The following is a 144,179-nucleotide window of genomic DNA, read 5'->3' as shown; positions in this document are numbered from 1 at the left end:
TCTTGCAACACCTTGTTCCACCGGCTCAACAAAACTTTCCAGGATAAGATCTCTCAAGTCTAAACGGAGGTAATGAAAATCTTGAAGAGAGGGATAATCATTCCCCCCAAAATGAGACTGAAGTGGAACAAAGCCAGGTGGGAACCCGACATAGAGAGGTGGTTCACCTATCTCTCCTACGGAGTTCCCAACCTCCTGAAAGCATAGCCTTTTGTCTTAAGGAAAAGACAAAAAAGGTTACCCATCTCGACTTGCAGATCAAGGATCTCAAGGGGAAAATGGAAGATGTAATGCAGGCTATGAAAGGGAAAGGTCCTGCCGTCGTAGATGACCTGGTACAAAGGACCAACTTGCCTTTCAGCCCCGCCGTTATGAAATGTCCACTACCGAGCAAGTTCAGGATGCCCTTGTTCGAAAGCTTCGATGGGACCAAAGATCCCCTCGATCACCTGGAAACTTTTCAAGCTCTTATGCAGTTACACGTTGTGCCAGATGAAATCATGTGCCGAGCTTTTCCCACTACACTTAAGGGATCAGCGAGAGTTTGGTTCAACAAGTTGAAGCCAGGAACCATCAACACCTTCGAAGAATTGAGTAAGCAGTTTGTGAGCCACTTCATTGCAGGTCAGAGGCATAGGAGGCCGGCTACCTACCTGTTTACCGTGGAGCAACAAAAGGAAGAGTCGATTCGGGAATACATCACCCGATTCAACGCAGAGATGTTGCAGGTAGAAGAGGCGGACGATAAGGTAGCTTTGACCCTTTCATAGGAGGACTCCAAACCTCCAGATTCTTGTTCTCCTTATCAAAAGAACCTCCCACCAGTATGATAGAGTTGCTAGTCAGAGCGCAAAAACACATCAAAGCTGAAGACACCATGAGTGCACGGAAGGAAGGAGAAGACAAGAAGAGGCCAGCCCCTCTCGCCAGGGATGAAAATAATACCAAATATAAGAAATCGCTCTTCAGCCAGAGTGACAGCACATATCATGAGGATGACTCAGATGAGTATACCGACTAGAAATTGTCTCGCGGCTGGAATTAGCCTTATCAAGTCATTCACAATAAAGACTGGGGGCATCTTAGTTAATCATTTTAAATGGAGGGTAGCTCCATCACGTGTTATTTTGTTTTTAATAATGATGGTCTTTAATAAAATTCCTTTTAGTTTATACGTGCAGTATCCCCGTACTATAAGGGATAATAAATGAGTGTCATGTATTACAAGGACCCGGGCTGAATGAATCTCGTAATCCGTATCCCCGTACTATAAGGGATAGTAAATGAGTGTCCTGTATTACAAGGACCGGGGCTGAATGAATCCCGTAATCCGTATCCCCGTACTATAAGGGATAGTAAATGAGTGTCCTGTATTACAAGGACCCGGGCTGAATGAATCCCGTAATCCGTATTCCCGTACTAAAAGGAGATAGTAAATGAGTGTCATGCATTACAAGGATCCGGGCTGAATGAATCCTGTAATTCGTATCCCCGTACTATAAGGGAATAGTAAATGAGTGTCATGTATTATAAGGACCCGAGTTGAATGAATCCTGTCATCCATATCCCTGGACTATAGGGGATAAGTATCTTGTATTATCAGGACCCGGGTTGAATGAATCCCGTAATCCATATTCCTGTAATATAAGGATAATAAATTAATGTCCTGGACTACAATGACCTGGGTTGGATGAATCCCATAATTAATATCCCCTTACAATAAGGGATAGTAAATAAAAGTCATTTATTAAAGAAGTGAGCTAAGTAAAACTCGTAAAGTTCAATTCCCTTACTAAAGGGACAAAACTCGTATAATTTATTCCCTTATAAAAGGAAAAGTACTGTTCCCTCGGGTGAAAAAAAAAAAAAAAAAACCCTGAGTTACTATTCACATGAATAGTGCCCGCGGGTACTGTTCACCGGGGTTGGAAAAAAAATATTATTATTATTATTATTATTACTATTCATGAATAGTACCCGCGGGTACTGTTCATGCACAGTACCCGAGGGTACTGTTCCTTCGGGTGCCAAAAAAAAAAAAAAAAACACCTATTCAGGAACAGTACTCCCTCGTGTGCAAAAAAAAAAAAAAAAAAATCCGTAAGTTACTATTTATGTGAATAGTACCCGCGGGAATGGTACCCGCGGGTACTGTTCACCGGGGTTGAAAGAAAAAAAAAAAAAAAAAAAAAAGAAAAAGAAAAAGAAAAAGTATTATTATTATTTATTACATTCACAAAGCTAGACGTGCAAGCTTGGGAATGGGGGGCAACTGATAGGGAAAAATATAAACCTACCATACCCTCGATAAGATTGATTAGATTTCATTATCAAGAATAATGAAATCAAATCTGACGTGGTTCAACAAGTAAGAATAATCCTACTATAACTAGAGGAGGTCAAAAGGATTAAATCATATCCCGACAAATCTGGTAATAAATCTCCTATGATTTCGCACAAGCGAAGATAAGGTCAACCATCGATATCAGCGGAACGATTTTGATTTCAATCGACAGCCATAAATAGGGCATCAAACCATTAAAGAAGGTACAATGTAAAAACTATTATTAATCCCTGCCTTCTTTTTAGACCTCCGTGACTAATTTGATCGTCGGAGAGCTCTTGGCAGGCACCACACCGGTGCCATCAAGGTTCATCGATCTTCTCCTCTCTTCCTTGCTGGAAAACGGTATCGTATCGGACTGCGCGAATTTCAGCCTCAACAGAAAGAATAGCTGGTTAATGTCCCTAACGAATATAGACACTTGCTTAATTATGACAATAGCCTTTTCTATGGAGTAAAGACCGCTGGGTGCTACATATTTTCAACGGGCTAAAGTTCACCAGGGATCGCGATCGTGTTTCAAATGGAATACATCGATGGATCTTCTTCAACGTGCTCTCGTCATTTGGGTGCTTGAGACTCAGAACTTTTCTTTGTTTTCGGTGGATGTTGTTGCTTGGAGCTCCCTGGGGTTAATGGTCTATTGATATCAGTGTGGTCACTCAGGCCGATAAGGCCACTAAGGCGGTCACCTGAGACCTCCAATTTGGAAGGCCTCAAATTTAAGTACCATAATGTAATACAGTCGTACGTGTCTTATATATCACTGCTTCCTGTAATTGTAACTAACCTTTTAATAAACTAAAAGACATCCATTTTAGTCTATAATTTCCATAATTAAAAGACAATTCACAATTATATATCATGTAAATTTATGGCAATAAACAATTACTTATAATATCAATTTATATAATATAATATAATATAATATAATAATTTGTATGGTAAAAATAATTTGTCTCTATCCCTTTCCATCAAAAAAAAAAAAAAAAAAAGAAAGAATTTTTTTATATTTAAACAATAATTTGATTTATTTTATTATTATACTAGTTTTTGGCTCACGTACATGCATGATAGTTAAGCCCGATTCAAAAAATCAAATTTTTAACTCATGGATGCAATAATTGTCAAATTTTTATCTCATCCCAGTTCAAACAACAAAATTAGGTCAGTGATTAGAGTACTCTAATTTATAATTTTGGATCTCAAAATGTAAGACGGTCACATTTTCTTTGATATGAAGTTGAATTTTGATTTTTCTAAGTAAGTTGTGTCGAATATTTTTAAATTTTTTAATATAAATTGGAATGTACTCTTTATAAAGTACCAAAGTCGATATTTGCTTTGTGTGTTTTAAACCTTAATACATTTTATGTGTTTATCGTATGATTTTAATGTAAATTTCACACTCATATAAATTTTGTACTCATATGAAACCTTATGTATAAAGGCCTCGCATTTGAAAATTCACCTATGGCCTTTCAAAATGTAATGTCTGTAAATTAAAAAGAAAAAGAAAAAGAGAAAAGAAAAAAATTTTTGGTGGGTCCCACCACTAAGCCTTAAGTGGTTAGAGACCATTTTTGGTCTCTCATTCTTTCTCTCTCCCCGTATCTATCTCTCTCTCTCAATTTTCTATTTCATTTTCTTTTCTTTTTCAACCTAATCTTTGAGGCAAGATTTCTTCTTCGTTACTTGGCGGATTTAGGTGCCATTTGAGGCAAAACGACGAGCTCTACGTGCTAGTACCAGAAATTTCAACTTTTGGTCCTCTTTGGGAGCTCGAATTTAAGAACCCATTTCTACAGATTTTGGTCATTTTGAGGTAAGGGCATCTTAATCCACTCCTTTCTTGTTCTATTGTGAATTACACCTCCTTGTTGTGTGAAACATATTTAATTGAAAGTTAATTGTATCTATGATTGTATGAATGATGTCTAAAGAATTTTCAAGAGCTTGATTATGACTTGTTTCATGTGTAAAGTATGTTTAGATGTTGTTTTATCATACCCACTATGTGTTAACATGCTAAAAATGACTAATGAGAACATGTTTATTTAGATTGTGCCAAATTTCTCATTGTCATAATATTGAGATTATATGTACATTCATGCACATGTCATTGGGATGCATGAAATGGGAGAATTTGTCTTGAAATGAAAATAGGGAAAATTTTGGGAGAAGAGTTTTGTCAAATAGTTTTGATAAACCCGGTCGCTGCGGGGTTACCAACGGGCGGGAGGTTAATATAGCCTAGAGGGGACTAGGGAGTCGCCCAAGCGTGGTTAAGCTATTCGGGCCCCTCGATGACGCTCCAGGGTTACCAAAGATCTAAGGACGATAGCCAATTCTCCTCTCGTGTCGCGGCGGGGTTACCAAAGGGCGGGCTGTATTAACATTTGAAAGTGATGGTTTTGTAAATGAAAATGGGGAGTGTCATTAGCATGCATTACATTTCATTGCACTGCATGGTTTATAATTGGAATTGACGTACATATTGTTTTAATTCCCTATATTGCATGAAATCTATTTCCCATTGGTCTATGCTTTGTTTGGATTCACAAGGACACAAGAATTGTGTCTTAAGTGTCACCGACTAAGCTTTATGCTCACCCTACTATTTATATTATTTTTTTTCAGGTCTTGGAAATGAACCGGTGGACGACAATCCACTTCAAGCTTGAAAGTTGTTAGCAGGTTATTTGCTATTTTGTATTTTGACCGTTTTATGTATATTCATAGTTGTGGGAATGTAACTAAGTTAGTATGCATGGCCTTGTAACTTAAGAACGAACTTATCTTTTGTTTGATGTAAATGAAAGTAATGGAATTATGGTGTATGTTTCCATGAAATTGTATCATGTAACGTTGTAAGATAGGGACTTTAAATCTTAACCATGTATTTTGGAACTGTAATTATGATAATTTAGATTAATTGGTGTGTGAATGTTCCACTATGACAGGAACTATGTTGAGATATAATGAACGTATAAATGGGATGCTTGATGATATTATGTGTTTTGTGTATTGGGACAGGTTGTTGAAGGCCCATTTTTAGGGGAGGTTATGCTGAATTTTTTTAAAAATTTTGGCATCAGCTAAGGTCGTTACACAAAATTTTGGAAATCTCAGGGCTGGCCCTGCGGTCATTGGTGATAACGCATGCTGGTCGTGGAGCATGGAGGTCTGCAACTTGGGTTCGCTGGGTTGCCGTATCCCGGAGTTCTGTGATGAATTTGCCAAAATCATTGGGCATCGTTGCTCGGTTTTTTATCATGGAAGCTTCTAGTCGTCATCTGTGGTGCTCGCCAGGTCACGCTCCGGTAACCTGGTTGATCGACAGAAAAAAGGCAGCGACCTTGGGTCATTGCTGATGAGGAAGAAGCAACGGTACACAACGACTAGTCTAACGACCTTGGTTCATTGCTGATGAGGAAGCCAGCTGCGACCTGGTCTAGTCGCTACCGACGGCAATTGGTTTCATTGTCGGTAGTATGCTTGTTGTCGGCAATGATGATGAAGAAGGAAAAAAAGAAAAGAGAATAAAAGAGAGGCGCTTTAGTCATTTCACATTCAATTATTATTATTTATTTTTTTATTCATTTACAAATGAATAGTTTAGTCTTTTCAGTATTCAAGTTCTTATTTATTCCAAAATTAAAAGTTTATACACTCTATATGCATACCATAAGAGTATTTTTTACTCGTGACCCTTATATAACATATCAAGTTTTTAGAATTTAAATTAGAATCAATTTCTCCCATCTTCCAAATGTTTAAGTATTTTATGAATAACTTTTAGATTCAAATATACATAAGGAAATGGAAAGAAAAGTAAAAGAAAAAACCTTTTTACATGGTAAATTAATTGTATAACAAATCAACAGTTACCTTGAGATAGCCTCCCTTGCGCTGTGTAACGGGTGGGCGCTTACCCATTTACCCAAAAGCTCGAACTGTTAGGTAAGGCTGCATACCCACCCATTTATACCCAATCTCTTTCCCATCCGATTCCGATGTGGGACAATCACCCTTGTTACATTCTCCCCCACCCAAACTCGCAACGCCCTCGTTGCGGTTGAGCCACCCTGCTTACCCGGGTGGATTCACCCGGACGCCTTCCGGGCCGGGCGCTTGGCGTGACACCGGATCAAGGACTGGGTTTGGCTCTGATACCAACTGTAACGGGTGGGCGCTTACCCATTTACCCAAAAGCTCGAACTGTTAGGTAAGGCTGCATACCCACCTATTTATACCCAATCTCTTTCCCATCTGATTCCGATGTGGGACAAAATCACCCTTGTTACACGCTGTTTCCATGGATACTTACAGGACTTCCCTTCGGGAAATTGGGCCAGTGAATTGGAGTTTCTTGCCTTTGAGCCCAAATCATTTGATTATTTGGGTTTAAAGGCCCAGTTATTTATCATACATTCTGTATTTTGGGCCTTACTAGTATTGAACCCATTTTAATGCATTTCTGTGTTTTTCAGCCTAAGTTTGCGTACATTTATTTTCCCCTCATATACTAATCTATTCAACTCGAAAAACAAATTAAAATTTTTTTACAAAAAAAAATATTTTTAGAATCAAGCACATGAAATCTATGTTTTATGGACGCTCTAAGAGGCCCGGAATCATTATTGTTGGAAAAAAATATTATATTTTAATTTTTTTTTTCCAACAATAATGATTCCGGGCCTCTTAGAGCGTCCATAAAACATAGATTTCATGTGCTTGATTCTAAAAATATTTTAAAAAAAAAAAAAATTTTTGTTCAGTCACGTTGTCACTTAACCAATTTATTCTCTTATATTTCATTACTAAGTTTATATGTTAATTTTATTTCAAAGAAAGGACAGAGGAAGGATGAGAAAGATGAGTGATAAAAGAAGCTTTGGTTGAAAAGAAGGAAAGAGAGTCCATGTTTATGGAGGGAAGAGAAGAGGGAAATAATAAAAATTACCCCACTTTATCTGATCAAAGGCCCTTCAATTGAAAGGTACAAGTAAGCAATGGTAGAGTTATTATTTTCTTAATATACTCTAAGTTTGTGCAAAATTACTCTTAAACTTTGTTGAATTTCTTTGCACATATAATTAGGGTATATTAGTAAAAATATTTTAAAACTCTTATTTCTTTCCAATCAATCCACAAAAAAACAAAAAAAAAAAATTTCAAACTATCAACCCATCCACTCTTTCAACTATCCCTTCCATTCACAAACAAAAATAAGAGAACACCTTCTCACGGAATCAAGAATGCCTCAGACGGCCCTCATCCATACCCCCGTCTTCCATCCTCTTTTTCATCTCTCTAATCAGACGGAGCATTAGTATGTAAAAAATAAATAAATAAATAACAAAAAATTAGAAGTCAATTAGCTTGCGAAACTGGGTTGGGCTTCAAAGTAATTTTAAAATTTCAAGAATGTAGAGAGGGTTTATAAATCTTATCAGCCCGCCTTACTTTCTGGCCCAAACGGCCCATATATACTGATTATAAACCCTATCACACTCGCTCTTTTTCTGTCCGGCGCACAAACCCTAGCTAGCTCCACGAGATCTGCCGCCCCAGAGACTCGAGCAACAGTCATGGAGACTGCGAGCACTGTGAAAGACGTTTCGCCTCATGAGTTTGTCAAGGCTTATGCCGCTCACCTCAAGCGCTCCGGAAAGGTAACTCTCTCTCTCTATCTATACATGCATATGTATATGAATTATGTATAAGTATATGTTTAGACTGGAAGCTCGAACAGTATCGTTTGATACAGAGATAGTTGTGTTTAATGTTTAGCTCATTACGACAAATGGTATACAATGGTGTTTATAGTCACTTTAATTGAATGGATTGTTGTTTACATTTTATATTGCTGTGGTAAATCGTACATGTATGAGATTTGGGTGTTTATGTTTTGTGCTTGTGATGTAAAAATTTTTATATCTGTGTTTACATTTTATTATTAGAATACTAGTGTAAATCGCTGTAATCCTATTATGAATATCGTTTGTTTTTCCTTTTATACTACCTTAACTACTATTTTACATGTATGTGTTACTGTTGTTCCTTTCTGATATGCGCGTGGAGGTATATTCATAGAAATAAATTGGAAATTTGTGGTTTCAGTAATTGTGCTGTTTGCCCCTATTCTACTTGGCCCAGATGGTTCAATGAGAGCATGCGAAGACATCTGGGATCATAAAATGGTGACAATAAGTACACCTTGATTGTGACCCTAAGCATAGATCCACTGTTCTTCGTTTTTTTGAAATGATTGAAGGATACATACTGGGAAATCAAGTCTTCTCTCAAGAAGTTTCCCAAAACTTTGGTTGATACGAAATATTTACATCCGATTTTGGAAACCTGCAGAGAGACTGCATCTTATTATTTTGAGTTATTCATGAAAAAAATAGGTGTGGGTGTTTATTATTTGGATTCTTTTTGTCCCATGTCTTGTTATTGTGATTTCTCAAAACAAGTCTGTCAACACAACTTAGATTTTATTCTTTTGTTATTTCATTGCTCCAACTGCTGGATTTGGTTCCAAGATGATGAATGTATCATGGCCGTAGCATGATTTGACCGGCCTCCTTAGCCTGATTTTTTGAATTGCGACTCTAATGTCTTCTTTTCTTGTTGGGAAGTGAGCATGTGGAAGTTCATTTTTTTGAACACGTCTATTGTTTGTTGCCTCATCAGTATGACAACCCCATTTCTGTTGCAATTAAATGATTCTACTACCAGTGGTTCTATATCTTTATAAAAATAGAATGTGTCTAGTCACCATGGTCACATCTTTTTTTTTGTCTCTCCAATGATCAACGTTTGAAGCAGAAGAAGCTCATGTTAAATAAATATAATGAGGAGATCCTGTCTAGTATTATGGTAGCAAGATGGTAAAATGTTGGTCTAAGTGGTTTGCAGGTGAGGGGTTAAATCAGAATCCATGTCTTATTAAAAATTTTGAAGTGTAGCGAACCCACTATATGGGTATGAATCTTATAATCTATGGTCTAAAATTTGAAAAAAGTAGAAGAGTAACCCCATATATATGTCTTTGTATATCAATATTTTTTTACTTTCTCCAGATAACTAGTGTAACCGACTACTACAGATACCTAATGACTAGCACCTGTTCTTGAAAAATTATGATTTGATCATGGTGGATTCCATCTAAGGCAGTAATGTGAAACTCTGGAGACAGCATTGCATTCTCTTTAACCTTTGTGGGGTACTCTTTTGGTTGCAATAAAAGTAACTTGACTTCATTTTGCTAGACTTGAGATAGCTATAGGTAATGTGCACCTGTTTGGTGACTACGAAAATGTACATATGATATGTAAGGGTAGCCTATTGTATGGCATGATCACCATGTTTTGTTTTTATCTTAAGGATGATGCTGGTTCCATTCTCATGTTACCTATTTTCCTTGTTTTCCGCTAGATGGAGCTTCCTCATTGGACTGATATAGTGAAGACTGGCACATTCAAGGAGCTTGCGCCTTATGATCCTGATTGGTACTACATCAGGGCCGGTATGTTGTTTCTTCTTCTTCATCATCATCATCAAGACACATGCAAAAATATTATGGGCGTTTCTGTATATGTGCTTATTCCTCTTTCACTATTTCTTATGGCAGCTTCTATGGCAAGGAAAATTTACTTGAGGGGTGGTATTGGTGTTGGTGGTTTCCAGAGGATCTATGGTGGTAGCAAGAGAAATGGCAGTCGTCCACCCCATTTCTGCAAGAGCAGTGGCTCGATTGCTCGTCACATACTTCAACAGCTGCAGAATATGAATATCATTGACTTTGACCCAAAGGGGTGAGTTTCTTTTGTATATGTTTTGGTTTTACGGTCCATTGCTGTCCTCGAGGATGCCATTGTCTTGCATTGTTGTGGATTTGTCAAAATATTATTTGTTCATTGCTCTTGCATGGAAAGGGCAGAATTATTCCACTTGAGGGGATACAATATCCCCATAATATTCTTTATATGTAAAGAATTGCTTGGTCCAACCTTTTAGCGTTCTTCATCATACATTAAAAAAAAAATTTATTTTCCATATACTTTGAAGTTTATGCAGGCTTGGAGATAGTGGCCTGATATTTTACATTTTTTTTTTTTTTTTTGGATTTAGATTATTTTTCATGTCCCTTTCAACGAAAAAAATCTGCTTTCTAGTTTCTTAAAAACTGCAAATGACAAAAACTAAAGTGCATTTTAAATTATTGAACCTTTTCATTTTATTAATCTTCGGCTGCATAAAGAACATTGGGGTACTCCTATGAGAGAAAAGAATGCACCATGACAAGATGTTAACAGGCTTACAGTTACATACCCTCTGCCTGTCTAAATCACTGAAAGGTCTCATTTTGGTTCAATAATTAATGTTATGAGAATTTGATGTTTGTTTTACTAACATTTCAAATTAATGTTATTGTGTCGAATTTTATTCAAGTTTTGACGGAATGTTGTGTAGTAGAATCTTTCACATTATACCAAATGTTAATATTCACTATACTTTCCATGTGCACGAATCAGTGGGAGAAAAATCACATCCAGTGGCCGGCGAGATCTTGATCAAGTTGCTGGAAGGATTGTGGTTGCTCGTTGAGACCGGTGGTAGCAAGCAGGCAGTGCTATGCATACATCAAATACTAGATTTATGATTTTTGTGTGTTTGGAACATGAAAGATTTGTAGCTCTATTAATTTCTTTTGGAACATGAAAGATTTGTAGCTCTATTAATTTCTGTTTGTGTTTGTTTGCATGTACTTTGGGAATTGCTGAGGCTTTCTTGATTTAAGATGCGAATTGTAAGTGTTGGTATTTTATGTTGGTTAGTTTCCATATATCTGAAACTATGACATGATATTCGCTTGGTTGATTAGGTTATTGGCCACCGGATACCCCAGATAAATTAGTGGGTGTCCAATCGCAGCACCCTATTTCCTATTATCAAGTTATTCAATAACACTACCCAGGGTAGTATATATTTTTCCGTTACAATCAAAACATTCCCTTTCCTATTATCAAGGGAAACGGGGCTGTTTAAGTTGGCCTTATTATTGGAAATTTCCTGTGTGTAGAGGCTTCTCTGCAAGTTCAGAGTTTTCTCGCGTTTGTCAAGACGTCATGGCTAGAGAGGGGATCTATGATTGGATCTGTTCCTCGTCTTCTCGCGCTTCCTGGTTTTCTTCCATCATGGGATCATGTGGGTTTATTTCATGGGACTTGCTATTTACATATGTGGGTGTGGCCTCAACTCTCCACCTGGGAATTCATGATTGTTATTCCCTTATTTTCTGATCCCACTTCCTCTGTTTTGGGTTTTTCTTATTGTCATCGTCTCCCCTATTGGACCTCAAATCCTTTTGATCCAGAGATGGCTTCCATCTGACCATGTGGATTGTTTGATGGGGGGGCTTCATGTGTGTTGTGGGCTATTTAATTTGGATTCCTGCCTGTTGGACGGGTTGTGTTTCCAATTCTGCTGCCTTTTCCTTTTGATCTGGTTGCTATGGTCTATGGACCGTGGTTTAATGTTGTTGCACTTCTTGGACCAGATGCCAAGCTTTGGGGGGGGGGGGGCGGGGGGGGTTTTTGTCGTTCGGTTTATATGGTTTTGTTGGCAATTTTGCAGCTCCTCAATTGCCGAGGTCCTTACCGTTTTTCAATCAACTGTTCCAGCTTTGTCATTGTTTGGGTCTCCCGGTGTGTAATCCATGTATCTTTTGGAGACACTGGCCGGAGGACTCCTTCCTTATAGCGGAGGTGACGTTGAAATTCGGTTGGGTGTGGTGTTTCCCCATTCCTCTTATGTCCTTTCATGGCATATGGTGGTACAGCTTTTGGCCTCAGTCCGGATCACTTGGTCAACAAGTTCCAAGTTCTCAGTTGGGATTTCGGCCATTAAATTGTTTTCTCCAGTCGCTTGCCGGAATCTTTTACACAGTCGTCCTTGTTGCACTGTATGAAGTTAGTCTTGGAATTTGGAGTCATGATTGCCCTGATGTTGTGGGTGACGCTGCAGGTTTCTTGCGCAGAGTTTTGCGTCATGATTGCGCTGACGTGGTTGATGATGTTGTGGTGTGTTGCTTAAGCTGGGAGTGATGCTGTTGGGATTTATATGCCCTGGCATAGCAAATTCCTGTTTGAATTAATTGACATATGTTCCTGACGTTTCTGAAATATTTATGTTTTATACAATTAGTGAATTCAATGTATTATATTTCGATTCATTATAGAATTGATAGTGTCCATTTGATTACAAGAGATATTTATATATATGTATGTGATGACAATCAATGCATGATATATAAATAGTAATCATAAATTGTTTATAGTCAGTAATTATGGATGGACTCATAATTAATTAAGACTTGAACTAGATCCGCGTTAGGTTGAGATATATTGCGAGAGCCGTCGTATGCAATTGCTCCCTATCACCGTCATAGCATTTGACTCTTAAGCATGAGAAAATTATAGACTCTTTTATTAATTAATAATTACTTCGATTTGTTCGGCGGATTCTTCGGGATCCTTAGACCGACACTTTGGGTAGTTATGTGATTAATAGTTAGAGGGTTATATTTTCAATATTTGCATCATTGCTACTTGTATTTATTTTGTATTGATTATGGTTGATCACAAAGTAAATTCGAAGGCCTTCGTATGATTTTAGACAAAATGATTTATTATATATTTATTTATTAAATTATTATTTTTGTCAAACAAATGTTTTATTGTGATCGAGCTAGATATAATCAAAGGTACCAAAATAAATATATTAATTAAGTAGTCGGATTGATGGCATTATTTATCCGATAACTAATTATGCATAGAGGGGTCAAAGTGTAACATTGACTTAGAGGTTATTTATTATTTAATTGGAGTTCAATTAATTTCTTTTAGTGGAGTAGAAATTAATTTATGAATTAATTGAATTGGGTCCATGGACCGGGCCAATTATTAATTCATTGTAGCCAATAAAATAATAGGCCCAATGGATTCTCACTCATAGCCCAACTTGATATTGGAATCATATTAGATTTGAGACATATGAATTAGAGATGGAGAAGGATTTGTTGTTTCCTTTTCTTTATTTTTATGTTGCCTATAAATATACATGGTCTATGTATATTTTAGGGGTGATTTTTAATGAGAAGGAAAAAGGAATTTATTTTCTCTCTCTAGAAAATTAGGGTTTATGTTCTTATCTAATGGAGGCTCCCACAAGCCTAGTTTTCCAAGGTCATTCATGGAGGCTTATGAGTGATTCCTAAAGGCAAAACAATTACCAAGAAGATGGAGATCCAAGAAGAAGGCATCTTGCTAAGGGATCTACAATAAGTGAGAATATTCACTTTAGAGGAAAGTTTTAAAGGTTTACTCAGACCTTTGATGTAAGTATTCAATCTGTTAATTGAATGATACATCATATTTTTATTTTTGCATAAAACTTGTCTCTACGTAATGAATCAAGATCTATGAATCAAAATCCCTCGAAAAGTTTTTAAAACTAGCACGTTTCCCAACAATGGTATTAGAGCATGGTTTGATTTATTACTAGAGATCATGTTTTTATCAAAATTCATCATTCATGGATCCAAAATTATATTCATATATATTTTTATTGATGTATGTTGATGTATGATTTAATATGTTGATATATATTGATACATGATGATGTATGGATAATTGTGAATGAATGATGATGTATGGTTCGGCCATGGATGAAGCTTATAGGAATATTGAATGTAATTTTATCTTTGGATGAATGTAATTAAGGCTTTGATTTAGCCGTTTGAAAGTTCAATGATGTAATTTATTTTTCCCATTGTATTTCAAGTTGTAAATATTTTTAAAGCCATGTAATATTCATCAAAGGATGCTATGAAGCTTCAAGAAGGTCCAAAAGGGTTAAATTATGCTTCAGTAATTTTCTGTAATTTTTCTGAATTTTTTGGAATTTTTCTGGAATTTTTTTAGGCTTAATTTAATTTTCTCGGAATTTTTCTGATTTTTTTGGAATTTTTCGGCGTTTTTCCGGTGGCTGGAGCATCGCCGGCGGCGAGAAGAGGCGTCGGAGGAGGCTGGAATCAGATGTGGTGCATAGGAGGTGAGCCTGACGCGTGAGGAACATGCGCCAGGAGGTGGCATATGCTAGCGCGTGCATTGCACGCGCCAGCCAAGGTTGTATGGCCTCCACGCGCGTGCAGGCGGGTCCCACGAGCCCCACGCGCGTGCTAGCGCGTAAGGGCGCGTGCCTTCACCTGCAGCATGCCCCAGGCGCGTGTGAGCGCGTGTGGGGCTCTCCAGGCGCGTTCCAAGCGGTGTTTTGCTTCTCCTGGTGCGTACCAGCCTTATGTGGGTGTTTGCAAGCCGATGGATGATCTTCCCGCGATACTTAGAGTAGTTAAATGTTAAAAGCTGATTCCATTGGCCGTTTTATTTGTTTTATCTGTTATTTATTTATTTATGCAATGTATGAAATGCATGGAATATATAATTGTTAATTAATTATTATTCATGCATTGGATCCATGATATTTATTTAAATGGCTTGATTTATATTAATTAAGTTATGAAAATTAATTGGATCTGATTACTAGTTAATTTGAGGGCACTTATTGGGAAACGCAAAATTATTTTTTTGTAAATTATTTTTTTTAAGTGTACTTCAAATTAAATATTAGTGAATCGTTTAAAGTCCAAATATTTTCTAAATTTAATTGGATTAAAATCAAGACATTTTGCATGCATTATATCATGTAAATGAATAAAATGAAAACTCTAATTATGAATGATTAAAAAATTGAGTGGGAGCGGGGATTTTTATACATTGCCCCATGGCCTTCGTTATTAATACCATTGTAATTAGATCTTCAAAAATAAGGCCCCACGCATGATTTGAAGAGTCTTAATATTACAAGAATGGTTATCTCATGAAAATAATAATATTAAATGTTCATTGTAATTAGATCTTTAAAAATAAGGCCCTACGCATGATTTAAAGAGTCTAGATTATAATGACAAGATATTTAATGTTTTATTTTTCATTAGAGCATTAATAATGTTATACACTCAATCTAAAATCAATAGTGTTAGCTCCCTAACGGAGTGGTCTATATTAGGTGATTTTAGAAAGGCTAAACATAATCGGGAATCATTTTATATAGATAGACAAGACATTGTCTTAAGAGATATGGAAATGATGGGATTTGCCCGCCAATAGCAATAATGAACTTCGTCAACCGAATAAGTTATTGGCGTATTGGTTATTCGATTTTTCATGCAATGGTTAAGGGACCCACATACTATTTTAATGGAAGTGCTCACCTAATAGTAGATGAATCTCAACAATAGTAATAATGAACTCCTCCAACAGGATAAGTTATTGACATATTGATTGGTTGATTTATTTTGCTACAGAGTTGAGGGACCCGCATTAATTAAAAGGGATTGTTCACCAATAATGATAATGATCTCTTGTTCGATTGAGATTTATTGTATTATGTGGTTAACAAGCTCATTTTAATTTTAAATATGCATGACAGTATTAATAATTCACCTTGCATATTGTATGAATGTATTTATATTCAGATTAATTATGTCTAATCCAGTTTATCTGCTTGCTTACATATTCAATGTAACTGGATCTTATTAATATTGACTGAGAAAGGAACTTAGATATTTTATTCATAACATAAGGGTACAAAATGTATTTAATACTCCTATACCTAATTCATTTACTTTAAGATACTTAATGAGATGTTTTAGTGAGATTAGATAGAGAGTATGCTAAAGTACTATATCAGACTTGAATAGCATCAAGATAGCCTAAGGAACTCCAGTATGAAATCGAATTTTGGAAAATGATTGTTTATTATTTAAAATTAGCTGGAGATCAATAGGGCTGACTTGGGTGGTAAGTTTCAAGTTGACATGATTATTGCCTTGTTACCAAACTCGTTCGACTCTGTTAGAGTGAACTAAATAAGGAATCAGTTTGAGTTCACACTCGCTGATATTCTTATAGAATTGGTAACAGAAGAAGGGATAATTAAAAGTATGGGCGTTCCTATCAATCTAACCTAGTCTATACCATCTTCTTCTAGGCCCAAGTGGACGGGCAAAGGATGATAATAGGACTAGGCTAGCACAAAACATGGGTATCGAAAAGGTTAAAGGGAATAAGGCAGTGTATGTTGAGGGCAAAGAAAACTGTTTCTTTTGTCGCTAACTAAGACACTAAAGGACAAACTGTCTAAGCAATAACGTGGCATAGGAAAATATATATTTAATCATTGAGCCATGTTCTGTGGTTATATCTATTAATTTCTGATGAATAGATTCTGGAGCCACTAAACATGTTTGCAATTCATTGCACGGATTTCAGGAATCCAGAAGCCTCGATGATATGGAATATATTTGTACTTGACCTGATGTCAAGGTTGTAACTAAGTCAGTGGGAGTATTACATCTGAAATTAGAGAGTATGAGGATATTAGTATGAGAGAATTATCTTTATGCATAGAGGTTAGACGCTATCTAATTTTTGTTTCACTTGTGGCTTATAAAAACTAGATCGTTATTTTGTAAAACTGGTTTTATAAAATTGAATAGATATGCGATTGCTTCTGGTGCATTGAAAGATAGTTAATATACTATAATCACAAACTCTTAAGATTTGCAGGATGTAGAAATTAATGTTGCATATTCTAGATTGAATGTTAAGAGAAAAATTGTTATTCCTGACTCATTGTATTTTTAGTGTCTATTTTTGGGTTATAATCAGTCAAAATGAGATTCAAAGATTGGTCAAAGAAGGTTAATAACCTAGTGAGGCAGAGGAGCCTAAACCAAAATTGTGAACCCTGTTTTGAAGGATAGATAACTCTTAGGGCTTAATGAGCCAGATGAAATAGACATAAAGGACAATTGAAGTCGGTACACACGGACACGCGTGGTCTTGTGAACATCCAAGCAAGATTACTCACGTTTTGGATAAATTTACCTATTGCGACATAAGTCTTATACTTTTGGTATATTCCGAGAAGGTCAAGACTGATGTGGAGCACAGATTAGGTAAACTTATCAGGACACTTCGATCTGATCGAGGATATGAGTATTTCTTGGGATAGTGCAAAGACTATATGGTCAATGAGGTATTATGTACCAGTTTTCCGCAATTGACACTAAATAAATTTAGGTGTCAAATAGGAATAACAGAATTCCACTTAACATGGTTAGATCTATGATCAGTTATGCCACATTATCTCTTTCATTTAAGAGTTTAGCGTTAATGACATCGATGCGCATTATGAACTGCATTCCATCTTAGTATGTCTCAAGGATACCATTGAGCTGTGTTTTTGACTAAATCTTAGTTTGAATCACATGCACATATGGGGTAGTCTTGCACATGTGCGCTTGATATGGACAAGTAAGTTGGAAACAGATCATACGCATGATAGATTTGATAGTTACTCTAAAAGTCACTAGGATGGATTATTTTATGATCTCAATGATAAAAGTTGATTGTTTACACTCACTGTTTATCTATAGGAGGATCATATTATGAATTACATACCTAGTAGCATAATGTTAGAGAATATGGTATGAGTACCAGATGTACCACATGTGAACACACTTATTATAGAGATTGAGAATAATAAATGAATTCCCTATTGATGCGTTAGCATCATCTAGTACATAGATTCCTGCATCGGTACATTGATGTAGTGGGAGGATTATCATCCAATCCGACAGAATCATGTTTTTAGGTGAGACCGTTATGGATATCCCTGTTAAACATGAGTTGGACCCAGTAAGCTACACGGAAGCGTGAACCGATATGGATACAGATCGTTTTGGTGAGTTACTATGAAATCAGAGTTGGAATCTATGTATTCTAATAAATTCTGGGATCTTGTAGAACTTTTTAGTAGGGTGATTCCTATGGAAGGCAAGTTAATCTACAAAAAGATACCAGAAGATTTCTTAGTGAATAAATTATGAGTGTACAAGGGAATGTCATTATTTTTCTGATTCTATATATATTGATGACATCCTACTCATATAGAATGATGTGGAAGGTTTGTCATCAATAAAGAGGTAGTTGTTCAATTACTTTTAAATGAAGGATTTTCAGGATGTAAGCTAGATTCCTAGGATCAAGCTTTTGCAAGATCAGGTTAAAAGAAAAATAGGCTTATCTTAATAATCCTACATTGATAAAGTTTTGACCAGGTTTGGTATGCATAACTCAAAGAATGAGTTCTTGCTTTATTGATATGGATGGCTCTCTTTAGTAAGTAGTTTTTCAAGACTATCAAAGGAGATTGAGCAAATGAGACTGGAACAATATGTTTCGGCATATGAGAGTCTCATATATGCCATGGTCTATACCAAACAGGACATCCGCTACATAGTAGGGATAGTCAGTAGAGATCAGTCCAATATTGGACTGGACAACTGGTTTATTGTGAAAAATATCATTAAGTACCTAAGGAGAACCAATGATATCATATTCATTTATGGATGTGATGATATGGTCCTAGTCAGGTATGCTAGTTCTGATATTCAATCGGAAGTAGATACTATGAGGTTCATGACTTAGTGTATGTTCACTTAATGGAAGGGAGATCAGTTGGTAGATTGTTAAGCAGATTTCAACTGTTGACTCAAACCTGTAGGTGGAATATATTGCAGCCTTAAAGGCGGCAAATGAAGCCTATTAGTTTGATCTCACTGATTTAGAGGTTGTGGAGTATACTAGCCTGCCTATTGAGTTATGTTGTGACAATAGTGCAGAAGTAGTCCAAACCAATGACCTAAGGTTCCATAGATGAACAAAATACACTGATAGGAAGTATCATGTTCTACGTGATATTGTCCGGCAAGAAAATGTACTTGTAGCTAGAACATTGCATTGGAACACAACTTTGTTGATCCATTATCAAAGGTGTCATTGATTAATAATTTTGATTATCATCTGGATAACATTGGAGTTAGGTGCAATTTGAATTTGCTATGAGGGCAAGTGGGAGCTGTTGGGATTTATATGCCCTGGCATAGCAAATTCCTGTTTGAATTAATTGACATATGTTCCTGACGTTTCTGAAATATTTATGTTTTATACAATTAGTGAATTCAATGTATTATATTTCGATTCATTATAGAATTGATAGTGTCCATTTGATTACAAGAGATATTTATATATATGTATGTGATGACAATCAATGCATGATATATAAATAGTAATCATAAATTGTTCATAGTCAGTAATTATGGATGGACTCATAATTAATTAAGACTTGAACTAGATCCGCGTTAGGTTGAGATATATTGCGAGAGCCGTCGTATGCAATTGCTCCCTATCACCGTCATAGCATTTGACTCTTAAGCATGAGAAAATTATAGACTCTTTTATTAATTAATAATTACTTCGATTTGTTCGGCGGATTCTTCGGGATCCTTAGACCGACACTTTGGGTAGTTATGTGATTAATAGTTAGAGGGTTATATTTTCAATATTTGCATCATTGCTACTTGTATTTATTTTGTATTGATTATGGTTGATCACAAAGTAAATTCGAAGGCCTTCGTATGATTTTAGACAAAATGATTTATTATATATTTATTTATTAAATTATTATTTTTGTCAAACAAATGTTTTATTGTGATCGAGCTAGATATAATCAAAGGTACCAAAATAAATATATTAATTAAGTAGTCGGATTGATGGCATTATTTATCCGATAACTAATTATGCATAGAGGGGTCAAAGTGTAACATTGACTTAGAGGTTATTTATTATTTAATTGGAGTTCAATTAATTTCTTTTAGTGGAGTAGAAATTAATTTATGAATTAATTGAATTGGGTCCATGGACCGGGCCAATTATTAATTCATTGTAGCCAATAAAATAATAGGCCCAATGGATTCTCACTCATAGCCTAACTTGATATTGGAATCATATTAGATTTGAGACATATGAATTAGAGATGGAGAAGGATTTGTTGTTTTCTTTTCTTTATTTTTATGTTGCCTATAAATATACATGGTTTATGTATATTTTAGGGGTGATTTTTAATGAGAAGGAAAAAGGAATTTATTTTCTCTCTCTAGAAAATTAGGGTTTATGTTCTCATCTAATGGAGGTTCCCACAAGCCTAGTTTTCCAAGGTCATTCATGGAGGCTTATGAGTGATTCCTAAAGGCAAAACAATTACCAAGAAGATGGAGATCCAAAAAGAAGGCATCTTGCTAATGGATCTACAATAAGTGAGAACATTCACTTTAGAGGAAAGTTTTAAAGGTTTACTCAGACCTTTGATGTAAGTATTCAATCTGTTAATTGAATGATACATCATATTTTTATTTTTGCATAAAACTTGTCTCTACGTAATGAATCAAGATCTATGAATCAAAATCCCTCGAAAAGTTTTTAAAACTAGCACGTTTCCCAACAGATGCTATGGGCCCCGGTAAAGTTTCTCGTAGAAGGCATCATTGGTTGTGTCTGTTGCTATTTAATCCATACGGCGGAGCCAAGAATTTGTTTCAGGGCATCATATTAAAGATGGTAAATTATAAGTTTTTTCAAGCGAAAAGTGATGTAAGCGAAAAGTGATGTAAGACAATAAATTAAAAAATAAAACTATAATAATGGTGAAATAATAGTATTTAATAATTTAAAAAATAATTATTTTTAAAAAATAAGAATATAAAAATACCGACCTTAAGACAACAAATTTAATTACCAAACTTTGAAAAAAAAAAAAAAAAAGAGGTTTTAATAAAAGAATGTAATTTATTTTTAAAAGAGAATATAAAGAAGAAGAAGAGGATGAGGAGTAAGAATGAAAAGAAAAGAAAAGAAAAATTAAAGATATTTTTTAAAAATAATTATTTTTGTAGGTATTTTTGTAAATTTTAGAAATTATAGGCTTTTTTGCAATAAAAATTAATTGGTCTTAGGATAAATAATTATTTCAGGGGGTATTTTTTTATTTTTTATAAATTATTGGCCTATGTGTATTAAAAATTAATGGCCATTTTCTTATAAAAAATTATTTCAGGGGGGCATTTTGAAAACTTTTATAAATTTTAGGGTCATTTTGTAATTAAAACTAATGGGCCCATGGGGGGAATGGGCCCCCCCTGGGCCTATGCTGGCTCCGCCCATCTATGTGTCTATTCCTGTAGAATGTAGATCTACGGCCCTTTGTTATGTTTGTTTACCTGTATGTTGCAGTGTAAGGTTATTTTGGTTGCCAGGGAGAAAAAAAAAAATGGCCGTATTATTTCTATTTGTGTATATTTTTCCGTGGCCATCCGTTAATTACACACTCTCTCTTGGTGAATGGCGGTCATTTAAGCAATGGATTTAGATAAATTGTACATCACTCTTTCCAACAACATATAATCAGTTTGAACTATTTTTGATTTTATCATAAGTTTAAATTTCTGATCTCTCTTTTAAATTAATAGCATAAAACCATCTAAATTTAAAAGTAAAATGTTTTTTCTTTCGAATAGTTATAGTGAATTGTTAGACCTAAGAAAGTAAAGCCCTCCACTTAGTTGTATTTGATATAAATAACTACTTAAAAAATAAAAATTATAAGGTTAGACAATTCACTGCAAGTGTTTGGTGTGAATATCATTACTCAATCTAAAATGTCACAAATTTTGTTTTGACAAATTTTTATTAGTTATTTAAAAACAAATTTGGTATAGTTGAGGGATTTTGTACAATCAATATTAAGGGCTATTTACTTGTAAAAATGTAAATAAAAATTAAGGGCTCAGTATTTCTCGGAAAATGACAAAGTTCTAAGTTGAGATTGAGGTTGAACCCATCGAGTGGGACTTGTAAAATGACTTTTCATTAACAATTCACAAATGAAAAAATGACAAAAAAATAAAACATTCACTCCTCTTTGTATCTATAGTATTTTTGCCCTGGTGGATTTCTCTCTCATTTAATAGAAGTTTGGAATCTTGCGTTACAATTTTTGACATACTAGGCAATGTCAAAAATTGATGAATAAGCTATTTTGTTAGGTTTTAATACTTTTTTTCTTCTTACATTTTTTAGAACAACCGGGTTACAAATTTGTGGAATACTAGGCAATGTCAAAATTTGATGAATAAACTATTTTTGTTAGATTTTAATACTTTTTTTCTACCTACATATTTTAGGACAACCAAAAAAATAAAAAATATTTGAAAAATATTTTACATTGCTCAAACGAAAGGTGTCTTAATGCAATTAGATTTTTATAGGAAATATGAGCGACCACATGTTACATGTGACAAAGTTGGTGCATGTCCTCACATTTAGAGGGAAATAGAAATAATAAAGAAAGTAAATAAATATAAATGAATGTTTGATTTAAATAATACATAAATTTAAACATGTATAGTTTTAGGGTAAAGTGAAAAAGAAACTCTGAATTATGTTTTAATTTGCAAATAACTCTGTAACTATATTTTTTGCATAATACCCTCTTAATTAAAACATTTTGTTGCAAAATGGTCCAATGACAATAATATATATTTTATTAAATGACCATAATGCACTTTCTTATTGAATTACACTTAATATATTTTTCTTATTTAAATAAATTATGAAAAAAATCATACTAATTTGATGACATATTCTCCATTAAATTTGCATAAATTCACCTTTAATTTTTTAATTTAATTGTTTATGTTTAAATAAAAACCTTAAGTAAATTTTTTTAAAATAATTTAATTAATTACTTAAATTTTCATGAATATGTTACGTAAAAAATAAGGTATTTTTTATTTAAGTAATTTATTAAATTACATATTCTCCATTAAATTTGCATAAATTCACCTTTAATTTTTTAATTTAATTGTTTATGTTTAAATAAAATCTTAAGTAAATTTTTTAAAAAAAATTTAATTAATTTCTTAAATTTTCATGAATATGTTACATAAAAAAAATAAGGTATTTTTTATTTAAGTAATTTATTAAACTTTCATCAATATTTGTATGAAAAAGAATGTATTATTCTATTATAAAAAATTTAAACTGGGTATAATAATTTTTATTATAAATAATAAATTTTAATAATAAGTTAATCATTTTGAAAAATGGAAGTTACAAACCTAGTTTTTTTTTCATTTATATGATAATTTGATACTGATAATAAAATTAAGGTAAATAGTATAATTGATATTTAGATAAGAGAAAAGATAGAAATAAAATAAAAATTAATAAGAGATGACAAATCTAATGAGAAAAGGTAAAATAGTCTTTTGTAATGAGTTTATCCTTAATTATAAAAAATCAATAGTCCAGGGGGGTAGGTTTTATTTCATAGGGGTTATTTACAAAATGGCAATAGTTAGAGGGTTTTTTTTTTGCACTTTACCCTATTTAATTATTACTGGTAAGGAAAGTAAATAAATATTAAAAAATATATTTAAAAATAAAAATATAAGATGTATTATGAGCTAATTATGTTGCTTTTGGTGTGCATGAATGGAATGAAATGAGAATGGAATGGTCATTCGTATTCTATGTTTGGTTGCAAATATGAAATGTGTTATGAACGAAATGATAATAACCATTATACTGTTTAGTTTGACCAATTTAAAATTTAGAATATAATGAATTTTAAATTGAATTCTTTAAAATACCCTCTTATTGATAAACAAATTAAATTAAAAAAAAAATAACGGTCTTCTATATTTTTAAAAAAATAAATGGTGGCAGTGTGGATGGCGGTGGCAATGGTGGTGGAAGTGGAGATGGTGGTGGAAGGAGATAGTGGTGTAGGTGATGGTAGTTGAAGGTGGTGGTGGTGGAAGGTAGTGGAGGTGACGATGTTGATGGTGGAAAGTAATGAAGGTGGCAGTGGCGGTGAAAGGTGGTTGTGGTGGAAGAGGTGGCAGTGGTGAAATTCGGTTGCAGTGGTGGTGGAAACGGCGGTAATGGATGGTGGTGGTGGAAGTGGTGGTGGCGGTAGTGGTAGAAGATGGTGGAAGATAATGAAGGTGGTGGTGGTGGAAAGTAGTGGCGGTAGCAAAAAGCGATGATGGAAGTCGATGGTGATGGTAGGGGTAGAAGTGGAAGTTGGAAGCGATAGTGGTGGAGGTGGCGGTGGAAAGTTGTGGAGGCGACGACGGTGTGGTGGAAGGCAGTGACTATGGCGGTTGTTGTAATACCCCTAGTTTTAAAAAGGGATATAATTGGAATTTTACTAATTGTTTTTGGAATTTTACTAATTGTTTTATTTTTTTTTTCATTATTTCTTTTATTATTTCTGGGTGCTTACGTGGCTATGTGTTGATTTAAATTAATTAATTCTTGATTTGCATTTCTTATTTGATTTTTGAATTTAATTGATGTACTTGTTTTGTGTGACTTATTTGTCTTATTTAAATTGTTTAATTAGTGTGTGCTATTTAAATTGTTAATTGTATTATTCTATTTAATTTTCACTGTAGTAAGATAGGTTATTAAATTAGGTTAGGGTTTTAGCTATTTTTACATCTCACTGATGTAGCCGATATTTATATATATATATATCGTAGGTTGGTTTATGGGCCGGGTAGGTCAGTTAGGATTTAGTTGAACTTAAGATTAGTTGGACTATAAATATACGAGTAATGGTCTGCTTAGGGTTTTAGAACCCTGTTCACGGGTATGGAGGTAGAGAGAAACCAGAGGGAGCAAACAGTGGTTTCATCAGAGAATTGAGGAGGACGTCGGTGTAAGGCAAGTTCTAATCCTAGCTCTATTCCTTAGGCTCGTGTTCTTTGCATCTCTAATACAACTCCAGGAATCTATAAAGATTAAAAGTAAATTGGTTTGCATGTCTCTGTTGTTTTGTTAAAGTGAACGTAACAATGGTTTACACTGCTTGTTTGTGATCTTTTGTATGAAACTTGTAAATTAATTTACATAACTAGATGTTTGATGCATGTAAACTAGTATATTAAGAGTTAAATTAGTTCTTAAACCTCAGAGAAACATTTATATTACACTGGTTCACATGGGTGAGTTAGTCAGAACAGTGTGTGTTCTTGAAGGGAAAACTGCTCGTCCTAACTTCCTGTTGCATAATTCTTGATCCGATTGTTGACGGTGAATGAATAAGGTAATAGACTATTTCTAGATCACACTGGAACATAACTTTAACCAGTAGAGGCCTTAGCAACTTAAGACATATGCGCTGGACGTCGCCGGAGAGGACACAGTTGAAGGAAACGAGCAGATAGGAAGATAGGAGGAAGGAGGCGGCTCAAAGTGACTTTGAGCCGGCTCAAAATGAGATGGAGGCGGCTCAAAATGGTTTAGAGCCGGCTCCATCTAGGTTGGAGGCGGCTCCAACTTAAATTCTTCGGATTTTTGGGTTTTTGGGCGATTGTTTGGACTGTGGAACTCGGATTTTGGAATTTTCAGATTCTGTAGGAAGCTATTCTTGGGTGTTTGAGATTTTCTAAGTCTATTTAACACTTGAGAGAGTGGATTAATGCTTAATAAACCAATAGGAGTTTATAGCTTGAACACGGGTAAGTCTCGACGGAAAGTGTTTTGTTCCAGTGCAGAGGAATTCTAAATTACTGAACCTTAATTTATTTATTCTTTGTGAGTGGAAATTTTATTAATACGATTATTATTAATGGTGGACAAGCATGATAATTAATATAGTTTTATTAGACTTGTCATGGTTTTATGGACAGGAAGAATAAATTATCTGCATACTTAGAATATGATAATTTGTAACGAAGATATGGGATGAACATGATGCTTATCTGTTTAATTTATGTTCATCATGGAGTTAATTGATACATCTTATTATTTTGATCTATCAGTTACTGGAGTAAGCATGTTAATCTATATTTCTATTTATGCTTATTATGTTTCAGTTGTTATGTGCATTGATTATGTATGCTATCAACTGTTGGATGGATTGGATTGTATGTACCGGTATGGGACGGTGACATACTGGGTATGGTTTAGCTCAAAACGTTAATTCCTACCTTATGGATTTTAATTGGTGAACAACTTTACCTGTTCTATCAATTATATGGATTTTGTGGATTGTATGAACCGGTATGGGACGGTGGCATACTAGGGACAGACTGATTCAAAATACTCAGTCCTACCTATTTTGGAATAAGGGTACGGGTTATTAAATAGAATCCTCCTTATATATATATATATGAGTCGGTACGGTTGAATACGCAGAACGACCTACTGGATTTCTTGTGGATAGTTAGGAACGGAGTTTAAATATATTTTTATGGTACCACGATATGAGCTTGAGTCTCAGAGTCGTCGGTTAGGAAGCGTATATGCAGTAGGATGCGTAGCTGGATATGAGAGATTGAGGTGTACCCTGTTAGGTCTAGGTACTCATGCCCACCTATGGGTGCGTTTTCGCATGTTGCCTTCTATTCAGGTTGAGACCCTCTCCATAGTCCAGTGAGAGTCCTGTAGTGTGAATATACATACGTACGGACTATTAGCTATTGTTGAGTTGGTTAGAATGTATATGCGTATCGAGTCTCTACTTGGATTGTAGTAGGTTAGAACTTGTTCGTGGGCCTGACCCACCTCTATTTTTCAGGTACTCGTCAGTTCCAGACTTAGACTTGATCGTGCTGAGCAGAGACTACTACTCACTCTTCCGATGACGTAGGACTTTTCTCCATGGTTTATTCTGGATGTTCTTTAAGTAGCTTTCATTTCAGTTTGGATTATTATAAGGGGTCCATTAGAGATGGATTCCCGAGATATATTAGAATTGGAGAAGTTAGATGTATCAGATTAATTTTTTATTTATAAAATTTTATTCTGAGGTTTTCAGTTTTGGATTATCATTCTAGTTTCGTTTCAGCAGTTTTATTTATTCTTGTTTATCTTAACTGTATTCTGTATTCATTTATTACTAATTGTTTTGATATCCTCGGGTAATTGGGCGTGAGCCTGGCCAACCCGCATCCTGAAATCCAGGGGTATCACAGTTGTGGCAGTGATGGTGGTGGAATGTGGCAATAGTGTAGGTGGTGGTGGTGGAAGGTGGCGGTGGTGGTGATGATGAAGGCGGCAATGGTGACAAAGGTGGTGGTTGTTGAATGTGTTAATGGTGGAAGGCAGTGACATTAGTAGAAGTTCGTGGTGGTGGTGGTGATGGTGGAGGTGGTAGTGGGAGAAGGTAGTGGAGGTGACAATAGTGAAGTAGTTGAAGGTGGTAATGACAGTGATGGTTGTAGAAGGCAATGGAGGTGACGGTGATGAAATGTGGAAGTGGTAGCGGTCAAGGGCGGATCCATGAGTTGTTAATGGGGTGGGCTAATATTTTTTGGGTGGGCTAATATTAGTAATAATTTATATTTTTAATTAATTAATTTATTTTTATTTTTTTGGCTGAGCTAAAATTACCTATAGAAAACAAAAAAATAAAATAAAAATAAAATTTGGCGTGGGCGCAAGCATACACATAAATCTGCCATTGGTTTGAAAATTTTTACTTGGGAATGAAATGAATGACCATTCTTACTTTAAATTGCATACAAAATAAAGAAGTGATTGGAATAGGTATTCTATTCTTACACACTAAACCCAACATTATAGTCTTCTTGTGAATAATTTGAATAAAACTTAATCTTAAGTTTACAAGTTCATTATGGGCATGAGTTGAGTCTATAAAACTCAGGTTAAGTTGAATTATATTTAAGTACTACAACTTAATTCACTTTATGGTCTAGTGCGCGATTCTATACATTCGATTTAAATTTGCATTTGACAAGTCAACCTTATTATTAACATGGATGCCACCAATTTTTTGTTAATTTAAAGTAAAAATGAAAATTTTCATTGTTTGTTGGGTAGTCAATCAAATTGCTGATCTATTTACTATTTCCCCGATTTGAATAAACTCAAAATTAATTGAGCACTTCCTTAAAGCTTTGTGGAAGCTTTGAACGATAAATTTGATTTATTTATGAACGATGGATTTACCTTCTTTCTCTAGAGCACGCAAAGTGCAAAATGCGACCCATTCTCTCTCACACGTGGCCATGTCCCAAAACGCGTTACCCCATCACACCTTGCAACCTAACAGTGGGTCCTAACCCCTCTCTCTCTCCTACTCACTGCTCCAAAATTCGGCCACGTGTCTCATCGGACTCTACGCACCCTCGCGTAGTCTAGACACACCCCCTCCGAGCCCTCTTCCCACTAACACTCTGCACAAATTAGAGAATCTGAATCACACACACAGTGGGAGAGAATCTAAAAAAGAAAAACTAGAAATTTTATTTAAAAACAAAAAAGCGAACGCTCTTCGATTTCAAAACTGTAGCTAAAAAGATCTAAACATTGTTGTTTTCTTTTGCTTTGCGTTGGTTCTCGATTTCGGACACTCTCTCGCTCTCTCTCTCCCTCTCTAGGGTTTCTTACGGTCGGCACGATCATTACCTATTCGGTGATCACACAAGACGCTACTGTAAGTGTGCTTTAATCTCTTCTCTCTCATGTTTTTTAAATCATAATATGTTTAAAAAATTAGTGTTCCTGCGTTTGGATAGTTGTAGATATTTGATAGGATATCCACGAATTAGTTGGGTGTGATTGTGTTCTAAATCAAGTTTTAATTGGGGTTTAGTTGTGTCATGGTTGAGTTGTTTCATTCCTCTCTAGTTTTTATTTATTTATTTTATTTTTTCTTGTTTTGGTAAAGTCACAGTGTTTCTGGCATTCTCAAGGTTATGTAAAATTATGTGTTTCTTTACAATTAACAAATAATGAGGATGGGAAGTTTAAATGCAAGTGTTAGTTGTCATTAATATTGTGAATAATAATAGCAACAATAGCAGTGACCGTGGGGTAATCGTTGTGATTGAAACTATTAGTTTTAGGTGTTATCCTATTGGTATTACTTTTTGTTGCAAAGGGCTATCCCGTGGACGAGTTTCCTTTGAAATAGATTCCTGAATGCCAAGTATGGCTTGTAATAATCCATCTTCAGTGGCATACGATGATTCTTTCACCATCTGAGGCATTAATTTACCTACTAAAATATCACCCTGTCTCTACCCAAGATCCAAGCATCACAATTCCATTTTTGTCTAAATTGCAAAGTAAATGGGATTCTTAATGCGGTATTTCGTTAGCGACTTTTTCAAGACCTTGTCAAATATATACAATCTTACCTCAGAGAGGCTGTTTCTTGTTTTGAATCCGTGACATCCAAGTCAAAATGGAGAAGCCTTACTTTTGTGCCAAGGTCCACTCTCAGTATTACGTGTTGCCTTTTATTGTGCTATAAAAGTTTGGTGAAGGGTTTTAAGTTTTAGAGATCAGGAAGTGGAATAACTTACCAGGGCGCTTAAGATGGTTTAAATTTTTTTGTAATTGGTAATGTTTAAGTCCAAGGGTAATTTTGAAAAGAAGGTATGTACATTTTGGAGTTAACTGCTATAGAATATTAATTCCACTAATCCTGGGTGCTGTGACCTAACCGAGAGGATTGGACACAGAACTGACTTTGCACTGTATTAGCTGAAGTTATTATTGTAAGTGTTATATAAACCTTAACTTTCTGTTTCCTAATTTTTAGTTAGTGCTCCACTGCTCCTAATAGTATCAAGTGCATGATGGGAGCCTTAAACTGAATTCTTTTGGTGAATTTGGCTTCTAACTCTGTAGATAAATAGTGGTATAAATTTACTATTCAAACAAGTGAAGTTTCAACCTTTTCACTACATTTACCTTCTTATTGTTCATCTACCGGGAAAAAAATCTATCTATTCTATTCACATCTTGAATCTCATGGAGTGGCAATGGATCATATTCAAAAGAGGGTGTCAAATTGGATAATATCATTCTCCATCTTACATAGGTTTTTTGATTTTCTGATTCATTTTCCCTCTGAATTCTGTTCCAGGTTTAGGAGCTGTTCTGTTTCCTACTTGAAGAGTGATCTCTAGGGTTTTGGGGAAGCAAAGGATTCTTGAATCTTAAGACATTATGTTCTTCCAAACTGGATAGAATGGTTATGCAGGGTGAAAGTTCAAAAGTTTTTGAAGGGACTATCCTTGAATCCAGCAGAATGATAAGTGATATTTGCAAACTTCAGTGCTGATTTTGTTTCTGGTCATGCTTGGATGATTGTTGTGTGGTGGGGAAATTTTACGTCAGCTGCTGTAGTGATTTGAGATAGATATTTCTTTTGCCCGGAATAAGGAGTTTAATGTTTATATATGTACATTTAGGATGCAAAAAAATTGATTTTGAAACATGGATGACTTCAGAGAATCTGAGATTCTGCTTTCCAGTTGGATTAGCAAGAACCCATCTGAACTGGCAGAATCTCGTCTCTTCATTATCTCTTGCTTTATTGCTGGCCTAGTTGGGATCCTGACTATAGCGTACACTGCCTTCCAATGGAGAAGAAACATCAATCTCGGTTGGATGAAAGCCATAGCCAGATCAAAGAAAAACCCGAAGGCAAGGAACAAGGTTCCTGTAGCTCCACATACTTGGGACTTGGAATCTGTGTCTCGTGGGAAAAGTTTAAACTGTTGTGTATGCTTAAAATCTATGTCTCCTTCCCAGGCTCTTGGACCAATGGTGGCTTCAGACAGTTTTATCCACCGTTGTAGCATATGTGGTGCTGCAGCTCATCTGAGCTGCTCCTCAAATGCACACCAGGATTGTAAGTGTGTATCTATGGTTGGATATGAGCATGTGATGCACCAATGGGCTGTTCGGTGGACAGAGGTCGCAGATCAACCTGATGAAACTTCTTTCTGTAGCCATTGTGATGAACCGTGCAGTGGGTCTTTCCTTGGGGGATCTCCAATTTGGTGTTGCTTATGGTGTCAACGGCTTGTACATGTTGACTGCCACGGTAGCATGTCTAATGAAACAGGTGATATTTGTGATATAGGCCCTTTTAGAAGGCTAATCTTGTCACCGCTTTTTGTTAAGGAACTTAGCCGCATGTCCCCCGGTGGCTTTTTGAGTTCTATTACACATGGAGCCAATGAGATTGCATCTTCTGTTCGCGCTAGTATTATAAGTCAAAGCAAGAAATACAAACAGGGAAACGAGGCAACCACAGATACAGGTACCGGCAGTAGTATTGGCAGCACGTCCACAGACAGCACGGCAGATACCCATCAACCAGTTAATGGTTCTCATAAAATGGAGGAGAGCTTTGCTGATAGCGCAATCAATGGGGATTTGGATCATAACCATGACAACGATGTTAAAAAGATGGATTCGAAGCCCAGTTTTAGAAGAAGTTTATCACTGAACCAGAAGGAAGAGTCTCAGATATTAGGGATGAAACAGCGATATGAGTTGATTGATTTGCCTCCGGATGCAAGGCCCCTGTTAGTTTTCATTAACAAGAAGAGTGGGGCTCAGCGCGGAGATTCACTCAGACAGCGTTTGAACATCCTTCTGAATCCTGTCCAGGTTTGGTCTCTCTCCTCAAAATTTCAAGCTACTTACTATTTTGTGGGTTATTTATTAACTAAAATTAGTTTTCTTCTCTCTCTCTCTCTTGGTGAACGGATAATAGTTCACTCTGTAGTCTCTTGTGAATAATGTAGTTGTAGTGACAACTGACAATGCAATGCCTGATAATGTTGACACTTTTGCCATGAAATATACGTAGTAAAAGGTTTTGATTAGCTTGCTGATTGTCTATTTTAACTGTGTACAAAGTTTGTGGAAACAACTTCCTCCCATGTATTTATTAAAGAAATTGTTTCAAATTAAAGGAAAATGTACATGCTTTAAAGATATTGCAAACTAAGATGTATTTATTAAAGAAATTGTTTCAAATTAAAGGAAAATGGACATGCTTTAAAGATATTGCAAACTAAGATGGATTAAATGACCACGTTTTGTTTGGTAGCCATTTGAAACTCAAATTTCCCTGAGGATTCAAGTTTCAAAACTCGTTTTGCTTGGTTGCTGCTGTGATGCAGCATACATGCTTGTAGCTAAGTTGCTCGCCATTGACAATCTCTTAACTTGAACCACATTGGACTAGTTTTCCTCGAATTCTATGGAGGTGATCTACCTTCTCACCTAATTTTATGAAGCTTGTGAAGGCTGGTTTACATCTTAACTTCAATTTTGGATTGATGATCTTTTGATGGCGCTGCAGGTTTTTGAGTTGAGCTCGACACAGGGGCCAGAGATGGGTCTCTATTTGTTTAGAAGAGTGCCACACTTCAGAATTCTTGTCTGTGGAGGAGATGGTACTGTTGGCTGGGTTTTGAATGCCATAGATAAGCAAAATTTTGTTTCTCCTCCTCCAGTTGCCATTCTTCCTGCAGGGACGGGAAATGACTTGGCCCGAGTTTTGTCCTGGGGAGGTGGTTTGGGCTCAGTGGAGAGACAAGGTGGTCTTTGCACGGTGTTGCATCACATAGAACATGCTGCAGTAACCATTCTGGATAGATGGAAGATAGCAATTGTAAACAAACAGGGCAAACAACTCCAATCACCAAAATACATGAACAACTATCTTGGTATGGCAATATAAACTCTTTTGAAACTCCTTAAAAAATTGTAAAAGATGTATAAATATTGTTGGATGCTTTGTGTTAGATCATAAGTTTGGTTCATGTTATAATGCACGAATGCTTGATGCATAATGGTTGTGATTGGCTCTCTCTCTCTCCAATTTTTATGTTGAATCTTATCGAAGCTGAATATCTAGTGCATCAAGCTGAGATCAACCTAGCTTGCTTGAATCGTAACCTTAGTTAAATCTCACTTGGGCTGCTTTGTGTTGAGGTACAATATTTAACTGTGTTGGGCTGACATGAGAGGTTCTGAAATATTTGATATTTCTTGGCATACATGAGTCTCTATATATGTTTATGTTGTTTATCTGCCCTGTTTCATCCCCATGTTTCAATGCTAATCTAATGGGCTAATTGGATCTTCCTAATAGGCGCTTCTTACTTTGACTATCACATATTGGCAAGGATTTTGGTTGCCTGTTGGGTGGGTTGCTATTTGAATTTTATGGCTGGCCAAATATTATTCTCTGTCTCTATCTTTTCTTTATCTTTTTCTTATTTTCGTATTAGCACCTTATAGCCCCCCTATGGTTGTAATGTATATTCTCATGCATTACAGTGACAAATTTTTACATGTACTGTCACAGGGGTTGGATGTGATGCAAAGGTTGCTCTAGAAATCCATAATCTAAGAGAGGAGAACCCAGAGAAGTTCTATAACCAGGTAATTGCAAAGTCATGGTCAATGAATTCTGATTTACCCTTCTAAGAATGTATAGAAATTTGGCAAAGCAGTCTCTTTTTGAAAGTATGTGTATTTGTGGGGTAATGGGGCGCTGAAACCAAGTGATGTTTCTATTTTAAACTTTCTCTAGACTCCTTAAGTATGTTTAGACCTGCATCCCATTCACTTTTTATGTATGTCAAGACTTGCCTCACACTGTGTAGATGTTGTCTGATATTAATGCCTTATTATTCGAAAACCATTTTAAGTCCATCCATTTAAAAATATAAAATAACATAAATTTCTTTATTAAGTGACTGCACTATTTCTCTATGTAAAGTGTCATGACCTGCCTCACAATGTGTTGTCCGCTTTGCACCCTCTTGGCATTTTTGGGTTTAACGCGTCCACATAGACGGATGCATCTCCCTTATAAGTGCAACTTTTTCTCCCTAGGCAATGTGAGACATAACAAATAACAATCACACCCTCTTTGGGACCCAGCATCTTCGTTGGCATGATCTTCATGGGGTTGTGCACGCCCCCCCATATTCTGGCTAGGAATTGGCTCTGTTGCTATCTGTTAGGACCTTCCTCATACTATGCACAACAACAACAATAACGTAAAGGGCTAGCCAGTGCATGAGGCTCCCGCCACTGCATGGTCTGGGGAGGGCTTGGTGTACACATCCTTACCTCTATATGCAGAGAGGTTGTTCCTGATATTGTCTGTTTTATATTCTCTTGGCGCTCATGGTTTTTAAAATGCATCCGTGCAGCTTGGATGCATCGCCCCTTATTGCCTGGGGAGAGAAGTTGTGGCACTTATAAGGGGAGATGCCTCCTACTTGTGTAGACACATTTCAAAACCGGGAGCGCCAAGACCCAAGAGGGTGCAAAGTAGGCAATATCTGCACAGTGTGATACGGGTCGTAATAGATGGTATCAGAGTTGATCCCCCAGTCCGAATGTAGGTGAGCATGCACTAGGGTCATGCCAACAAAGACGCTTGATCCCATTATTTGCGGAGTGATGTTCTGTTTAATTATATTATATTGTATTATATTTTTGGTGGGTGAAGGAGAGGAGTATGTTGGGGTTTTCTAACCTAAATTGGCTACTTACTGAGCTGGGTTGTAGTTGGAGTTTCTGTTTGTTCCTTAGTACCTTTTTTTTTTTTGGTTTGCCCAGTAACTATTATCAATTTCCATACTGCTGAAAATGCTGATTGGATTGCAGTTTATGAATAAAGTTCTTTATGCAAGAGAAGGCGCTAAGGGTATCATGGATAGGACACTTGCAGATTTCCCTTGGCAAGTTCGAGTGGAAGTGGATGGTACTGAGATTGAGGTCCCTGAGGTGGGTGCAAGATCTTTTTAAATGTTTTATGATCTCTAACTCTCTTAGAAATCATCATCATACGTATCGAAATATGCTCACTGATTTTTTTGAGAATTAACTATTAATTCTTCAATTATACTGAAGTTCTAAAATGATTTTTCGTTTTTAAAAGTTTTTGTTTTTGCTGGCCTGCAATATATATATATATATATATATATAATTTTCCTTTCTTGAATTCATTCTTAGTATTTTTCTCACAATATACCTGAATCAGATTCATATTTTTTTTATTTGTATATTTTTACTTGTGTTTTTGGTACTGTACTTTTTTGATTTTTCATAATCCCTACATGCCACTATGTCTGCAAGTTTGCAGCAGGTGATAAGTTTTTTCCGTCATCAGTCCCGCTGCAGAGATTATAACTTCATTTTTATTCTTTGCAGGATGCAGAAGGTGTTCTTGTTGCTAATATTGGCAGCTACATGGGTGGTGTAGATTTGTGGCAAAATGAGGATGAAACTTACGATAATTTTGATCCGCAGTCAATGCATGATAAGATACTGGAGGTTGTGAGCATATCAGGGACATGGCATCTTGGCAAGCTTCAGGTGAGGTGGTCTTTTGTGATACTGCTCAACTGTTATGTGATTTGCATATCATCTTTGTTACCTGGCTTAGGACCCGTTCCAGGGTGCTTTAAACCTGTAGCCTTGTCTTTTCTGTGGCCTTTTAATTCGACACCGCGTCTTCGTGATCCTTGTCATTAAAGTTTATGTGAACATATCTGAACCCTTTTTTTATTTTTTATTTTTTTATTTTTATAATATTTTTAAATTTTTTATATGGAAACAGGTGGGGCTTTCTCGGGCTCGTAGGCTTGCGCAAGGACAGTCAATTAAGATCCAGCTTTTGGCCGCATTGCCTGTTCAAATAGATGGAGAGCCTTGGCTTCAGCAACCATGTACATTGGCCATATCACATCATGGCCAGGTCTCTCTCTCTCTCTCTCTGTGTGCGCGCGAGCGCGTCTGTGTGTGTGAGATACCTGCATGCTCATCAGTAATGCACTACTTGTAGCATATGTTCAAATTCTTGGTAAAGCATGTTTTGCGATATCAAATTCACTACAAAATTTAAAAGAATTATATGCTGCAAAATGGCGTGGAAAACATTGGTATCTCCAATCTACACGTGACCAGTACTGCAATTTGAACCCCCTCGTTTTCCCTTATCTAAAGTTTGGTCATCAAATAGAGGCAGGTAAGAGACATGTATATCTTGACTTTTGATGTTGTGAGTTCGAGCCAGAGAGTAGCCACTTAGTGCAAAATAATACCTTATGTATGTCCGCCTCCAATGTTTCCTTCCATTATCTGGCATAGGCGGGGCCGGCACTGGGCAATTCTTTTATTTGATTCTTGACATTTCCTGGTGGCTCTTTCAAATTATTAAGGGGAATCACATGAAGTAGTAGTCAATGTAGATTGTAGCACATGTCCCCGGTAAATCTATGAGGGATTTTAATTCAGATATTGTGCTTGTTTTCATTAACATTGAATATATGTAGATTGGACTAGTGCTCTAAAGGAACGTTACCAATCTCCACAAAATGTACTGTCATCTTCCACTGTGTATTTATAAGGATTGTAGACTAAAATAACAGTTCAGCCTCCTCCTTCCTCATGTTCAACCCACTTCCCTCCTCGGAACGTTCTGTTGGTTCATGGTAGCATCTAAAATGACTTGAGTTACAAGTTTGGGTAAACTTCTATATTGTCAAAAGCTTAACGTTACCGAAATTGAAAGTAGTACTCGGTTGAGTGTGAGGCAGTGGTTTATCAAACTGTGATGTATTAGGCAAGAGAGTGTCTCTCATCTTCGGTAATGAAAGGACATAAATTGCAACTCTTTTTTATTTTTTTATAGACCCTTGGGTAGTTAGCTATTGCAAAAAATCATCACAGTCCTCACTTTCCAAAGTGCAGGTGGAGGGTCTGTGGGGTGTTTTGAACTTGTCATTCAGATTGGCAGAATCAGAGCTCTTTTGGGCATCAAATAATTATTGATTGTCTTGATGCTGCAACAACTTAAGAATCCTAGATTTGTAACAATCTGCGTGTATTGCTTTTTGTACTGGTCGAACAGGCTTTCATGTTGAGGAGAGCAGCAGAGGAACCTCTTGGTCATGCAGCTGCAATAATTGCTGATGTACTTGATAATGCTGAAACCAATCACGTGATTAATGCCTCGCAGAAGCGATCTCTTCTTCAAGAAATGGCACTGAGGCTGTCCTAGAGGTCTTTCCTGTCTGTCTATTTCTTGTTTTCACTGAAGCTATTCTTTTGAGAGTTTAACTGAAGAAGTTATTATGCATCTATTATCAATGGCATCTCTGCTTTGTACTATGGAAAATCTAATTTAATGATGCTATTCGAATGATCTTGGCTTAACCACAAAATCTTTTCTTGTAAAATCTGTATATACAGTTCTTGTTAATAGTTTGACTCGAGTGGTTTTGCGGTTGGTATTTAGAATCAGAACTGTTTTTGGGCATCAAATAATTAATAATTGTCTTAGTGCAGATCATGACTTAACAATCCTATACGCATAACAATTTGTATGTTTTTCATCTCACACTGGTTGTGCAGGCATTCATGTGAAGAGAGCGCGTATGTGTTATGCAGCTGCTATTGCCGATGTGTTTGAGAATGCTGAAACAGATCACATGATGAAGTCAACACATCACAGAAGTGAGCTCTTTTCAAGAAATGGCACCGAATCTAGCCGTCTCCCCTATCCACGTTAATCAGTTGGGATTTTGTTGCTGCCAGTGTTTTGGAGTGTACTTGAAAAGTGATTTATATACATCCAGGGCATCTTTGTTTCATATGTAATATTAATTCAAACCAAACTCAATGCTGCTACCTGAAGCATGCTTGTAAATGAAACTTGATTAAATTTAATACATAGAGGGAGTTTTTGAGGCGGCCTTACCATTATACAGTATGTAATTATTTCCAAGGGGATTCTATTCAACATCTGTCTGTTCGTTTGAACTTGGGTGTGCTTGCATAGTGTACTACCTTTTCGAAGGATTCTGGGGCACAAATGAAGTTGAGTGCGTATATTGACGTATTTTGCGCGCGCGCACACACGCATATGTTCACCATACACACACACACATATATGGTAATCTAATACAGAGTTGCGACCATTATCTCAACTCGTCCCATCACACACGTGGAGGGCGATCTTACATTCATATTGCTGTCATGGGACTAAAAACTGAGTTGTGACCATTAAGACTTCACATCAATCTTTGTTCTAACAATATTAAGAGCTTGAGAAGATCCATGTAACTTTGTTAAATTTGCACTGGTTAAATAATGCAAGGATATAGTTTTTTTTTAACAAATACAGAAATAAAGTTGAGATTGATATTATCATGTGCCTTCACAACCTTTAGATTTACACCAAAATTTTCAATCAAGAGAACAGGAGTAAAGAGAGATAAATGTAGGTGTCAAAAAAAAAAAAAAAAAAAAAAGCGTTGGAGTTCTTTTCTTAAAAAAGAAAAAGAAAAAGAAAAAGAAAAAGAGAGAAGTTGTTTTTGATGATCTTATATTTTTAAGGGTAAATTGTATTAAAAAAAAAAAAAAAAAAACTCCCTTGCTATATACATAATGTGCAAAAATCCCCTTGTGCTAAAAAAAAATTTACTACATTTTTCAAATTGGGCAAATAAGTACAATTCTTCAATTTGAAGACTGAAATATCTAAAATACCCTTTAGACAAAATAAAATTTTAAATAAATAAATAAAAATAAATAAAAACAAAAACAAAAAACTATATAAATAAATAAGGGTATGTTTTAAATTTTTTATGAAACCCCCAAATAAATTTATGTATTTTTATGTTTTATATATTATTATTTTTATTTATTTATTTATTACTCTGTAAAAAAGAAATACTTAAAGTTCAGAGTATTTTGGGATTTTTATAAAAAGTTTGGTCAAAACTGATGCTCAAAATTTTGAAAATATTGGAATTTATATACATATAACAAATGATTTGGGTGTTTCTTGCACATTTTGGAGTGTTTTTTTTTTTTTTTTTCCTTGCACTATACCCTATTTTTTAAAAGTAGGATTTATTTGTAATTTTTTCTATTTACTATTTATTTTTATTTTTATTTTTATTTGTCTTTCACAAACAACGTAGAAAAACTAACCAAAAAAGACAACGCGCTTTGTTGCTCAATTGCTTGTTCTATTCGACAATTCTACGTTTCTACAACACCATTTTTCTTCTTCGTGTGAGGGTCGAGTTTCTGAGAGAAATTGATGAGATCACTGGGTTAATATTTTCGACTCGGAATCGGACGAAGATGGGGTGTTGTAGCAGCAAGAACGCCGATTCCAAAGCCACTCGGATTGCTCGCTGGCGATCAACAGGTATTGTAGCTCTGCGTGACTCCAAATTGAAGGTACCACCCAACTTCGTACTCTTTCTCTCTCTACAAATATATATATGTATGGATATGCATATGTTATGTGTTTTTGTGTGTAATTTCAGATGATTATTTGAGTGCCTATATATATATATGCGTGTTTTCTTTGTGTTTATTTATTTGTTTTTTGGCTTTGGGGCTTCTGGAATTATATGCACAAAATGCTAGGAAATTGGGTTTGGGGTTTATTGGAAAATGAGTATTTGGTAGAGGTGGAAAAAAATCGTATGATCAATACAATTGTTTAATTTGCATTACTGAGTACGGTTGTATATTTCTTAGTTGCATACGATGACTGGCTTTGGCTGTATCATGGTTTTTGTTCATTGACTTGTTTATTGTGATTATCATTACTATTTTTTCATGTCAGCTGCAATTAGCTTTCTGATCCAATCTTTTGTTTGTTTTATTTTTTATGATTATCTCGGATGAATGTCACACCAAAATTGTATATGCATGTTGTTCTTGTTTGAGGAAGGAATTTAAAGTTTAGTTGGTTTCGATGATCTTAATACTTTCCCAGGTGAGAATCTATTGTCTTTTATAGGTGTCACATTGTCACTTATGCGGCAAATTTGTGTAACCTGCAAAACTGGTTGTATCTTTTTATAATTTATAAGCATTAATCTTACAGATTATAATTATTGGGATTTTTTTTTTTTGCTGCTCACAGATTATGATTATTGGGAATTTTTTGGTTGCCCCTTGAATAGATTTGGAAGTGGTAATTGTGTTACTATTATTATTATTTTCTACTCCAAGTCAAGCTCCATTTCCAAAGCACAAGCTACTTTCAAAATGGGAAGTTACTTTAACTTGTGTTTGTTTACTTAAAATGTGCTCGTGCATCATCATGGATCTGATGACTTGGCAAGTGGTGATATGCCCTCAAAAGCGACTTCTATTGATTGTCTTTATAGAATTCTTTCACTTTTGGACTATATCATGTCATAGGAAGTTCTTGGCCTTTTCAGTTCTCATTTTCATCACAACCTCTAGGCTGTTTGTTTAGTTCCATTCTTTCTCTCTTTCTACACACACACACAAAAGACATATAAATATGTATGTGTATTTGTTTGTGTGCGTGAATGTGCATGCAAATAGATGGGAAGGTGTCTTGGGTCATGACTGGCCATTTGAGATAGGGATTGCTTCCCCTTTTAAACCAATGGACTTTGTTATATGATACCTTTTCTTACACATAATTTTGGCTTAAGATTTTGAAATCGTCAACTGAATCTTGGTTAGTCAGTTTGATGGTACACATAATTCAATTTAAGTGTTGATGAGCCAAAATAGAATCTCTCTATAGACGTAATTGGAGTTGTGATTTTGCTTTCTAACTGTTTGCTCTGGAATTTCGGTTGGGTTAATAATGTTAAATTTGATTAAAGTGCAACTTGGTAACCTCCCTTATGGACGACAAATAAAATGATTTGATAAAAAATGAATGATCTATATAATTTCATGAGTAATAGGGTTAGATTTTTCGGTTTGCTGGCAATCCTTCTCCAAGTTCCCCTTGGAAATATTTCGGCAATCTGATTATGATTTAGAAGTGAATGTAAAATAGATGACTGAATAGATTGGGAGACATTGTTTTCTTGCGTTTTGTTTTGTTTAAGTGTATTATCTATGAAACTTATGATGTACTGACTAGTTGTTTTTTAATGTAACAGACATTTCCTGATGAAGTTCTTGACCTGGACAGATCTGTACGAACTCTTGATTTAACACACAATAAATTAGGTAATTCTCTTTAGTTTCATAAACTACCTCATTGTACCTATTCCCTGTCATTCTTAATTGCATATGGAGATGATAATATTATCAAATGGTCACAGTAGAATAATGTGTGGCTACACTCATAGCTGTGCTTTTCTATTTTACACATTACCTTATTTTTTATTGTAGACTTTTAGAATTAGTCTAGTTTTAGTTGTTATTAATGGCAGTAACTTGCATGCTTGAGATGCTGGAGGCCATATGATCTTTTCCATTTGTACATGGGAATGAGAATTTTTTACTCCTTTTTATTGAACCTTGCTCTATATTTCTTTTTTAAAAATTGTTCTTTTGTTAAAGCTGATTTAGCATTTCGTTCTGCTCTTCTTCTGTAGTTGACGTTCCTATGGAGATCAACAAACTAATTAACATGCAGCGACTGGTAAGAGTTACAAGTTTGCATTTGTTTACCTTTATTATTGTGCCTTCCGAGAAGATACTTTTAAAATAATTTTTCTTGACTGCTAATTAGATGTTAATATAGTTTATATATATCTATATATATATATATATATTCAGAATTTTCTTGAATCCATGGTTGTTAAAATCCCAATCCGTAATTGCTAAGTCAATTTGAATCACATGAAGAATCGCTTGGAAGTAGAATTGGAATTAGGATTGTAGAATCATGTGGGATCATACAATCCTACCGGTCCTACTAAATCGTGTTGGTTTGTTCTTTTTTTTTTTTTTTCGGGATCTTTTTGGGCCTACACTTGGTGAAGAAATTTCTAGGTTTTTAAATATGAAGTCCAACACTTTAGCCTAATTGTATTTAAAAAGATCAACAAAAGAATAAAAAGCGTAGACCTAATTTCAAAGGCAGACAAGATCAGTTTCGAATTTCAAAGGTACGAGTCAAAACTTCCCCAATTTTCTCTAATTTTCTCAATTATTCTTGATTTTTTTTTTTTTTTTTCCTTCCTTCTTCAAAACAAAACAAAGAGAGCTCAATTTCCCTGCCTGTTATTTGCCCATTCTGAACAAAAAAGAGACTTTGTTTTTTCCCCTGTTTTGTTCTCCCCCTTAACCAAAAAGTCTTTCCAACAAAATTGCTCACATAATTAGGCAACTAAAATATTCTCTCTCTTTATTTCTCTGTTCCTCTTTTCTCTTTGTTTAGGCTTTGCCTTAATTGCTTCTATGAAATTCTGCTTGACTGTTCTGTTGGCATTCTTGCATAGAGGAAATCAAGAATTGGCTTCAAGTGCTTCTTATGTGTCTTACTCTCTTGTTATCATTCATTGTGAATTGAATTTTGCTAGAATGTTGATGATGTTGTGTTTATCCTTATTCTCTATTTATTTTTAATTTTTATACGAGTTTTATAGAATCTTACGATCCTACGATCCAGATCCTATGGACCCTCCACTGATCCTACGTAGAATCCCAATGCCAAAAACCTTGCTTGAATCAAATGAAAGAAACCTGAATTTATCTTGTATGATTCTTTGTTCCTGAATCACTACCATTTGAAGCAGAAATAAGCCCCTAATAATTGATAATTTGATGGTTCCCTCCAACTAGTTCTTGTAGGAAATAATCATATAAAAATAAATCTTCTAAAAATATAATTTTTTAGCTCTCAGCAATCAATTTTTTTTCACACACACTACAATTTTGGGTTCCCGTCAACTTATTCTGGAGTTTCTGAACCAGATTCCTAGTTTGGAACTTGGAAGTATGTTGTGTATCAAGTCATTCCTGAATACCTGAACTGTAACTGTGTTATCAGAGATTTTTTTGGTTTATTTGCTTTGGAAAGTTGACGTGTTAATTTTTCTGTAGATTTGAGAAGAATAATCATATAAGAATATTATCACTACTTTCTCAATCTCTTTTTTCTACTTCCTTTTAACTGAGGAGTTCTCTGCATTTGTTTGACTGAGCTTCTTGGGATATCACACCTGGGCATGCAACCAATTGTGGTTTGTGATCGTTAAGATATATATCTCTATATTATACTTATTGTGTTTTCATGTTATCAGAATGTGCATTTATGCATCTATGTACTTGGTAATAGTGTCGATGTGGTGATTGAATGATGTTCTGAGGTGACTTGAATACCTGATCGAATGACTCCCTTTCAGGTATTATCAGATAACCTTATTGAGCGCCTTCCAATAGACCTTGGGAAACTTCAGTCTTTAAAAGTTATGATGCTGGACACGAATCGAATCACTACCTTGCCTGATGAATGTAATTTTCTTCTTCTCCTCTAAGTAAGGAATTTCACTTGTAATCGAGTTAACTTTATTATTTATTTTTGTTTTATCGTTAAACTTTAAAACGTTGTTTCTTGCAAAGGAAGGTGCTTTACTTGTTTTAACCAGATATATTTTTACTGTGTTCAGTGGGCCAGTTGGTAAGACTTGAGCGGTTGTCCATCTCTGGAAATTTATTAACGGGTCTGCCTGAGACTATAGGGAGCTTGCGCAATGTGAGTAATTGCATCTAGTAACCATAGACCCTAATCATGTGTGGCTCTAGTCATTGTAGTTTAACAAGTAACATGCATGTATTCCATAATTCAGTGTCACTAATGAGGTGATCCGGTACTATGGTTGACTTTATAAAAAAGTTTTGTTCAAATTGCATTGCTTAATTTGTTATTAATTAACTTACAGCCAAATAATATTTTGTCAGGAGCAATATGAACATGAATTTTAAGAATATAAGAGCTTAACTGAGGCCCAGCTTTAGATACAGTAAAACGGAAAAATAGGATTCATGTGTCCGACCTCAAGTAGTTTGGAAAAAGGCTTTGTTTCTTCTTGTTCTTCTATTTAATCCTTTTTTTTTTTTTTTAATTATTGTTTAGGGGGTGGGAGGCTGGTACATAATTCTAAAAGCTCTCAAGTTTATTTAAGAATACTCTTTCCTTACCTTATGTTTAAGTTTGTGTGCGTGTATGTAAACTTCTTGTCATCATTATTTCTATTAACAATCTTAGAACTCTTTTATCATCTCATTGCACTTGTCTGATACTAGTCTGGCTTTGTGTTTCCCATGATTTGTGTGATTCTTTAGGATAATGCATGCTTAAGTACACAATATTTCTGTTCTTCTATTGTTGTCGATTGTGGAGCAGGGTTTTCAGTTGAACAATGTTAGGGTTGACGTAGGACTAGTTTAAAACTGTTTTTTGAACATTATGATTTCATTATTCAGAATTCTGGTTTAGAATATAAACGTTTATCTTGAATACTTTAGTTTTATAAATTAACATGAATTGTTTGACAATGCAGTTGGTGCTCTTAAATGCCTCAAACAACAAGCTAAAGTTTCTTCCAGAATCAATTGGAAGTTGCTTCTCTCTGGAAGAACTACAAGCAAATGGTAAATTTGCATCTAGCTTTTAATCATTCTGAATATTCATGTTTAAAGAAAACTATTGCAATTTACATAGTTTGGGAATTAGGAAAATATCTAACATCTAACCTCCTTTAATAAAGATTGTTATTTTACATTTTATGTGGCATTGGTGCTCTAGACAAACCCATGTGGCTCTTTCCAACACTTGTGTGCCCCTCAAGTTTTGTAGTTCACTTTGTCAATTATTCAGTCTTGGACTTGCATGCTCACACACTTGCGTATTTGATTGATAACTGAACTGAGCCAAGCTGAGCTTTGGTGTGTTTGAGCTCAGTTCAATATAGTGAAATAAGTCTTTGAGCTTGGCTCATTGGTTTGGCCCAATCAACCTTGTTTGCCCATCAATTTGTGTAGTTATATACACACACATATACAACTGTTAGATTAATGTGCCTATAAACATACCTAAAAGACTTTGAAGATGGATAAAATCGCCACCAGTCTCCACAATCTTGCCGTAATGCAATGGCGCTCGTGAATCAATCATTAGTGCTGGTATGTGAGGTAATACAAGAACCAAAGAGAGAGAACCTTCGATCTTTTTGTTGTTGCAATCGTGGAGTTGGATTGATTGTAGTTTGCTATCGGGTTACTGCAAGCAATGTAGCTCTTTGTGTGTAAGGAGAGAAGAACTTGATGGGCCATAAATTGGGCTAAATTTATGTAGACATGTGAATTGAAGTTATATTGCATAAGAAATTCAATATTTTGTGCGTTGAACATATACCACATCTAAACATTGTTAGACACATAAAACATGCCATTATAACCATGCAGTCCTCCTTTTAAGCGCTTGTGTGGTGTTTGTGTGGCAAGACTTCTATAGATGCTGGCAGGGCCTGACGTTATTTCCTTTAAGATTTTGTATGCAAAATTGTTTTTTCATTGCACTTGTCAAGTGTCTGTAGCATTTTACCCATTATATCTTACACAAGGGTTGGGCAACACAGTTCTGTAAATGAATGTTCAACTCCGAAGTCTTTTGATTTGGTGGTTACAGACTTCCTCACTTTAACCTCCCATGTATGCTCGGGTATTTCACAATTTTATGTTGCTTATTTTTTCAAATTGATGACTGCTCTATTTCAATGTCCCCTTTGTAACAGTTTCATGATGTTGCATCTAGGGCAGTAATAGGGTTATGACATTATTGTTCATCACAAATATTAAGTTTCATGATTGTTTGCTAGGTGGGTATCCTCTTGGGCTGTCAGAGTTTTTTCTAGATTGAATCTGTCTGTGGAGCTTCTTTGTATATCTTTATTAAAAGAGTAGTGCTATTGCGAGCGGATGACTGCTCTATTTCAATGTCCCCTTTGTAACAGTTTCATGATGTTGCATCTAGGGCAGTAATAGGGTTATGACATTATTGTTCATCACAAATATTAAGTTTCATGATTGTTTGCTAGGTGGGTATCCTCTTGGGCTGTCAGAGTTTTTTCTAGGTTGAATGTGTCTGTGGAGCTTCTTTGTATATCTTTATTAAAAGAGTAGTGCTATTGCGAGCGCGTGCTCGCAATAGCACTCACGAGCACCCTGTTTTTAGCCATAGGATGTGTTTTCTTGAGATTCGGAAACACTAAAGAAACTTCGTTTCTCTCTCTTCTCACGCCGTTTAACGCAACTTTCTCCTACGTCACTTTAGTTAATTTTTTTTTTATTTTTTTATGGGCTGGGTCTTCTTCTCTCTCCTCGCGCTCTCTCTCTCTACGTCCGCGAAACTGTCGTACAATCTGCCGGCCCTCTCCTCACCATACTCGGCTAGCTCATCTTCTCCTTCATCTGGTCCAAGTAGTGAGGGCAAACTAGTGGAAGAGAACCCCAATACATCCAAATTTCCTATTCTTCCCCTTCGTTCTATTTGCAGACCCAAAAACATTTTTTTCTCTCCCTCATCCTTTTTCTCTCTCCAGATTCTCCAGTCACACCTTTCATAGCAGACCCAATTTTCATCAGTAAGAGAAGATCCTTGTGAAAAGGGACGGAACGGGGAACGACAAAGGTGTCGGCACAAACTGAGAACTGGAGTGCAAAATCTGAAACTTGAGTGCCGGGCAACCCCGAACCGTAAGAAGCTTACCGGCGAGGAATTGCAGAGAGGTCCACGATGGCGTGGTTGGAACTTTGCACCGGCGAGCAAGGATTTGAACCCGCAGCTTGAGAGAGAAGAGCAAGGAACCAATTAACTTTACCGGCGGGGAATTGAATCGGTAAGGGCCCGTTTACTAACGCTTTCACTTTCTTATTTTTATTTTCTCTAAAAGTAAAATTATGCTTTTGATTTCTTGAACTAAAATAGAAAGTAAAATAATGTTTAATAATTATTTTTACTTTCAATATTTTGAAAGCAAAAAATAGAAAGTAAGTTTAATAATTTTAATTTTAATTTTGCTTTCCTAATCTTGTGTGTAAGAGATGGATAACAAAGTCATATAGATCTCCCTTAGCTTTGCTGAAGGGCTCTCCTACATTGCTCGTGCAACAGTGAGGAGTTTAAAGCATCACTACCTTGGTGATTGTCTTTCTTTGTTTACTCCTTGATCTGCTGATAGTATCAATGGAGGATGATCTGACAGTGCATTTACAGTCGTTTACTCTCACGGCAGAAGAAGATGAAGAGAGATTTATTGACGCAACAAAGGCGAGAGAGGGGGCGCGATTCTGTAAATTCAGTTTGGTTGGTAAATGGTTCTCCGAAAAACCCCTGAAATTGAGAATTTTAGGAAACGTTTTGAGTGACGCTTGGGAGTGCAAAACTCTCCAAGTCTACAAAATTAAGCCAGCTTTTATACAGTTCATTTTTCTTACTGAAGATGATAGAGATCGAGTTCTCAACAGTGGTCCATGGTGTTTTGATGACTATTTGGTGGCTCTCCAAAAGTGGTTTTCTGGAATAATAATTGATGAATCTCTGTTTCACCTTGTTTCCTTTTAGGTCAAAGCAATTGAACCCCCGCTGAATCTGGCTTCGGAGTTTGTGGCTCGTCAAATAGCTGCTGCTTTTAAACTCTGTGAGCAAGTTGAAATTCGAGATCTTGGTTGCGAAGAAGGCAGGTATACAAGGCTTAGAGTTGGAATAGATGTAACGAGGTCCTTTCGTCGCGGAGTGAAATTGAATCATGACGGTTGTAAGATCTGGGTTAATCTTCGCTATGAGCGTCTTCCTATGATTTGTTATTCTTGTGGTCGCGTCGATCATGAATTCCAACAGTGTGTTTGGAGAGGTCTTGAGGATCAACCTTTGGCCAAAGGTGAGCTGAAATTTGGATCTTGGTTAAAAGCTACTGGGTTTGTGGGTCGACTGAAAAAGGATTCACAGACATCAGATCCGTTGTCCTCTCCGACGACATCTCAGCCGGGAACTCTGGCGACTTTATGTCTTGATCTTTCTCTGAAGATAAGAGTGGCGAGAGAAGAGAGAAGAGAGAGATGTTATAAACAAGACAGCAACTCACGCACAACTTATTTGGGATGAACAGTGGCCCGTGTGGTAACAGTGTAGGAATCAATTTCCCGCTACAGTGCAGAAAGTATAGAAAGCATCAAAAAGTCACTTTTCACTTTCTTCATTAAAACTGATTTCACTTTCTCTTTTTAGAAATCAGAATCAATTTTATTGAACATAATTTTACTTTTATTTCTGCTTTTTTAGAGTTGGCAGTAGAAAATAGAAATTACTTCCTGTTAGTAAACAGGCCCTAAGCCAATTAACTTTCAGAATGGCGGTCTGTAGCTTGAGAGAGAAGAGCACTGTTAAGTGGCTTGAAAACGGCGAACAATACTGACTTTGAAGAACCAGAGAGAGCACCGGAACCGGGTCAGAGAGAGAAGAGGCCAGAGAGATAACCATATCTGTCAGGCGAACCACCGCACCAATTGAATTTTTTTTTTTTTCTTTTTTGGTCTCTCCTTCAAAACATCCATTCTAGATTCAAACTCATTCCAAAGTTGAAGACGCACTACAAGAAGAAGATGAAAAAAAAAAAAAAACCCATGCCCATGTGAACACAAACATCCAAGGTAGAATTGTACAGCCCCTTTAATTTATTCTCTCCCATCACATAAATTTCAATGATGAAGGGAGAAATTTGGTGAGATGGTGCACGTGGATTTGGGTTACTCCAGTCGGTGCTGGCAGGGCAGTGTGAGTATTGCAAAGAGCTTGAAGGAGGAAGAGAGCAGAGGGCCGCCGGTCATCAGAAGAGGAGTTCAAGAGGTCTTTAGAGAGTTGAGACAGCAGGAGCCAATTAACTTTACCGTTTTAGAGAGGTTTTTTTTCTTTTTCTTTTTTGAGAGAGACCCAGAAGAGAAGAGAAGAGAAGAGAGGAGGAGAAATAAAGAGGGAGTCATCTGCAGAGACGAAGAGAGAACAGTGGGTTTGTTGAAAGACATATGGAGGAGAGAGAATATGTTTTTTTTTTGGAAAGAGAGAATATGTTTTGCCGACAGAGGAGAGAGAAGAGGAACTGTGCTGAGAAAGTTGGGTTAAACGGCGTGAGAAGAGAGAGAAACGGAGTTTCTTTAGTGTTCCCGAATCTCAAGAAAACACATCCTATGGCTAAAAACGGGGTGCTTGTGAGTGCTATTGTGAGCGTGCGCTCGCAATAGCACTACTCTTATTAAAATTAACCTTACCTACCGGAAAAAGAAAGTCTTATGTCAGCTAAGAAATTATCTAATTTCCTGGGAGGTTTTTGCTGTAGCCTGAATGAAACCATCAAGACTTGCACCTATATGATTAATCAGAAACTAGATTAGATTTTTTATATCATGAAAGAGGAGAGCGATTGGCAATAGTCTAACGAGAGGTCCTTGTGCCTAAGCCTCTTTTTAACTTTGTTACAAAGCAGAATAGAGTCCATTTTTCCTTTGTGACAAATCAGTAGCGATAACTGATTAATGTGGCTGTCCTGAATCATTCTTATTGGATTGTGGATGACCTGAATAATTTTAGAGAAGTCTCTGTTTCAAGTAGAACCTCTTTAACTGCATGTATATCCCATTAATCTTGATTGCAATTTTGAGATTTAGCATCGAGACAGCAAGTCTCATATGAGTTTCTCTCTTGATGGTTACAAATTCCAGTGTTATTGCCGGAGTTGTTTATGCCTTCATTCTTCCATTTGACATACATTCTTTTTAGTTTTATTGCAAGAATTATGGATAAATTGCTTGATAGGAAAACTATTTCAACTTTCATTGGTAAAACATGACCCATGCCTTCTGAAACTTCAGAGGTTCGTATTGGCCATGAAATTTTAGAGATTAGATTGTTTGCTATCAACCTTGGTGATCAATTTATGATATTCCTCTCCTTTATTTGTTTTTCCTGAGATGCAGTGCTTGTTTATCTTTTTACCCCTTTTCTCACTCATTTTAATTATTGTGAATTTTTTTTTGGCAGAAAATTCTATTGAGGAACTTCCCTCTTCAGTTTGCAATCTTGTTCACCTAAAGTCACTCTGCTTAGACAATAATAATGTGAAACAGGTATTCAGATTTAAGTGTACCGTTCAAATCTTTTTCGTCCCCTTAATTAACTTGTTTCCCGGAATCATTTTATAGACGGTACACTTTCATATCTAAAATCTCCATGCATCTTCCTTTTGAAGTAATGTTGCAGATTTGAAGTTACTTGTTATTAGTTTATCTATATTTTGGATTTTGCAAGTATACTTGGGCAACAACACATATATCAGCTGCATTGATATTTTGGCATCTCTTGCTGTCCAGATACCTCCAAATTTGTTGAAAGACTGCAAAGCTCTGCAGAACATTTCCTTGCATGGCAATCCCATTTCTATGGATCAATTTCAGCAGGTGAGACACAGTTCCTTTATACATGGCTTGATGCATCTTTTAATTTTGGCGCAATTATTGAAGTCTGGTACTTTACCGAATTGGAATTTACCAAAATCTGCTTTCAGCTGGAAGGATTCCAGGATTTTGAAGCACGGAGGAAAAAGAAGTTTGACAAGCAAATTGATTCAAATGTGATGATCAGTTCCAAAGGCCTTGATGAGGGTGTTGATCTGTGATATTCTGCATTGGAAGTCCTTGAGGGTATATTCCACTCCACAATTTTTATTATTATTATTTTTTTGGTTAGGTAAGGTACTCACACTAGGGCTGCAACTTGGGCTGGCTAACCCAGCCCAACCCAACCCCAACCCAGAAATTTTGAAATTTGGGCTTAAAATTCACAAATCGGGCTCATGTTCGGATTGGGTTTTGTCAAAACCCAGACATGTTTGGGTTGGGCTCGGGCTCAACCCGAACCCAACCCGAAACCCATAATAAAATATAAAAAAATGTTTTTTTTTTTTTTTTTTTCTCCTCTCTCTCCTCTCCTCTTTCTCTTCCTCTCTCTTCTCTCTCTATCTCTCTACCGCTGTCCCCTCTACTGCCACCGCCGTCCCTCCGCCTTTGCCGCCGTTGTCCCTTTCCCTCTGCCGCTGCCGTCCCTCCGCCTTTGCCGCTTCCGCCGCCGCCGTCACTTCCAAAAATCAAAACAAAACCCATACATATAAGTTAGCAGTTGCAGAGAGAGAGAGGGGGGCAAGCTTGAGAGTTGAGAGATAGCGGCTGAAGCTTGCGAGCGGCGAACCCGAACTAGAACAGCGGGCGATGGAAACTAAGAGATATGGGTTTTGATTTTTTGAACAATTTGAAATGATATGCCGATATGGGTTTTGATATAGGTAATAGGTTTTGAACTTTTGATTCTTGCAGACAGATAGATAAACTGAAATATATGGGTTTTGAATTTCTGATTCTTGTAGATTTTGTAGTTTGCAATTGTAGAGAGAGAGAGAGGGAGAGAGTTGAGAATGAGACCAAGGGATGGAGGCGATTGGGGAGGCTGAAATGATTTGCCCTAAAAATATTTTGTTTTTTAATAGTAATATAATCAAATATATATAAATTTCCCAAAAAAAAAAAAATAAATAAATAAAAAAGAAAAACTCAACCCGTCAACCGACCCGACTGGCCCGAAAATATTCGGGTTGGGTTTTGACCATAACTCATGTTGGGTACAATTCGGCCTACCCCAACCCAACCCGATTCGGGTTGAGGTTGGGTTAGGACTGGTGAGCCAGTCCAACTTGCAGCCCTAACTCACACACACATTTAACAAATTGCCCACTATGAGGCTCGACCTTCTCACCTCCCCTTAGTGAAATTTCTTTTTGAATGCTTAAGATCTATAGCCTATTTTTTATGCGCAACCAGTTTATTTGTTTTCCTTGTTTTAGTTCAATAGTTTGTCATACAGTATTTAATCCTCTTCTAATCTAGTTTACAAAAAAATCTGTAAGGGAACTAAAATACCTCTTGGAACTTATTAGATATGTAAGTTAGATATGTAAGTTCTTTTTATCTCTGGTGGAAGTTTCTCTTTTACTCTTAACTGTTTAAATAACATTTAATGTGTTCTGAATTGTTTTCAACCTTTGATTCTATCTTTTGATAGCTCTTTTTTACCAAGGTTGTCAACTGGCTTATTCATTCCCTTGGAAAATAATCTGCATCAAGAACTTGCAAATTTTGCATGAATTCAAGATATATAACAGATGTTAGATTCAAAAGCTGTATTTCCTTTAATATTCCATCGATAATTGTCAGTGTCACATGATTGAATGAGGGCAGTAGCTGAAACCACATACACCACACACTGACGTGCATCCCTTTGCATCCATCCATAACTTTCTGGATTTTTAGCCTTTTAGCCATCTTGGCCAACTTAATTTCTGAAAGATATTATGGTAATACTAAGTGGTGGTTGCATTTACTTTTCATTGACCAAAAAAAAAAAAAAAAGGACCAATGGGCTGTGGGTTCGATCACTGTCTGTCGTGAATTAATTATTTCTATCCCTTTGCATTTTTTTCTTTATTATATATTATATCTATCAACTCGCTTCATTATTATTATTATTTTCTAATTACTTAATTTTGAAAACTTGAGAAGCGGCAGGAGTATGGTGATTGAGGCCCCATGAATGCAAGGGTGTCGTTTCTGCCTGCCATGAATTCTTTCAAGCCCTCACGGTGTGGGATGGAGTTATTTTTGGCTTACAAATAATATTGTATCCAAGCTTATTAGTCCGATCATATGTAAATGATGACTATATATTATGGCTGTTGCAATGCAGGATTATAATATGAAATGACTACTATACCCCTGTTACTTGCAGGATTATATATGAAACCACTGCTTGAAAACCTATTTATAGGTGTCTACTCTTGGAATCCTGTCGTTTGTGAGAAATTGTAACTTCTTACTCAGGCTAATTGTCTACAGTAATAAAATCAATTTAGTGTATAATCTCTTGTTGTTCTTTACCTTCTTTTTTTTTTTTTTTTTTTTTTTTTTGGGGTTCCCCGCAAGTGTTATTACTTATTAGTTGTCCATACCCTTGTTTGAATGCATTTATTACCTAGTAGCAGGTTGACAGCTGATTTTTAATTACTTAATAGCCTAGTTGATAGAGCGCTTAGCTCCCAAAACATGTCTACCCTTGTCGCAAAATAATGAAAAGTTTTGTTGAATTGAAGTGACATGTTGTTAAGGTTTAGGGGGTATGTAATACAATACTCCATTCCAAAAATAATGTTTATTTATTTATTTTTTTGGTTCCAAAATAATTGTTTTTTTTTTTTGTTTTTTTTTTTCAAATAATATATTTAACATTTTTTTATATATATCTTTAGAAATTAAAATTTCAAATTTGATCAAAATCGGAAGTCAGTAACTTTTCAAATTTGATAAAAAAAAAATCTCAAAAAAGATATTCTTTTTGACCCATAGTTGAGTGTTTTGCCTGGCATTCATATCACATGACATGGGTTAGTCATTTCACCATCATGAAATTAATGGGGTTTGGTGGTATTTCTCTATTATACCTCCCCTTGCTAAAGTCTGATAAATAATTGAGTGAAGGATATAGCACAAACAAAATACTTTTTTTTTTCGAAAGATCACAAACAAAATACTTTTTTTTTTTTTTTTCGAAAGATCACAAACAAAATACTTGAGAGTAGCATCTTTGCATTCAAATCTTCTTTGCACTTGTTTTTTTTTTTTTTCTTTTGTTAGTTTGTTTGTTATTGTAGCTGAACAATTGTATAAAAAGTTCTTTTAAAAAACTGAATATACGTGGTATTAAATATGTGTTAATAATAAATAAGATAAATTGCACTCACACCCTAAGTCACATAATATAAGAGCGAGAGCGAATTTTAGAGCAAGAGTATAAAAGCAGCAAAATTAAGGCAAAATTAAGTTATAAGCAGTGAGAATTTGAGTGAGAGTACGTGCGGAGTGTGAGAGCGGGAGCGCACCCGAAGTGTAAGAGTGACAACTGTTGAGAAAGATTATGTAATTTAGCTCACATACCCCGAACTTTCAATCAACACCACTCAACGGATGGTCAACTCACAAGTTTACATTGACACCCCTTGAAGTTTCAAAAGTTTGCACACACACACCCTCTAGAACTATGACACCTGAAGAAATGACCATTTAACCTTTTAAAAAGTATAAATTACTAATGTAACTCTATAAACTAAATTTTGAAGGACGAAAATAACCTTATTTTTCATTCTCCCTCTATCCTCACAGTCACCACCATCCTCCTTCCATATCTTCTTCCCTCCTCTCCGTTCTCTCTGTCCTCTCAACCTCCTACCACCGCCACCCCAACAATAGCCGCCACATCTTACCACCATACCCTCTTCATTCTCTCGAATATACACACACAAACAACCAGCAAAAAACCTCTTTTTTCAAATTGGGCTTTAATTTCGATTTTATTTTCAATTAATTCTCAGTTATAGGGCAAAAACTCCTACCTAATAGAGGGATCGGTGCCGGTCTGTGATGAGAGAGATAGGGGTGGGAGGATATCGATGGCTAGTTGTGGTGGGTTGTGCTCACCGACGACATGATCGGCGTTTGCAGCGGCGATGGCAATAGTTTTGACGTCGGACATCGCATCGTCATTCTTCTCTTCGCTTGGAGGCGTCTTTGGTGTGGTGGTGGTTGTGGTTATGGTGGTGGTATGTGGGTGTGGCGGTAGTTGCGGTGGTGGTAGTGTGCAGCGGAGAGGGGTTTACAGAATAATATGATGAGGGTTATTTTTATCAATTTACAGACCTGAGGGTAAATATGACTTTTAAAATTTCAAAATGTGTCAATGTAAATTTATGCGTTCGTTTGCTGAGTGACGTTGATCTAAACTTTAAAAAGTGTGTGCAAATTACCCTAATAAATTTGGTAGGGTTTCTATTTTTTTTTTTTTCATTCGCCGGGATGGCCCAACTCAACATAGCATCTTTCCTATTTCATTCGACGACTTGCTAAAAGCAAAATTAATGCATTGATGCTCTCTTTCCCGGTTGCCATCAAGTGAAAATGTGGTTAGTGGTGGTCTGTGTCACCCAGGTCTGTGTCACCCATCAAAAACTTTACACAAACTTATTTGGTTGCAATTTTTTTCAAAAACTGTTTTTTATATATTATTTATTGCCTTTTACCCTTTTCCATCCCATGTCTTTCTCTTCTGATAATTGTTATATTGTGTATGGAGCACATAATAAGAGCAATTCACACTTTGAATTTGGAAAAATTTCAAAATCCAAAGCGTTATTTCCAAATTTGAAATTGGTGAGGTTAGAGAAAAAATGTAAATCAAAATTACAAAAAATTAAAATAATTTTTTTTTATTTTCAATTTTACCAATTCTAATTTTAAAACTTCAATTTCATGCGGCTAAACATTATTAGAGTAATAAAATTTATGAGAGCAATCTTAAATCTCAAGAGATTAAATTATAAACAGTGCATTCTATATTTAATTATATGATTGCATTGCAAATAATACAATTCTTAAACCCTACGTTGAATCAGACATGTTATTACTTACTTATATCTCTCAGACAAAAACCTAATAATTATTCACTGTTCATTGGTCAAAGGATCAAATTCTTCCCAAATATTGTCAAATTTTAGAGCATACATCATCAACTGGGCAATCTGACCCACTTAATAGTTTATAGGATGGTGGCTTAAACCAACTTTTAAACAAATTAAAAAATCAATCGGGAAATGTTTGGAGTCACTTAAAATAGATAAGTAAGTTTTGTTTAAAAAAATTGACAATAAACATACACTCATTTTGTCTTTTAAGAATTCGAATTTCACCATCTGCTTTAAAAAATAAAAAAAATATTATTAATTCACAAAATTTATACTTTACGAGATAAAAGAGAAAAAAATACTTTGGTTATTGTCATTCAGGTGGATGGGTCCCAATTATGTTTCCACTTGCAAAAGCGAGATTAATGCATGCATAATGACATGTCCTGTTCGGCAAAGGGCATTGCTGTTCACCAAAAACTTTTGATTCAACCCATTCACACACACCAATAATTTCAATCTAGATCCATTGCATTTCGTGTCCCCACAGTCCCTTATTGGATTCAATAATTGAATTTTGCTAGGTGAAATTCGTCTTTTTCTTTTTGACTTCAATCGAAAATAATGGAGTTAGACATATTTGTATTTATAGTCGTCCAATAATTCAATACACGCAGAAAAAACATATTTTTTGATTTAGTGAAAATACTCACATATATTTTATAAATTGTACACTGCAGAAGTTAAACAGGTTTTTTTTTTTTTGTCAAGGAAAAAGAAAATATTAAGAGGAAAAAAATCACTTATCAAACTCTGTAGGATTTCATAGGGTTAAATTAAAATACATCTTACATTACATATTCTTACTACAAAAATAAAGGGGGTTAAATAGTGAAAATGGGTTTAGCGGGTGGCAATCTTTCTTCAGTTTTTTTAAAAGTTAAGGCGTTTTTAATTCAGTTTCTTAGGAATAATTTCACATTTTCAGAAGACGGAAAATAAAAAATTTACACAAATTTATTTGGTTGCAATTTTTTCAAAAAATTTATTTATATATATATATATATATATATATATATATATATATCTGAAAACAATTTAATTAGAACTATTTTCTCAAAACAGACCAAACACATGCTTCTGATTAAAGTTAAAAAAATCACCAAAATTTTAGTAAAATTTTCCACTAACAATTTTTCCAACATAATTTCTTAAGCAACATGATGGGATGAGATGATAGATCCAGTGTGCATTCAAATCAGTATCACGCGGGCGAGTTGGCTCACCGATTCCAGAAAGAGCAACCCTTATTAGTTGGTATTACCATCCACCACCAGTTCCACACACATATATGCAAAATATCTCTATTTTTCTTCTCTTTTCATTTCTTGCCAAGTCTTTCTCCTTCAATTCTATTTCTTTCCTGAAGTTTTGTAATCGTGCTTCAGAGCTAGCATAGCAATGGACTTTGTGAGCCCAATCGTCGATATTACAGACCGATTATGTAGTTGCATCGGAAACACAACCAACTATATTCGTCATCTCCAAGATAATCTCAACTCTTTGAGATCTGAAAAGCAAAAATTGATAGAGCACAGAAACGATGTTCAGAGAGAAGTTGAAAGTTGTGAGACGCAACACATGCAACGCAAGGAACGAGTAGATAGCTGGCTTCGTAGAGTAGGAGAGCTGGAGGGGGAAGTGGACCAGATTCTCCGACAAGGTGATGAAGAGATCAACAGAAGATGTCTCAAATTCTGTCCCAGGAATTGCAGATCTAGCCATAAACTCGGGAAGAAAGTGTGTAAAAAGCTACAAGCTGTGGCTGATCTCAAGGGTGAAGGAAATTTCACCACTGTGGCTTTACCATCGTCCCCGGCACATGCCCAAGTGGCTGTACCATTGGCCCCGGCACATGCCCAACAAATTCCTGTGGACAGGACTCTCGGCTTGGATTCAACTTTTCACAAGGTCTTGGCACTCCTTAGAGATGATGATGATGATGGAATGGGAATCATCGGTATATACGGGATGGGGGGAATCGGAAAGACAACGCTTTTGAAGAAACTCAACAACGAGCTTGCAAGTGATCAGTTGAGCGGCCGAAAGTTGGATGAGGTGATATGGGTGGTGGTGTCCAAAGATCTTAGTAGCGTGGAGAGCGTGCAAGATAAAATTGGGAAGAAGCTAGGCTTTCCGGAGGACAAATGGCAAAATAAAAGCCAAGATGAGAAACAAGCCGATATCTTTGAGTTCTTGAAAATGAAGAAATTTGTGCTTCTTTTGGATGACGTATGGGGGCGGATTGATCTACTTGAAGTCGGAGTTCCACCTCCAAGCAATCAAAATAAGGCGAAGATAGCATTCACCACCCGATCTGAGGAAGTGTGCAGTCTTATGGAGGCTAAGAAGAGCATTAAAGTAGAATGCTTGGCATGGCAGGAAGGCTGGGATTTGTTTAAAGATAAGGTGGGGGAACAGATCCTCAATTCTGACCCTGAAATAGAGAAGCTCGCAAGAGTCGTTTGCAAAGAATGCGCCGGATTGCCACTGGCGCTGATTACGATTGGACGAGCCATGGCAAGCAAGAAAACTCCCCAAGAATGGAATCATGCAATAAGTGTCTTGAAGAAATCATCTACATTCAAAATTCGAGGTATGGAAGATGACGTGCTTCGTCGTTTAAAATTCAGTTATGATAGCTTATCTGATGAAACCATTCAGATTTGTTTCCTATATTGTGCTCTATATCCAGAAGATTGGGATATTGATGTTGAAGATCTCATAAACTTCTGGATAGGTGAGGGGTTTCTTGATGATGAATGTGATAACATTGATGAGGCTTTTAAGCTGGCATATGATGTTATTGGTAGGTTGAAGCTTGCATGTTTGTTGTTGGATAGCAGAGAATCCTACAAATGTGTCAACATGCATGATGTGATTCGGGACATGGCACTGTGGATAATTTCGGAGAATGGGAAGAAGAATGAGAAATATTTGGTGCAAGGAGGAAATCGTGAGCCGACCACAGCACCTCCTATTTCTAAATGGGAGAAGGCCGAACGAATATTTTTGTCGAGCAATTCAATTAAGGAATTAAGCGGAAGTACTCCTAGATGTCCCAATCTCTTGACTTTAAATCTTAGTGATAATAGTATGACGACCATTCCTGCTAGCTTCTTCCAGTTTATGCCAGCTCTCAAAGTTTTAGACCTGTCATGGAATGTAAATCTAAAGAAGTTACCAGCAAGCTTTTTTGGGTTGCTTTCTTTGCAACATCTTGACCTCTCGGGGACGGGCATAACTCAGTTGCCAACTGAGTTTAAATCATTGAAAAAATTGAAGTATTTATATCTGAATCGTATGAGTGAACTTGTTACAATCGCGCCGCAAGTCATATCAAGTCTTTCGATTCTGCAGAGGTTGGAGATACGAGATAGTGGTGTTTCATCAAAGGAAATTTGTGAAGGAAGTATCCTTTTTGGTGGTAATGAATTGTTATCGGATGAAGTGGAATGCTTGAAGGACCTACAATATTTAAGTTTGACGGTGAAAAGTAAATTGGCACTCCAAAAACTTCTGAGTAGTGAAAAGTTACGAAGTTGCACGTTTGATTTATGCATCAGAGAATACAGAGACTCAAGTGCATTGCAATTGTCTTCTCTACAGAAGAACTTAAAGAGACTAGAAAAGCTTCAAATTGTAGAATGTGATGATTTAGAGTTGGAGTTGTCAATGAGGTGGGAGGAAGGAGAGAGAGGCGCAGTACCTCCTCACAGATACAATAATAATAATCCGTGGGATCATAGAATAATAGATGCAGCAGGAAGCAGGAGCTTCCAAAACCTTCGGGAAGTCACTATCAGGCGATGCAAAGTTTTGAAGGATCTAACATGGCTAATCAGCGCGCCAAACCTTCAACAATTATCCATTTATCGTTGTGATGCAATGGAAAAAGTAATAAAAGATGCGGAGAATTGCAGTAGTAGTGATGATATTGCAGGTAGGGAAGGAAGTTTGAGTGTATTTTCAAGGCTACAAAGATTGACTCTGTGGTGCTTACCAGAGTTAAAGAGCGTCTATAATCATCCACTGCCCTTCCCCTCTCTGATTGAAGTTATTGTGGCTGATTGTCCGAAGCTTAAAAAACTTCCATTTGACTCCAATAGCGGCAAAGGAACTCTACGATCAATTGAATGTAATAGAGAGTGGTGGAATAAGTTAGAATGGGAGAATGAAGAAACTCAATCTGTTTTCTCTCCACTTTTCAAAGAACCGTAGTTTTAATTTTGAGGAAGATCGAAGACGTTGCCTTATCTCACAGGTACGTAAAAATCTCTCTATGGTCAATTGCTTCTTATTGTTCCCCCTTTTCCCGTTGATGAAAATAGTTACAATTATAATGTTAACAATAATGATAGATATAATATCTACTGTTACTAGTATATTACTAGATACTTTATATATATATTTCCAAATACATTAATAATAATTTCTATTGACATTTTTTTTTAACTTTAATATTTATATAAAATAATATACTTAATAAATAGTGGTTTCCTAATCAAATTAAATTACATAGTTTCGCTTCTTCTTTTTCTTACACGAATTCAACAATAAACAAGTTTTTTCAACTAAACATGTCAACAACAGTTGCATAATTTTTACTTAAATTAAACAACACTGTTTCTTGCTTTGATATTATTCTTAAAACTTTTCTCTTTTGATTTTTATCTGAGACACACCTTTTATTTTATTTTTTATTAGCAACCAAACAATTAAACATAGCGACTAAGCATAGCATAGTTAGTTAATTAGTCCTGACTTGCAAGCTTAAGGGTGTGTTTTGTTTAATAACAATTTTGCTTTTTATTTTTTTGTAGTCTCCTTCAGAAAGCAGATATCGAAGCTGAAGTGGAAAGCAAAAATGTCATTTATTTTTTCATTTTGTACTTGCAAAAATGTCTTCTTAGTTTTAGCTTTTTTAGATCATTTTTATCACCGTTGTTGTAATGTATGGTCCAAATAAAGCTTTGTGTTGGAACATGTTTATATTTCTCTTGTGTATTAGGTACCTGTTGATGTAGCTAATAGCACTCTCTCGATCACATAATTATATTATTTCTTTGTTCCTCACATTTTTCACTGCTAATGAATATAGAAGTTCGTGAACAAACACCAATAATAATTTTCACTGCTAATGAATATTGAAGTTCATGAACAGACACAATATATTTGTGTACCAAACACACTTATTTTCTTTTGGGAAAACCCAAAGATCAAAAACAGAAAGGACCAGCAAAAGTCTGCCATTTTGTTAACAATAGATTGGGCACTTTCCCTTTGGATTAGTCCAATGAATAGAGGCCCAATAAATGAGAAAAGGCCAGTCCAGCCAGTCCAATTTTTTTATTAGTAGTAAAATACTTACTCATTATGGTCTTTTTAGGCACTCAAACCATTAAACTTTTATTTAGGAGTAGGAGGCGGCACCGTTTGAGGTTTATACCCTGATTTCTTAATACATAATATTTTCATTTTTAAAAAATTAGATAAATAAATTGGAACCCTTTAAAATCAAAGAAAAAAAATCGGATTTAATAGCACTTCTCTCACCAAAAAATAGTAATAATAAAAAAGAAAAGGACAATGTTATTATTGGATGGAAACTCACGTTTGTGTAGCAAATGTAAATTGGGTTGCCTTTCCATTTTCAAGCAAAATTTTCTTTTCCTTGCCTATGTTATTTTCATCATGCATCACATTTTATGTTATTTCATTGCTTATTTAATAATTATATTACCTCACTTATGAAATATAATGTAATGTATTACATTAGCAAATATAACAAGCAGAAAATTAAAATAAAGTAAAACTATTGGTGGAATGTGAAAGTAAAATAAAGTGAATTAAAGTGAAAAAAAATTATGTTTCCAACATTAATTTGGTTAGTATTAAAATTTTGCAAGAAAATTATATAAAATTACTATTTTATGGTTTGAAAAGCATATAACTTATCATAAAAGAAAGAACAATATTATAAGTTCACAAAACTTTCTCAAGAAATCAAAATTTTCTAGTATTTTTTGAAAAGAAAATATTGTGGAAAAAATAGGTAGTTACGAAAAATAATTTTTCTCAAAATTTTCTTTTTTTTTTTTCTGCTAAGCAGACTCTTAAAATATTTTTTTAAAAAATTATTTTCTTTCTTTTCTTCTGTTTCTATCGACAAAGATTCATGTGAGGAAAAAAAAAAAAACCAACAACAACAGAGGGAGTAATATTATGCCACGTGGCACCTACCATCTTTTACTCGTGCTCACAAGGTGATCGAATCAGTAACCAACTACATACCGTATATAGCCCACAGATTATAGCCATACATTTCCGGCCCAATTTAACGAAACACCTCAGTACATCCGAACGGGCAACTTTTGTAATTATAGGCAACTACGAACCCCTTTTCGGGGACCGGATTACTATCTTCGGACCGCCGGTTACAAAAATTCGCGAACCCTAGCTTTACCCTTTTCGTCATATTTGCCCCCTTTTTTTTCAATCTCTCTCTTCTCTAGCTCGATTCGATCTCGATTTATTCTCTCAATCATCAAATCGACATCAGATTTTTTTGTTTCTCTCCCTCCTCTTTCGATTGATCCCTCTTTTGTCCGTAGCCGTTCTGTGTCTCGAATTCTAGGGTTAGGGTTTCCAGATTCATCGATCCTCATCAGATCTCGTCGATCTGTTATCTCTTTTTGTATATCAATTTATTTTTTGGATTTAGATTTTGTTTTTATCTCAATTTTTTTCTTATTTTACAAAACAAAACTAAACAATTGTAAATATAGGATTTGTGAATTTTGGGTTCGTTAGTTTTCCTTTGTTCTTTAGATCTGTTAATTTTTTGGTCGTTTTATCGGAAATAGCTGTTTTTATTACTGGGTATCCTGTTAATTTGGGAGTTTGGTTGATTAATTAGGGATCTAGGGTTAGAACCACGATAAAAATTGGGGGTTTTTCGTTTTCTTCAATTGAGTTGGGTAAACATCAAATTTCATCGGGATCTGCTGTTTCATTCGGCGAAAGCTTTATTTTGAGGTATAAAACTGCCCTATCAGATAATTTTGGAAAACAGTGAACTTTTTATTTTATTATTTTTTTAATAGATTTTTTTTTTTCGTAATACAAATGCTAATTTCCTGATTGGATATTAATGGAGCAATTTATTTTCAATTATTCAGCTTATTTTTGGGGCAAGCTGATTTGGGCACACCCTTTTATAATAAACAAATGGAGCGCTTTTTATGTACTAAAGGAAGTGTGTGCTCTTCCCTAATAAATATAAGAAGTGCTCCATTCCTATAAAATAGGGATGCCCAATGTACTATGACAATAGTATTTGAGTTTTCTAAAAGGTATATATATACATGTCATATTTATTTGTCTTTAAATTAATTTTAATAAATGACCATAACATATAAATTTTTTAAAAGGTACGTGAATGTCATGCATATGAATAGACTTTGTAATTTATTGTTGTATGTGAGCACCTTCTTTACTGTGTCTGTGAGAACGTAAATCTGGGTCTCAACGACTTGTTGGCTGTGAAGTTGTGCACCTGTATCATATAGCGTAATCATTTTCATGCATGAGTCACATGACAACCAAGATTAGTGAAGAATGATTTTGTGCTACAATTTTGTTTTTGTCTTTTCCATGATTTTTTTTTTTCTTTTTAAAGTATACCTGCAATATGGTTTACTCTGTTTTGTTACCCAAAGGATAGATTTTATGATTTGTTCTGGTGTTCTATAATGTGGTTGATTACCATATGAAGCAATAATAATATGATGGCCTAATTGCTTCAGAGTCTTCTCCATTGAGACTGAAAATTATATTAAAGTTCTCTGTCATTGATTGTTGATTTTTTTTAATGGTGCAGGGGAATGGTAGTATAATACATTGGTGTAAAGTATGGTTTTGACTGATGTTTGGGTGATGGCCATCACATGCCCCCTCTATAACATGTCTGTCAGTTCAACAATTGATTTGCAATATCATGCTCTAATTTAGCTTATATATGGATTTTCATACCTGTAAAATAAGTCAAACAAAGAATGAGGTTATTATTATACGTTTTAAATTTTAAGGTGGCGACATTTACTTAGATGACAGGATATTCTGAGTTTGGGGATAGGTAACACGTTTGCCTTAATATAGTAGTCTCTAGCAGAAAAGATTAGTGTAATCTGCTGACATGGATTAGTGTGTTGCTATACAGAATTTCAGATATATCAAATGCAAGCGAACTTGCTGCATTTATCATAATCTGTTCTGTCTAGTTTCCTTTACATGCGAGAAGGCATTAAGTGTTTGTTTTTGGTTCTTCTGTTTACCTCTTTGTGTGTGTATTATTCAGATGCCTGCTTGCACTTTTTTTTTTTTTTTTGGTACTACTTACTGCCAGTTAATACCCTAAATTTTTTGCATGTTTGAGTTCTTCTCTAAATCATTTTCTTCTTTTTCGTGTAGTTAAGCATGGTGCAGAAACGACCTTTTGTTGACGAGGAGTTATACGAGGTTTCATCTAAGCAACCAAGAAAACTCGAATGCAGTAACCAGTTAGTTTCGTCTCTTGAATTTCTTCCTTCTGAAGATGCAGTCCAGAAACCTTACACTTCAGATGGGAATGAGCTTAGATGTAAGTATCATCTTCTGATGAATACTTTGGATATGGTTATGGTTTTAAGCTTTTCTAAGCTGCCCTTGTTGGATATGTTATAAATTTGGAGCATAGTCACAGTGGATGCTCCCACCAGTGAATTTGTGCTACAGTTTGGGTATTCTTGTCCAAGATTTTACCTGATTGAAATGATGTTAATTATCTGACCTCTAATTTGTAGTGAGCTGACTTGTGAATTACAATAGTTGCACCCTTCTGAAAGATTGTGGATAATTAATTTTTAGGAGTAAACCTATTAAATTACTAAGTCATAGTTTAAGGTTTTTTCAAGGATTGAGCAACCGAAATGGTGTCTGTTTGAGATTGCCTTTACTTAATAGAAGTTCAGTGTCTGTGAATTTATGTAGTTCCTTTGAGTTATTCTTCATATTTTCCGACTTTTGAAGGCTGAAAAACTGACTGAGTATTTGAATGAATACCTCGATCATGAAAAATCTTTTTACTTAAACTGCACGGCTTTTGTTTCACACAATTTCATGGAGACAACAGCTAGCAGAATATTTTGGATTATATTTTTAAATTAACTTATTAGCTGACTGCTTCGAGATGCCTGATAGGTGATGGTCTGGGCAATTTCACAAAATGTAAAACCAGAGGTGATGAGAAGCTTACAAGTGGCATCATTACTGAACTCCCTTTATGCACCGAGAAGGAGATTGAAAGTAGTGCTCCTGGTTGCATTTCCCACTCTTCCTGGGCCACCAGCGGTACTAGTGAAGAAGATGCTAGGTCAGAGGCACCATCTCAGTTATTGTTCTTCCCAGAATATTGTGATCCTGACCGTCCAATAAGGAAATTTGTTCATGCTGAGGAGATATATTCTTCTCTTTTAGATTATCCTCCTAGAAAATTAGTTCCTATTGGACCAGATTTCCAAGCTGGTGTTCCAGAATGGAGACCACAGGGTATCAAGAACGCTTCCAATTGTTCAGGTACATCTGAACCATCAACTATTTTTCCTCAAGTTTCAGAATCAGACCTCATTGATAGTAACGAAGATGAGAATAAGTTTACTGGTATTTGTGTCATTCCAATCCCTAAACTGGACCCATATGCATATGATGGAGATAAAGTTGAAGATAGTAGTAGGGCTGAATGCTGCTGTCAAGATATGGGGTCTGTCAGATGTGTCAGACAACACATCATGGAAGCAAGGGAAAAACTCAGGAGAACCCTTGGGCAGCAGAGGTTTGAGGAGCTGGGATTTGCTGACATGGGAGAGGTAGTGGCTGGGAGATGGAGTGTAGAGGAAGAACATTTATTTCATGACGTTGTATTTTCAAATCCCACATCATTGGGTAAGAACTTCTGGAGCCATCTGTCAATGGCCTTCCCTTTCCGGACCAAAAAGGACATAGTTAGCTATTACTTTAATGTCTTCATGCTACGAAAGCGGGCTGAGCAGAACAGATGTGATCCAATGAACATTGACAGTGATAATGATGAGTGGCAGGGTAGTGATGATTCTGGTGATGATGAAGACGGGACGTTTGAGGAAGATGACGATTCTGGGATTGAATCCCCAGTATATCATGATGATCCTGGTCACAATGAGATTGAAGAAGGTGATTCTCACGAGGGCTTTGTGCATGCTACTTGTGGTAATTATGAACATGTGGATATTGGTACTGATAAGGGCATCTCTGAAATGTCAGAAACATGCCATAAGAAGTTTTGTGCTTCTGATTTTACACATCAGCTCCATGGTAAAATCCTCTGGGATGAAATGGGAAATCGTGATGTCCGAGATGATTTATGCAATTCTGATGTAGGGGTTGCACCGCAAGTGACCAAAGTAAAGGTTAACAATAATAAACCATGGCCTGGCATTTTTAGTGGTATGAGTGGTGGGGGCGTCCATGAGTGTGTTTTGGAGCATTACGATTCTAGAGTATGGGATGTTGGATATTTGACCCACCGAAGAAATGAAGTTGATTTTTTATCCACTGGCAGCATGATTGAGGAGGTATTTGGAGTTGGAGCTTGGAATTGCAAGGCTAGAGATGGCAAGAGTCTGAGCTAGTCATTTTATATTAGCATCCAATGCGGTCCAGGAAGCAGTGCCAGGGAAAAATGGCTTTTGCTGCCCAGGTGGAACCAACCATGGATTTTGCTCACGTTAGAGAGTAGTAGGGAAGTCCCTTTACTTTGTACATTCGAAAAAGTTAGTTGGAAGTTTTTCCTTTTACTGTAAGATAGTTCTGATGATGATGGTTTACAGGTCTTGAGTTGTCCCATGACGATGTCTTCTGATTGTGCAACTCTTTCCTCCCTTATGGTAACCGCCACAATAGTCTCTCTTTATTGGGGATCTTATCTGCAGGGAGGAGATTATTTATAAATATATAGAATTGCTGATTCGAAGGTCTAGGCATTGTATTATGCAATTTGAACTCTCTTTTTTTTTATCCCCTATTGTGGATCTTCATTATAGAAATCTTCTAATTCTTTTGTTTAACCAATGTATAAAGTCTGTCCTATATTCAGAACATTGTACTAGTGACACATCCGGTTAAGGATTGGCAGAACATGTGTATGTGTTTGTACCTGGCAAAACAGAGGGAGGTGCTTCAGTTGCACTTATAATGCAGTAGTGTGGAGATAAAAAAAAACTATTGCGCAGCAAATTTAGAGCATTTAATATGCACTCATGGATGTTTGTTTGATTATATATACCTTGATCTTGTAGGTTGGGCGGCCTATAATATTGTCAAACATATGATTCCAGATGAGAAATGGGCATAAAAACTCTTTTAGTGCAATTGAGTTCTTTACTATCTACTAACAGTTCCGTCTGCACAAGAAGGGTAGAACTGTTGTTATCTGAATCGGTCATCAAATTGGGCTTTTCTTTTCAAAGAATGTATTTTACTTTCAGCCCACTTATGTTTAGATCACCAATAAATGTGACTTTGTTAAGATGCCAAAATTGCAGTGTCAGAAAAATAAACCTGTGTGTCAAGCAAAGCCCTATATTGTTATCAAAATTTGACGTTACTAAGTACATTTTTGCTTATTTGTCATTTTATTTTTATTCTCTTATATTGCGTTTAAAGGCACCAGCACCAAATCAACGTATTAAAATTTGTTCAGACTTATTAAAAAAATAGACAAGTAATCGAGATAATTTGGTACACACGCAATGATCTCTTAAATCTAGAATAAATAAAAGTCTATGACGAGGGCGCAAACTCAATGAAAATACTTATGTGGAATGTCACTGCACCAGTCATGAGTCATGACAAAGTGTGAAATCATAGATGTTATTAGAAAATGGCTCTGATTTGGGCAGTCAAAAAGTATAATCTCCACTAAAGAGGTTTTATACCTTTTAATCTGCAGAAACAGTAGTCCACTACGGAATATGTTCTTGAATATATATATATTTATATGCTTTCTATCATTTTCATTTAGAATGCAAGAACCCACTGAAGGCTAGCACTTCATGTTCATGGTCTCCATTAAAGATATGCTTTTGTTATTAAAATGATTCATATACCTGTTTATACAACCTGTATACTTTTCAGGTGAAAATAAATTGCAGTCCGTTTAGCCACTCCCTCCAACCAATATAATTTGCTGCTCTCAAAGTCAATTATAAGATAATCCAGGAACATCTGACTCTAAAGCTTAGTGCTAATAAACACAAGGACATAGAGGTTTAAGAAGGGATTTTATTTATTTATTTATTTTTGGGTGGCGTTGTAAAAATTGTAGTCAACAATCATGTTTTTGACTATAAATTTTGTGTAAAATAAAATCAATTATTAGGTTTGTTTCCAATATTATTCACCACACTTCCCATGGACGAAACTTGTCACATCACTATAGAATGAGAGAATCAAGTTAGGGGTTTTCAGTGTAGGGGGTGGTTTAAGACTAGCAATCCCGATTGAAGAATCTTAAGAAATTGGGTCCCTAATGAGCTTAAATACAATAAGAAATATACATATATGTTGACTTTATGATGTGGAAATATACATATGTAAAGAAAAATTAAGAATATAGTATATACATATATGGTTCGGCACTATGGCCTACATCTATGGATCAAGAGCTACTTAAACTATATTTCTCTTATTGCTTGTATTTCTTAATGTGTTTATATTGTATTGATACATAATATATAGAAAATAAAATTGACAAAAGAAATAAATCAAGGAGAAAAGAAGGGAAATAAAAAGAATGAATCAAGAAGTAAATCAAAAAAGAAAGAAAAGAAGTCGAATATAATATATATGTAAAAAATGAATAAATCAAGTGAGAAAGAAAGAAATCGAATATAATATATAAAATATATATTTTAATAATATATATTTAATTTGTGTTTTCTCCAATGTCATTAACGAACGGACCTTGGTGTTTTTTAGTCTGTTACTGGAATAAAAGCCATTGATATATGTCTTATTTGATTCTTACACACAACCCACATGGCTTCAAACTAAGCAATTGGCCTCTCTTGCTTGGCCAACTAAAACGCAACTAATTCCAAATAATTTTAGAGGGTGTGTGTGCTCTCAAAAAAACAACCCCACACCCCACCCCACCCATCCAAAAGAGAAGGTAAGAAATGGGTCCCACATAACAGTTTTTTTCATTGTCCATTACAATTTTCTTTTCTGGATCTCATTGGCTTCTTTTTTTTCTTTCGAGTATTCCCAAAGTATTGCTGGTGAGAATTTGCTCACCATCACATACACCATTATTATGCATATAAAGGAACACATGCTCTTTTATAATTAGGCTATATATACAACAAAGTGGACCATCTGTAATTGCTTCATCATCTAAGGGACTGTTTGGATGTACTCTTGAATTGGATAATTCCCTTCACCTTTTGCATTACATTTTAATACAAATATTAATCCATCTTGAATAGAATACTTGAGCAATTAGTAGCAATCCCTAAAAAATAGCACTTAAAATCATTACTTTTTTCTTTCCAAGGAAAATCTTTAAACGACCGTGCAAGTAGAAATATGAAGCCCTTTTTTTTTTTTTTTTTTTTTTTTTTTTTTTTTCAATTGATGGTGAATTTTTACATTGAAATGATATGTAAATTGTGAATGGGACAATTCAAATCTATGGAAGCTCTACACATGCCTTGTATGTGTAGACATCTATAATGTACTCAGTACTCATATATGTATGTTGTGCATATATATATATATATATATGACAGCAAGATAAGTCAGATGGTTAGTTACTTCACAACATAAAGATTAAAGACACACAAGAAAAAAAGAGTAAAATGCCACCAGAGTTTCATTCACATGCCTTTGTAGTAAGCTCAGTTGAGTAAAATACATAATAAATGTGAATGAACTGAGCTTACTACAAAGGCATGTGAATGAAACTCTTGTGGCATTTTACTCTTTTTTTCTTGTGTGTCTTTAATCTTTATGTTGTGAAGTAACTAACCATCTGACTTATCTTGCTGTCAGATGCAGTTGAGCGGGAACATTATTACATTAAAACCACCAAGACATATGTTCATGATCTGATTAAAGCTTCATATATATATATATATATATGCTTATAATAAATGCAACTTTATAAAATTCAAAATATTTAATCACTGATTGGTGTCTATTAGACCCCAACACCAATTGAATAGCGACACGCAAACTTTTGACAGATTAGTGAGCGTTTTAAGAGAAGGAAGCCACGAGCTAATATATATATATATATATATATATACACACACATTTAAATTAAATCCATTAATGTAGTGCACTTATAGATCTTGCTTTGACTTGGGGTAAAAGAGTGTTTATAAGAGCAACTTTAAAGCATAAGGACTTTTACAATATCAAATTATCAATTGATTATAGTTGAGTGGATTCTCTCTCTCTCATTTATGAAATGATGAAAACAATTCAATCAATCTGTAGGGGGATCCAATAGACAAATACTCCTAACTCTTAAATAAATGTCCAACACAATAGTAACTTTTTGAAGCATATATACATGTACACACATATACATATAAAAATACAAGGGCAAATTGAGTAAAATCTCTCTCTACTTTTAATTTTTGATACAATACCCTCAGGGGCGGAGCCAATTAAGGCCCAGAGGGAGCACGACGCCCTGACTTTGCGCCCCTGAATACCCTCTAAAAAATTTGACCTAAAACTCCCTGAATGATCCAATAATTGCAACAGGCCCCCAAACTGAATACAAATATTTGTAGGTCAAAATTTTTTATTTTTTTTTGTAGGGGGTATTGTGCCAAAAATTAAAAGTGAAGGGGGTTTTATGTAATTTGTCCTTAATACAAATTACATGGACAAATTGAGTTAAGTGTCTCTCCACTTTCAATTTTCGATGCAATACCCTTAGGGCGGAGCTAATTAAGGCCCAGAGGGGGCACAACGCCCTAGCCTTGAGCCCCTGAATACCCTCTAAAAAATTTGACCTAAAACTCTCTGAGCTATCCAATGATTGCAACAGGCCCCCAACTTGAATACAAATATTTGTAGGTCAAATCTTTTTATTTATTTAATTTTTTTTTTAGGGAGTATTGTGCCAAAAATTAAAAGTGAAGGGGGTTTTATGTAATTTGTCCTTAATACAAATTACATCATTTAAAAGGTTATTAGACTGAGTCAACCAAAAACACTCTTTGGTGATGAGTGAAAAGGGAATGGAGGGGTATAAAATAAAAGTTGAGATGATTAGTATAAATGGGTGGTGGATAGAGCTAGTGGAAGGGCTCATCTGTCTATGCCCAATAAGAGAGTAGAGTAGCCACTCTTGGTGGTTCTGTCTGTGTGCATTGGTTAGGTGATGGATAGTGATGAAGCTTGAGCAAGCATAAAGCCAAAGTAAGGCATCTTATCTTTAGCTAGTCTTAATAATGTTAATTTTGCAGGATCTGGAGATCATGAAGAGGAGTGGCCAAATCTTTACTTGGAAGATGTCTACTTGTCAATTTGGGCACATATCCCTTTTCGAAAGTCTATACACTTCACTCACAAGTGAAGTTTCTGTTGGCAGTGGATTTGGATTGGATATGCCACATTATATGTACTAATTTGTACATATATATAAGCATTTAACTTTGTCTTTGTATATTTATGTAACAATTTTTTATATATTCTCAACAATAGAGGATTTCTACAACTACTAGTCTTTTTATTATTATTATTATTATTATTATTGGTAAGAAACTCACACATTTTTTATCCTCAAATCCTTTATCATTTCTTTGGGAGGTAAAGGAAATATCATTATGTTACCGCCTTTTGTATTTTAATTATCAGTTTTCTTTTGTGAATCAAAATCTTCTTTTTTTTCAAAATATAAATTATGAGTCACACGTTTAAATCAACAACACAACGATTTTAAATCGACAATGCAACAATTATCTAAAATTATTAATTCTCGATTTAATGGTCTTGTAACTTGATTAGATTATGTTGCCTGAATGTTGCATCTACCGTATAAAATAGTACAAGCACACTTACCCGGTCCAAGTAATTTTTTGATTCACTACTAGATAACGGCTCATGCAATATAGTAAAAGCACCCTTACCGGCTACATATATATGTATATATAGTATATACTCACATAATGTGTATGCACATGTCGTGTTAATACGGAAGAATATTAGTAGCTAGTATGTTATAAAGTAAAATATATTCTTTAGTTTCCTCCTAATCACTTTGTATATATGTGCCACTACTTTCTCTTCCACTTGATAAACAACAAAAGGAAAAATCTATATCAACAACTCACAGCTATACATTGTACTAATTGAAGTGCCGGCAAAAAAGGGCACAGCATTATATATATATATATAAAAGAAATAAATGAAGCCAAAGTAGTGAATGATTTAATAATTGTTGCTAATAAGACATTAGCGTTACGGTTAGTGCAATGTAAGCCAGCTCCATCATCAACATAGGCCGGCTTTGTTACTCGGTTAGTGGATGCTGCCCTATCTATGACTGGGTTATGGTGAACATGTACTAACATCCAAATCCCATTTCTAATTAACCACCCCAAAACACACACAACTTGTACTAATTAAGTATTAATTAAAATAGAGCTTGGGATTAGTGATTACTAAAATAAAAAAAAAAAACTAAATATTTTACTTGTAAGTAATTGGGATATTTGGAACTTTTCTTCAACTAAATTTTCAAAACACCGTACAAAGTACCCCTTTATACACAAGTTGAGTTTAGTTTGAACTTTCAAATGCATGCGTATCCCCGAAGAATTATTTGCATTCAAGGGATATCAAACTTTAGGCTGAGGCACCAAGCACAAATGATTTACCTCTTATGCGAATTTTTGTTTATACCCAATATTTCTTTCCTAATTATTGTAGTGAATAATCACACATTGAAACACCAAATATATGATGGTTACCATTTCTTCAACTCATATGCTGTCAATCATTATTTGCAACATTAATCCAAATGACCAAATTACCCTTTTACACAATTGCATAGGAGACTATAAGAAAGTGAGAACTATGAAGTGAAGTGGAGTGAGACGGCATACTTTGGTTGTAAGCTGGAGTAATTTGCATAGAAGGTTACTTGAGGTGGAGCTTTCTGGGCTTTTAATAATTTATGCATTAATACAATATATATATATATATATATATACGTTTTTGTGTGTCTAAAGAGATGGAGAGACTAACGGCCAAGAGTGGAACCTTTGCATTTGGTGGTGTGGGGTTTCTTAATAGCAAGACAAAGGAAAGAATAGTTAAAGGGAGCAAAGCAGTTAGTTTTAGTAGGAAGTTCTTGACCCATACGATGCTCAATTGGACAAATGTGAGCCGTTAGATGAGGTTGGCGTAGGATTCTCGGTTGAGTACACGTGCTGCTATCTTTCCTTTACCTCTTTTTATCTTTGCTTCCATGCATGGATTTCTCCTCCAAATATAGTGTGGACATCTAGAGAGAGAGTAAGAGGAGAGAGAAAAAACCGTTCTCACTTTTAATTTTTCTTCTTTGGCTTTGTTCATCGCCATCATTAACAACAAAGGTAACACACCCATCTGTTCAAATTTGATTTTCTCTTCAAATTTCAACTACCCAATACCTAGCTACTAGTGCAAGACACAGAGAGAGAGAGTCTAACTACATACCCACTAGGGAGAGTCTCTTTCTTTGCTTCTCTTTGACATCGGATCTTGTTCTTTCCCTAGAATTCATTGAAATCTGATATGGGTATTCCTCAAATCACTGAGAATATCAAGAATATTGTCACCCCTCTTTATTAAATTTGAGCTTTTGATCTGGTTTTTCTGATCTGTCTTCCTCTGTTTCAATAGCTTTTTGTGTTAGCATGAGTGTAATGTGATCGAAATTGTACCATTTTCTCCAATTCTGTGATCAGATTTGAACTTCACTTGGCGTCTCTGATCTGATTTTTGTTTGTTAAATTGTAATTCTGATCAATGGAGAAAGATCAAGAACTGAAGCATGTGTGCAAGTTCTGCAACAAGAGCTTCCCCTGTGGCAGATCCTTGGGAGGTCACATGAGGTCTCATGTCATCAATTCAGCTGAAACTGATGATGGAAAGCTCAACAAAAAGAAGCTCTCATCTGTCAAAGATGATGGAAATTATGCGAACGGCGATTCGGGTTTCGAAGGAGGTACTAATACTGGCTATGGCCTGAGAGAGAACCCCAAGAAGACATGTAGATTTGCAGATTCAAGTGAAGATACTTTGCTTCAGGACAAGTTCTGCAAAGAATGTGGTAAAGGTTTCCAATCTTGGAAGGCCTTGTTTGGCCACATGAAGTGTCACTCTCAGAGAGTTTCAAACAGTACTACTGTGGAGGAAGATTCATGGAGCAGCGGTAATCAGAAGCTGGTCATGGACAGCCAATCGGACACCGAAGCCGCGGCGCTGAATCGGAAGAAGAGATCGTCAAGAAGAGTGACCACAAGGTACACAGCCACCACAACTTCTTCCTCTTTCTCTATTGCTAATAATGCTTCCTCGTCTGTTACTGAGATTGAGCAAGAACAAGAAGAGGTTGCTATGTGTTTGATGATGTTGTCTAGAGATGTGAGTCATTGGACTGGTTTCAATTCTGTTGCTGAATCTTCTGATAACACTTCTGAATTCTTAGATGTCACTAATATTGATGAGGTTGTGAAGTTCAAGAAGCTAAGAAATGGGAAGTTAGAGTCCACTGTTTTGGATTCTGATCATTCACAATTTGATGTGAAACAATCAGAGTTTGGTGCTAAGATGAACAAATCAGAAGTTTTAGTTAATGGGTTTTTGCCAATTGAAAATCTTGAAGTTGAATTGGGGAAGAATTTGATCAATGAAACTAGAGTTGACCAAGCTGAATTGGGTTCTAAGAAGTGTAATTCAAGCAAGAGAAAGCGTCGCGATTTGGTTGATCCTGAAATGGATGGACACACCTCAAAGAAGAGCAGATTTGAGTGTACTACTTGTAACAAGAGCTTCCATTCTTACCAAGCTCTTGGAGGTCACAGAGCTAGCCACAAAAAGAACAAAGAGTGCTCTGTTTCAAAGATTGATAACACTAAGCTCATCAAATCAATCAACAATGAGAGCTTCATTGATCATGAAATGGTTGGTGACAATGCTGAGAAGGCAGAGACAGTTTATGGGCCAAAGAAGAGTAAGGGACATGAGTGCCCAATTTGCTTCAAAGTGTTCTCATCGGGCCAAGCTCTGGGTGGTCACAAGAGATCACATGTAGTTGTTGGTGGCTCTGAGGCCAGAAGCAACCACAGCATTGTCACCCAGAAGCCAATTCAAGAAATCCGAGACCTTCTTGATCTCAATTTGCCTGCTCCTGTTGAACAAGATAGCAATGGCCATGTTGGGTTCAACCCATGGTGGATTCAAAGCAACCACAAGCACGATTCGCTCGTTAGTCTGCTCACTAACTGATTCAAGTCCTAGCCTTGCACACTCTCAGTGCTCACAGTTTTCGAAAGACGTTTACACGGTCATAAGACATTCACATTTATACACTTATAAGTGCCAACAATCTTTCTCCCAGTGGGACGACACAATTGGTTTCAATCAAAATGATTCAAGAGTGTACAGATTCATTAATTCTTTACAAATTTGAAGCGATTCGTTGAGGTAACAATTTAATTTGTTGCTTTTAGTCTTTGAGTGTCATCTATTCAACTTGCAGACTCAATCCTATTCATAGAGTCAAGTTTTTGCTCAAATTTTTCTTTTCTTTTCTTACCTCATTCTTATGTGTTCCTTGAGAGAATAAGTTTCTATTGCTGCAGATTTCAAGCTCATTAATATGTTTTTGACTTGAAACTCCAAAACTGTAATTGAATTTTGTGTTTCTTCTTGCAGTTACCAACTGTTACAATTATACATTCTGTGAGAAACTAGGAATAGCTTTTCTTGACATTGAAGAGAGAAATGAATGAGGTGTTGAAATTGAGAATGTTATGTGAAGTCATTAGGAAATAAAAGCAATTTTATAATGGACACACAAAGATGTGGCATGTGAGGTTAGGGTGGTTGTTAAGTCATCTACCATAAAACATGACAACCCATCTCACTCACCTTTTTTTCTTCTTGAGCTCAACTGTATTACTGGTGTTAGTGTATTTCTATCTATAATACAAAGATTATAATGAGAGAGAGAGAGAGATTTGACCACTTCTAATATCAGTTCATATGGGTTTATCTGCAAGATATAAGGGATACAAGCTGTATATGTTTGAAAATATCATTTGATTCATTTATAATATTTTTAAAGGAGCAAAGCTTTTAATTTTGTCAGTGTTTAAGATCTGCTGGATCATAAACTTTATTGCAATTATAAATCAAAAGTGATCATAACCAAAATTTTAAAAAAAAATCAATCTGATCACAAATTAATTTAATTTTCATATTAAGATAATTTCCTCCAAATTTGTTTATATGAATAAAATAAAGAATGAATGATGCCCAATTTTCCACCCTGATCACTCCTAGAGAAGAAAGAGCTGAGGACTTAGTTTCCTTTTCTTCTTCTGTTTTAAATTATTTTTGGTCAGGCTGTTGCCAACTTCAAGGGTACATATGTCAAAAACAAAGAAATTAGGGTAAAACTGCAATTTCAAAAGCCTATTCCTTTTTTTGTTTGGAATATCTTCTAGGGCCAAATGAAATTCTGACAGGTATAAGAATGATCTCAAATTTTGGGGCTTTTTCCAGATCAAGGCAAGCACATTTCATTTAGTCAGCTTAAAAACAAAGTCAACTGGTGATTAAATAATGACACTTGTCATGTTTTAGATCAACTTGTAACTCTCTACTACTATGGTGAACAATGTGAAATTAATTATTAAACCAAAAAGAATTATATATTAAAGTAAATAAATTCAATCCGGCCCATTTACTTAAAAAAACTTTGGTGGTCCCTCTAGGTTTTTGATAAATTCTTTTTTTGTTTTGATTTTCTGTTTAAGCAAAACAAAGAAACGGAAACAGAAAATTAGGATGAAACGTGTCAATTAGTTCATGACATAACTCAAATCAACAAAATATTTTTTAAAATTATTTGGAATCAACTACATAAATTTCATTGTTTTATGTTAATTTATCTAAGCTATCACATATTTGTGGCCCCGAAAAGAACAATATATGTATGCATACATTTATATACAGAAACGTGTATGCAGAGTTGTTGAATTCATGGTGGCCCAAATTCAACGGGCTAAGCTCAGCAACTAAATTGAGCTGTCTTGGTTGGGTGCAAGTTTGCTACACATTCAAGAACTCAGAAACTTGGGCCTGTAGGATATTATATGGGTCGACCTTGAACAAATTAACATTTGGAACTTGAACTTGAACTCAGAACTTGCACAAATTAACATTTGGAATCAACCCCTTTTTTTTATTTTTTTTATTCTTACTTTGTCCCAAAAAAAAAAAAAAAAAAACTAAAAGATTTATTTTTTAAAATGTAAGTTTGAATTTATAAAAAAATTCATTTACTTACTGAAAAAAAACAAAAATATATATATATATTTGATTGTTTGTTTTAAACTAAAGATTTTTGTTTGTTTTTAAGTATAGCAGCCTTTTAGCTTGGTATCGTTACACTTTTTTATTTCCCAAGCAATTGGTGGGCTTCAACTCATAATTGGATCACCTTCAAAAAAATAAAATAAAAAATGATAGTTTGTTCAAAATTAAAGATTTTAATTTTTTTAGTGTAGCAACTTTTTAGCTTGATGTCGTTACACTTTCTTCTTCTTCTTTTTTACCAAACAATTGGTGCGCTTAAACTCATAATTGGACCACATTCAATTAATTATATAAAATCATCTTCATGAAAGAATTTAGCAAACAATTATACATCATTATGCAAAGACCACATTAACGTGATAAAATTTCCCACGCTTGCAATTTTAATATGATGAGAAGCTAAAAACTACTCCAAATGGCGAATTTTAAGTTTAGAGAACTTAAAATGTGGTTAAGCTCTGTGTGTGTGTGTGTGTGTGTGTGTGTGAGAGAGAGAGAGAGAGAGAGGTGTTGACACCTCAACTTGCAATTTTAATACTTGAAGAAAGCCTAGAGGCCTAAGACCAATTCCAAATGGCAGACTTTAATTTCAATTGTGACACCAACTCTTCTTTTTCAGCAAAAGACCATTCTCAAACGTTACTATTTACCCATGGAGGTCTTTGACTTGGTGCTATCCAATCTTTGCCCTAGAAAAAAAGGCCACTAGGCCTCAACTCCTGTAATCATAACAATATTGTAAATTGATACGTTATTTTTTCCAATAAAATGGCAGACTTTTCAACTGTGCAAGATTGGCCACTCATTTTAGTCCAGAATTTGATGGACCTAAGTGGCTGCATAATCACATATTTTTCTAGGTCTATTTACATGTTTATTGTAAATTGATGTTTGATGTTGTCCATGAAAGAAAGATATGATACGAGTACGATGATACAATAAATTTAAAAATATATATAATGTGTATGGCATAATATGATAATAAAAATTAATAAATTTATATATTATGAATTTAATTACATCCTTAATATAATATAGAAATTCGTTTCACAACACATAAAACAAGCATTCATAGCCATCACTTAATAAAATTTCAACTTTTTTAGCAATTATACTATGCTATTATTGTTTAAAAAGATGTATTTGAATGTTCAAACTTGTTAAAAATATGTTATGAAGTATTAAAAAAGTGTCGAATACGCAGTCAAAATACGTAAGAAGTATCTAAAAAGTATCAGATACGTGTTAGAAATTAAAAAATATATTTTAAGACAATATACATTTACACGTATTCGCATGTATTTGTGGAGTATCTTCTTTTTTTTCTTTTCTTTTCTTTTCTGTAATTTCTTTGGTACCTTCTCAGCTGACCGACTTCCTTAATCAACAATTATGTTCGGCTCTAAAATTTCTCTGGTTACCCTTTTGCAAATTCACTGTACTATCAAAACTCTGCTACCTTTGGTCTAAAATAAATAAATATAACAGGCAGCCTAATTTTCCCAAGCCCATTGCTTTCTTTAAACTTCTAATTTCCTTTTTACTTCACAAAATCAGTTTTACACAAAAGATTTTTCTCAAAAGATTTTATGTATTTTGTGTTTTTTAGTGTTTGGTTATCGTAAAATATTTACAAAGAAAAAAATATTAAAACTTAACAAAATTAACTTATTCATTAATTTTCAGCAAACTATTTTATATGCCCCACTCGATGGACATCACCTCAACCTCGACCTAGGCATTTGTCAAATATCGAAAATAAAAATATATATATATATTTTACCTAAAAAAAATATATACTTTTCAAAAAAATATGTTATATCGAAACAAACAAAGCATTAATATATTAATTTACCAATTAGTCCACTTAAAATTTTCTTTTGCTTGTGGTTGTGGGCATGGCAAGTGGAGATATTAAAATGTGTATTACTTTTTTTCCCTGAATAAATGTGTATTCATAAATTCATGAATTCTGGCATGCGTTATTTTCTTGATCAAATTAAAAATAAAAATAAAAATATTAAATCTTGTTGTGTTGCAGTTTGATCGATCTGTAAGCTTTTCTGATATATAGTGCATTTACTCAGCTCTTAAAAACTCCACTAATAGCACATGGTTTATAACTTAATCTTGATCTCATAAATTTATTATTATTATTATTTATTGTTGGTTTAGTTGATCCTATTGTGTAGCAGTTTAAATTCAGGCCACGATTCATCAAGAGCCCTTATTTGGATTACATACATACTTTAGTACAAAAAGTCATCGTGGGGTCAAAAAAGCAATCACCATCAAAAGTTTGCTGGTAATTTATGCCCAAAAAAGGGGAAAAGTAGTACTAATAACATTTTTGGATGTAAATTTATCATAATTTTGATTTATCTTTTTACCTTCTTAAATTTTTATTTTTTATTATTATTATCTCCCTTTCTTATTAGTTGTCCATTTAAAAAAATTTGACTCCAAAATTTAATATAGTTTAGTCGGCTATATATATCAACACATATCCACTTGTTATAACTCTTGGGTCATAAATTTAAATTAAATATTGTAGAAGGACTTTATCATTTTGATCATCTTCTAACTTATTAAAACTTTTTGAATGTTACTCCCTATAGTATAGTCAAGTTCACAAATCTAATAGGAAATTTAGGTTGTTGGATCATGTTTGCTATTTTGATTCATTTTGAAAATGTTATTGTTAGAGTATCTCCGGTGATTGTGTGTGTGTGTGTATATATATATATATATATTGTAGGAGAAATAAAATATTTTGATGGGGCTGTATAAAAAAGTTGTAAAAAATATACAACAAATTTACACATTAATGACATGAAAGGACCGCTGAAAATACTCTTAGGAAGAAGTTTTATTTAAATCGTCACTTTTATATTCCACACATGCTCTATGAAAAAAATTACCATTGTTTGATACAAAAGGAAAATTTTCAAATGGACACACATGGGCGATGGATTTGAATATCAATCATGTTTGTCTTCCAATCAAATTTGATTCAATGCTAGGTTAATCATATTTGAATTTTGACACCACCTCATAAATCATATTGTTAACAACTTTCTCAAGAAACTTACCATTTTGTAACTACCTGTCATTCATCCAGTTTCAATTTAAGAAAAAATGACGCATAGCAAGTCAAACTTTGTATCCTAACTCTCAATGTTATGTTGTAGTTTTGATTGACAAAAAGAAAATGAAAAAATTATTAAATAGTACCTAGTCATTTGATATTTGGTGAACTAATCTAATATGCTTTTATGCATTATTTTTTTAATTGAATAACTTAAATTGAACTAATCTACCAAAAGTCAATGGTACGTAAAAAAACAGTTTTCTATTTTCATAAAAAAAAAAACTGTATACAAAAAACTGTTTGGTTCAATTTTCTGAAAAAAGACTTATTTTTAATGATTGTGTTTTATTATTTTTTGAAAATTATTTTTTATTTTCTGAAATTTTGAAAATTATTACAAACCAAACAAGCCCTAAATGATTCCGAATCATTTGATATTTGATGGACTAATCTAACAAAAATTAGTCTAATATACTTTTGTGGACTTTTTTTTCTCAGTAGAATAACCTAAATTGAACTGATCTATCAAAAGTCAATGGTCTATGCCATCTAATAATGTACCGGGAAAATGAGACTTGTTCGGAATTCGGACTAATCCTACAGACACAATTCGGACTCACGTCACCACTTTTTTTATTTTTTGTTTTTACCACTTTCTTTTTTCTATATGGTGAGAGAGAGGAAACGGCCTGATTTTCTCAAAGCGAGGAGGGGCAGAGATTAGAAAGTTCAAAGTCCACTCACGCGCTTCTCTTTCCCATCACGTTGATGTGTTTAAAATTCAGAAAAACTTAATTTATTATACCAACATTCAGAAGAGATTAGTATAACACAATTTTGAATGCAGAGAGAGAGAGAACAAATAAAAACATACCCATCGAAGTTTCTTCAGTTTCCTACCAGTTTCCATCGGCTTGGAGGCTTCCTTCCATTTATACGTGCCCCCTTTTCTCTTCTACATTACAAATTGTCTACTTTCTCTCTCTAGATTGCCTCTGGGTCCGCGTTACTCTTGATTCTTTCCTTTACAATTACAAGATCGTCTCCAGTTTTGGTGGAATCTCAGGTACTCCTCTAAAGATTTGTATCTTCTATTTGCAGATAAGAATTGTTGATTCTGTTTCTGGGTTTCAAACTTTAAACTTAAACCCCTTTCATCTAGTGTGTACACACAAACACCTTCATATGTATATATACACACACTATGTGGATCGCTTCCAATTTTTTCTCCTTTAGTCTTCTTGTAATCAGCGTTCGGTCAATTTGTGTTCAATTAAAATTTTATTTTATTTTATTTTTTTTCTATTTTCACTTCGTTAGATTACATGAACACAAATATAGGTTAGATCTTTGGCGGACTTGTTCTTGGACTGTCAATTGAGAATTTGATTTCTTGATTTGTGTGTTTGGTTGCTGAGAAAACTCAGCAAAAGTAAATAAAAGGGAATTATTGACTTTGCGGTTGCTACTTGTTTGATTTGAAAAACTCATTTCAAATACTAACTTTATGTTTTCCTTATGGTTGCTAAAGGGTTTTTGATTTTCTTGTTCCAAATGATTAATAATCTGAAGGTTAATTTCTTTATCCCTACAATTTAAAGGAGCCTATCAGATCATCTAGCAATACGAATTCATATTTACTCTTATTGGATTTGATTGACAGTATGGCTTTATAATTTCTTCTTTGGCCTTTTGATTTATTTTAAGTTTTTCTTTTTTCCAAATTATCTCCAAGATCCTGTTCCTTTCTATAAAGGTCAAAAGCAAAGGAGCTTAGTTTCACTAAATTCACATCTTGGTATTTATATCCCATCACTTGAGGAATTTTTTATATTCTTGTCAACTTCCATCTTTTTCCCTATCCTCCCTTTTCTGCTTTAGGGTTCTGTTTTTTATCACTTTTATTTCTACCACTTTATGTTTTTCATTCTCCTATTGGTTGTCTTTGAACTTTTCAATTTATGATTTTCAATACCGCTTAACCCTTTAGATGGAATGAGTTCTTATTTTGGCCTTCTTGTTCTAGATTATTGCTATTTTCTGCCACTAACACAATCTAACAGCTTGATATTCTTTCTTTTTCCAGGCACATTTTGAAGTCTCTGTACGAATTTCCCTGTAACTTTGTGTAATTTCTATTCAGGTTCTTCAACTAAGCAGTAGCTGGAAAAAAATCCTACACTTTTGCCTACTAAAAATGTTTAGTCATAAGAGATCTCCATTAAACAAAAATGCTAAACATTCTAGCCCCAATCCTTTTGATTCTGACGATGAGTTAGATAGCAAGAAAACCCTTAAACCGTCGAGGAGAACTTCTTCTGAACCCACATTGGTTGCCCCTAAATTTAGTACCAACCCTTTTGATGACGATGCGGGGAAAGGGACCACTTCATCTTCGCACTCTCTATTTTCATCGGCAAGAAGCAGATATAAGAATGATTTCCATGAGTCAGGAGGATTAGAAAACCAAACTGTCGAAGAGTTGGAGAATTATGCTGTATACAAGGCTGAGGAGACTACAAAGACAGTCAACGGCTGCCTGAAGATAGCAGAGGACATAAGAGAGGATGCTACCAAGACTTTGGTCACCTTGCATCAGCAGGGTGAGCAAATTACCAGGACCCACATGGTTGCTGCTGACATTGAACATGATCTCAGTAGGGTATGTCTCATTTCCTTTTTTACTAGATTATTTTGTACTCTATATTTACAGAAGTATATAGGTTTCTTAGAATCATAAAAGTATGAAAGTCATCATCTACATGTCTTCTTTCTTTAGTTTGGAAGTCTACATGGTTTGGGATGACATTTTGATTTTCCTAGTTGATCATGTGGAGTTGAAATTTTTATTATTCGCCTGTTTGTTTTGGATGCTATGAAGTTTCTTACATTCTGTATTCCATTGCTTATAGCACCTGGTTAAAAGTGTATCTGTGTTGACACATACTTTGTCAACTGTGATTAACCTCGACAACAATGTTCTTCGTTTAATATATGTGCATGTATATGTATAATTGATGACAACCAACATCACTCGGGAAAACTTTGAAATAAGAGCACCACCCTCTTTCTTTGTTACTAAACCTAATTTATGCCTTATTAAGCTTTCCATCGAAAAATTAAAAATCCACACTAAAGGGGGCTGTTTGAAATTCTGAGTAGCACAGTGCTGCGTGCATGGAATCTATGAGGGAGGGTTTTAGGGCTTCAATTGTTACCGCAGGCACCCTTTATGTGGAAAAAGGGGGTTGCAAGGCTAACAAGTGATCAGAAATATTTAAATTCCCCGTGATAAACAAAAGAAGTTTCTTCCATTAGTGTTGGGTTGTGGTGATTGAGCTGTTTAAATAAATTTGCTCATTAAGAAAGAGTAGTTGGAGTTGGTTTTTCATATTTTATAAGAATGAGATTAGATAATTTCAGCATTGCTTTCATGTATCTTTTCACCATACACATAATGTTGTACTCCTGAACAAGTTTCTCTATCTTGGGTCTCTATTTGTGTTACCAATTGTAATCTTCCAAACACAGACACCCACAGAAGAATCAGCTAAACCAGCCTAATTATTTGATCTCCTCGGATATATCTTTGGCATTGGTTCACAAAGTAGGACTGTGTAGACTGTTTGATCTCCTCAGATAAGATAAATTCACGAGTTTTTATTTTCTTTTATTTTCTTAGTGCCATTTGAGAGATAATTCAATTGATCGAACAATTGATAATTGAAATGGTCTACTTGATTATTGGCAAGTCTATTTTTAGTTTGTCTTATTTGTTAGGACATACCTCATGTCCTCATATTTGTTATACCTTTTTTTTGTTATGTATAGGCTTTTTTAATAAGATTACAGCCGTTTCATTGTCATGCACCTTTTATTCAAGCGATTCCCGATGGCTTTCTAAAAGAGCTAATCTACTATTTTAATTTCTGTGAAAATAGTTATTGGCAATAGAAAATGTCAGGACATGTGGCTCACAAGGAGGTGACTAGCTAGGAGTTAGTGCAATTGGGCTTCATGGATATACTTAATTTCTTTTACCAAAAGATGCATGCAGTTTTATTGAACCCTCTTCTGTGTGTCTTGTGATAGTTGGCAGAGGAGATCTTCTCTATATAAATAACTTTTTGATGTCTGCATATATACCGCAATAATCAGAAGATCGTACTCAAGATTTGTTGTCTAACATTCACTAAACCTGTCACATTTAAGCCACTTTTATTTATTAGAATACCTTACGAGTTCTTTAGTTTTCCGGTTCATCATCTTTGCCTGTGCACATTGTAATATAAGTGGGTACAGTTTGGTGACAAGTACTCTTGACATACATAATAACTTAGACTAAACAGTGACTCCATTATCTGTATACGACTATATTGTGTTAGCACTGTACTTTTGTCCATGAATATTACTTCTTTCCACATTTAAGTGAAGTCACAATGGCTGTCATGTTTGTCTTTGCTGCTGTTTCTGATGAATTACCTCGACTGTCTTTTTAATTTCGAGAGGAGACTTATGTTGTTTGGTGTTTGATTTCAGGGTGAGAAGCTATTGGGAAGTCTTGGGGGTATCTTTTCCAAGACTTGGAAGCCAAGCAAGGGTCGCGCAATAAAGGGACCTGTTTTTAGTGGAGGTTTTATTCTTTAGACGCTCATCTCAACTTTTCATTTTCTTCCTATGCTCAAAAGCTAGTTATATTATTCAAAACCCAAAGAGAATTATTATTTTTTTTAGATGCAGTGAGTCAATGACCATGTTCCACCAATTTTTAGTTTTTGGTTGATTTACCTGGCTGAGTTTTGCAGATGATCCAGCTCAAAGAAGGGGTGCCCACTTGGAGCAGCGGGAGAAATTAGGGTTAACTCCTGCACCCAAGGGACGGTCAAAGTCACAAACACTACCTCCTGAAGCCCCCAATGCACTGCAGAAAGTTGAGGTTTGTATTTATGATCATTGGTACAGCAATACTTTTGGTGGTTTGGAATTTGGACACAATAGCCAATGAAACTATTTAATGTATCTTGCTTGGCATATGGAATTAGATTACTTCATTTTATATTTTTCTTAATAGTCACACTAGATCACTTCAAGGTGCTCAGGTTAAGTTTGCTTGTAATCTGATAAGTTAATCTCATTGTCATTATTGATTTACAATGACAACAGGTAGAAAGGGCAAAGCAAGATGATTCACTTTCAGACTTGAGTAATATTTTGGGGGAGCTGAAGAACATGGCTGTTGACATGGGGTCTGAAATTGAAAGGTTAGTTCATTGGACTTGAATCACATAAATCACATGAAATATAATATCCTTTGTTGGTTTTATATATATATATATATATATATATATGAGAACTCTCTGTCTGTCTGTCTGTCTGTCTTTCTCTCTCTCTCTCTCACACACACACACAGCCATGCTTTAAAACTGTGAAATAATTTGTAAATGTTGTGACTATTGCAGGCAAAACAAAGCTCTGGATCCTCTTGGGGATGACGTGGATGAGCTGAATCACCGTGTGAAGGGTGCCAATCAACGCACACGCCGTCTGCTTGGGAAATAGAAGATCACTGAGTTGTTCTTACCCTCTGATATTGGCTTGCTGCCTCCCTTTCCTTTCCCATTTCTTTTATATGCATTCTTGAATGTTTAACCTATGGGTTCACATTTTTTTTTTCTTTTTTACACCTCGATTTGTCAGCAACAAATACACCCAGGTTCAATCTTATGTTGAGAAATAACACTGTTGATTGTTGATGATTCCTTGCTATTAAGAGGAGTATAGCTTGGGCTTTTGTTTGATAAACCGCAGACCACTTCTAAAACCTGATATGTAAGCGTTGTAATTTCAGTGTCATTGAAAAACTAAATTCCATTTAACAAGACCCAAAATACCAAGTGAATGGAACTTCACTTTATCATTTAGGTTGTCATCATTGCACAGAAGAGTTTGGTAATACCGCAATTTCAGTGTCATTTAAAAATTTTCACGGTAACACCATAATATAAATGCTCTAACTGAGAATTTGCCTTTAAAGTTTTTATTTAAAATAGAAAATTTTATCATACAAAGCCAATCTAATTTTCATGGGTTTGCGTAGCAAGTTTTAGAGCTCATAGCTTGGATTAGAAATTTTTAACTCGGATTAAATTAGAGTTGGATTGGACTGAGGTGTTAGGCAACCTAAATCACATCCCAAGTTGCCATGATTTGATTTTTTGTAAAAAGGTGATGAATTTTGAAGGAAAAATACACATTTTTTCACTGTATTTTATCATGTTTGATAAGAAGTGATTTTAAAGCTTCTAACTCTACAAATTTTTATTTAAATCTTAAATTCCAAAAATTCAATCTTAAATATCAGTATTATCAAGATGCTAGTGTCTTGCTTATTTGGGGTTTTGACTTTTAACGATTAAATTAAATGCCTTGAAGTGGCATCAATAAAAACTCCCTATTCATTTTCTTCTCTCCTTTCTTTACATCATCCCTACCAAACAGAGCCTATAAATTTCCTATTTGTTCTTCAGTCCAACATATGGGCGGACACCTTAACACGAGACCCTTTTTATTTCTTGGAACCAAACGAAAACTTTTTCTCCTGTAAAAGCACCAATGCAGCAGACTCTTTCAGGACCCCTTTGTTCATGCATTCAGCCTTAAAACAACCACCACCACCACCACAACCTTCTGTCTTATACTGCACAACAATTCCTCTTTGTTACCGCACTAAACAAAGGGAATAGCTCTCCATCTTCTGCGGCCATTTTCCGGTCATCGGAGAGCACCTGCCATCTTCCACTTCCTCATTGCAACATCAAAAACTCAATTATCTAGGAAAAATTCACAAGCAACCCATCATCAGCACCATCACTACCATCATCATCATCTAATCAATTTTCTCCTCCAACTACCCACCCTGCCTCTGCCTCTGCCTCCAATAACAGCGCCTCAATCAGCTCTACTAGTCAAACAAACAATAAACAAGAACACGTAAAGAAACAAAAAAAATCGGTGACTCAATTCCTTGATAGCAGAAAATCCAAGAAAAATAATTGTTTCTTTTTCCCGAGTTGCTACCACCATTTTCCAACCTTTTTTGGCCTAGTAATGTAAAAAGTCTCAAGAGCTATGGATGATGACAGCTAAAAGAAAAAAGAAAGCAAGGTGACGGAAGTGTCCGACATTGGAACACAAGCACTCCCACAAGAAGATTTATCTCTGATTGATGGTTTGTATCAAGTGAATTCTGGGTTCTAAATACAGTTCTCTTAACAGATCACATAGCATATAGAAGTTTTATGCACCAACTTGCCAAGGATAGAAACTTCTCATAAATGTCTAGCTGTTTTGGACCCTAAGGTGCTTTAAAAATTGTCATCTCCTCATTCCTCTCATTTTTCTATCCACTTGGGATGGTACATTAGTATTTATTGTGACGGAAACTTGCTTCATATGTATTTAACTAGGACATGATCCAAATCTGTTATACATGTCTGCTAAAAATATTTTAAGTACAACTAGGAAGTGCACTTAAATATGCTTCACTTCTAAATACAAGTGCAAAGCTTCAATATGCTCAAGCCTCAAACTCATCCTATTTCTTCACTTTAAATACAAGACGAGAAAATAGATCCAAGATATCTAGTTGTTTGACACAACAATATATCAAATGCCAACCACCCAATGGAAAAGAAGAATCATCCAGAGTATATTTAATTGTGATATAAACTGAGTTGGCCATAATATATATAATATATGCATATAAGAAGAAGAATAAGAAGAAGAAGAAACTAAAAGAAAATAATAAGGAACTCTGATCCCTCGTTGTTTCATCCTAAACATATCTATCATCTACTGTATCTATTGTCCAGATCTGTCCTCTACCTTCATGAAACCATTTTAACTAAATATGCTAAACCATTTCTGTCTTCTCCACTATTCCTATCCTGATTAGGTGGGACTGGTATTGAGTAATAGCTTTTTATGCTATGCTACTGACAACCTAGTATAGAGTAGGATATTAATATCAGTATGTTATGCTACTCACAACCCAATCAGTTGCAAAAGGAAAGTCAAATCAATTGATATATCAATGCAAAAAATCATACAACTCATACCCAACATTATAACATGAATCATAAGTCAAAAGGAATAACAAGTTGCCTAGTCTCCAATCTGCATCGTACTATGAAAGGCCTTTATTTATACAAATCAATGTCGTGCACTAATTGTGTGTTTAAATCATTCACCTTCTAGCTATCTGGGATTGACATTCTAAGGACAGGAAAAATTGAAAAATTATTTCCTCTTCCGCTGAACATTTTAAAATTGCCCATGCAAAAGGGTACTAGTTGCCAGATCTTAGAAACGTTGTTCTCTCATGACTCATACCAATTTTTCCTTTTTTTTTTTTTTTTTTTTTCCTTTGAATTAATAAGGACAACTACTTTTTCAATATAACAACACCTATCATATATTTGTATATGACCTGCATACCCATGACTCGGAGCACTAATTCAAGCAGTTTATAAGGAAAATACTGAGACGCCAGCCTTTCCAAGAAACTATCTGGTCCTTGTCAAGAAGTTTTGTTATGCAACATGATCCAGGATTATGAGTTGGCTGCCAACTGATATACTCATCCATGAATATTTTATTTCTCAAGGTAAGATCATCTCACAGGAAAAATAAAAATAAAAATAAAAGATATGATCATCTCACCAACATAATTGAAACTTTGTCCTTTAACAAGGAATGTTCTCCATTAAAAATTAAAATTAAAAGACAACTCTTAAAAATATTCACAAATTTTTAACCCAAAAAATAAAAAATCCTTCTTTACTTCAAAATGGTAATATAGCTTCATGTTTAAATTTTGAAAAGTCATCCTCCAAGAAATAGGCTGAACACGCCAGCTTTACTTCGTTTGTGCCATTAGTGATCTTAGGATAAGCCAGCTTTGGTGGAATATTGCATTAAAATAAAACTCACCAAAATGTCTACCAAGGGAATCAAGTGAATAAATCCAATACTGATTTGATATCTCTAGCCTAAATGTTCACATAGAAACCAGAACTTTCCCAATGATACCCTCACAGAAGCCCATACTTTTCTACAATTAGAAACAACTTTACAACCTTACATAGATGTGAATGTTTCATATAGATTTTCAACTAAAAAGCGACTGGTGTAATAATTCTGAAAGAGAAATACAGTACTATGTGCCTCTTTAATGCTTTAGCTCATAATAAATATATTTACCTTCAAAAAATATTAGTGGTAACAGTTTCATATTCCCAACACAATTGTTATCTTATTTTGAAAAGTCACAAACCCAACTAGTATACCAACTATCCATGTGCTTGTACACTAGAGCAATTCCATCTTAGTATAGGAACAAAAGTAAGCGAAGTCAAGCCAAATCATCTTCCAATGTGTATCAGATACATGAGCTCATTCAATCAGTCTTACTCCCATAAAAATCATATAATCTTGCCAAATAAATTCCACTCCCCTGGGAATGAAGTAATCACTAATCAACTATCATAAAGGCTGTAACCTCATGAGAATACTCAATGAAACAATATGTTCTTCATATCCTATTTAATTTAATCCATTAGTAACAATTCCAAACTATTGATAACAGATAACATTAAAACTACTATTGTAGCTTCTGCAAATAAATAACACAGTTATATTTTGGTTTCACGCCCATCTCTGAAACAACGGGCATAAAGTAGAATAAAATATTGTTTTTGCTAAGAAAATCCACAAATCCATCAAGTTTAAGAATTAAAATTTCCATTTTTAGCACATGGTCACGAACTTAGACAACACTATCTTGTCAAACTCAAACCCTTATCCTCCACCTTCAAAACAATCATCTCCAACTAAACGAATAAATCATGAAATGTACTACTCCTTCCCGGGTTTTCGTACCATTCATTTTAATACTAAAATTCAAACCTTACCCCCATAAACAAATGGACGAAAAGAGAACTCCACCTCCAAATCAATAAGTCATCTATCACCATCTAATCAGTATACCCTTTTTTAACCAATATAAACAAAAGTATCAAAATGGGTGAAAGCCAAAAAAACTGTAAATTCAAAAGGCTACATATATTTAAAACAATGTATCCTGATTCCTGACACATATAAACATGCATATATTTGTGAATATACACGGTGCAATATACATGTATGTGCAATGTGTGCACCTGATGTGTATCCCATAAACATCCATCACTCCAATTGCAAACAAATTAAAAAACCCTAATTTCTTCAAATATATCAATATCCGAAAGGTATAAATACACAAATTTCCATGTAACAAAACCTCAAATGTATAAAATCTCCTACAAAACCCAGTCAATTAAATCAACCAAAAGCCGTAAAATTAACAGCAGCTATAATGGCTAGCCAATAAAAAATTATTTAAAATTGGCTCACCGTCTTCGTTATTATTGCTTGATCTCCATGATGCTCTTCACTTTGGGAGCGTAGAGTGAGTATACGATGGACTGTCTTCTGGCAATCTCGAGTTGAGACTTTCCATCGGAGAAGGCGGCGGAGATCGAAGAAGGGTCGGAGAGGTCTTTGTTGTGGCGAAAGGCGTCGATGGTCCGACGCTTTGTGTACTCTCTGATGTTGTAGTCTGGGAATTGACGGGCTGTGCGGAGAAGAGAGCGGAAGAGATAAAGAATTTCTGAGCGAGAAGGCGGTGGCATGGCAGACGCCATTGTGTGTGTTTGTGTTTGTGTGTGTGAGAGGTATGAGTTCTAAATGGGGGTACACCAGTGTGCTTACCTTTGGCTTTGGGTGATGCTTTTCTTGTTTGGAAGATAGGAGAAAGGAATATAAAGTTTTACTAATAAAATGATAAATTATGTTAAAAAAATGAGTGTAAAATTGAGAAAATTGATTTATAATTAGAAAAAATTACGTAGTTAGTTTTACTATATAAGCTTAAAGACAATAGGTTCAATTTTTTTTTTTATAAGAATCATTGTCTTACTCTCCTTCTTTTTTTTATTAAATATTTTCGACAAAAATTTAATTATGATTGTTTTTCCTCACTAAGGCCTTTAGTTTCTGTTTGTTTGGAGGAAAATTTTTTTTTAAAAATTTTTAGATAAAATAATTTTTTTATTTGTATTTTTTGGTATTTGACAAATGTCTAGATCGAGATTGAAATCGAGTCCTTTTAACCGGACGTATAAAATAACTTGTTAAAAATTGATGGATAAATTATTTTTGTAAAATTTTAATATATTTTTCCTTGGTAAATATTTTATAACAACCAAACAGCCGAAAATAAAAAAACATCTTCTGAAAAATATTTTATATCCAAACAAACAGAGCTTTAATGTTATTTATTTTTTTTTTTTGAAATACTAAGATTGTGTTTAATAACGAGAAACGTTTCTTATTTTCTGTTGTCAACTTTTAAAAAGGCAAAACGAAAACAAAAATTACGTTCAATAAAATGTTTTTATTTTTTTATAATAAAGAACGTTTTCAATTTTTGTGAAGAAAAAGAGAAAACATCAAAATGATGTTTCTTATGTTTTCGGCATTGTAACGCATAAACGTTTTTACTAATGTTACTACACAGGCACTATTCATTTCAAATAAAATTCATATTATTTGTGTTATATACTAAGTTACATATTAAATGTTAATAAAAATATATATTTTAAATATAAAATAAATTAAATATGGTATATTATTTTTATTTGATAAAAATATATTTTAATATATAATATATTAAATTATAATGTAAATTATTTTTTGTGACAAAATAATTTTTGATATAGAATATAATGTTATTAAATTATTAAGTAGTAGATATTTTATATTATTATATATCATATCAATATTATTTTATATGTAAATATTAAATTATAATTAATTTACAATATTATAGTATAATATATATTTTATTACATATAAGATATAATATTTAATATTTTTAATTCATAATAAATTATCATATACTAAATATATTATATATCGCATAATAAATGTATACATCATACATATACATGTATTATTATATACATAATTGGTGGGAATGTTTTTATCTTAGTATATCTAATTTTGCACTTATGATGTATTAGGTATTTTCAAGATTTATAATTTTAAATTAGATTTTCTATATTTATTATTTTTTTATATTAATGGAAGCAAGTGTCGTGCCTAAGTGATCGGGTTGTTCCATGTGTCCAAGAGTTCGTGTTAAGTTATCTATCCTCCCGCCTCACCCTTCCCTCTAAATTCTCTAATCACTAACTCCTAAAAATTCTTGCCATGAAAAAAATAAAAAATTAAAGAATATTATATACATTTTTGTAACAAATATGTTGTATAACTAAACACAGTTATTGTTTTATATTTTCAAATTTGTGACAACAACAAATGTTAATAAACATCATTTTCTGTTTTCACTCAAGAAAGCAAAATCATATTTCTACTTTCTTAAGACTACAAAAACAGAAAATGAAAACGTTACTAAACGCACCCTAATTATATCCAACAACTTTTATTTTTAGATGTTAATTTACCATAGTAAATTAATAATAATAGGACACCTAAATTTACTTATCACCAAAAGTTTATCAATTTTGTGAAACGTGTGAGTGAAGGTTAACAATGTCATAATGTAGTTAATATTACTAATGTCACAATAACATAATTTTTTTACTCACATAAAATTAATCACATGTGCCCAATGAACTCTCTATCATGCCCTACTTTTTTTCACTCATGAGTTTACAAATTTTTCTTAAATATCTGTGCATACCACTTAAGTATACTATTTATTTCTTTTTCTTCTTGTTGCATTGTATATTTTTTTCTTGTTAACTTATTTGATATTTGTCTATGGTATAGAACTCAAACAGGATTCATCCATTTTGTGCACCCTATTCAAAATTTACAATTTGCATGTCATCATTCTCCGCATCTTGTTGTATAATTGATTTTAAATATTGGAAATAATTACATCGAGTAATGCATTAATCTTGATTTGTTATCAATACATTATAATCTATTAACCAGCCACGACCTAGCACAGATGATTAAAATTTTTTACTTGTATTATTAATTATGTATTTTATTAAAATTTAAAAATATCCCACTCAATTTTTCAAAATTCTTCGTTACATATTTTTACCTGATTTTTTTTTAAAATTCGGAAGATACTAAGTAATCATTAAGTAATTAGATTCTTGTGATTTTTTTTTTTTTAAAAAAAAAAAAACTTAGTATTGAACCCTTGTGTTATCCTAATTTTATAAAAATATAAAATGAATTATAGATTCAGTATTTCCATATATAACCCTAATAAAATTTGTAATTTAGATTCGGGATTTCATGGCTCCACCATCAATTTCTGTATAATTAATGAAATAATTTTTTTTCTTTTTTGTCCTCTATATTTTTAAAATCAATTAATTTTAGCAATTAAAGGTAAGTTTGTATAAAAAGTGTATCAACATATTGTATTTTTTTCTTTAAATTATTGTTACATAAGAAAACTACAATACATTTAAGAAAAAGTAAAATTACATTCATGATATTTCTATAAAAAGAACAATGCTCAAACAAAAAACGTATTTATTAACTTAATTAGAAATCCGTATCTATTATTAACACTGAGCAATTTTTTATTTGTTAGATGCAATTTTTTTATTTAAATAAATTTAATTGTTAGCTTTTATTTAATTTGAAATTGTTGAGACACAAAATTAGCGATACTAAAAATCTCATACAATTTCAAAATACAGAAGCAACAAAGAGGTTACATGTAACAATACTCTGCAAATGAAATTATCTAATTTGTCAATTACATACGTATTATATATATATATATATATATATATTTCATCTTATTTGATCATGTTTAGACTTTAGAGTAGTAATGATTACGTTTTGCCGCTTCTCTCACCGAAGTAATGCACCGGAAAGAGAGGCATAGAATCTATCTGAGAGGAAAAGCCAAAGAGAGAACCCATTATTACCTCACTATCTCACGATTAGGTTAGGGTTTTGGCGACCTCTAAGAGACATGGCTCCTCAATCACCAGGTAGCCGTCCCCGGAGGCTATATTATTATTTATTTTATTTTTTTCGGTAAATATATTCTGATTGAATATGTTATTCAATTCAGGTTTTACATGCTTTCTTTAACCATTTTGAACTCGATTCAAGTTTATTCTACTTCCTGTTCTTATCATTATTCTGTTTTCATGAATGAAAAAACTTCTGATTGTTATCAAAGTAAAATTTCCATATATTTCCGAAGTTCTAAAGGTGTTTGAATCTGGCTGTGCTTAATATAGGTTTACCTCCTGCAAGGGAAAAGCTCTTTGGAATGATAGGCTCGGAAAATTATTAGTATGTTGTTCGTGACAATATTCTACTTTTTTATTTATTTATGAGATATTACGTTTTATTACTCCGTAATTGAATTTTATAAATTGTTTTCATGATTTTGGGAAAATTATCATATTTTGTTGGCTAAAGATCTTGATTTTCTTATTTGTTTTTATTGAATAGATAGGTGTAACAAGGGTTATTTTGTCCCACATCGGAATCGGATGGGAAAGAGATTGGGTATAAATGGGTGGGTATGCAGCTTTACCTAACCGTTCGAGCTTTTGGGTAAATGGGTAAGCGCCCACCCGTTACAGTTGGTATCAGAGCCAAACCCAGTCATCGGTGCCACGCCAAGCGCCCGGTCCGGAAGGCGTCCGGGTGAGTCCACCCGGGTAGGCAGGGTGACCCAACCGCAACGAGGGCGTTGCGAGTTTGGGTGGGGGAGAATGTAACAAAGGACAGCCATTTGCACCTTTTTAACATGCCATTAGGTTTTTCTACCTTAATTGAAAAGTTTTAAATTTTCCTCTAAAATGAGTCTCTTGCTATGAGATGGTCTTTAATACACACAATATATTAAGAAATAAACTAATTTTTAGTAGTGATAATATGGATTATTTTTTTCGATGCTGCTGGCATCGTGTTTCGTGGAGCACCGCATAGCCTACTGCGGGCAAATGCAGTCCTTCTGTTTACATGAACCAGACAAGTAATAGAAAATTCTTTGAGAGTGCTCCGAGGGGATTTGAACTCTCTCTCTCTCTCTACCAATCTATTTTCTCTAATTCTATATCCTTTTTTGCGCCTTTTCTTCTCTCAGCAATACCAACCCTAATTCTTCTAATGTTGAATCAACATCCAATATGGAAAGCTTATTTTGATGTCGGTTCTACCACGAACACGGAGCACGACTGAACTTGAGATTTTAGTAATTCAGTCATTTAATTTTTTTTCTTTAATTTTTTTCCCCGATTTAGTTTAATTGTAACTACCATGTAGTATAGTTGATTTGACATGTTAATGATGTTATGAATTTGACCTGGTCATTATTCTGTCAACACATGTAGTACTATTATTTCTAACTATGAATCCAATCGTTGTTAAAGTGTCAAACACATTCATCAGATGGTTTCCTGTGAATAGAAGACTGCATTGGTTTTTTTCCAAACACAGCCTTTAATTACACAAAGGATTCAATCCCTGTAAGATTCAAACCAATGTACCAAGCAATGACCTCAGGCCTTAATGGTCTGTCATGTACTCACGTTAATAAGATATAGGTGGTGTTTGATAAGAATGAGAATCAAGTTTTGGAGTTTCTTAGAACTGAATTAGTAAGATATAGACGGTGTTTGATAAATCTGAGTATCAAGTATTGAAATTTCTAAAAAAGCTATAAGTGCTAATTGTAAATTGGTATCTTTTTAATACTTATATGAATTTTAAGTGTTCATCATTAAGTGATAAGTGGAATTTGTCACTTACAATTTAACTCCATCTTAACGGAATTTGTTCTTATAATTGAAAGCCAAATTGGACTATGAAAATCATTTAATTGGACAATCACTTAGTTAATTCAGAATATTTATTGAATTCAGCTACTTTGGAAATATTGTAACATTACCATTGGCATATGTATGGCATTTGATGGCCCCTTCTTCCGTATGCGATTAATTTCTCTGTTTTTGGTGCTTTCTCAATGAGCTAATATGAGCCCTTGATGATGGGAAAAGAAGTGGGAGGAAAGTGGCTTGAAGAAGTTAAAGTTTGCATCACTTACTGGTCACCTATATAGAAACCTAAGTTCTTTACATAGGCTATCTTTTCCATAGAACGAAGGTTTTAATTTGTTAGGACGAGTAGTTGCTTTCTTATCTTCGAACCATTTTATTACAAAAATTTTAGGTTTAAAAATGCCTAAAAGTTAATCTATTTCTCCTTTTTTGTTTTTGGAAGAAAACTTAACTTTTATAAAGTTGGTTGTCTTTAATGTTTTGCAAAGTTGTAGAAATTAATTACATTATATATATTTAAATTGCTAGTCATTGCATTGGTACGCAAATGCCATTTTTCTCCTACTAAAAAGGTAAACCTAGTGCACGAGGCTTCCGTCATTGCGAGGTCTGGGGAGGGTCAAAAGGATGCAGCATTCCTTATCGGAGTGGATGTTTCCTTGTTTCGAACCCATGACCTTTAGGTCACAATGGAGCAACCTTGAATAAATATAAACTGTTTGGTTAATGTGAGATAAAAATTTGGGTTAATTTCACCTAGACCCCCTGAGGTTGGCGCATATTTCACTTAGATGGAGATTTGGTTTTTAGCGACCACTTAGACCCCAATTAGTGGCTTAAAATTTCACTTACACCTCAAATGTCAATTTTTGGTGTTAAATGACTATGTTACCCTTTGACCTCGTGTTGACTATTTTTTGTGACTAAACTGCCCCCAACACACATTTCCTCTTCATCCTCCTCTCAGACAATCATCCCAATTAACCCACACCATCTTCTGTTGGGGAAGTGAGGCTAGAGTGTAGATTGGCAAAGTGAGACCTCTCTGATATTTGTGAAGAGAGAGAGAGAGTGATTGACATAGAGAGAGAGAGAGTGATTCACATATATATAGAGAGAGGAGCCTGATAAATAGAACAGGGGAGTCGAATATAGGTCGGCGGTTGAGAAGGTTGGGAGATTGGTTTGGCCGTGGATGACTAGCGGCGGCTTAGATGACAGCGACGGCGTGCTCGGGCGATGGCTGTGGATGAACTGCAGCTGTGCACGTTTAAGTCTGACCGGCAAGGATGAGGGAGCTTGGCGATGGACGGGATGACTGAATCGGCAGCCGGTGAATGGGATGGACTCTCGGCGGTCAGCTATGAGATCGAAGCGGCTAGGATGAGGGAGCTCGGCGATGGACGGGATGACTGAATCTCAAGCTCGCCGCCGCCATCATCCGAAGTCACAAGCTTGCTATCATCCAGATGGTCCCTGAGCTTGGGTTTTCTGCAACGCGAGAACTTCTCGACGGAGATAATCGAGAGCATATCGCCGGAAGACCTCTAGCCAACGGTCAAGATCTGCATCGACAGTCACCAATCGCCGTCGATCGCGGTAAAGAGGACCTCCAACATGCCGTGACTTCTCTCCTCAAGAAGATGTCGATTAGCGCCTGTGGCGCAATTCCAGCGACGGGGTGTTGAGCTTGTCTTTGCCATGGTTTGAGTCCGATTTTGGTTCGGATTCATCTCCAGCTGGGTTTGTTGAGTCTTGCAGGTCTCGATGGCAGCCATCGTTGCCGAGTTTGGGTTTGATTTGCAGGCGGTGGATTGTTGAATTTTTATTTATTTATTTATTTATTTTTTCTTCTTGTGGATTGTTAATTACATGCTCCGATTTTGTGAATTGGGGCGTTGATTGTGGGATTGTGATTGGGTGTAAGATTTGGTTTGTTTGATTGATTACAGAGGTGGTGGTTTGTGGGTGTTTTATGCATTTTTTGAGGTGGTGTGTTAGTGGCTGAAGGGGGTGGGTGGGAGGACCGCAGACGCAGACGAAAGAGATGAAAGAGGGGCATTTATGTCATTTAAAATTAAAGATATTTTGTAGTATTAAAATTTTGAGGGTAAAAATGTCCATTTGCATTTGTTTGAGGCCAAAAATCAAATTGGGGTCTAAGTGGTCGCTAAAAACCAAATCTCCATCTAGGTGAAATATGCGCCAACCTCAGGGGGTCTAGGTGAAATTTACCCTAAAAATTTTGGTGTGGTAGAACCTTTTGCTTCTATGTTTCGTAATTGGATGGTTGCCCTCTGGTATTCGGTCTTGTGAGATCTTGAACAACAATGTTGCCTTAAATAAAAGTTTGGTAAGACCATAAAATTATAATGTTCTCTTCATACATATTTTCTCAATATACGGTTTACGTTGTCCTAAACTAGTTTTGGGTTTTAATGCAGAAGCTATATTCCTGTTGCCATACAACCTAGTTTGAAATTCCTTTGGAATGCTGCTTTTGTAACAGGCAAGGAATGAATAACTACAACCTGTCATGTGACTCATGTTTCTTCGGCATATCATCATATAAGACCTTAAGTTGACAGTTCCTATGTTCCTTACTCTCCAATGTTACCTCAACGGATGGTCAATTAATATCTGATATAGTGGACCATGTTCTACTTTTGCAGTTTTGGCAGACTTCGAACTTCAATATTGCCCCAAGCATGCCTTTGTTCATGGCCTTCTCGTACACAAGTTAGTTCCTTTTGTCATATGGTTAGTTCCTTTTGTCATATGAGCTAGTTGTTTGTACTTAGGTTACTTAATTTCTGGCTAAACCTTTAAACTCTTGTGCTGTCTTGATCTGACACTTCGCCTCATTGCAATTAGCTGCCTTGACATATGGTTTTGCTTGGGCCTTAAGCTCACTGTCTCAATATGCATATCATATGGCAGGAACTTTCATTGTTTTGCTACCTCAATTGATGGTTGCCTTAATATGGATTGTTGAATTTTCAAACAGCAGGTAGCCTTATAGTAGGGCCACTAAGATTGTTGCGTAAATATATATCTGCCCCAATGTACAATTTCTTAATCCCCAAACATCTTTTAGTAGGAGTTAAAAAGCCACCTGTCATTTTTTTTTTGGGTGTAAATTTCATTGCCGTCTGTTCTTCCTTCATAATAAAGCAGGCACGGCTGCAATCTTTGCCTTGTTCAACAATTTCATGATTTGTTGACACTTCTTATGGGATATTAATTTGTTTAAATCTTTTAAGACATGTACTAGTAGGACCTTATGCAGCAATATTGAATTAAACGGTCTCTAGAATCTTAAAATACCATGCTTGATCTGCTTATGTGCTGAAAAGACCATAAATAATAAGATCACCGAATATGTAGCTTCTATTGTCAGAGATGCTTGGAAAGCCACTCCCCTTTGTTTATGGTGGGGCTTGTGGTGTGAGAGAAATAGGAGATCCTTTGAGGGGGAGGAGTCTCCTATTTGGTCTATCAAATACAATATATTGCCTTCTTTATTTTTTTGGGTCAATGGGAGGAATTGTAAATCTATGGATGTTCTTTTGGATTTTGTGGATAGCTTAAAATTATAATGTCGCTATGGGCGGCTTTTGTATTCTTTTGGTGCCTTCCATTCTTGAGCGCCTTTAATGCTTTCTTACGTATGAATAAAAAAAAAAAAAAAAATTGTAGCTTCCCTTGATACACGCGATTTACTATATATACATGACAGATGGCCCAATATGTAATATATATGGGATCTTGAGCTAGTGTTGTTTCAATTGTTACTTGTCTTGACATAAGGTTTGGTATGACCTTGAGCTATCATGTTGCATTGTGTAGAGTTAGATAATTGGTAAACTACCTTCTTGCATAGCCATATAGTTTGAGAAGACCATACATTACCCTTTTTATTTTCTTTTGTGATAAGTAAGTGCTTAGACATATGGACTAGAAGGAACCTAAGCTACTATTCTTCAAATCATTTGTTTTGCCACTGAGTAAAAGGGGCTATTTTTTCACACACACTATCATTGTTTAGAAGTTGGTGGAAGGTGATAGAACATGTCATCGTATGTGGTTTTGAAGAAGCAATTATATCAACTAGATATATTAGGCTCAACATGATTTGGAGCCCTGGGCAATGAGAACGCAAAAAAAAAAAAAAATTATTAGTTTCCTTGCTTTTCCTATAATCCACATTGTCTCAACAACCAAAAAGAGTATTTATGCGTATATATGCTATTTCCTTATAACTTGTTTATTTATTTTAGTTTCTCGTAACTTGGTTTGACACATTATTCCATTGGTGGTCTTTATTTACTAAACTAGTACCTTTCTCAGGATTAACTAAGTTGAAGCTTTTCTTACTTTGGGTCCAAACTATTGGAAATTTAAGAATAGAACCTTTATTGTCTACTTCTGAGAGTTCGGGGACTCTGGCAGCAAAAGACTGGATATAAACCTAACATTTGATATAATTATTTACAAATTGGCTTTTATCGAAAATATCTTTTCCAATTTTTTTTCCACCTACACAGGCACTAGGAAGGGAAGACCGTAGTCAATCCTAATATTTTACACTGTTTTGCATCACGTGACGACCATCCTGTTTGAATTCGTGTCCTCATGTTCATTGGTCTGGGCCTTTACCATTGTCTCAAGCATTGACCTCAATTAAAAAATTTAAAATAAGAAGATTTCAATTCCTTATGTTTTGCCTTAAACTCTATCTATAGTTAGAATAATAGGGCTCATGATATCTTTAGACTAATTTTTGCTCCTCATTTCCCAGATTTTGGCATGTGCCTTTCCACCTCCATCTCCTATCTTATTGTTTACCCACTTGTAGAACTAACAAGCACAGTTTTATAGTTTTCTCTTTTAAATTTCTTATGAAAATTTAAGTTGTTATATAGTTCTCTGATTCTATGCATGTGATTATATTGTTCTCTTCATTTTATATAGTTTATCAAGTTGGGAGAAACTTTGTTCTCATATGCTTTTGTAGCTATCATTAGCGTTGGGATCAATTTAAATAATTGATTATAACAATTATCAAGATCAAGTTCAACAAATATATTTTTTTAGATTACTACAATTTTTTTATTTTTTTGGTTTATTATACAGGGTGTCAGATTTATTATGTATTTAAGGAAGCATTTATTCATTAGTTAATGATGCAACTTTAAAAGGATATTACATCTGTTTTGATCAAAGTTTCTCTATTTGTCCTAGTTCGAGGTAAACTATTGTCAATTAATGTTTGTTGCTTAGCCCATCATTTTCCCTATGAATTACTCAACCAATACTTAATAGTGTAATGGCGTATTCCTTTCTTATCCCTTTTCCCCGACAACTACAAGGGTAACAATTCGTTTTAACCAGACGTGTTTGTGTTGCTTTTAGACAAGGACATTTATGTATATGTGTCAATCTGAATCTAACCAGTTTATTGTTTTTGTAGTTTCAAGAACCCTTTATACAATCACGAGCTACCTATTAAATATGTAACACGACACGATTGATAAAGCATATTGAATTAATATGTGGGTCTTTATGGCATGTATAAGGACCCTTTTATCCTATTTAATTCCCCTTGTTTTACAAAATGTAATCATCAAATATGAACTAAAAAAACTAAATTGGTAAATTAAAATTATGTAGATAGAGTCAATACTTATGATTTAGGGTTTCACTCTGAATGAATAAATATAGTTGTGTAGTAAAAAATAATTATTTATTATATAGGTTTAACAAGGCATGGATTTATGGCAGTGGACCTGCCACTCTCAATTAAAGGGCCAAATTTGGTTGAACATTGTTGAGTTTCCATACCTCCAAAACACGACCTTTTTGTTTTGATGAATTTATAAGACTGACAAGACTATAATATGAAGACAAATAAAGGTTAAACTAAAATTGTTAATTAAGAGTAGTTGTGGAGAGTTTGATCTCATCATCCCAAGTTTTTCCTATATCCAATATCCATGTTATTTAGAAATATTTTGTCCCTCTCAAGCTTCACCGATTTATCTCTCTCTCATCAGCCATGGACTTCAAATTAACCAATCGGAGTATGTGATGGTTTGAGGATCTTGTTATGAAGCAACAAATACACGATATCATTGAAGAATAGACTAGAAAATTTGGTGATGCTGTCTTTTAGACCTAAAGATAAAGAGCACATAAGCAGGTTTGCCATTTGAAGTAGTATTTGGTGCTGATATTGACTTGGAAGCTTTAAAGGACTACAGGGAAATAACTACACTATTTGAAGAACACCACACCAATATAATCATTGCACAATACAATGGTTGCTTTTGGTCATGTTTTCCCTTGAATGCGTTTATGTGAGGTTCATGGCTTGAGTTTGTAAACCTTGAAACAACTTGTAAAACCATCCATGCTCTATTTACTAGCTTCTCTAATAATTGTAGATTCTAAAGATAGTGTCTGAACCATTAGCTTATGCCAAGTTTTCAGCTTGGTGTGGTTGTTCACTTTGTTTCTTCTTTTTCTTCTTCCTCTTCTCTCTCTCTCTACACTACACACACACACACACACATATATCAGCATAGAGGATTATTGGTCAATCCTCAAAAGCTTCATGAAAGCAAATTATCTCACAAAGTCATAATTTGTTGCCATTGTGTGAAGATATTGGCTATAATTCCTGTTTGATAGAACTTCCTCAAAAGTTCAGACATTTTCTTTTTCCTAAGGATGGATTTGAGTTTTCAATTAGACTTGGATGTATATTTGTCAATGGATCGGATTCTGATCTGAATAACCGGATATGGATTTAACAAAAATTCGATAACCTGATAATGATCCGAATCCGATAATTTGTTGCCTTAACGAATCGGATATGGATTTGTGCTTCCGATCTGATTAATATTATATATATATATATATATATATATATATATATATATATATATATATATATTACACTACAATATACTATATATGTATGTTATATATGTTAAGTAGTATGTGTACGCTATATATTAATTGTTACCATTAGATTATCTTTCATTAATCATCTACCATCAAATTTAATTGGTTGCATAATTATACTAGGCACTAGCAAACATGTTAACAACACTCCCTTCTTTAAACTAGTCTAAAAGTTGCTAGATTCTCTCACAATCTTATAGAGGGAAAATCAAAGAGAAGTTCCGAACTTAAGACTTTGGGAGCAACAAAGCGGTAAGAGAGATATTCGAGCAGCGAAGCGGTAAGAGAGACATCTTCGAACAACGAAGTGGTAAGAGGGAGATCTTCAATCGGCCGTCGGTAAAATCTTTCTCCTCTCTTATTTTCTCTCTTCTTCCTTTTCTATTTCTCTTTTACAAGCCCTAGTTTGGGTTATTCATTTTTTTTTTTTTTTTTTGCCTTCCGTAAAATTTCTCTGTTATTTTCTTTATATTCTTCCTTTTCTTATTCTCTGATACAAGTTACAATCCCTAATTTGTGTTTTTATTTTTTAATTTTTTATCCCCTTTCACAACAGATTTACTTTGTATTTTTTTTCCTCTTTTTTCCCCTCGCATCTTCTTCTTCCTTTTGGAGTGACAAAAATAATTTTTGTTTGTCCTTCTATTTTCTATGGACATGATAATTTTGTGTTTAATTTCTTTTTGTAGTAATAGTGAGATAATTGTTTGTTGATTTGTGTAATTGTGTAGTTTTATAATCAGATCGGATTATCGGATCGAACATCCTATAAACTAAAACATGGATATGGATTTACTAAGTAAAAATCTGCCGGACTATTGGATCGAATCGGATATCCTACTATTCTTATCGGATCTGGATTGATCGACCATAAACGGTCTGAATCCAATCTGTTTACAAGTCTACCTAGCATTAGGGATATCAATTTAACCCGCCCCGTCCCACCCTTATTGGGACGGGTTTGGGATTTTCCTAATCGGGTTAGGGACAGGTTTGGGAAAAGAGTTTAAAAGCCGCAAAGCCCCGAACCTGCCCTGATTAGTAATTATTACTCCCTCCGTCCTGTATTAATAGTCCATTTTTCTCTTTTTTTATGTCCCAAATTAGTTGTCCTCTTTGAAAAGTCAAGCAAATAAGTTCTATATTTCCATCATTTTCCTTTATCTTTTAAAAAAATTTCAAACTTTGTAATTATATATATTTAAATTAGAAGGGACAAGTTGGTAATTTTAAAAGGGGACAATGCATTAAATGCATGTCCCCTTAAAAACTCCAATTTCTATATATGGACCTCTAATATGGGATGGAGGGAGTATATAAATAAATATTATTTTAGTAGCTATAGTTTTTATTTTCCCTTTATTTCTTATAAAATTTTAATATTTTAACTACATTTTTTTGTTATTATTATTGTTAAATATTCGACTATACTATAAAAAAATTATAAAATTTATCTTAAATTTATTCAAGTTTGAATTATTTTTCTTAAAAAATATGTATAACGGGACACCCCCACCCCGATGTGGGGCGCCCCAAAATGGGTTTGGAAAAAGATTTTCATTAGTGGGACGGGTTCCCTGTCCCGAACCCGCCCCATTGACATCCTTACCTAGCATGGGGATTATATTGGCTTTCGTCCAATAGGGCTTGGCTTATCTATTACTATAATAGTCTTATTGTAGCTTATATCTCTACTTCTAATCCAGAACGTGCCTTGTGGAATAGGATACATTTTTTGTTAAGAACAATTAGACATCTCAACCATACTTAATTGTGTATTGCAAACTTTGTAGAGAGATCAGAACCTTGATACCTGAATAACCTTCTTGCCTTCCTTTCTTCTTATGTCCCCATATCTGTTTCCTTGTCATGTTGTGTCATATTGACGGGAATAATTGGGTAAAAGCGCTAGTTCGGGTAACAGAGGCCAATATATTCCCTATTGCTAGGATTTTTGTTTAATGGGGAAAGCACTTTAACTGTTGCATTAGTGGAGCTTTCATGTGACGTCCACATTGCCCGGGGGAGAGGTTTGATGATACTTATATGTGTAGACACTCCTAACTGTGTAGACGCGTTTCGAGCAAAATCATGATCACCAAGAGGAGAGTGTGCAAAGCGGACAATATTTGCATGGGTTGGGGAGGGTTGCGATAGATGGTATTGGAGCCAATTTTCAGCCGGAAATGGAGGGAGCGTGCACAAACCCATGAGGTTTTGGAAAGCAAGGACGTTAGGTCCCAAGAGGGGGTGATTGTGACGTCCCACATCGCTTGAGGTGTTTGGTTTGATGACACTTTTATGTGTGGACACTTCTAAATGTGTAGATGCGTTTTAGGGAAAACCATGACTAGCAAGAGGAGAGTGCAAAGCGGACAATATCTCCACGGGTTGGGGCAAGTCGAGACATTTCATGTCTAATGCTTCCCATTTCTTGACTTCCTTCACATCGCATGCGGTGCTTCTTGTCTCTCATTACAAGGACTTGTCGTGTTCCTTGAAAGATGCTCAAAAAAGCTATTTCTCTTATTTTTTTCTTTTCGGTAAGTAAGATGAGAGCAAATTGCTTTTTCCTAATTCTCTTTCCTTGCCTTTTTCCATTACCAAATTGGAGTATAAAGCACAAATAGCTCTTTTATCCATTCCAGCCACTGCAATCAGGCGAAGTCTGTCTTTTTAATAAAAATTAAAAAACCAGCTTCTACGAACATGTATTTTCGTTCTTTTTCTGTTTCTTGAATATCTACTGATACTATTTAGGGAAATATATATATAGAACTCTACACTTTAGGGATTTCGTTGTAACAGATTGTTTTTGGTGTATTTTTTTCTGTTCCATCGCAGGTAAGCATACTCAAAAAATTGGGAACTATTGTTTCTATCTTCTACCGCTCTAGTTTGGTAAGATTTCATGCTTTCGGTGCTGGTTGATTAGACTGAAAATTAAGTGCTGAAAGTACTAAGAGCTGAAGTTTTTAAGTGGTAATTAAAAAATATATATATTTTAATTTTCAGCATTCGGTGATTAGTGATGTTCCTATTACTTAAGATTTTACTTCATTTTATGTGGCGCTTACTGTTTTCAGTGATATTCAAATTGTGTTATCAAACACACTTAATTGGATAAACACTTGATCCGTTCAGAATTAAGTGCTGAATTGAGTTATTAAACACCTTACTGAGAATTATTTCTTGCTTTTCATGCTGTTATTATAAATAATAATATTAATATAATACAATAAAACAATGAATGAATCATAAATTTTGAATCCCTAGTACTTGGGTTTTATGCCTTTTACTTTTTTCCCTTCGGTTTTTGAATATATATATATATGTGTATGTATATATTTCAGTCAGGCTGGGGATATGAATCTTCCTGCGAATATTTCAGTAAAAGTTGATCATTTTTCCTTTCTTAACTATCTGAATAAAAAAAACAAAGAACGCTTGATTGCTTTTTGAGATCTGTAATGTTTGTTCTAATATACTGCATGGCAGCATGGGTTTGATACATGGTGCAACTGTAATTGTGTTAATCCATTGCATAATTATGAAGCGCATCTCTTCAGAAATGCTGTAACTACCATTCAACTTCTCTATTTTATTTTATAAACAATTTCCATGATATTTTTTTAGTTGGTGATTTTAGCAGTTATTTACTTAGCATTTTCTTTATTACTTTTGCAACTTGTCACGCACAAGTTAAAGACAGTGATTTTACTTTAAATGAAGCAGCTAAGAGTAGCAGAATTATATCTATAGTTCGTTTACTACATTTGCTATTTTTGTTTAATTTAGTAATTTATTGTTTAAGTCTCTAATTTTCATTTATTTGGTATTTTCATACAGTTATTATTACTTCAATAAAAACGTATTATGACTGGATATTTTATGTCAAGTAGATGTTATGAAATGCATTAGAAAACAAATTTTCACTATTTATACTTCTCTGTTGGTTAACTTGGTTTACATCATTAAAATTTTTTTTTCCTTAACTAGTATGATCACATTGCATTTTCATCTTAAGGCTATTTAGTTGGAAAAGATCTCCTCAGAAGCATTTTATTAGAATATAATGTGTTATAGTGCTTTCTAGATTTCGTTCAACGTTATTGATATGATATGAAATCGCTTTGCTTGGGGGTCTTAATTTAATCTTTCATCTTATTTAGATTGTATTAATTGCTCTTTTGAATATTAAAGTGTTAAAAGTCATCATTTATTTATTTATTGTCCATGTGAGACAACGTGTACCTAATCTCAAACTCTCCTTTCTGTTTTAGATGCCATTTTTGCACCAAATATCAGAACAATTTTGGCATGTTATACATTGATTTTGACTAGCTAGATTGGATTCTCTATAAATTGTAACACATAATGTAAAGGGAGACATATGGTTTGTCTCCTTAATGGTAATTTATGTCTCCCTTTAGCTGGACTTTATTGTCCCTAAACAAAACCGTCCATACCATTGCGTGCTGGCATGCTCCTCTAAAAAAATGCTTTTCCTTTTTCCTTTTTCATCTTTTGTTTTTTTCGTTTATATAAATGGATTTCCTCCATGTCATAGACATACTATAGCCCTAGGTGGCGAAGAGCCGACATCGAGATACCAAACCTTCCCGTAAATTTGAGCTTTTGGGGAAGATCAGCCCTCATCAGTGGACTTAATACCATAAACCTTATAAATCATGACATTAGTGGGTTGTGCAGGATCAGAGGGATTGTGACATGTATGTAATGAGGTCAAGGGCCAAGTAACTTTAATTTATGAGTTTACTCTTTTTATTTCACGCTTCATTTGGAAATATTTTGAGAATTTGAGGTTTGATAGGTCTTATTTTGCATTGGGGATATTTTAGGACCGTAGGCCATTGTAACACATTCAAATATGCATATTACGTTTGCATGCATGCTCACTTTGCACAAAACCTCACAATTGCATGAAATGAGTACCCTTTGGACTCAACTTTGGCACTTTCTTGCAAAAATTTGGTTTAAGGGCATTTAGGGTATTTCTTTTGAAAAATAAGCTTCGGCCTTGACCTGGTCACTTAGAAAACGTGATTTAAGGGGGGGTTTCTTCACAACATTTTTCCAACCGGAATGTGTCAATTTCAGACGTCTTTGCTATATGATTGCTAATTTGTTTGGTGTACTTGGAATAATTATTTCGGATTGTTTAGAGGTTTTTGCAAAGATTAAAGACTCTCCTGGTAAAGCTTTGACGAACCATCTATTACCTGTTTCTATGATGATGTATTAATTTGTTTGCAGCTCAAACTATGAAGGCAATGGAAAAGACAATTTCTAATCTGCATGTAGAATTGCTGCAGTACATCCTGACTTTAGTCGCACAATCATCAGATGGGGCAGCTGATGTTGCAAGAGCTAAATCTGTGTAAGACACTGTTTTTGAAGGCGGATCTCTGTTTTGAAGTAGTTGGTACATGAGATTACTTGAACCTGACTTGACTTTTTTCCTTTTTTTTGCCTTTCAATTGAGCCCTCTACCAACCTTCCGTCAGCTGAGTATTGATACGTTTTGTGAAACAACCCAACTAGATAATTGATCTATATGATAAATACACATGTACTGTAACTGAAATGAGGATGATGATGTAGATTATAGGAGTTCTACGAGAAAAGATAGTTTTACTAACCTAGTTGTGAGGAAGATATTGGGGATAACGCCTTTTAGTAATGAAATAAGAGAACATAAGCTTATGGATAATTGGACATATAGATCATAAACAGGGAAGATTAGTTTGTGTGAAAAGTGAGGGAAAGGGAGGCTGAAAAAAAAAATGTAAGTAATTGAAAACGATTTCACAAAAAAATATATATATATATTAGAGGAGATATGTTCTATATTACAATAGAATGAAAAAAGAGAATTCTTGTGGCTGACCCCATTCATTTGGGAAAAAGGCAATGATAATGATGACACTTTTCTCAGTAGCCAACGCCTACATTTATATCTTATATATCTATATTCTAAACATTGCCATTAACGGAACCTGTCCGAAACCAAAATGAAAATGAAAGTTGAACTTCAGAATGGTTTGATCTTAAGGATGAGAGGTATAGACTTAGCTGAGTTCATTGGGTTGGGTCTAGGCTCCAATTGTAATAGTTGCTGCCACAGCTTAGACTTCGGCTTGGCAAATGCTTGATGTCAACCCAACATGGAATATAAGTTGCAAACTCGGGTCCAACACTGATTCCTAAATTCAACTGATTTGGTTGTGTCAGATCTAAGCTCCAGTTAGGTTCATTTGCCTTCGGAGTCTATGCATTTAGCTTGGCCAATAATTGATGTATATCCAACTTGGAATGAGTTTTATCCTAGCCACTTGTACTGTGGCAATGCAACCTCGTTCTATTTTAAATTCTTTTTACTGTTTCCATGATATTTCACTAAAATGTTAGCTTTTTCCTTTTCCTGTAACCGTACTATTGCAGCTGTAAGGCTCTTATGAATGCTTCTGAAGATCCAGATGTCTTAAAAGCTATAGGTTTCAATAATGTGAGGATATCAGGTCAATACAAGTTATTCCAGCATAGCAATGGCTTGTTAAAACTATGTGCACAAGCTGGGAATGTAGCTGCTCAGTACCTGCTAGCAAAGGTAACCATTCTGGACATCCACTGATTTCATATGTAGTTCAACATAATGACAGCTACTGGCCTTGGCAATCGGGTCTGTCATGGTCCCTAAGGTGATTGTCATTGACGGGTAGTATAGAATTGCTTGGTAAACAAACCTTGGATTCACTTTTCATTTACCACGCATTCATTTATTAAGCAATTTTTCCCCCCTACCTCACTTGGTCATCTTTAGCTTAGTTTTATAAACTTTTTTTTTTGGTTGTTTTGTAAGCAGATGGTATTGGTGACCTCCTCTCAGTTGTTGACAAGACAGCTAGAAAAAGAAAGGTTGGAATCTTCATCTGGTGAACCATGTTCTGGTGAAGTCCCAATGGAATATACTCTAGCAGCTTTATTTATGATCCATTTTATGCCTGGCGAAGCATCGACTAGTGCAGCTTCACACCCAAGCCTGTCTCACTATGATCTGGTGAGGTTGTTCTTGTGCCGATGCAGCCCTTATGACTTGGTTGAAATGCGTCCACATTTGAATCATTATATTAGCTACTTCATTGGACCTGATGATGATGATTGTCTCGTTTTATACGAGTCTATCAGAAAGTTGCATTGCTTGAGTAGTTGCGTCATAGCTATGGAAGAGATAATAGAGAGAATTAGTGGTTTTTTCCCAGTTGGTGCTCTCATGGACTTTGCGATAAAGAGCAAGGAAGCTGGTTTGACAGTTGAAGAAGTAGTCGGTGGTGCTGTTGGCTGGGAATCTTTGGAGGACTATTACAGGAATATAACTACACTGTTTGAAGAACACCGCACCAATACAATTCTTGCTTTTGGTCGTATTTTTTTTCCTTGAATGCGTTTGTAGGACGTTAAACTTGCAAGACCATTTGCTGCTAGTAAATTAAATTGTCTCCGAACCATTAGCTTTATGTCAGGTTTAAGTATTTTTATATTTATACCACCTTGGTCTGGCATCGCATGTTCAACACTGGGAGATTTTCGGGTTGTGACAGAATGGTAAGTAGTATTTATTTCTACATCTACGTAGAGATTTTCGGGTTGTGACATAATGGTAAGTAGTATTTATTTCTACATCTACGTGGAGGATAGAGCTCTCTCTGAAGTTAAGTATTACATTATTTTATTTATAATATTTCATTCGTAATTTTAATTGTTTTCCTTAAAGGAATTCTTATTTATTTATTTTTTTAGGGTAAATTACAGAAACCCATTGAACTATTCATATTTTGCAAAAACTCCTCATACCCCTCCTTGATTTTCAAAAGTTAGCAAGTAAGAATTCTTTACAGTGAATTTGTTCTTCATATATCTTTGGGATTGAAAAAATTGGAAACAATAGAAGCCTTCCAGGATCGAGATGATTAATCCACGAGTCTGCAACTGTATATAAATCCGTTCTTCGTATATTTATAAAAGGGTAAATTATATTAAATCTCCTTTTTCTATCTGTGTTTTTCATTAAACTTTTTTTTTATTATTTTTTTGTCAACAAACCCTCTCAACTATTCAAGGGGGTTGATTTAACTAACGGAAGTTAGTTGAAAGGGAGCTGTTTGGACATTTAGTTTCTCATATATTTTTTAGACAAAAATATCTTTTGTACCTATTTTAATATATTTTCACATATATATCTACTCCATTATCACCCTTAGCCACATATCTTCTATCATTGCAACAACACGTATCATTATAATATTATATATAATTTGTATCATAATATAATGGTATATATAATATGTACCATTAAATATTATTTATATTATATTTTCATTTCCATCCAGCCTTCAGACCAATATAAATGTAGGTTTTTTTCTTGAAATTTATCTGCTAGATATATATATATATTTATATATTTGAGAATTATATTGTACATTTATTTGTTTGGTTTTTATTGATTTTCATTTTATATTGATTTATTAAAGGGACACTACGAGAAATAATACCTAATTTTTTTCTTTTTTTATATTAATATTTATGCCTACATGTTTTCTCTCTTTATATATATATATATTTCAATATCATTTTTTTCTATAAAAAAATAAAAAAAATTCCTTCCATGTGACTAATGTGAACTTGTCAGTCTAGTAAAATGCTCAAAAAAGAAAAACAATAAAAGTATTAATTTCTGTGAATGATGTCGTTTAGGTTATTTAAGAATAAAAAATAAAAAAAATACAAAGTAGATTTTCAAATAGACTTTAATGGGTATTTAAGTCAATTTATATTTTAGTTATCTTTCAATTAACTTCCGTTAGTTAAATCACCCTCCTTAAATAGTTGAGGGGGGCTTTTTGGCAAAAAAAAAAATAGAAAGGGGATTTAGTAAAAAACACAGATAGAAAAAGGAGGTTTAATGTAGTTCACCATTTATAAAATGAGTTAAGTGCAAAAAACCCCCTTTTACTATCGATATAGTGCATATCGGTCCCTGTGTGGTAAAAAATTCCGTATACTATCAATTTGGTGCAAATAGGTCCCTATAGACTTAAAATGACGATCTTACATTCACTTCAGTTGAATAAATTAATAATTATACATCCAAACAATGTAAAATGACGATAATACCCTCAAGAAGCCATTGTATATATATATATTTATTATACTTATCAGTTTTATTATATTATTTATTATATTATCAGATTTTATATATATATTTTTTTATATATTATCAGTTTTATTATATTTTTTATTATATTATCAGATTATATATATATATTTTTATATTATCAGTTTATTATATTTTTATATTATCAGTTTTATTATATTTTTTTATATATATTATCAGATTTTTATATTTTTTTATTATCAGTTTTTTATTATATTATATTATTAGATTTTATTATATTATCATTTTTATTCTATTATTTTTATTATATTATCAGTTTTATTATATTTTTTTATTATATTATCAGTTTTAACTTTTATATTAGTATCAATTTTATATTTTTATTATAATTTTTATTATATTATCAGTTTTATTCTCTCTCTCTTTACTCTCTCTCCTCTTCGTCTCTCTAAACCTCTGACCCATCTCATTATTCTCCTTTTCCTTCATCACCACACCCTTCAGCTAATGAATTTGGGGCCAAACCAGTCTTTTCATTGTTGAATCCTGAGAAAACCTTGAAGTGGGCAAAGAAAGATTCACTCAACATAAAATTTTCTCCACCAGAAGCCACCACACCAACTGGGTCTAACCCAAAAAAACTTTGATCTACAACACTAAACCCACCGTTAAATTTTTTCCACCAGAAGCCGTCGCTTCACTGTCTCCGTGCTACACAGTCGGTGGGAAAGGCCTTGGCCGTTTGTTTACTGGCTTGCGATGGACCAGTTGTGGTTTCCATCGCCATCGTCTTTGTTGCCATCTAGATCATGTCGCTTTGTTGTTGTCGACACCTTGTGTGGCCATTGCCTTGCTCCGTTGATGCTCGCCGGTATGCGACGGTTCCAAATGTTGCTTGCCTTCTGTTAGGTTTTGTTGAAGGAGGAGAAGAGGGGTGTTTGGTTCACAATTACATCTATGAAATTGAAAAATTAGATAGACCCATTTTAGTATGAGAGAGATCATTACATGGGTTTGGATTAATTGATCAATTTGATCACTCTGTTCTTGGATTTTTGCAGAGTATAATTCTACTCCTGATCCTTTGGCAGAGGCATTCCCGTCCACATGTTGAACACTGGAAGACCAAATAATTCATAGACAAATTGTGTATGATAAAAATTATAATTATACGGATCAGGAGTGTTAAAAAAAAATTGTGTAGGACAAGACGGAGTAGAATTGTTGTTATGTGGTTGTGGAGGTTGTTGGGAAGGACTCTGATTGATCAATGGTGCAGGGTAATAAAATTTCAGCAACTTCTTTCTTCCACTTGCAGTCCTGCGAGAATTGATATCCAAGGATAAATTAGTTATTAAGGTGAGAGAGGTTAAAGAGATATAAAGTGAGGAGAGAGAGTAAAGCAGGCAATTCTTCATCCTCCCCCTCAAAAAATCACATGAACCAGTCCTGCATGTAGTTTGCGCACCCGTAATATGCAATAATATTCTTTTACTGACCTCCCATATGGGTAGGCTTCTTGAGCTTGAAGATGATGGCATGTTTTGGAGTGAATGAATTTTTTTTTTTTGAGACAATTAATAATATAAATAGTGTGCAGTTATGGATAAAGAAATAAATGAAGAAATAAACAGAGGAAGAAGCAGACATGGAGAGAGAGAGAGAGAGAGACGAATTGGGTTTAGGAGTGGGGTCCTTATCTGCACACATGGGTGAGGGCCTTATATGCATAAACGGGTGAAGGGCAAAATGAGAAACAAAAGGGTGAAATGGGTGTGAGGTACCTTTTGTTGCACTTAACCCTTATAAAATTTAACCTGAGAGTTCCCTAATTGAGTGTGAGGTACTTTTAAACATAATTGCAAAATGATAGTATTATAGTATATCATTTTTTTTTTATTATTGTTTTTTTTTTCAAATTGGATTTTGGAATGGAAGAATTTTAGTACAGGATAAAGTTTGAACTAAATTTTTTTTAGTTCTAAATTTATAAAGGAATTTTAGTACAGTATAACCTTTGAATTTCTAATTCTAAATATAAGGTGTTGACTGGATGCTTCTAAATATAACATTAGTGTAAATAGAGAATATTTAAGTACTAGCTAGATCTACTATGTAATTTTAAAGTAAATAATAGGGGTGGCAAAAGGGCTGGCCTAGGTTGGATCAGGGTTAAATATGAGCGGGTTGAATATAGGTTATGATCCATATTTAACCCATTTGTAATGGGTTGAATATGTGTTGTGTGAAAATGAACCGGGTCAACCCGTCATAACTCACCAACTCTAAGAATTTTTTATTATTATTTTGGATAATCTCATTATTGTTATATACTAAATATTAATTAACATAAACAAAAATATCAAAACCAAGAACTTGGAGAGAGATGACAGAATGTAGAAAGAGAAGGTTTCTTTATTTCCTTTGCTTTTTTTATACATCTCGGATACACACCAATACCCATATATATATAAATATAGTCATAAGCCAAGCTTACAAAACAAGTTAAAGAAAACAACTTGCTTATATGTATTTAATATATTCACACCTACAACATTATAAATACAATGAACCTATACACATAATTCAAACCTTCTTACCAATTTCTCTCAATAGTGGGCCACGCTACTAATTCCATTTTTTTTCAAATTTTCATAAATAGTGGACACCACACCACACACACACACACACACACACACATATATATAACAATGATTATAGTTTTTGATTTTAGATGAATAAAAAAGCTTGTAAAAATATGTATAGATAATTGTAAATCCTCTAATTTATTTTGAAATTTTTTTAAATTTAAATTATTTTATTTTGTGACTAGACATGCATGAAGGTAAGATATTATATATGTATATATATATATATATATATATATACATACTATATAAAATCATCTGTTAAGCTTTTTATGGAATACTTGTAAATGATACAGATGTAAATACAGGTTACTTTCGAGCCGTATTATTACATACACGGGGAGTCTATGATGTAGAGAGACTTTTAGAGAGAGATGGTGGGAGAGAGAGAATATGGAATCGTGTGAGAAATTTTTAGAAATAAAAAGGTGAATTTGAGTCAAATAAAAGTTGTGAAACTGAATTTCTTATAATGGATCAAATATGAGTCAAAATATGTGACCCATATTCAACCCATTTAACCTTCTATAAAAATTGGTTGAATATGAATCACCTATTTTGGTCCATATTTTTAAATATTTCATCCATATTTATAATATGAACAAATTGGTAGGTTATAACCCATTTTGCCACTCATAGTAAATAAGTTATGAAATTCTTTATAAGAATCATCATCTTACTTTTGTTTTATCAAAACTTTTCAACTAAGTTCAGAATCTAATTATCATGGGTTTTTTTTTTTTTTTTTTTTTTTTTTTTTTTTTTTTCACTAAAGCTTTTAATGTTATTTTCTTTTTAAAATTCATCACCTCTAATTTTTTAGTTAGTTTCAGTTTACAGTATTAAATTAATAATGACAAAGCACGTAGTTTTATTTGCAACCAAAAATTTATCAATTTTGTAAAATATTTGATGAGTTGTTTAAATTTAGCCAGTGTAATAAAAATAAATAATAAAAACAAGTGCACAAAGTTTCATGACGTGTTTTAAGAATGTATTCATGTTTGCAAATAATTTCTTGGAAAGGATACCTGATTACCATCTAGAAATATATATATATTTTGTGCACATATTCATGTATTCATCATCATAATTTTCTTTATCATATACAAACAAAGTCAACCACATGCATTCCAAAATTTCAATTTACTCTAATTTTTTTAAATCATTTTTCATTATTTCATTTCAAATTAGTTTTTGTCAAACCTCTCCATCTTTTTCCTTTGGTATAAACCATCTTTTTCCTTTGGTATAAACCAACTTACTTTTTTTCATACTACTTAAGTCTCTCTTTCTTGTTCTCGTGGTATTTGTTTATCACATAAAACTTTAACAAGATTAATCCATTTTGTTTTTACTCCTTACATCATCACCATCAATCTCTCCGTATTACTGTATAATTGATCTTAAGTATCTACAATAATTACCTTGCTTAATACCGTAATCTTGAATTGTTATCAATATATTATGATCTCTTATGGCATTAATAAATTTATATTCTAGTCTTAGTTTTGTAAATTTTAAAAACCTTTTGACACCATGCATTTACGCTCATATCATTGTTAAAATTTCTTGAAAATTACCCAACAACAAAATATTTAAAATTTCTTAAAAATTACCCAACAAGGCAACAACAAAATTACCCAACAACAAAATATATATATATACATTTAGATTGCAAATTTTCCTAAGAAGTGTTTCATCAAGATTATCATAGATAACGGTTTTTAGGTTGAAATTTGGTGTAATCCTACGTTCCTACTTTTATAAAAAATAAATAAATAACTATTAATCTCCGTATATAGTGCAAATTATAGTTTCGGTATTCCTAGTAATATGTAAACTTATATTCGGAATTTCATGACTCCACCACAATATTGGTGTAAAATTAAAGAATTAATTAATTTTTTTTTATTTTTTCCCACTTTATATTATTAAAAATTTAAGTAATTTTAATTTTTTAAATACATTATTTTAAAATTTTAATTGTTAGCCCCTGTTTGGGTTAGCTTGGTTTGGGGTTCAAAAGGGCTTCCAAGCTCAAAAGCCTATTTGTGAAAAATTTGGGTGTTTGGCGAAATATTTGAAACGGACTTTCAAGAAAGTGGAAGCCACTCAAAGCCCGTTCCAAAGAAGCATAGAAAACTTCCTTCCTAAATTCACTTTTCGGGAAGCCAAACCTCATTTTAAGTAAAAAATTGTATAGACGATTTTGCCCCAATTTATTTTCTGAAACTAGTCGATGATGGGTTCACAAGAACAACGATGCTACATGAAAGAGTTGCAGAGAACTCTTCATCGTCTCTTCAAATTCCAAGCTTATACAATTCTTACGAGTTTTGCAGAAATATTCTTGATCTTGGCAGAAAAATACTAAATCTTGTATAAAATTATGCGAAGTTAGGGTTTTAAAGATTAATCAACATATTTATATGTGAAATTGGGGAAAATTAATCAACATATTTATATGTGAAATTCGGGAGAAGCACGTAGATAATACACTTCGCGCTACCCTCCAATTTCATCTATTAATATTGATCTATAATTTAAGAAAATGAAATTGAGTATTGCTAGACTCCTATTCATGGTATTATTCTTGATCTGATTCCATCATTTGCGCTATTTGCCACCGCCATATAATTGAAATCTTTATGTGGCGTAGAAATTTACTATCTCCTACATTTTCAAAACATGAGAGATCAAAGAAAATTAAGCAACATAATAAAATCACACACCAATATTTATTTTGCAAGTGCAATTATCTCATTTATCAATTATAAATGTATTTTGTCATTTAATTTGATCATATTTACAGTAGCAATGAGACGTTTTGTCACTTCTGTTACCGAAGTAATGCACAAGGGAGAGCCCTTCGTTAAAGTAATTGGCGTTTTAAAAATTTCCGGGTAATCTCTTCCCAAGTCGTCTATTTCTCTCTATTGACTGCTGTGCGTGTTGAGTGGCCGATGCACGTGGCACAGGTTTGTAACTTTTTGACCTTATTACCTTTTTGACACGATATGTATCCTGTAGGAAAGGCCTAAGAAATAACTCATTCTCACTTCACTAGTATCAGTTAGGGTTAGGGTTTTGGCGATTCTGAGCCTCACAGAGGCATGCCTCCTCAATCACCAGGTTTCTTCTTTTTTCTTTTCCGATAAATATAGTATTTTTTTTTGTCTCTAAATCTTCTTATTCTTCGTTTTAGTACATCCCTGATTCTGCAAATCTTCTTATTCTTCTTTTTAGTAGATTCCTGATTGAATATGTTATTCATTTCAGATTTTGCAAGCTTTCTTTAATCATTTCAAACTCAGATTCAAGTTTATTGGCTTCATATTCTTCTACTTTCTGTTCTTATTTTCATATTTTTGATTGTTATTAAAGTCCAGTTTCCATATATTCCCAAAGTTTCTAACGCGTTTGAAATTTGTCTCCTTAATATAGGTTTACTTCCTGCAAGGAAATAACTCTTTGGAATGAGTAACCTCGGAAAATTATAAGTATGTTCGTGACAATATTCTACTTTATTAAAATTTTTTTTTTTATGAGATGTTTTATTTTATTAATTGATAATTTTATAACTTGTTTTCATGATGTATAGGGAAAATTATCATATTTTGTTGGCTCAGATTTTGTTTTGTTTTTTGTTTTTAATTTAATTTTATTGAATAGATAGGACAATCATTTCGACATTGTAACATGTCATTAGGTTTTCTACCTTAATTGAAAAGCCTTTTAATTTTTTTCTTTAAAATGAGTCTCTTACTATGAGAAGGTCTTTAATACATATGATTACTAGGAAAGAAACTAATTTTTAGTAGGGATAAAATGGATTATATTTTTTTGATGCTGGTGGTATTGGGACCCTTGGAGCACCCCATAGCCTACTGCTGGGTAAATGCTGTCCTCCCGTTCACATGAACCAGACATGTAATAGAAGATTCTTTGGGAGTGCTCCTACCGGGATTTGAACTTTTTTTTCTTTTTTTTTTACCTAGTAAATCTTGTCTAATTTTATTTCCTTTTTGGCGCTCTCTATTCTCTTAACAATCCTAAACCTATTTTCCTTTTTGTCCTCCTGTTTATTTCCTTTTTAAATATTAATGTTAGAAGGGCTAATTGTTAATTGATAACCTCTTTAATACTTATTTGAATTTTAATTGTTCATTGTTAAGTGATAAAGGGAATCTTTCACTTAAAATTTAACTCTATTTTACATGGAACTTGTTCTTTCGAGTGAAATCCAAATTGGACTTTGAAACTAACTTAAAGTGGACAATCACTTACTTTATTTAGATTTAATTATTGAATTCAGTTATTTTGGAAATACTGTACAATTTCCATTGGTGTAATGAATGACATTTGATGGCCCCTTCTTCATATACAATTCATATCTCTGTTTTTGGTGCTTTCTCAATGAGCTAATATGAACGATGATGTTGTGAACAAGAAATGGGAGGAAAGTGATTGTGAAGAAGTTAAAGCTTGCATCACTTACAGGCATATAGAATTTAAGTTCTGTTCATTGGCTATTTTTTCCATAGAAAGAAGGTTTTAATTTGTTAGCACAAGTATTTGCTTTTTTTTCTTCCAACCTTTTTATTTGGAAGTAGTAGAGCTTTAAAAATGGCTAAAAGTTCATCTATTTGTCCTTGTTTTTGGAAGAAAATTGATTTTTTATAGAGTTGGTTGTCTTTTATGTTTTACCAAGTAGTAAAAATTTATTACGTTATATATATATAAAGTTTAATGGCTAGTCGTCATTGCATGGGTATGAAGACGCCGTTTTCTCGTACTACTGGTACTATGTTGGAGTGGTTATACAACTTAATTTGAATGCACTTTGTCAATATTTGGTACAACATGACTATAAGCTGTTTGGTTAATGTGAGATTTTTTTGTCAAGACCGGGAGCTCTTAAATGAAACTCCAAATGAAGAGCGTGGTCTAATGGAGAGAAGTGAAGATCATAGTTTGGGGGAATACTTGAGAGATTCAATAGCTTCCCATATGTGGCATGACTATGTAACTAATCATGTGTGATACTTGAAATGTTTATTTGGTTGAAATAACTTAAAACTTATTTGCTTTTGTTTAATTTTTCTGTAACTTCTTTTATGTTAAGAGTGCTTGATTTAGAGATGTAGAATGCTAATTATAGCTTGTTATAAACTCCTACCTTGCGTACAGTTTTTGGTAATATTTAATTGAATGATTTATCTTTTTGTTCATTTCTTTATATTGTACTTGTTGTTTTTATGTAGATATAAGAATGAGTAATCAATCAAACATAAGTGGTGGGTTGAGGAAGGATAGATGTGTTTGGACTGCACAAATGGATGATATTTTTGCAGATGCGTATAATCAATTTGTGAAAAGGAATATGATTGATGGCACATTTACAACAAAAGCTTATATTGAGATTGTTCACGAATTGAAACAAAGACTAGGTATCGATATCAACAAAGATAAAGTGAAGAATCGATTGAAAACAATCAAGAAAATATTTAACGAGTGTTTTGACTTATTCAAAACTGGTTTGAGTGGGTTTGCTTGGAGTGAAGTAACAAAAATGTGGAATGCTGAACTTGAAGTTTGGGCTTCTTTAATTGAGGTTAGTTTTTTAATTGAGATTATTTATTTATTAATTTATTTATACTTTTAAGAGATACATTTATTATGCCTTTAATTCAGCTTGAAATAATGATAATGTATTTTTTTTTATGTTTCGCCAACGGTCAAATCCAGCAGCTGAGAAATGGAAGACTACTCCAATTTCCAATTATGTTGTATTTATTTGCCAAGGATAGGGCAACTGGGTCTAATGCAGCAACTGCTAATGAGAGGATTAATGATTGGGCAACAAAAGGAAAACTGAAGAGTAATGAATGGGAGTCAAGTCCTAATGATGATCTGATAGAGACCATTGATGGTATTGATCACATGCTGTCACGGAATGAAGTAAGTTTGGATAATACATGTTTTATGGATCATGAGTTTGAAAATATGAATATGATGTCTCCTGAAGCACCTTCAAGTGCACCTTCCCATTCCACTTCTTCAAAAGGAAAAAGAAAAAAAAAATTATTCAACTGTTGATGGAGAAAATGAAATAATTGAAATAGTGAAAGGTGTGGCTGGAGCTCTTAAAGAGGGAAATGATCTTCATAAAACATTCAACAATCTTTACGAGAAGTGCAACCTAAAGGGAAAATATGAAGAACAAATCTTTAAGATTTTGACGGAAATTGGACTAGAGGGGCATGCAATTGTCACTACAACATATTAGGTTTTTACTAGTGTTCTTTCTAAGAGCGCTGGTATAGGTGTAACATTACCAGCGCTCTTTCTAAGAGCGCTGGTACTACAACATATTAGGTTTTTACCAGCGTTCTTTAAAAGAACGCTAGTATAGGTGTAACATTACCAGCGCTCTTTCTAAGAGCGCTGGTATAGGTGTCATAGTACCAGCGCTCTTTAAAACAGCGCTGGTAATGGCCCTTTCATTCCCTCAACTTTTTCCCTTCCCTCCATTTTTTCCCTCCGCTGATTTATATATATAGAATATTTGGGCCCTAAAACTACGTCGTTTTTTGGGCAATTAACACTGTAATCTCCACTTTCCCATTTCATTTTGCAGTAGCCCTAACGCTCTCTCCTTCAGCCGCTCTCTCTCCTTCCATCACAACTCTCTCTCTCCTTCCATCACCGGTCATCACAGCTCTCTCTCCTTCCATTAGTTAGCGTTCCAATACCAGAATTTTAATCACTTTTTTCTCTCCTTCCATCGGTCTCTCCTTTAGCCCATGACGCAACGTAACCTCCGCCAGCGTGAGTGGGAGAGCAAACATCGCTTGTTGCTTCTCTCTTTCTCTCTCTACCATCTAAACTTATATTCCTCATTTTCTTCGTCCTTTCTCTGTCTCTCTCTCTTTGATTTATATGTATTTCTGTTTTTGAACTTACTCTTGGATGTGAAGTTGTTCATGCTAAATTGGGTCAGTATTTGTCGGTGACCCATGTTCATAATCACCAATTGAAGTAGAATTGGAGACTTATATTGGAATTATAAACAAATCTTTCTTTAATAAACCAGGCAAGTTGAATCTGACCTTTTTGAGAAAAAAAAAATTTTGCAAACTTTGCTCATTCATCTGTCAGAAAAAAAAAAGCTAGCTTATTTATACACATGTCAAAATTAAGGAGTAATTAGTCTAACTTGGAACACCCATATGTATTATGTACTCTACATTTCAACTCCATTAAAGAATAAGTATGTTATCTTTTGATGAAATTGGTATTACTGTGCTACAGAACGTTTGGTTTGAGTGGTATTTCCTCCTCCCAGGTGGAAGGTTGATGATTCAAGTCTGCTTAGGAGCAATAGTGGGTGTTTGTGTGAACACTGATGATTGTGTGTGTGTGTTTTTATTTATTTATTTGGAATTGGTTTCTTAGAGTTGGATTGCATCCAAGCAATAGTAATCTTTTTTTTTATGCCAGTATTTGGTTAATTATTTTAAAAAATATTTTGTTCTTTTGTCTTTTTAATCTTTAATGGTTCTTGCACTAATGAACCAGGACATTCGCATAACTCTATTGGTCTTGCCTTGTTTAGGTTGTCAGTTTGAGAATGAACTTGTAAAGCTGATACTGTGACAAAGAAGCCTTTTTTCCCAGTTACTTGGGGTCGGTGACATGAATCCTATGTTTCCATTCCCAACTTCTAAAGCTGATACTTTGATTTAATATAAGCTACTTTGATAAAGAAACTGTTCTTCCCATGTGTGTTAATGTTGATAGAAATGTCGTTTTCATTTATTTCTTTTTACTTGATGCCTTCAATAGAAGCAACCTTAAAAAGAAAACCTGACATCCAGGTCACAAATGGAGCAACCTTATCATTTTGCCAAGCCCTGCCCTCAAATTTTATGAAAAATGTTATGAAAATTGAGTTAAAGAAAGTTTTATTTATTTATTTATTTTTATTTATTTTATTTTATTTTAAATTTTAAAAAACAATCTTTTATTTTAATTTCAAAGTTCTTCATAACTGTTTTAAGATATCTGAACCAACTAGGCCCTTTGCTTCCTTGATCTTACTCTCATTGCAGTACACCGGTCTCTTCTCATATTTAATTGCAGCCTATTTTATAGAATAAGGGAAGTGAAGGTGTTTTTCTCATCAACTAGTTTTGATGCATCCTTGATAATCTGATAGCTCATCACTTACAACAGGATTTGATGACCGACCTTCAGTTGTATATTCTATTTTGTACCATTTTTATTTCAATCAACATTCTTTGTCTTTGTCGCTCAAAGACAATTTTCTCATTATTGAACATGATAATGTGTGTTAGTCTTTACACCGTATTAAATACACCTAGGTCATAAAACCAAGGAAGGCCAAGTAAGATGCGTATTAAAATTCTCTTAAATGAATTCTCACTTTTTTGTTTGCTTTTCCAGGAAGGATAAATAATAAGCTGACAATGAAACGAACGGTTAGTGAAGTGGAAAAAGTGAGTGAACAAAATACTGAAGCTTCAACTTCAAAAATCATCCCAACCACCGCTAAAGAAGAGATGGGGCCCGACACGATGCAAGAATGTTGTAAACGCGACAACCTTATTACCATTAAGGTACATATATATAGAGATCATCTTATATAGTTTACATAATTAGACTATATTCACTATGAAGGAGAAAAAAGAATTTCTATCTTTATTTTTGTACTAAGCATCTACAATTGTTAATTATTGTTTAGGGTTAATAAGTATGGACAACCGATTGGCCATGGAAGTGGTACATATACTAATTATTTGGGAACACTTGCCTGGAATGGTAAATTAGCTCCTTTGTGCTACAAAACTTGGTGGGAGATGCCTAAACGGCTTAAAGAGGATATGTGGAACATTGTAAAGGTAAAACCCTTCAATGACATTAAAATAATTTTTATGAAAAAAGTGGATTAACATGCAGCAATTATCACATTTTCAAGGAAAGTATGATGTGGGAATCATGTCAAAACAGTGGACATTATCCTCCATCGGAAAAAAATGGAGGGGGTACAAGTGTGAATTAAAAAGTGAATGCTACTCGGTTAGAGATACAGATGTAGAAAGATTGGCAAACCCACCACCTGATGTTGAAAAGGAGCATTGGGAATTTTGGTTAGGCATTGGGGTACGCCTATGGCGTAGGTAATCCTCCATCTACCAATTTTGTTTAAAGTCAATGAGTTGAATTTATAGTTTACCTGCTTTCAGTCATTATTTTAGGTGGAATGTTCTTTACTCAAAGAACGTTTACTTTTTCTCACTTTTTATAGGAGGTCAGCGAAAAAAACAAAGAACGTCGTGGGAAGCAGACAATGATGCATACTACAGCGACAAAAAGCTTTGCGCATGTTTCTGCCGAGGTTAGTTGAAGTTTTGGCAATATAAATTATTTAAATTCTTATGTCGTTGAATGATTATAAATGTTAGTGGTAAATAATATATATCACAATGCCTATGTTTCTTTTATAGATTGAGGAAAACGAAGGTATTCAACTTTCCCGTGCAAATTTATTCATTCGCACACATATAAATAAAGATGGCAATGCTACTGATGCTGCTGCTTCGGAGATGATTGTAAGTTTTCATGCTTCCATTTTGCAAAAAAGGGGTCACATGCCTTGAAGTGACCAAATTTTAAACTCTTTGCGGTGTATTAGGGGGTCATCAATTTTTAAATCATCGGCCCGTGTGGAGGCATTTTAATTTCATTGTTCAGCGGCCCGTGTGGAGGTAATTTACTTTCTTGTATTTGTTGAAAAGCATGGGAGTATGGGATCATTGTATGTGGAGGCTTCTTGTTGATTGAAATCTATAATCATATAAAATGCATTTACAACAAATATATTAGTATTGTGATTTTAATTTACAATTAAATTAATGTTAAAAAACTTAAATTATTGACGGTTCACATAAAACTTTTGAATCATTAAGGCTTGTTTACTAACGCTTTTACTTTCTTATATTTGCTTCCTTAAAAAGTAAAATCATAATTTTCATTCATGAATCTGAAATATAAAGTAGAATTATGTTTATTAATTTATCTCGCTTTCAATATTTTCAAAGCAAGAAATTAAAAAGCAAGTTCAATAATTATAATTTTGATTTTGTTTTCTAAATTAACAATCAATGTTATATACTATCTATATGTGTGTATATATATATATATATATATAGATATAGCTCCGTGGGAAGCCCTTGAAATCAAAGGGCATCACAAGACCCAGATCATTTCTTTTGTGAAATCAAAGGGCATTGCCACCAACTTCACCAATTGTATTTAATACACACCACCAATTGTTTCACCACCAAAACCAAATACCAAACAATGAAGAACCCTTCCCTTTCTTCAATTCTTTTCTTGTGCTTTATCAGATTCAATCTACACCGTCAATACCTCTCCAAGAACTCACCATTAGACCCAATTTCCGCCAACACTCTCTACAGCCCTTCAATCTTACATAAAAAACCCCCGCTTCAACACCTCCACCACCGCGAAACCCTCACTCATCATCACCCCTCACCGTGAATCCCATGTCGGCCCCGTCGTGCCCTGCGCCAAAATTCTGGGGAGCTTGCAAGTTCAAGATTCTGGTCATTTGTGACTTACCCGCTCTTAATCAATTCCTTTAACTTATTTCTTTTTATCAGGAGTGTTTGTAGAGAGAGAGAGACAGAGGAGAGAGAGGCGATGATGGTGGTGGTTGTCGGTAATGGCGATGGTGGTGGTGGTTGTCGGTAATGGCGATGGTGGCAGTGGCAATGACCATAGTGGGGAGGAGGTGGGTGGAGGAAATGGGTGATACAGATGATTAGTTAGAATATATATATATATATATATATATATACATATATATACACACACACACACATATATATATATTTTTGATAAACAGTGCTACAGTAGAGAAAGTGATTTCTACCAATAGTGTAGAAAATAGAGAAATTGAGAATTTCTCACTTTCTCTTCTCTTCACAAAATTAGAAAGTACTTTCTTAAAACAAAAAAGTGAAAGTATTTTATTAAACACGATTTTGACTTTTGATTTTCAATTTTAGGAATTGACAGTAGAAATCAGGAATCATTCCTGTTAGTAAACATGCCCTAATCGAATCTGAACCAATTCAGACTGTATGAATTGGTTCGGTTTAGTAATACTCTTTTTTTAAAACACAATAATGTTATTTTTTATTTAAAAAAATTGTAATTGGAATGTGAAAGGACTTCAAGTATGCTTTCCCTTTCCCTGACATAGAATACAAACTTTGATAAGGATGGTATTCCAACCAACATCCCAAGAGAAAAATAAAATTAAAAAATTAACATATCTGATAGAACACCAAAAGAAACTAAAGATACCAGTGAAATTTCCGAATAGCCATACACCAGTCTTTACCTCTCTCTCAATCCTCCCTGCATTTCTTTGATTTCATAAAACTCTCTCTCTACACACTGGTCTCTCTCTAAAACTCTCTCTCTACAAACTGTTTCTATACACACTGGTCATTTCCGATCTGCTAAAGTTGGTAATTTTCTGTTCTAATTTTTGGGTTTTAATTTTATGTGTTGTAGTTTATGTGTTTTAACTTCACCAATATTCGTTTATGTGTTGCAGGTTTTGGGTTTTAATTTTAGATCCATTGACTGATAATATTGATTTTTTTGTTTTTGCAATTTCAGTGAACTTTAAAAAAAAAAAAAAAAAAAAAGAAGCTGTCTCTCACTTCACACTTCTTATTTTTTCTCATACAAGAAAGCAAAATGAAGAATTAGTTTCTTTTGTATTTGATATGATTTTAAAAGGTCCATTATGCTGGGACAAGAAATGCTGAGCGATCATCATTCCAAGTGCTGGCTTGAATTTTATCTCATGACAGGCTTGAGCTTTAACCTGCATGCTAATACCAATTGAGCTATCAAATTTCATTGATAACCACCACATCATAAATGAACTAAAAGATCAAAGGTTATTCATTAAATTCGATCAATGACCACTCACCAGCAATTTACAGTGATGCCTGATGTGTCTCGACAAAAACAATGGTCAAGAACTCTTACTGCCTCTTGAAAACTTTACTGTATTAAATTTGTAATAAAGTGATGTTGCATTAAATTTGTAACAGTAATACATAGCACATACATGTTTTCATGCACCACCATACTGACTGAACCTCCACAAAAGAGCTGGTCATCCCCATGTTACACCATACAGTGATAACATTTGCTAGGTTTATAAGGCCAAAATACAAGTCATACAACCAAGAAACATGTTTTTTTCTGTTTCTTTTTTCTTTTTCTGAAAAGTACATTAAAAAGTTGTACCATAAGTAATAGACGGAAGTAATTCTTCTAACAACTGCTTTCCAAACAAAATTAGATCATGTTTTTTTAATTTCATAGGGCATAAACAGCCATTAACCTTTGAAAGTAGGTTTCTAGCCCCAGCCTGTATTGCACATCGTGCAACAAGCTTTCACTAACTGAGAAGCCTAAGGTTTGATCACCGTACTATTCTCATCTTTCTATAAACTCTCTCAACGAAGCTCCTTAAATTAACTATTCATCTTTAATCCTTCATAGCCTCCAATGTATTTATGACAATTTGTTCCTATACTGCTAAATATTTTGTAACTGAGATTTGCCAAGCTATCAACATCATGCCTAACAGAGATGCCACCCCACAATAACCTCCTTTACACAAATTTATAGTATTGACTAGTTTTTTGTGAGTGCAATGAATTAGTAATGGGAGAATTGGGCAACACTAAAGGACTAGAAAATGTTGATCAACTAGAGAAGATCTTCTAAACTTATAAATGTGTCCGCCAAAGGTTTCAACTTGACCAATTCGTTATCTGTTAAGAATGTGATCAAATAGTTGCTGGACCAGTTGCTGGTCTTGGGCATGCTGATTCTTTCAAATGTCTATGAATGTATTGTGTCTAAATCAGTTGGTTTCATGCGAAGTCAATTGTTTTCTGATTTTCTACTTGTAGCAAGTAATAGCCATAATCCCTTACCAAAAAAAAAAAGAAAAAAAAAGAAAAAGAAAAACAAGCATTAGCCATAATCAAATACTTTGTAAAACTAATGTCCTACAGAGCTCTTAACTGTTGTACCTGTTTTTGTTTGTGTCACCTATTGATACTCGTGGCTGCAACTGTTTTTCGTTTTCCTTTTCTTTTATGGGGTGTTTATTGGGCTAATTAGTATTTGAGCATATTTTCTTTTCTCATTTAAACTTAGTGTTCAAATTTAATTGAGAATTTAGCTATGGAAATTCTCTTTCATGTCTCAATTTCATAAAATGATAGGAACTTGGACTCTTTCCGACTATTCATGATGTTAACGGTTGGACAAGTAGCTAGATTTCTGTTGCCCAAATCCTTGGTCTTGTAAAAATGGAGTAATTAACTTTGGACTTTAACCTTTTATATAGCTGGGAAATATCAATTTCTTGCATTTGGACTAGAAATTTAAAAAATTGAGTCCATTTTTCACCGCTGCTCTTTCACATTACTCTAGAATCTCCCTCCATTCTAAAAGTCAGATATACCACCCAAATGTTGGACACGAAGCATTCTATTTAATTTATTTTCTATACATTCATTATTTATTCTTTTTTTTTTTTTTTGAAGGAAAGCATAAAAGAACTTCAAAAAAGTTACTTTGACTCGCCTATTGGCAGTTCCAATGATTTGTTCTCCGTTGTGAGGGGAGAAGAGAGAACTGGTCGTGTGCGGATGCTTGGCTTCGGGCCTACACCAAGCGATGTTTGGGGGTCCTCTCCTAGTAAAGCTGAACTGATTAATAATGCCAAAAAATCTGATGAGGAGGTACGTGCTGCACGTGTAGAGTTGCAGGAGACCATTTCAAAAATGCAAGCCGACTATGACAGGAAGTTGGAAAATTTACCATCCAACTATGACGACAAGTTGGAAAATTTACAACAATAGGTGGCTATGCTAATGCAGATGCAACAACAAAATTGTAGTGGACAGGTATATTTTTTATTAGTTTTACTCTTTACTAAATATATGTTTACTTATGCCAAGATTTCATGTATTTTGTTTTGTTATTTTGAAGGGTTCTGATTCTTTAAATGCTCTTCCTAGAGTATCTCCAAATTCATTTTCTAGTCGTGATGCCAATTCAGTTAAAGGTTATGAACTTTTAATTTTTCTTATATGTTAAATTTTCATTTATTATAATGTGAGCTTAATGAATTTATAAAAAATGTAGGGTAATTCAAATCAAATGGGCAAGAAGACTTGTTGAAGTTGAAGCTGAAGATGGGGTTGTGGCTATGCTTTTTGAATTTCCTTCGCCTTGGATGGGTTCTTTTTGAAAAACTTGTACTACATTTGCCAAAAATTCTTAATTCTTTTTGTATGACATTTATCTAGACAATTTGGATCGTATTTTCATATTGGCAGGTTAACTTGTGGTTGTATTAATATATATTTTCGCTTTTTGGTTGACATTTACTAGCTTTATCTATTAGTAGCCAATTTTGATGGTATGACGTTGGATTTACTAGCGCTTTTTCAAAAGCGCTAATAAAGCGTTAGTAATTGAATTACCAGCGCTTTTTAAGGCTTTCACCAACGTTTTTGAGCGCTAGTGAAAGTCATAACTGTTGTAGTGTGTTAAGGCCTTCATTTTTTTTTACTAAGCATGACCATCTTGATAGAATGACACAATTTCTTGGTTGCCCACTTGTGCTTCGCAAGACACTCCGGGAGGAACTGATGTCCAATGATTCTTGACGTTGATAATGTTTTCGGTTATATTGACTTTTGACAATGTCTTTTAGTTGGTAATATTTTGGAACAATTAGTAGGACTTCCTATTATGTCTAAGTTTAGTTATTATTATTATTATTATTATTTATTTATTTATTTTTTCTTATGGAGCTTTTGGTATGTAAACTCTATGATTTATCCAATGGAGCTTTTCTTTTGCTAGCATATGCATATGACATAAGGTTGATTTACTGGATGCCATGCTTAGAAGTGTATATGTAGTGTGTTAATTAAGCGGGAGCTGTGTTTGTTTGTGTTGCAATACATCTTGGCATTTGGTTCCATTAGGTATCCTTATTTGCACCTGTTAGAGTAGCTAATAAAATATAGAAATCCAAGAGGAAATCACTTGCTCATGGGGGGCTTTTACGAGGGCTCCATGAAGGTGCTAAGGTGATTGAAAAGCATGCCGCACAGCTTTGTGTGTTAGCTGAGGATTGCAACCAGCCAGATTATGTTAAACTTGTCAAAGCACTTTGTGCTGATTATAATGTCAACTTGATATCAGTACCTAATTTAGTGGGCTGGTTTGTGTAAGATTGATTCTGAAGGGAAAACAAGGAAGGTGGTTGACTGGTTGGTTGTTCCTGTGTTGTTGTTGAGGATTACTGGGAAGAAACTCAGGGTCTTCACATAGTTTAAGAGTATGTGAAATCCCATTAAACTTATAGCTGAGAATGAGTATTTTTTTCATTGAGGGTTTTTTTTTTTAGTTAGTTTTGAGCAGTTTTTATCTCCATTTCTAGAGATATTATACAAGGGTGCATGGGAACACTTTTTATTTATCACCCTGTCTTCTTATTTGAATCATGAGGAGTATTTGTCTTCTAAAAAAAAAAAAAAAATTACAGAAGTCCAAGAGAAACAAAATTTGAAGGAAAAGAAAGAGAAAATGTGTTGCAGAAATACTTGCAAAGGTGGTGCTTACATTTTCAACCTGTCTTTATTTTGAATCTTTTATTTGTGGATATGGATTTGGGTCCCTTAATCTAAATTAAATGGGAGTCAAGTCCTAATGATGATCTTTTGTTTGTGGATATGGTAATTCAAGCTTTCCAAATTACAAGTACTTCAAACTTTGAAAACAAGTTATTTTATTTACATTAGAGACAAAAGGGTAATACAATAATTTGATTATTATCCTTTTCTTTCTTTTCTCTCTTCTGTTTTATCCAAACAAGAATATTATGCTTTCATTTCTTTTTTCTCCTATCTATCCAAACATGAGTATAAATTATAACTATTATTTCCTTTCTTTTCTTTTCTTTTCTCTCCTAATCCTTTCTTTTCTTTTCTTTTCTCTCATGTGTATCCAAACAAAGCCCTAGTGACCATAATTTCTGCCATGACTTGAGCATATTGTCATGTTTCTTCGAAACATCTTTCCTATGAAACCTTAATTTGAAAGTTCCCATGTTCCTTACCTCCAATGTTGCCTTAATCAATGGTTGATGATATCTGATATGGTGGACCTTGAACTACCATGTTTCGGTTTTGCAGTTTTGTATGACTATGAACGTCAATGTTGCCCTAATGATGCCTTTGTACATGGATTTCCTGTCCACAAGTTAGTTCCTTTTGTCATATGATGTAGTTGCTTGTATGTTGCACAGTGGTTACTTGATTTGTGGTTAAGACCTTAAACTATTGTCCTGCCTTGACCTGAAGCATTGCCTCCGTGCAATTAGCTGCCTTGACACATGGTTTTGCTTGGGCCTCACTGGCTCAATATGCAGCTCATGTGGCAGGAACTTTCTTTGCTTTTCTACCTTAATCGATGATTTCCTAAATATATGGATTGGTGGATTTTCAAACGCCACTTCGCCTTATAGTACGACGACTAAGATTGTTGCATCAATATATACCTGCCTCAATGTACAATTACTTAATCCCCAAACATCTTTTAGCAGGAGTTTAAAAGCCACTTGTCACTTTATTTTGTATAAACTTCATTGCCAACTATTCTCCCTTCATAATAAAGCCAGGCATGGCTTCAATCTTTGCCTTGTTCAACAAGTTCATGATTTGTTGACACTTATTATAAGATATTAATTTGTTTAGATCTTATAAGATACGTACTTTTAGGAGCTTATGCAGCAATATTGAATTAAATGGTCTCTAGAATCTTAAAATACCATGCTTTCTATTTATGTGTTGAAAATATGATAAATAATAAGATTTCCCAATATTTAGCTTCCCTTTATATAAATCTTTACTTCTAAAAAAAAAGCTTCCCTTGATACACGATTTATTTGGTATACGTGACAGATGGCCCAATATGTAATATATTTGAGGACCTTGAGCTAGTGTTGCTTCAATTGTTAATTGCAGAAGCTATACCTCTATTGCTTCAATTTGTTTTTCTATGGAGAAAAAAAGGGCTATTTTTCCCACTCTTTATCGTTGTTTAGAAGTCGGTGGAATATGAAATAACATATTATCATACTCCCTCCATCCCAAAATAAATGTCCGTCTTTTCATTTTTGAATGTTTCAAAATAAATGTCCCATTTGAAAAGTATTTTTGTAATATTACCATTTTAACCTTCTTGCATTTAACTTATAAAAATCATACCATCACACTCCTGCGGATCCACTATGGATAGATTTAGTAATTCATTCACTACCAATATAATAAAAAAGTACTAAAAGTTATTTTCTTAAAAAGTTAGATTCCTAAAATGGGACATTTTACGTGGTTTTGAAGAAACAGTTATATCAAGTTGATATATTAGGCTCAATAATATTTGGAGCCTTGGGCAATGAGAAATGCAAAAATTAAATTATTAGCTTCTTTGCTTTTCCCATAATATACTTTTGTCTCAACAACCAAAAAGAGTATTTATGTGTATATGTGGTAGCTTGTTTATTTATTTGAGTTTCTCGTAACTTGGTTTGACATATTATTCCCCTGGTCTTGGTTGCCCTTGTCTGAACAAAATAATAGGACGTCAACTTTAAACATTAGTATCTTTTGTTATTTTACGTATTAGATATTGACAACTCAATTTTACTAAACTAGTACTTTGCATAGCTTCAACTAAGTTGAAGCTTGTCTTACTATGGGTCCAAACTATTGGAAGTTCAAGTTTAAAGTATATAACCTCCATTGTTTGCTTATGAGAGTTCTGGGCCTCTCACAGCAAAAGATGGGATGGGATATAAGCTAACATTTGATATAATTATTTACAAAGTGACTTTTCTCAAAAATATTATTTCTAATAGGATAAATTACACTCATATCCCTATTCAATTATCTGTGATTGATTTCGGGCGATTCGGATTGCCTCAAGTCATCTTATATTTGTTTTTTTTAATGATGTAGCCTTATGACTTTGGTAAAATGTGTCCACATTTGAATCATTATACTAGCTACTTAAGTGGACATGACGATGATGACGGTCTCCTTGTATACGAGTCTATCCATGTATAGCTTCAGTGTTAGTGTCAAAGCTACGCAATAGTTGGAAGAAATAAGAGAGAGAATTGAAGATTGTGTTCAAGTTCTGAAGGATTGTGTGAAGGTAAGAAGCGAAGGCTCCGAGGATCTTGTTATTAAGCAACAACTACAAGATACCATCGAAGAGGAGACTCGGAAACTTGGAGATGCTGTCGTGAACTTAAAGATAAAGAGCACATAGCAGGATTGCCATTTGAAGCAGTATTCGGTGCTGATATTGACTCGGAAGCTTTGAAGGACTATTACAGGGAAAAAAACTACACTGTTTGAAGAACACCGCACCAATGCGAAGTTGCTTTTGGTGGTTCATGGCTTGAGTTTGTAGACCTCGAAACAACTTGTAAGACCATCGTTGCTCTATTTACTAGATTGTCTAATAATTGCAGACTCTAAAGATAGATTATGAACCATTAGCTTCTTCTTCTCTTTCTATCTACACGTGTGTGTATACATACATATATATATATCACTGTTGGGACTTGAATTCCCTTTGTTCGGCACAACGGTAGTAATATTTTTTCATTGGCAAGAAGCACACTCACACACCCACTTTGCCCCTTTGAGGATTTGAACCCTCGAACTTCTACTTTGGAAGGTAAGGAAGTACTATTTGACTACAATGCCATTGGTACATTGGAAGCAAATTACATCACAAACATGGAAATCTAATCACTCAACAACCGAACAACACGCAACACACTTTATGTGGTTCACCCAAAACTAGGGCTATACCCACAAAGAGAAGAAAATTTCACTGTAATGGATTAAGAAGAGCATATACAACTGTAGAGAATGCCCACCCACTCTTTTGGGCCATCTCTCTACTCCTCACCAACTCTAGTCTCTCCTCACTCAGTCACTCACTCCATTTGTTTTTTTTTTTCTTCTCCACCTTCTCTGTACAACTCTCTTTATTTTTTGATTCTTAAACACAATTCCTTAGAGGCTAACACTTGCCTTACAAGAAATTCCTTAGAGCCAAAGACAATAAATTCCTTAAAGACCAAGACTTGCCAAACAAGAAATTACAATTCAAAATACGACTTAGAAAAGAGAACTTAAATAGTGATAGAATCTGAGATACAAATCCTAACAAAGTCATACTTAGTTGTAATTGTCTAAAGAATATTGGTAGGTACCAAAAGTTTTTAGCATATTTTATAATTCTTGTTTGATGGAGCTTACTCAAAGGTTCAGACATTTTCTTTTTCCTAAGGATTGATTCGAGTTGTCAATTAGACCTACATGGGGATTGTATTGCTCTGGTCAAAATCGGGGTTGCTTATCTACTATTATAGAAGTATTATTGTATCTTATATCTTTACTTCTAACCAGGGGCGGCTCAATATAATTTGAGGCCTTGGGCGAAAAATATAAATTGGCCTCTTAATATGTTAATAATGTGTATTCAAATAGAACTCTTTGATAGTAGGGGGCTTAATATAATTTGAGACTTTAGCCAATAAATATAAAAGTGGCCTCTTAATATGTTAATAACAAGTATTTAAATATATGGAACTCTTTGATTGTAGGGAAGGGAGGCTCACACATTTGATTATCATTACGAATGAAGTCACTAATAAATATCATTTGATTGTAGGGAGGGGAAATGACCACCATTGCCAACCGTAAGGCACCTAAAAAAGGCCCTCACCTCGAACTGACCCTGAGAATTAGGATTCCAAAATCAACAATCAGACTCCCCATGAGAAATCACCTGGCGATATAATAATTCCAAAAAACGAATGACCTCCTCAATCTCCTTATCCTGAAAGTGCCTAAACTGAACATCCCAAGACAATCTTCCGTTATCAAGATGATAACAGCCAACCACCAAGGCCTACCTAACAGAAGGAATCCTGAAGAGCTGTGGGAAAGAAAGAGCCAGGGGAATCTCCCCACATCCTCCCAAAATTTGATCCTCCTACCATCCCTGATTCGAAAACGAATATGTTTGCAAAAATCATCCCACCCCTTTCGAATGACAGTCCAGACCCCCACCCCCTAGGACCACGTACCTCAGGAGAGCTCCACCCACCACTATTATCCCCAAATTGGCTCCCAATAACTCTCCTCCAAAGCCAATGCCTCTCAACCCCAAACCTCTAAAGCCATTTCCCAAGGAGAGCCTTATTGAAGGGCAACAACCTTCTAATACCTAAGCCTCCACTTCGAATTGGGTAACACACTTGCTCCCATCAAACTAAATGATACTTGAACTCCTCATCTCCCCCCCCCCCCCTCCAAAGAAAATTGCACTGCAATCTCTCAATTCTCTCAGCTACAAAAGAAGGAATCTGAAAGAGCGAGATGAAACAAGTGGGGAGGCAAGAAAGGGTGCTCTTAATCAGAGTAATCCGCCCCCCCCCCCTTAGAGAGGAATTGCTTCTTCCAACCTACCAGCCTCTTCTTAAATCTGTCCACAACCGGATCCCAGCTCCCCATATATCTCAACAGGGCTCCCAAACGCAATCCTAAATAAGAAATAGGGAATGACCCAGTGCGACATCCAAGAATCTGATTAAACCTCTTAATCTCAGGAACATCCCCAACCGGCACTAAGACATTCTTACTGACATTCACCTTGAGCCCCGAGATAACTTGGAACCAAACCAAAATGCATCTTAAATGTCTTTATTGGGACTCATCAGCATCACAAAGAACAAGAGTATCATCCGCAAACATCAAGTGAGAGATCTCCAACTGACTGGCTACATTCTTGCCCATCCGAACACCTCTCAAAAGATCCAACTTAACATCCCTTTTCAACAGTCTGTTAAGAGCCTCCATCATAAAAAGGAACAGGAAAGGAGAAAGCGGATCCCCCTGTCTCAAACTCCTCTAGCTAGAGAAAAATCCCGTCAGAGCACCGTTCACAAGAACAGAAAAACGAACACCAGAAATGCAAAATAGAATCCATTTCCTCCATCTCCCCCCAAACCCCATCATTTCCATCAAGTAAACAAGGAAGCTCCAACTCACATGGTCGTACGCCTTTTCAATGTCCAACTTGCACAAAACACTCGGAACCCTACTGTTCAATATGGAGTCCATACATTCACTGGCAATAAGGACTGAATCCAAAATTTGACGACCTCCCACAAAAGCATTCTGAGAATCCGAAATGAAACCATCCAAAACCTTCCTCAGCCTAGAGGCCAAGACTTTGGCAATCAACTTATAAAAACAACTCATTAAGCTAATGTGGCGAAAATCTTTAACATCAAGCGCCCCCCTTTTCGGAATGAGGGCAATAAAAGTGGCATTCAAACTCTTCTAAAAAAAGCCCGAGCATGGAAAATGTGAAAAGAACCTATCACTTTCTCTCGAACCACCTCCCAACATTCCAAAAGGAATCTCATGAAAAACCATCTGGCCTGGGGCTTTATCCCCGTTACAGCTCTTCAAAGCAGACAAAACTTCCTCTTCAGAAAAAGGCTCCTTCAGAGCAGAACACTCATCACTCGAAATAGAATCAAAATGAAGACCTGCAAGTAAAGGTCTCCAATTAGCTGGTTTCGTGAACAACAATGAAAAAAAATCAACAAAACCCTTACAAATCTCATCCTCCTTATTCACAACCTCCCCATCCACCCAAATCCTCCCAATGTGATTGCCCCTTCTATAAGCATTGGTGTAATGTTACCAATTTTCCCTATTTTCTATTCTCGGGAATTTATTTGATTTTTTTGGATTATTTTAATTCTTATCTCGTTTTGCGTGCCAAGCGGGTCCCGAGGGGCGTTTTGGTCATTCATCGAGCTGAGGGTTTTGAAAATTTATTTTTAATCATTTTAAGTCAATTAGAAGTGACGGTATCATTTTTAGAATTTTTCAGATGTCGAGACGATTTCCGGACTTGGGAACTTCTCCCGGTTTTGTCATCTATATCTATATATTAGGTTTTATGGGACAAGGATGACATTATAGAGGAAGGGTAAGGGCATGGTGGTAACTTGACAAAAAGTTAGTAACCATAGGATCATGATAAGTGGCACAAGGAGGGCCACACAAGTAATTGCAAGACCAAGCTTATACCCATTTCCTTCTTCATTTTCGGCCAAACTCCCTCTCTCTCTGACCTTTCTCATTTTCTCTCTATATTCATACACATAAACACATATATAACTTCCATGGAAAAAGCTTTGATTTGGAGAGTTTAAGGTGGATTTTGAAGAAGAGGAAGAAAGGAGGTTGGAGAGTTTGGCATAAGCTTTCATTAGAGACCAATGGTATAAGGGTTTGGAGGATTTTGAAATTGGTGATTTTCTTCTATTTGAGATAGAGTTTGTCTAATTGTCAAATTCCTTAGTTATGGTAGCTAATTGGATGTTTTTCCCTCTCTCTAGCTTGTCAATTTGAAGTTAAAAGGCATGATTTAATTTTAGGGTTTTTGGTTTGCAAATGAATTTGTGAATTGAGGTATTTTAAGTGATTATGTGTTTATCTTGTGTTCAAATTGCAAGTGACATGTTATTGAGTTTCTATAAAATGATGAATTTATTTCCCTCTCATGTGGTTGTTGTGATGTTTTGATTATGTATATGCAAGAAAATACTTAATGTTGTAGTATGCAAAAATTGTCAAATTATTTTGTTGAGCCCTAGAAACGTCAATTGCATTATGAAAGCATGATAATAATTGAGTAATTGAATTTGAGACATTTCTATGTGCATGGCATAATGTTGTTCTTGGGTATGAGGGTCGTGTGGATAAGGTAGATGGGCGCATTGAGTATTGCATTCAATATATTGCAAATGAATAGAAATTACGGTTATTGAAATTGGAAGTGTTGCATGTGAACCCTTGCATGATCCTTTGCTCTTATTTTTATTCATTGCATGTAAAGCATAGGTTGTGCTCACTCCTCTACTTATTATTTTTTTTCAAGAAACAAAAAGAAAAGGAGGAATAGATGATTCACCACCCTATTTTGACGCATTGAGGATTTCTTTTGTCGATTGGGTGTTTAACTTAATTTGAAGCATGTAAAATTTAATGTATATGGCAACATGTGTTTTCAATGATGTACAGTTTGGCTATAATTTGTAATTGAGGACCAATTGTATGTATATTTGGTTGTAGAAGGTTTTAAAACCATGTTTTTCTATCTCCTACAATCTCATTGTGATCTCAAACCTACTTTGAACTTTTGAAATATTTAAAGATACAACCGGACCAAAAATTAATGTGTCTATGGTGTAATTTATTTCCACAATGATAAACGAATGTTATTTTATGTAATACCCCTCGGATCCGAGACACGGGTTGATCAGGCCCAGGCCCAAACCCGAGGGAATATCAAACAATTAATATTTTATAATGAACACGGAATACAAAATAAATTAAGAAATGAAATTAAAGCTGGAAGGAACTAAAAATAGAATCCGCAAAATATTATAATTATTAAAATCCATCAAACCCAAACTCCAAAACTCCATCAGTTTACAACTTGGGAATCCATCTCTAGTGGACCCCTATTAAACATCCAAACGGAAGATAGAACAACTGTAATAAACGTCCAGGAATAAAACTATAGAGAGAGCCCTACATCGTCGGAAGAGTGAATAGAGACCTTTGCTCAGCATGAACACGTCTAAGCCTGGAACTGTCGTGTACCTGAAAAATAGAAGTGGGTCAGGCCCACGCGCAAGTTCTATACTACTACAATCCAAACAGAGGCCCGATACGCATGTACATCCTAAACAATTCAACAATAGCTAATAGTCCGTAAATATATATATAGTCACACTAAATGACTCTCACTGGACTACAGGCCGGTCTTAACCTGAATAGAGGTAACATACTAAAACGCACACGAAGTGGGCATATGTACCTATACCTAAACAGGGTACACCTCCAACCATCGTAGCCAGCTACACATCCCGATGCATATACGCTCCCTAGCCATCGGTCCTGAGGCTCAAGCTCATACCGAGGCACCATAACAGTACATATATAAAATCCATCTAAAATCCCTAGTATTGCCGCTCAACAAGTAGTTGCCATGGCAATACAAATCCACGGGACTTAACTTTTAGTTAATCCCATCCTTATTCCAAGTAGGTGGGTAATGGTATTGTTTTAAAAACCAAACCCATCCTTAGTATGCCACCGTCCCATACCGGTGCCTACTTTCCAATCCTCCAGTAGTCAATAATACAAATAAATCAAGTATATATCAACTAAATTCTAACATCCAACATTCAATGTTAGCAGTAATAAAATAAGCATTGATAAACAGGGTCACAACCACAACATATACATGCCCAATTTAAGTTGTTCCCTTTAGTCTGATATAAAGACAGAATTAATTAAAACTTCCATTTAACACCTTACAAATGACATACAGATATGTAAGGTATGTATCACAAAATCCTAACCTCCACAGTTGATACTAACTGTGATAATGTAAGCATCAAAACAATATTCACAGTATGTATGTAGACATGCTCAAATTATAGTGTTCCACAAAACCGATCTAGTGTTAAACTCAAATCCTCCTAGTATTTAAGTTCCAACAGTTGCTATTACAGAAGTTAAGATAGCTATCATCTAGACCTATCCTTCCAATAATCTATACTAGCAGTGGTAAGGAAAAACGTGAACCATAGAACCACAATGCATCCACAAACATGCTTAGTCTAGGTTGAACAAGCATACAACACTACTGTAACTACCAGTTTCATAGCAAAACAGATATCATTTTAGTTTGGTTTAATCTTCATTAATCCTGGAATCATTTAAGAGTGCAAAGAGTATGAAGCCTAAGGGAAAGAGTAAGGATAAAATCTTACCTCAGAAACTTTTGTTCAAAGTTTCAACGTCGTCTTCTTAAAAAATCCCGGCGAGTTCCAAAACCCGGTTACTGTTCACAGGTACGAAACACTATTCCTGAACTCAAAATCTGATCTCCACTGTTCAGATTGTGCAACACTGAGTCATGAACCTATCCTCCAAATTTCAGCTCGATCGGACCACGGACGAAGCGGAATCGGATGTTTGATGAAATCTGGGCAGAATGGAAAAAAAACCTGTGCGACCCAGTTACTGTTCATGAGTACGAATCACTGTTCCTAAGGTCAAACTCTAATCTCCACCGTTCAGATTGTGCGTCACTGAGTCATGAACCTCTCCTCCAAAATTCAGCTCGATCGGACCACGGACGAAGTGGGATCGGATGTTTGATGAAATCTGGGCAGAATGGAAAAAAAACCTGTGCGACCCAGTTACTGTTCACGAGTACGAATCACTGTTCCTGAGGTCAAACTCTGATCTCAACCGTTCAGATTGTGCGTCACTGAGTCATGAACCTCTCCTCCAAAATTCAGCTCGATCGGACCAAGGACGAAGCTGGATCGGATGTTTGATGAAATCTGGGCAGAATGTGAAAAACTGCGTTTTTCCTTCTCCACTTCCACAAAACGTGTGCTTTGTTTAAAAAAACCCTACACAGACGTTTACCTTATACTTATAAAGTTTTCCTAAACCCTAGGTTCATTTAAGTCTAACTCACAATCCTAACCGGCTCATCCAATTAACGTAGAAACCTACGACGGCTATAATATAAAACCCTAATTTATACTGTAATTAAAAACCCTAGTTAGATGTATTTACCTAATTACTCTATTCACCATTAAATACTTAACAAATAATCTAATTGAACAAAATAATAATTAGTAAACCCAATTAAACCAAATAAGACACACATAAAATAAGATACACATAGAATAATTAAACCAATTACACTTAAATCATTAATGCCAATTAAATAATTAAAACACTAACAAGTAATTCCAATCAAATAACTAAAAATAAATATCATTTAAATAAATTAAATCACCACAAAAGAAATAAATTAAATCACTACAAAAGAAAACAATTAAGCACCTAATAAAAAAAATAATGACACATAATCAAATAAAATGCACTTAAATAATAAATTAAATACCATCAAATACCAGGAATATCCTTTTTAAAATTAGGGGTATTACATTTTATCAAGGTATATATGTTCATGGTTGTTTGGGATAGTTTTTGATCATATTAAAGGTCTCATTTGTTACCTATATAATGTCAAGTTGTTTAGGCACTCACATAGCAAGAAAAGTTCATCTCTGGGTCATTTTTATCATTCCCAGGCCTGTCGGCCGGCTGGCATGGCCTACCAGTCGACCGAGGGCCAAAACAGAGAGTTCCAGTGTCGAAAAACTTGTTTCGGCCGGCTGACTCCTTCAGTGCATCAGGATTTTTGACCCGACTTTAAATGACCATATCTCCTTCATTTTAACTCCAAATCGGGTCAAATTTGAGTCAATTTTCAAGGTTTTTGAGTCAGCTTTCCAATTAAACAAACGTCACACAAAAAATTCCAATCATAGAGGAAGTTATGACAGTTTTAGTGAGGACTATTATGAGAATCATCTAAACCAAAAAGGGGTATTTTTGTGAAAACATTGTACTTGCACCTAGACCCTTACGAAATGTGTTTGTAAGGTCATAAGGACTTAAGTATACTTACTTTGACTCATTTGGAGTCAACTCACCTTTCTCTCTTACTTTGAAATGACTGTTTTTCCCTTGGCGTCTCCTGGTTGGGTTAGAACCCGGTTAAAGATTCGGACCTCCGGGTTTGGATCGTTACAATTAGCAAGACGATGAAATTTTTTTTTTTTGTGTTATTGTCACCTTCCTTGAGCCACAAAGCTCTAGATTTTTGCCGCCATGAGATCTCCTCTATGACAACAATCTTAGCAAACTTCGCCTGACACTCTACCCTCCCAAGTTTCAAGGAATCCGTCAATAACCCCTGACCCTCCATCCTATCAATATCTACAATCTCATAGAATTAATAGATTTTTGAAGACCTTTTTGTTCCAAACTTTCAGATCATTCTTAAAAAAAATGCAGCTTACCTGTGAGGGAGTGACTTAGGGAACCAACCATTCCATACTCCACCCACCAGGATTGGATTCGCTCCAGAAAACCCTCAGCCCTCAGCCACATATTCTCAAATCTCAATGGGGATCTTCGACTATGCAATCTGCCACAATCCAACATCAATAGAACATGGTTCGATAACGGTTAAGCCAAAGTGGCCTGAACAACATCTGAAAAATGTTCCTCCCAATCACTCGACACTAGGAACCTGTCAAGTCGAAAGAGAATAAGAGGAGAACGACCACTGGACCAAGTAAAGGGCCTGCCAACCAAAGGCAAATCAATTAACCTAAACACATCAATGAACTCCGAAAAAGACTCCATGTGTGCCGTCCACTTGCCCCCCGAAGACCTCTCAAAAGGAGATCGAACAACATTAAAATCCCCTCCAATGCACTAAAGCAGCGACCATCTCATACGAACCTCTCCCAGCTCTTCCCAAAGAAAATGACGAACACTATCCTCTGTGAGACCATAAATACTAGAAAAAACCCACCAAAAATCATTCTCTATCACAGATAAGACACATAAAGCAGAGCAAATCCCAACCTGAGACTCCAACATAGAAACCCACCGGTTATCCCACATAACAAGAACACCACCCGAAGAGCCAACCGTATCCAAAGCAAACCATTCCACAAATTCCACCCCCCCAACACACTATGCACAATTAAATCTGTCATCTTCGCAATTTTTGTTTCTTGAAGACACACAACATGCCCACCCCTTTTACAAATCACTGACTTCACCACTTTTCTTCTAACCGAGTTATTAAGACCCTAGACATTCCATGAAAGAATTTGTAGCTACATAAGGAAACAATTGGGTTAACATTCTCTCCCCTCCCTCCACAACCCCTTTCCCTAGATCCCCTATTTCTCATTTCATAAGTGACAAGAGTAGTTGGGCTCAAAAGCCCCCTCTCATCCACCCCCATCGGAAAGCTTCCTTTACTCCCCCTACACCCCATTCTCTCCATGTGCTGAGAATTAAGAACTTTAAGAAACAAATTTGCCGCCTCCTCCATTTGACCCTCGAAAGAAACTCCTAACCAAGAGCCCACCTCAACCCCATTTTCTTTCATCCAATCATCTTCCACATCAGCCACCCCTGTATCAAAACCAGCCCCATCCGCAACCTCCTCATCTGGTCTAACAATAGCTAAAAAAGCAAAAAAAATTAAAATCAGTCTCACCCCTATTCCATTGAACCAACCCCAACTCCTCCAGGAGAGAAGAACACAACCCATCCTCTCCTTCCTCGGGAACCTTCGTACCAAGTGAGCAGCAAACAAGCGGAGTTCCACAATCCTCTGAAGCCAAAGGATCACTCGGCTCACTTTGAAAGCCTTTCAAGACTAAATGAGTTCGCAAATCACTCAACAACATAGCAGCAGAAGCATCATCCAGACAAATCTTTACATCCCTGCCCACACACATTGTGACGCTCTCCCTTTTTTGAACAACAAACTGTGAGGGTCCCAACCCATCAACCTGAGAACCCCTACCCATCACCTTTAGCCCACTCTCCAACCCATTCTTTAAAACCGCGGCAAACCGCAGCCAAGGTTCTGGAAATCGAGCCCTTCAACGACCCTCCAGAAGAGAGAGATGGGGGGACAAAAGAGGAAAAAGACGGCGAAGAGCAATGCAAAGTTACGTTCTTACCCAGATCAGAGGCGACACGAGGAACCCATTTTTGTTTCTCCTTATGAGTCCACCTTCTACGAATGGCAGGGAGAAGTATCCGCTTCTTTGGTCGTAGACGGTGTCCTTGTGAAGGCAACAAAACTTGTCGTCTCTCTTTAAGAGGTGGC

At 34.7% G+C, this 144,179-nt stretch overlaps 9 protein-coding genes and 1 long non-coding RNA gene across 25 annotated transcripts; 9 read left to right on the top strand and 1 right to left on the bottom strand.

Moving 5' to 3' along the window:
- Positions 1-7,859: 7,859 nt before the first annotated feature.
- LOC132284686 (small ribosomal subunit protein eS19x) lies at positions 7,860-11,192 on the top strand. Its single transcript, XM_059786810.1, has 4 exons — positions 7,860-8,022; positions 9,791-9,881; positions 9,987-10,170; positions 10,891-11,192. The coding sequence occupies exons 1-4, from the start codon at positions 7,939-7,941 to the stop codon at positions 10,961-10,963; spliced, it is 432 nt and encodes a 143-aa protein (XP_059642793.1). The 5' UTR covers positions 7,860-7,938; the 3' UTR covers positions 10,964-11,192.
- A 17,395-nt stretch (positions 11,193-28,587) lies between these two features.
- Positions 28,588-37,959, top strand: LOC132287011 (diacylglycerol kinase 1). The gene is made up of 9 exons (XM_059789470.1): positions 28,588-28,852; positions 30,293-31,830; positions 32,531-32,897; positions 33,542-33,618; positions 34,858-34,977; positions 35,404-35,568; positions 35,813-35,950; positions 37,106-37,257; positions 37,609-37,959. The coding sequence occupies exons 2-8, from the start codon at positions 30,646-30,648 to the stop codon at positions 37,253-37,255; spliced, it is 2,202 nt and encodes a 733-aa protein (XP_059645453.1). The 5' UTR covers positions 28,588-28,852; positions 30,293-30,645; the 3' UTR covers positions 37,256-37,257; positions 37,609-37,959.
- Positions 37,960-39,187: 1,228 nt separating this feature from the next.
- On the top strand, positions 39,188-52,959 carry LOC132282907 (plant intracellular Ras-group-related LRR protein 7). 3 transcript variants are annotated; one of them, XM_059784731.1, is made up of 10 exons: positions 39,188-39,447; positions 41,151-41,220; positions 41,592-41,638; positions 43,347-43,455; positions 43,611-43,696; positions 44,505-44,595; positions 50,036-50,121; positions 50,365-50,451; positions 50,559-50,694; positions 52,609-52,959. In XM_059784731.1, the coding sequence occupies exons 1-9, from the start codon at positions 39,349-39,351 to the stop codon at positions 50,667-50,669; spliced, it is 786 nt and encodes a 261-aa protein (XP_059640714.1). In that variant the 5' UTR covers positions 39,188-39,348; the 3' UTR covers positions 50,670-50,694; positions 52,609-52,959. The 3 variants fall into 3 exon arrangements, with proteins under 3 accessions (XP_059640714.1, XP_059640713.1, XP_059640712.1); XM_059784730.1 differs by having other exon boundaries at positions 52,603-52,959; XM_059784729.1 differs by having other exon boundaries at positions 52,600-52,959.
- A 3,769-nt stretch (positions 52,960-56,728) lies between these two features.
- Positions 56,729-60,686, top strand: LOC132282420 (probable disease resistance protein At5g63020). The gene is made up of 2 exons (XM_059784095.1): positions 56,729-59,874; positions 60,434-60,686. The coding sequence occupies exon 1, from the start codon at positions 57,012-57,014 to the stop codon at positions 59,829-59,831; it is 2,820 nt and encodes a 939-aa protein (XP_059640078.1). The 5' UTR covers positions 56,729-57,011; the 3' UTR covers positions 59,832-59,874; positions 60,434-60,686.
- A 1,272-nt stretch (positions 60,687-61,958) lies between these two features.
- LOC132282278 (uncharacterized) lies at positions 61,959-66,934 on the top strand. Of its 3 annotated transcripts, none has more exons than XM_059783889.1 (4): positions 61,959-62,648; positions 63,493-63,577; positions 64,083-64,251; positions 64,851-66,934. In XM_059783889.1, exons 3-4 carry the CDS (start codon positions 64,089-64,091, stop codon positions 66,314-66,316), a joined length of 1,629 nt encoding a protein of 542 aa, XP_059639872.1. In that variant the 5' UTR covers positions 61,959-62,648; positions 63,493-63,577; positions 64,083-64,088; the 3' UTR covers positions 66,317-66,934. The 3 variants fall into 3 exon arrangements, with proteins under 3 accessions (XP_059639872.1, XP_059639873.1, XP_059639871.1); XM_059783890.1 differs by lacking the exon at positions 63,493-63,577 and adding an exon at positions 62,792-62,965; XM_059783888.1 differs by lacking the exon at positions 63,493-63,577 and having other exon boundaries at positions 61,960-62,648.
- A 6,286-nt stretch (positions 66,935-73,220) lies between these two features.
- Positions 73,221-75,933, top strand: LOC132286271 (zinc finger protein ZAT4-like). The gene is made up of 2 exons (XM_059788566.1): positions 73,221-75,398; positions 75,630-75,933. Exon 1 carries the CDS (start codon positions 73,719-73,721, stop codon positions 75,198-75,200), a length of 1,482 nt encoding a protein of 493 aa, XP_059644549.1. The 5' UTR covers positions 73,221-73,718; the 3' UTR covers positions 75,201-75,398; positions 75,630-75,933.
- Positions 75,934-81,060: 5,127 nt separating this feature from the next.
- On the top strand, positions 81,061-86,190 carry LOC132283844 (SNAP25 homologous protein SNAP33-like). The gene is made up of 6 exons (XM_059785872.1): positions 81,061-81,454; positions 82,475-83,050; positions 84,928-85,021; positions 85,194-85,324; positions 85,552-85,649; positions 85,848-86,190. Exons 2-6 carry the CDS (start codon positions 82,586-82,588, stop codon positions 85,945-85,947), a joined length of 888 nt encoding a protein of 295 aa, XP_059641855.1. The 5' UTR covers positions 81,061-81,454; positions 82,475-82,585; the 3' UTR covers positions 85,948-86,190.
- Positions 86,191-90,653: 4,463 nt separating this feature from the next.
- LOC132285823 (uncharacterized) lies at positions 90,654-91,221 on the bottom strand. The gene has a single exon (XM_059788051.1). It carries the CDS (start codon positions 91,128-91,130, stop codon positions 90,852-90,854), a length of 279 nt encoding a protein of 92 aa, XP_059644034.1. The 5' UTR covers positions 91,131-91,221; the 3' UTR covers positions 90,654-90,851.
- A 3,095-nt stretch (positions 91,222-94,316) lies between these two features.
- Positions 94,317-111,047, top strand: LOC132285329 (uncharacterized). Of its 6 annotated transcripts, none has more exons than XM_059787505.1 (7): positions 95,389-95,698; positions 98,957-99,023; positions 103,454-103,592; positions 106,098-106,154; positions 108,531-108,654; positions 109,719-109,884; positions 110,140-111,047. In XM_059787505.1, exons 5-7 carry the CDS (start codon positions 108,539-108,541, stop codon positions 110,713-110,715), a joined length of 858 nt encoding a protein of 285 aa, XP_059643488.1. In that variant the 5' UTR covers positions 95,389-95,698; positions 98,957-99,023; positions 103,454-103,592; positions 106,098-106,154; positions 108,531-108,538; the 3' UTR covers positions 110,716-111,047. The 6 variants fall into 6 exon arrangements, with proteins under 6 accessions (XP_059643485.1, XP_059643488.1, XP_059643484.1 ...); XM_059787501.1 differs by having other exon boundaries at positions 98,957-99,044; XM_059787502.1 differs by lacking the exons at positions 95,389-95,698; positions 98,957-99,023; positions 103,454-103,592 and adding exons at positions 94,317-94,478; positions 94,734-94,788.
- Positions 111,048-118,139: 7,092 nt separating this feature from the next.
- LOC132282424 (uncharacterized) lies at positions 118,140-129,642 on the top strand. 7 transcript variants are annotated; one of them, XR_009471761.1, is made up of 13 exons: positions 118,140-118,232; positions 118,545-118,600; positions 120,365-120,714; positions 120,852-121,061; positions 123,570-123,742; positions 123,868-124,024; positions 124,102-124,303; positions 124,432-124,521; positions 124,631-124,735; positions 124,819-124,891; positions 128,798-129,160; positions 129,246-129,321; positions 129,402-129,642. It is a non-coding gene; the product is annotated as an uncharacterized LOC132282424 (long non-coding RNA). The 7 variants fall into 7 exon arrangements; XR_009471764.1 differs by having other exon boundaries at positions 120,849-121,061; positions 124,134-124,303; XR_009471762.1 differs by having other exon boundaries at positions 120,849-121,061; positions 124,107-124,303.
- The last annotated feature ends 14,537 nt before the right edge of the window (positions 129,643-144,179 follow it).

Source organism: Cornus florida, unplaced genomic scaffold (genome assembly GCF_030987335.1).
Source record: "Cornus florida cultivar Cherokee Brave unplaced genomic scaffold, ASM3098733v1 CherokeeBrave_3.0.0_Hap2_Chr11, whole genome shotgun sequence".
Lineage (NCBI taxonomy): Eukaryota > Viridiplantae > Streptophyta > Magnoliopsida > Cornales > Cornaceae > Cornus > Cornus florida.
The sequence above is the reverse complement of the archived record's forward strand: the minus strand, read 5'-3'. Positions and strand labels throughout refer to the sequence as shown.

Excerpts from the sequence above, each read along its gene's own strand:
- LOC132284686 (XM_059786810.1), top strand. The coding sequence starts at position 7,939 with ATGGAGACTGCGAGCACTGTGAAAGACGTTTCGCCTCATGAGTTTGTC. Across the intron at positions 9,882-9,986 it reads TTGGTACTACATCAGGGCCG|CTTCTATGGCAAGGAAAATT; the intron begins GTATGTTGTTTC and ends TTCTTATGGCAG. Across the intron at positions 10,171-10,890 it reads ATTGACTTTGACCCAAAGGG|TGGGAGAAAAATCACATCCA; the intron begins GTGAGTTTCTTT and ends TGCACGAATCAG.
- LOC132283844 (XM_059785872.1), top strand. The coding sequence starts at position 82,586 with ATGTTTAGTCATAAGAGATCTCCATTAAACAAAAATGCTAAACATTCT. Across the intron at positions 83,051-84,927 it reads TTGAACATGATCTCAGTAGG|GGTGAGAAGCTATTGGGAAG; the intron begins GTATGTCTCATT and ends GTTTGATTTCAG. Across the intron at positions 85,022-85,193 it reads GGGACCTGTTTTTAGTGGAG|ATGATCCAGCTCAAAGAAGG; the intron begins GTTTTATTCTTT and ends TGAGTTTTGCAG.
- LOC132287011 (XM_059789470.1), top strand. The coding sequence starts at position 30,646 with ATGGATGACTTCAGAGAATCTGAGATTCTGCTTTCCAGTTGGATTAGC. Across the intron at positions 35,569-35,812 it reads GGCATCTTGGCAAGCTTCAG|GTGGGGCTTTCTCGGGCTCG; the intron begins GTGAGGTGGTCT and ends ATATGGAAACAG. Across the intron at positions 35,951-37,105 it reads CCATATCACATCATGGCCAG|GCTTTCATGTTGAGGAGAGC; the intron begins GTCTCTCTCTCT and ends CTGGTCGAACAG.
- LOC132285329 (XM_059787502.1), top strand. The coding sequence starts at position 108,539 with ATGAAGGCAATGGAAAAGACAATTTCTAATCTGCATGTAGAATTGCTG. Across the intron at positions 108,655-109,718 it reads GTTGCAAGAGCTAAATCTGT|CTGTAAGGCTCTTATGAATG; the intron begins GTAAGACACTGT and ends GTACTATTGCAG. Across the intron at positions 109,885-110,139 it reads CTCAGTACCTGCTAGCAAAG|ATGGTATTGGTGACCTCCTC; the intron begins GTAACCATTCTG and ends TTTTGTAAGCAG.
- LOC132286271 (XM_059788566.1), top strand. The coding sequence starts at position 73,719 with ATGGAGAAAGATCAAGAACTGAAGCATGTGTGCAAGTTCTGCAACAAG.
- LOC132282420 (XM_059784095.1), top strand. The coding sequence starts at position 57,012 with ATGGACTTTGTGAGCCCAATCGTCGATATTACAGACCGATTATGTAGT.
- LOC132282278 (XM_059783889.1), top strand. The coding sequence starts at position 64,089 with ATGGTGCAGAAACGACCTTTTGTTGACGAGGAGTTATACGAGGTTTCA. Across the intron at positions 64,252-64,850 it reads AGATGGGAATGAGCTTAGAT|GTGATGGTCTGGGCAATTTC; the intron begins GTAAGTATCATC and ends GATGCCTGATAG.
- LOC132282907 (XM_059784731.1), top strand. The coding sequence starts at position 39,349 with ATGGGGTGTTGTAGCAGCAAGAACGCCGATTCCAAAGCCACTCGGATT. Across the intron at positions 43,697-44,504 it reads CTATAGGGAGCTTGCGCAAT|TTGGTGCTCTTAAATGCCTC; the intron begins GTGAGTAATTGC and ends TTGACAATGCAG. Across the intron at positions 50,122-50,364 it reads ACAATAATAATGTGAAACAG|ATACCTCCAAATTTGTTGAA; the intron begins GTATTCAGATTT and ends CTTGCTGTCCAG.
- LOC132285823 (XM_059788051.1), bottom strand. The coding sequence starts at position 91,130 with ATGGCGTCTGCCATGCCACCGCCTTCTCGCTCAGAAATTCTTTATCTC.